This window comes from Mauremys mutica, chromosome 25, assembly GCF_020497125.1.
Source record: "Mauremys mutica isolate MM-2020 ecotype Southern chromosome 25, ASM2049712v1, whole genome shotgun sequence".
Taxonomy (NCBI): domain Eukaryota; kingdom Metazoa; phylum Chordata; order Testudines; family Geoemydidae; genus Mauremys; species Mauremys mutica.
Genome location: NC_059096.1, coordinates 13,113,353 through 13,252,730, shown reverse-complemented (window position 1 = coordinate 13,252,730; position 139,378 = coordinate 13,113,353). Strand labels below are relative to the sequence as shown.

The window sequence follows — 139,378 nt, the reverse complement described above, 5'->3', positions numbered from 1 at the left end:
TGAATAATAATATGGGGCAAGTGTGAATTAGCTAGTGATTTATCCTAGCAAGACTATTGAAACGGGGCAGATGTTTTCCCTGTGTGCAGTACGGAGCCTCTTACAACAAAGTTGCTTTTCATTGCAGAGGTGTATGCAGGCTTTCTCCATTTTAGCCATGTCTGCTGGATCCTACTGCAGGTGTCTGTATACCTGGGTTCGAAAAAGAATTAGCTAAGTTCATGTCAGATAGGTCCATTAATGGCCGTTAGCCAAGATGGGGAGGGATGCAACCCCATGCTCTGGTGTCGCTAAACCTCTGACTGCCAGAAGCTGGGACCGGACAATGGGATGGATCACTCGATAATTGCTCTGTTCTGTTCATTTCCTCTGAAGCACCTGGCATTGGCCACTGTCAGAAGACAGGATACTGGGCTAGCTGGACCATTAGTCTGACCCAGTCGGGCCATTCTTATAGGCTTCTCTGCACTTAAAATGCTCCAGCAGCCCAGCTGTGCCACTGCAGTGCTTCAGTGTAAACATTACCTGCTTCAGTGGGTTGAGGACACTTGTTCTCCATCCACCTATGTCAACGGAAGAATTCTTCTATTGAGCTAGTGCTGTAGACATGAGGACTTAAGTCAGCTTAACAGCATCGGTGAGGGGTGTGGATTTTTCACACTCCTGAGCGTCACAGTTAAACCGACCTAATTTTCTAGTGTAGATCAGGCCTATGTTCTTACCTCTTGCCTTCTGGCACATTAAGGGAGAGAACAAATGGCAGTTAGCTCAGGACATAGGTTTTCAAACTTTCATAGCATGGCCCACATCTTACCATTCACAATCCTAGGCGGCGAGTTATATGGGCCTGTGGTGCCCGTGCTCCACCAATATTCAGAGCTCCACCTGTGTTCGGGGCCAGGCCGCTCCCCCAGCCCTGCCCACTGCCCCCTTGTGCCTCCCCCGGTGCGTCTCCCTGTCCCCCCCCTCGACCAGGGCCACAAGCCCCCCACCCGAAGAAGCCCCGAGCACCCACACAGACCTGCACAGAGGAGCCTCAGGGCAGCCACTGCCACGGCACATCAACCCAGCCTGCTCTGGGATAAAAGCCACAGCATCTCTTGATTCAAAGATGCTTTTGATATACCCCCATGCAGGTTCTGGGGCGACCAAGGCAGCAGTATTTGCTACTCCACTGCCTTAGCCTCCCCGGAACCTGCATGGGGCATATCAAAAGTGTCTTTGAATCAAGAATCAGCCACGAGTCAGGTATTAGGAATGGCAATATACAAAAACCTGTAGGAGAACACTTCAATCTCCCTGGCCACGCAATAGCAGATTTAAAGGTAGCCATCCTGCAGCAAAAAAAACTTCAGGACCAGACTCCAAAGAGAAACTGCTGAGCTTCAGTTCATCTGCAAATTTGACACCATCAGCTCAGGATTAAACAAAGACTGTGAATGGCTTGCCAACTACAAAAGCAGTTTCTCCTCCCTTGGTGTTCACACCTCATCTGCTAGCAGAGGGCCTCATTCTCCCTGATTGAACTAACCTCGTTATCTCCAGACTGATTCTTGCTTGCATATTTATACCTGCCTCTGGAAATTTCCACTACATGCATCCGACGAAGTGGGTATTCACCCCCGAAAGCTCATGCTCCAATACGTCTGTTAGTCTATAAGGTGCCACAGGACTCTGTCGCTTTTTGAATCAAGAGACGCTGTTCCCCAGAGCAGGCAATGGCTGTTACCATGGCAACGGCTGGGGCCCCTGGGACCTTTTAAATCACCCGATCCCCTGGGCAATTGCCCCCTTTACTCTCCCATCGGCAGGCCTGGCTGGCGTGGAGGGGGGCCCCTCCCCCGGAGCTCACTGCTGCCGGTAGGGAGAGGGCTGGGGGGGGAGTCCTCTGGCCCCAGCCCCGGGACAGCCTGCCTGCACCCCAAACTCCTCATCCCCGGCCCCACCCCAGAGCCTGCACCCCAACCCTCTGCCCCAGCCCTGAGCCCCCTCCTGCACCGTGAAGCCCTCATCCCCGGACCCACCCCTGCACCCCAACCCTCTGCTCTAGTCCTGAGCCCCTCCCACACCCCAAACCCCCCAGCCAGAGCCCTCCTCCCCCACTCACTGTGCACTATAGGGAAACTGTTAAACACTTACTGTTTCCAGTCCATTTTTACAATATTTAAAAAAATATATATTGGCTTACAAGGCAGGGGTGGGGGGGTGGGGCTTGCACCCATTCTGGGCATCACCAAAAATTATACAAACCTGGCGCCATGTTCACAATCACATAATGCTGCTCTGGCAGTGGCAATTGCTTGTAAAAGTAACAGTCACACTAGGAGTGTTTAATAGACATTTATCTTTGGGTGCAGTTTAACCACTGGGAATGAGGAGGCAGCCAGCACTCCATAGACCATCAGTGGTCCCTGGCTACCGGTGGTCAATGGACTTGAGAACTGATGACTCAGAATAACTCTTGGATTCTTGCCAAGGTAATTTTTTTATCTGTGCACTGAGGTAAACGAAATATTTTGTTTTGAGTAGTTATTAGTAGGGATTGACTTATGTCAAACAAATTACTTTGTTGAGTGCAGCATACCTGGCAGTGTATGAACAGGAAAACACGACTCCTGCTCCAGCACGTGTGCAATCTGAATGCAATACAGACAGTGTGGTTCAAATACTGTGCTAGTATTGTAGCTCCAGATGTTTAATTTTTATTCCTGTTACTATTTGTGGTAGCATCTAGCGGCTCCTGCTGAAATTGGGGACCTGTTTTAATAGGATGATGTATAAACACATAGATCCCGTCCCTGCCCCAAAGAGCTTACAAACTGAAATAAACAAGACAGGCAAAACGTGGGCAGGGTAACCGAGGCACAGAGAGGCACTGTCGGTGTGAAATCCAGTCAGAAGAAGAGCTGGGAACAGCTCCAAAGGCTGCTAACCTCAGGCTATTGCCTGGACCAGTGGTTTTCAAGCGGGGGTACGCCAGAAAAATCCTGTAATAGAGGATAATGCATTTTATTTAGTAAGACTTGGCAATCTAATCAGCGTTTAATAATCTCCTTTCAATTAAAACTACAGCCATATTGGTGTATGTTTCCTTTCTGCTGTGTGACTCAGAATCGGAGGTTTTCAAATGGGGAGTGTGGAGGAACACGGGAGGGGGGGGAGAAGCAGTGCCCAGATGGCTCAGGCAGGCCCCACCGGGGCTCAGAGCGCCACCTGCACCCCCTGACTCACCTCAGTGGGCCACCCAGCCTGTCTGGGTTGTGGGGCGCAACCAAAAATTGTAACTCGGGGAGAGCTCAGCTCAATAAGTTTGATAACTGGTGTCCTGTGAAATACTGGCTGCTGTTTGAAGTCCAACTTCAGGCGAAGCCACAGTTGTTGCAAAGAGACAGTCAAAGTGCCAGGAAGCTGCTGGTGTTCTAGACTGTGAGGCTTAGGTCTCTGGGAGTCACATTAACTATCCTCCAGTCACTGGGTGCAGAAGCTGATTTAAAGGATAGGTTGCAGACTGCAGTTACTAGTTCTGCAGTTTCACATTTGAGTTCCTTCAGAGCACTTGGGTGACACCATCTGGTCCTGGTGACTTATTGCTGTTCAGTTGATCAATTTGTTCCCAAACCTCCTCTAGTGACACCTCAGTCTGAGACAGTTCCTCAGATCTGACACCTAAAAGAATGGCTCAGGTTTGGGAATCTCCCTCACATCCTCAGTCGTGAAGACCAATGCAAAAAATTCATTTAGTTTCTCCGCAATGGCCTTATCGTCCTTGAGTGCTCCTTTAGCATCTTGATCGTCCAGTGGCCCCAGTGGTTGTTTAGCCGGCTTCCTGCTTCTGATATACATAAAAAGAATTTATTAGTTTTTGAGTCTTTGGTTAGCTGTTCTTCAGTTTTTGGGGGTCCTTCCTAATTATCTTTTTACACTTCACTTGGCAGTGTTTATGCTCCTTTCTATTTTCCTCACTACGATTTATCTTCCACGTTTTAAAGGAGGCCTTTTTGCCTCTCACTGCTTCTTTTACTTTGTTGTTTAGCCACGGTGGCATTTTTTTGGTTCTCTTACTATGTTTTTTTTAATTTGGGGGATACATTTAAATCAAGCCTCTATTATGGTGTCTATAAAAAGTTTCCATGCAGCTTGCAGGGATTTCACTTTTGACATTGTACCTTTTAATTCTTCTTCGAGTGATTGCTCCAATGCATTCCAGTTAGGTGTGCGCGCCGCGCGTGCACGGCTTCTCCGGAACTTTTTTCCCTAGCAACTCCGGCGGGCCGGCTGGCGCCCCCTGGAGTGGCGCCGCTATGGCGCTAAATATATACCCCAGCCGGCCCGTCCGCTCCTCAGTTCCTTCTTACCGCCCGTGACGGCCGGTCGGAACTGTGGAGTGCTCGTTGGCCTCCACTACCCTAGCTCTTCCTGTCCTATTTTGTATATATATAGTTAGTTGTATAGTTAGTGATTAGAGTTGTTATAGTTGTTTTAGTGTAGTTGTTCTAGGTTTTAGTAAACGGTTAAGGGGGGTTTCCCCCCCTTCCCTTCCCCGGTGCGGGCTCATGCCCAGGGCACCGGGCTTCAAGCCCTGCGCTGTGTGCCAAAGACCTATGCCAGTTGGCGATCCACACAACGCTTGCCTCCGTTGCCTCGGAGAAGGACATCGCACCGACAAGTGCGTTATCTGTTCTGCTTTTAAGCCGCGGACACGCAAAGAACGGGACTACAGGCTTAAGCAGATCCTTATGGAGGCGTCGCTCCAACCTTCGGCACCAGCGGCGCCGGCGCCGAGAACCTCTTCGGTGCAGAGCGCACCAGCGGCACCAGCCCGCTCCGGTACCGAGGTCCCGCAGGCCCCGCCTCCGGCGCCGAAGAGCCGGCACCGCTCACTTTCGCCGGCAAGGAAGCGCAAGCTCGCTAAAGCCGTAGCTAAGTCCCGGGCTGAGGACTCAGCTAAAGTGCTCGTGCCGCCTGCGCCCACAGTGGTGACTGTGCGCAAGGCAGACACCGTGCCGTTGACTCCGCAAGGGCCGTCGAGTCCGGCACCGCCACGCTCCCCGGCACCGTCCGGCGTTGAGCCAAGGCTGCCGACGACGCCGGAGACGTACTCCTCCGTGCGAGAGCTGATACAGCTTGTAGAGGCACCGAGCCTCCGGCCCCCGGCGCCGCCGGTGCGGGCTGTTCCGTCGGCAGGAAAACCGGCGATGATGGTCCGACCGCCATCCACGGACCGCCGGCACGGTCGACACTCTCGGTCCCGCTCATGCTCCAGGAACCGACGCCGTTCACCGTCTAGCCGCTCAAGATCTCGGCACCGCTCTCCGTCGCGGTACCGATCGCCATCTCGCCGCCGGTCGCAGTCCCGGTACCGATCGTCATCTCGGTACCGGTCGCACTCCCGGCACCGGTCCAGGTCCCGATCGCCGTCGCGTCGGCACCGCCGGAGGTCCCCGTCTCGGCACCGTTCCCAGCACCGGAACTCCCGCAGCCGCTCCCGGCACCGCAGGTCCGGCTCCCGGTCGAGCTCCCGGCACCGCGGGGACCGATGGTCGCGGTCACCCTCTCGGTACCGGACGGACGGACATCGGGCCTCCATACCGTCTGGTGATATCCCACAGGCCTCGGTATCGGGCTCCGCCCCGCCCTGGCCGTCTCGCCCGGCATCTGTCGCCTCTGGCGCGGACGGCACCGGCTCATTGCCACCAACCCCACGCGACCACCCTCAAGGGGCTCAGCAATGGGGCTTCTGGGTGCCCTGGGGTCACCATGAAGCGCAAGTCATTCCGCTTCCCTCAAGAGACGTTGCCGCGGAGCGCAGAGTTCCCGAAGCGACGATCAGTCGCCCCCCGGCGTCACCTCTCCGCGAGCCCTCGATGCCGCAGGACCGCCAGTCCCCAGTCCAGCCTGCCCCAGCCGAGGCGCCCCTAACGGCCCCTCCCATGGAGGCCATTGGGCAGGCCATGTCCTCGTCATCGTCCCCGGACGAAGCGGTGGCTGGGACTTCTGCTAAAGACCCGCCCCCCATAGACCTCAAGGCCCACCAGGAACTACTCCGTCGGGTGGCGACGGCCATGGGCCTTCCGGTGGCAGAGGTCCAAGAGGATGACGACCCCATTACTAATGTGGTCGGCTCGGACGCTCCTGTGCGCGTGGCATTGCCTTTTGTTAAGACCATACAGAAGAACGCTGCCACGCTCTGGCAAACGCCCGCGTCCATCCCTCCCACGGCTCGAGGGGTAGAACGGAAGTACTCAGCCCCCCCCACGGGCTATGAGTACTTATACTCGCACCCAACCCCGGACTCGCTTGTCGTGCAGTCTGTGAACGGCCGAGAACGGAATGGTCAACCGGCCCCGGCGCCCAAATCTAAGGACGCTCGGAGGATGGACCTGCTAGGCCGTAAGGTCTATTCCGCTGGCGGCCTGCAGATGCGAATAGCCAACCAAATGGTCCTCCTAGCCAGGTATGTTTTTGACATCATGGCATCCCTGGCAAAATACACCGAACTCCTGCCGACAACTGCCCGCCAGGAGTTCTCGGCAATGCTCGAGGAAGGGAAGAAGTCCTCCCGTTCGTCCATTACGGCTGCCCTCGACGCGGCGGACTCGGGAGCGCGGACAATAGCAACAGGGGTGGCGATGCGACGCATCTCATGGCTGCAATCCTCTACGTTACCACAGGAGGTGCAGTATACGCTGCAGGACCTGCCGTTCGACACGAAAGGGCTGTTCTCCGAAAAGACCGATTCGCGTATACAGACCTTAAAGGATGGGCGTATTGCCATACGAACCCTTGGCATGCACATGCCGGCTCCACAACGCAGGTCTTTCCGGCAGCAGCCCCCTCGGTCCTTCCCGCAGCAGCGTTATCGACCGTATACGCCCAGACGTCCTGGCCAGAATCACCGACGGCCTTCGGGTAACCGTCGGAACCAGTCCCAGGCCTCTTCCAAGGGCCCTCAGGGGTCCAAGCAGGCCTTTTGATGGGACGCCCGAGGACGGCCCATCACTCTCCCCCTCGGATCCTCCCCGTCTGTTCTCCAACCGCCTCTCCTATTTTCTTTCGGCGTGGTCCCGAATAACATCGGACAACTGGGTTCTTCAGACAGTCCAGTCGGGATACCGTCTACAATTTGTTTCGCCCCCTCCTTCCCACCCACCCTCTCTGTCCCTCTTCAGGGACCCCTCTCACGAGCAAGTCCTTTTACAAGAGGTCCAGACTCTACTGAGCGTGGGTGCCATAGAGGCAGTGCCTCCAGACAGGCGGGGCAGGGGATTCTATTCCCGTTATTTTCTCATCCCCAAGGCGAAAGGAGGGCTACGTCCTATCCTGGACCTTCGAGAGCTGAACAAATACCTGCTCAAGCCCAAGTTTCGCATGGTCACCTTGGGGACCATCATTCCCTCTCTGGATCCGGGAGATTGGTTTGCCGCCCTCGACATGAAGGACGCTTACTTCCATGTCGCAATTTATCCCCCTCACCGGCGTTACCTTCAGTTTGTCATCAACAACGACCACTACCAGTTCGCCGTGTTACCTTTCGGACTTGCCACGGCACCGCGGGTATTTACAAAGTGCATGGCAGTGGTAGCAGCGGCCCTCCGCCGTCGTCAGATGCATGTCTACCCCTATCTGGACGACTGGCTGATTCGTGGGCAGTCACAAAGGCTGGTGCAGCGCCAGGTAGCGGAAATCCTGTCCCTCTTTCAACACCTCGGGCTGCTCGTCAATGCCGAGAAGTCTACCTTGCTTCCGGCACAGCGGGTGGAGTTCATTGGCGCGGTTCTCGACTCCTCTGTGGGCCGCGCCTGCCTGCCGCGGTCTCGACACCGGACAATGGTCTCCCTCATCCGGGAGCTCGTCAACTTTCCGACCACGACGGTGCGGTCATGCCTCCGCCTCCTGGGTCACATGGCATCGTGTACTTATGTCACCGCGTACGCGCGGCTCCACCTCCGTCCGTTCCAGTCGTGGCTGGCGTCGGTGTACCGCCCGCATCGCGACCACATCGACATGGTGGTCACGGTCACCAGACCGACCCTCGAGTCCCTCCGTTGGTGGCTCGACCCGGAGATCGTCTGCGCCGGAGTGCCGTTCCACCTTCCTCGTCCGTCCGCGACACTGACCACGGACGCCTCGGCACTCGGTTGGGGGGCTCACCTGGGAGGCCTTCACACTCAAGGCCTCTGGTCGCCCCAGGAGCTCGCTCTTCACATCAATGTCCGCGAGCTCCGAGCGATCCGCTTTGCATGTCACACCTTTCGGACCAACCTGCAAGGCCGCTGTGTGACAGTGTTCACGGACAACACAGCGGCAATGTTCTACGTGAACAAGCAGGGCGGAGCCCGCTCGTCCCCCCTCTGCAAGGAGGCGATCCTCTTGTGGGACTTCTGCGTGACCCACTCCATTCACCTGGAAGCGTCCTTTCTTCCGGGAGTGCAGAACACGCTGGCCGACCACCTCAGCAGGTCGTTTCTCTCCCACGAGTGGTCCCTCCGTCCCGACGTTGCACACACGATTTTCCAGAGGTGGGGGTTTCCCCGGGTCGACCTCTTCGCCTCCAAGGCGAACAGGAAGTGTCTCCAGTTCTGCTCGTTCCGGGGGCACTCGCCGGGCTCTCTGTCAGACGCTTTCCTCTATCCGTGGCAGACTCACCTCTTCTATGCCTTCCCTCCGTTTCCACTCGTGCACAGAGTGCTCCAGAAGCTTCGGAGGGATCGAGCCACCATGATACTCGTGGCCCCAGCCTGGCCGCGGCAGCATTGGTACACCCTGCTGCTCGAGCTCTCCGTTCGGGAGCCCATCACCCTCCCATTGTGGCCGGACCTCATCACGCAGGACTTCGGCAGACTCCACCATCCGAACCTGCAATCCCTCCATCTTACAGCCTGGTACCTGCGTGGTTGACCCACGCAGAGAGGGACTGTTCGGCGGCCGTGCAGCAAGTCCTGCTTGAAAGTAGAAAGCCTTCCACCCGTTCCACCTACTTGGAGAAATGGAAGAGGTTCGCGCTCTGGTGTGACCAGCAGGGGCTCAACCCATTCGTGGTACCTGTCACTACCATCCTAGACTACCTATGGTACCTTAAGGAGCAGGGTCTGGCGGTTTCCTCCTTGAGAGTCCACCTCGCCTCGGTGTCCGCCTTTCGCCCGTCAGTGGAGGGTCGGACCATCTTTTCCAATCCGATGGTCTCCCGCTTCTTGAAGGGCCTCGACCGCTTATACCCGCCAGTGCATCGCCCGGCCCCGACCTGGGACTTGAACCTCGTCCTGGCCAGACTCATGTGTCCTCCATTCGAGCCTATGGCCACGTGTTCTCTCCTCTACCTCTCCTATAAGACGGCCTTCCTGGTTGCCATAACATCGGCAAGGAGAGTCTCGGAACTACGAGCGTTGACGGTGGGCCCCCCCTACACCGTCTTTCATGCGGATAAGGTGCAGCTTCGTCCTCACCCGGCCTTCCTACCAAAGGTGGTCTCGGCCTTCCACCTTAATCAGGACATCTTTCTCCCGGTCTTCTTCCCGAAGCCCCATGCTTCGCCCCGGGAGCAACAGCTCCACACCCTCGACGTCCGTAGGGCGCTGGCGTTTTACATCGACCGGACAAGGTCCTTTCGGCGTTCCACCCAGCTCTTCATCGCAGTCGCTGATCGCATGAAAGGCGAGCCGGTCTCTACCCAGCGCATTTCCTCCTGGGTGACTCAATGCATCAGGTCATGCTACGAGCTGGCTCGCGTGACACCATGCCGACTCACTGCTCATTCTACGAGAGCGCACGCCTCGTCCGCCGCCTTCCTGAGCCAGGTCCCCATCCAGGACATCTGCAGAGCGGCTACCTGGTCTTCGGTCCACACCTTCGCCTCCCACTACGCGTTGGTGCAGCAGTCTAGAGACGACGCAGCCTTCGGCTCTGCGGTATTACACTCCGCCACGTCTCACTCCGACCCCACCGCCTAAGGTAAGGCTTGGGAATCACCTAACTGGAATGCATTGGAGCAATCACTTGAAGAAGAAAAGACGGTTACTCACCTGTAGTAACTGGTGTTCTTCGAGATGTGTTGCTCCAATCCATTCCAGACCCGCCCTCCTTTCCCCACTGTCGGAGTAGCCGGCAAGAAGGAACTGAGGAGCGGACGGGCCGGCTGGGGTATATATTTAGCGCCATAGCGGCGCCACTCCAGGGGGCGCCAGCCGGCCCGCCGGAGTTGCTAGGGAAAAAAGTTCCGGAGAAGCCGTGCACGCGCGGCGCGCACACCTAACTGGAATGGATTGGAGCAACACATCTCGAAGAACACCAGTTACTACAGGTGAGTAACCGTCTTTTTCTGTGTCACTAACTTCTTCATTTTTGTGTAGTTCCCCTCTCTGAAATTAAATGCTACAGTGTTGGGCTGCTGTGGTGTTTTCCCCACTCAGAGATGTTAAATTTAATTATATTATGGTGACTATTACCAAGTGGTCCAGCTATATTCACCTCTTGGACCTGATCCTGTGCTCCACTTAGGACTAAATCAAGAACTGGCTCTCCTCTGGTGGGTTCCAGGACTAGCTGCTCCAAGAAGCAGACATTTAAGGTGTCAAGAAACTTTATTGCTGCATCCCTTCCTGAGGTGACATGTACCTAGTCAATATGGGGATAGTCAAAATCTCCTCATTATTATTGATTTTTTTATTTTTATAACCTCTCTAATCTCCCTGAGTATTTCACAGTTACTATCACCATCCCGGTCAGGTGATCGGTAATGTATCCCTACCGCTATATTCTTATTATTAGATCATGGAATTACTATCCATAGAGATTCTATGGTACTGTTCATTCATTTAAGATGTTTACTTCATTTGATTCTACGCTTTTTTTCACATATAGTTCCACTCCCCCACCAGCACGGCCTGTTCTGTCCTTCCGATATATTTTGTACCCTGGTATTACTGTGTCCAATCGATTATCCTCATTCCACCAAGTTTCTGTGATGCCTGTTATATCGATGTCCTCATTTAATACAAGGCACTCTAGTTCACCCAGCTTATTATTTAGGCTTCTAGCCTTTGTATATAAGCACTTAAAAAACTTGTCACTTTTTAGCTGTCTGCCATCACATGATGTAATTGAATGAGAAACAGTCAAATGGAAGAGAGTCCCATCAGATCATACCCGTATTTTATCATCTTCCATCCTCTCCTCCTTTATAGGACATAGAGAATCTCCTAAGGGATGTCTCTGTCCGAACCACGTGCTCCTCTGCACCTATCGGTTTCCCCCCCAGCTCTTAATTTAAAAACTTCTCTACAACCTTGTTAATGTTAAGTGCCAGCAATCTGGTTCCATTTTGGTTTGGGTGGAGCCCATCCTTCCTGTATAGGCTCCCACTTTCTCAAAGGTTTACCCAGTTCCTAATATCTAAACCCCTCCTCCTACACCATCGTCTCATCCACGCATTGAGACCCTGCAGTTCTGCCTGTCTAACTGGCCCTGCAGGTGGAACTGGAAGCATTTCAGAGAATGCTACCATGGAGGTCCTGGACTTCAATTTCTTACCACTGTATTCAGCTCTGGTTAGGCCTCAGCTGGAGTACTGTGTCCAATTTTGGTCACAAATGTATAGAACGGATGTGGAGAAACTGGAAAGGCTCCAGAGGCGAGCAACAAAGATGATCAAAGGGATGGACTGTAGCCGTACGAGCAAAGGCTGAAGGAAATGGATAAGTTTAGTTTGAGGGCTGTCTGGACTCAGAATATCAGTGTTGGAAGGGACCTCAGAAGGTATCTAGTCCAACCCCCTGCTCTAACCAGGACCAATCCCCAGACAGATTTTTGCCCCAGATCCCTAAATGGCCCCGTCAAGGACTGAACTCACAACCCTCAGTTTAACAGGCCAATGCTCAAACCACTGAGAAGGAGATTAACGGGGGGGGACATGATCAATGTTCTCTCTAATTTTTTCCATCTGTGTGCGGAATGAATCTCGTTATGTGCAGCACCAATACCGAGGTGATGTGCGGATGTGCGCCATCAGTAGAAACAAAACACCTAGATATAATAGATATATTTTAAAAAGTTTTTACAGGTTTGGAAGAAGACAGAACATTAAAACAAGGGATAAATAACAAGGTGCACTGCTTGAGATGTTTATTTAGTATGAACCCTAATACCTGCCCCCATAAATGCAAAAATGTCTCTCTCTAGGTAATGCTGCTCTGAGGTGTCTGGATTCTTAAAATACACTCTAATGATGGTGCATCCTCAAATTCTAGGGCTAAAAGTGAAGGGAAACGGCACTTTATGCCAACAGGTGAAGAAATCGTTCATTGTAATGCAAGGGATTTACAGCTTCTAATTCTACTGATAACAGCAATATAAAAATAAAGACATTTTTACATTTCGATTACTGAGTTTTGAGTTGTTTTACTGCAAGTTCTACATATTTTCAACATTCAGACCAGCAGCTAATGCCAGCCATTTCTTATCACTAAAATCTTTTAGCCACCTTCCTCCTCTGTTTCCACCCTCCCACGGGCTAATACCATTCACTAGACTCTAAACAGCAAAATTTTTATGAATACTTTAGAAGTTTTACATCACTTGACTTTTAAACTTTTAGGCAAAATTGTATACACGTAAAACAAAAGCCATGCAAAAGATAGAAGCTAGTTAGAGAATGTTATTTAGAAAGCTTAACTTTTTAAAGCAAAGAGGGGGAGAGGCATCTCTCCCTTCCCCGCCGCAGCCCCGGAGCTGTGGGAGAGGTGTCTCTCCATGCTGCAGCCCTGGGCCCAGGGGAGAGGTGTCTCTTCTGTCCCCACCGCAGCCCCGGAGCTGGGGCCGGGAGAGAGGCATCCTAGACTATGTCCTCTCCTTAAAGTTCTCGGCATTCTAGACAGCCCTGGAGCTGGGACCAGGGGAGAGGCATCTCTCCCGTCCCCACTGCAGCCCCGCGCTTGATCAGACCTTTCCACCAGTCATTAAATCTACAGCTCAATGAGACCTTAACCTTGTCATATCAGCACTCAAAGGTCTGCCCTTCGAACCTATGGCAACGTGCCATGACCTGCCTGTCTAGGAAGGTGTGTTCTTAGTGGCCATAACTTCGGCCACAAGGTCCGTGAGCTAGGAGCCGTGACGGTAAGCCCTCCAAATAGAATAATCCACAAGGAGAAGGTCTCCCATAGGTTATACCCCAAATTCCTCCCCAAGATTGTTTGAGTTCCATATCAATCGATCGATTCACTTACCTGTATTTTTCCCGAAACCCCCTGCCTCTTCCACAGCCAAGAGGCTTCACTCCCTCGACATCACGTGTGCCCTGGTGTTCTGCCTGCCAAGAACCAAACCCATTAGAAAATCGCTGGGACTCTGTTGCCATAGCAGAACGGTCACGGGACAGGACGTAGCCTCACCGAGGATTTCTAAGTGGTTTCAGGATGCACATCAGAATGCTACAAAATAGCAAAGCTTCCCCCTCGCGGTGGTACTACAGCTCACGCCAGGCGAGCACAGGTGGCCTCTACAACATCCTTATCGGACGTGCCGCTAGAGGACATGTGCAGAGCGGCAGCTTGGAGCTCTGTCCACATGTTCGCATCACACTCCGCTGTCACTCGAGCTGCAGCTGCGGATAGGAACGGCAGTACTACAAGCATCCCTGCTACCAACTTCCTCACACCCTCCTCCACTCTGAACACCGCCGTCCATCAGGATCCGGAGCAGAGGGGGAGGAGTGCGGGTCGTGGAGTACACAGAGAGACAAACACTTGTAACTGGAGGAGATGGGTGCCAGCAGGCCCAGGACTCCTTGTATGCCCTTGTTCGGAGGCAGGAGGCGCTGCTCTGTGCAGGCCTGGCCCCACACACTCTGCTTTGCCTTCTCCGGTTGAGAGCACACAGGTCCGCATGCATCACACGGTGGAGCACACACAGGGACAAAACATCTTGAAGGGCTCAAGTTACTGTGCGGTAAGTAACCTCCCCTTACTGATGCAGCAGCATTTTGCCAGAGAAGCTGATCTTGCCCGTAGCACAAGTGTGTCCCACTTTGGAGTCGTACTCATGAGGGATCAGACAGGCGTTGACCCTCACTTCAGTCCATCCGGTTGCTGCTGCTTGACTGTGTTATACAAGCAGTAATGTTGGATCCTGCTCCCATTTGGACTTTGGCTGCTGCTTTCAGTGGGCTCAGCTGAGCTCCGGAGAACATGCTCCCAATTTTGCAGAAAATGTGGTTTGCTGCTCAACCTTTTTTCACAGTGTGACCTAGGGCTGGCTCCAGGGGTTTTGCTGCCCCAAGCAGCAAAAAGAAACCCAAAAAACAGCCGCGATCAGCTCTACCGCCGCTGCTTCAGTCTTCGGCGGCTGGTCCTTCGCTCCGAGAGGGAGTGAGAGACCCGTCGCAGAATTGCCGCCGAAGAGCCCAACGTGCCACCCCTCATCGTTGGCCACCCCAAGCACCTGCTTGCTGGGCTGGTACCTGGAGCCGGCCCAGCTGTGACCCCCTGTTACAGCAGTAAAATGTGTCAGGACCCTCCTCCTCATGGAACCATAGAGAGAGAGGGTAAAACCTATTTGTAAGCCCTAGATCCCATACTCAGACCAGCTGAAGTGTGCCATGCTACTTCAGTGTCTTGGAGGCAGCATGAGACAGGGAGGCAGGGAAACCCTGGATTTTATTCATGGCTCTGCCCCGAATCACTGTGTGATCTTGGGAAAGTCATTTAGACCCAAATGTTCAAAAGTGGCCTCTTAATTAGGGAGCCTGGGAGCCTGACTTTTCAAGGGCACTGTGTCTCCAGAGCCTCCATTGACATCAGTGGGAGCTAAGGCCAAGGATGCTTGTTTGTTATTCTAAATATGTGTGACTAAGGGACGGTCAGGAGAGAATTCAGAGGATGGGTTACAATCACTTTCTAACTATGATCCATTGTAACTGAGAAGCTGCTGTGAAAATTCATCGAGATTCTGCAAGCACTTCACGCTCCCCAGCTGCGACCCAGCATACAGCTGGAGTGAGAGGCCATCCCAGCATACCCCAGATTCTTAGCAGTCACCAGAAACTTGATACATAACCCCCTGTTTCAGATGTTTCATGCTTAGTAAATTAACCCCGATCTCAGGCTGGAGCTGTACCCGACATTCAGGGCAAGGCTTCTGTTTAGGGTGACCAGATGAGAGGAAGAAAATATCGGGACACATGGGAGAGGGGGGTCCGCGGTGGGGGGGTCCCGCTGGCGGAGGAAAGGGGAAAAAAAAACCCCAGTGCTGCCGGCGGGGTGAAATATTGGGACAAACACCTAAATATTGGGACAGTCCCGATTTTATCGGGACGTCTGGTCACCCTACTTCTATCGCGCACACATGCTGCGAGCAGCAGCAGGACTGAAGTGTGGCTCAGACTGACAGTGCTGTGTGTGCAGCATGAAAGAAACGAACCAGCTTTTCCCCATGCTGCCTCCTGCCTGTGCCTTGATTTCTCACGCTTGCAGCTGGAGCCTAATTAGCAAATGTCCCACCGCAGGGGGGAAAGAAATGGAATCTGCTTTTGTTCCCTTTGCAGCTGTTTGACTGCAAACTCTCCCTGGCCCCAGGGAATTTTCCCATACCTCCCCAGCTGGACAGGAGAAACGAAGGTCCTGGTCAGGCCGTCTTTACTCCGACAAGCAGCCCATGCTCAGCTATGCAGAGAGGAAGAAGAGTCTTGCAGTTAAAGCCCTGGACTGCAACCCAGGAAATCTGGGCTCTGGATGTGGTTCTGCCACAGACTAGCGATGTGATCGTGGCCCAAGTCACTCAGTCCCGCTAGGCCCCGAGTGCCCGTGTGTAACATGAGGAGAACAAGGCTTCCTTTGCCTGTCGTGCCTGTTCAGATTGGGAGCGCTGGGCCGTCGGAACCACTCTCACTGTGGGAGGTAGGCACCTAGGGGAACGTGGTCCCAATCTCAGCGTGGGCATGAGGTGCTACTCGAATGCACAGAGTAGTGACGGACGTTGCAGATGCTTAGCTTCTGGGCAAACTGAGGGAGGAGCTGTTCCCTACAGCGTGGCTCACACTTACTGCACCTTACAGGGTGAGTTTGGGATTAGGTCCTGATTGTGCACTTCATTGCACATGTGCAGACTGCTGCAGCTCTGTGTCCGGGACCCCCGCTGCCTGCGTGCAGCAAAAGGCATAACCGCGGCTGTGAAGGTGCGAGACTGCAGGTGGTAACAGACCAGGCTCATCAGCTGATCTATTACCTGCACTCCCCGCACTGGGTGGAAATGCTTCCTGCTAGGGCGTCCCTCATCCCAAATGCGCTGGACCTGGGGAGGGGATTGGCAGCTGCTCCCTGCAGCTCCCGGCAGGCAAAGAGCATCTGTGCAACTGCTTCTACTGAGTCCCGAAGCTACTGACCTGTGTGTGCCCCTTCCTAGCTGGCAACAAGGGCCCAGTCTGAGTGCACGAGGGCTGTGTGGGATGCGTGAATTGTAGCCAATGATTTTAGCTTATTATTCAGGTATTGTGTGGTATTGTGATTAATCCGTGTGTTATATTACAAATATTCATTGTACGTTAATGACAGTAATTTGTAGGATTATAAAAGTATAAGCTTGATCAGTATTTAGAGGAACCAAGTATTAGACGTGAGTAAGACAAGCTGAAACACAAGACCTGTAGGTTGAGGCCTGCAGAACTTCTGCTTAACTATTTTAGGCCTTGGAGACAAGAAATGACGACTTAAGCCAATGACTGAGAAATAACCCAATGCCCTGAGATTATGGGAAAAGAGGGACCAAGTGGTAATACTGCGCAAAATTACCCAGATAATTAATATTCAATCATAAAAATACTCTAAAGGCACATCTGTCTCCGACATGTGTCTTAACCGCAGGGTACAGGTTGTGCACCAGTGGTAATGAGAACAATGGGAACTTACAGAGCTTATAGAAAATTGGGGTCCCCCTAAGTTTCCAGGGGACACAGACCAACAAGAGAAAAGAGAGTTGACACTTTTATGAAAATGCGCAGAATGTAGGTACAGACAGAATCACATTATAGAGAGGGGATGGCCAGAATGGGAAAATTGACCTTTCTGGAGACTCCAGCAGGAATCATCCCTCTACTGAGAGACCCATCAGACCCTAACACTGCATTACAAGATTAACTTAAAATAAAAGGCTTCAGAATCCAGCATTCATGCTTTTAATGGCCTTTGCCTGGGACTGATGCCTTAAAGTCACACGAACCGTTGCAATTCCTGGGCAGCCCTCATTTTGAGGATGACGTCTAGCTGTTTCATTTCCCACTGCAGCATTGTCTTCTGACCAATTGACATCTCCTTCAGGCCCCGCCTGAACGTGCATTGTAACAGCTGACTGACCTTTTTTATTTGTGAGACAACGGGGGGTGAGGTAATATCTTTAGTGGAACAACTTCAGTGGTGAAAGAGACAAGCTTTCGAGCTCCACAGAGCTCTTCAGGTCTGGGAACGGTGCTCAGGCTTGGTCTATGCTAGAACATTAGGTCAGCATAGCTACATTGCTCAGGGGTATGAAAAATTAACACCCCAAGCGCTGTAGTTAAGCCGACCTAAGTCCCTGTGTAGACAGCGCTAGGTCGACAGAAGAATTCTTCCATCAATCCAGCTACTACCTTTCGGGTAGGTGGGTTACCTACACCGATGGGAGAACCCCTGGTCAGCATGGAAGTGCTACAGCGATCCAGCTGTGCCACTGTAGCATTTTAAATGTAGACAAGCCCTCAGAGTAATAAAAGGTAATAATTGGAGATATACCAATCTCCTAGAGCTGGAAGGGACCTTGAAAGGTCATCGAGTCCAGCCCCCTGCCTTCACTAGCGGGACCAATTTTTGCCCCAGATCCCTAAGTGGCCCCCTCAAGGATTGAACTCACAACCCTGGGTTTAGCAGGCCAATGCTCAAACCACTGAGCTATCCCTCCCCCCAAGTATCACAGCTAAATACAAGGTAGAACAGGTTGTTTAGCATAAGTAGTTAACACACATTGTAAGAGACCATTCAGAGTGAAGTGTTAACACCTTTGCAGTCATACCACAATACCGGGTTTGGGGGGAGGGGGGGGTTAGTGGGTTATAGATTGTTGTAATAAGCCATAAACCCAGTGTCTTTATTAAGACTGTGATTTTGAGTGTCTAGTAAGGTGATGAATTTAAGCTCCATTATGGGGTATCATCAAACAATTATAACCCATATTTGATGGGGACCCTCTCCTGAGCAAAATCCTTCTGAACCTCCTCTTCAGGCCTTCAAACAACCCCCCAGTCTGCCAAGCTCTTCATCAGAAACAAGTTCCCCCAGACCAGGACACACGACCTCAAAGTGGCATCAGACCCTGCCACCCCTATGTATTTAGCTGTGACACTCTGAGTACCATTCCCAGTCCTGAAATAATAAATAATAAGTTCTTCTTATTGTACATAGTTAGCTAGCTGGAGTGTATTTTGTTAGTTGGCAGGCCCCAGGATTTAAGATTTGAGATAACTGGCTCCGTGGATATTGGGAAACTAAGTGTAAACTCAGCAGGCACTGTAACAGCCTTGGCAAGGAGTCACAGACCGTCCCTTGGGTGCTCCATGGCTTGCCACCAGGAAGCCTACACAGCAATGTTCAAGTTACCTCTGGACGCAAAGGAGCAGTCGCTTGCACCTTAGATCTCCCAGTCCTATAGTTGCTATCTAAAGATTTATTAATAGGAAAGGGAAGCGAGTTATTGACAAGGTTAAAGCAGGTTAATGTGAATACACACGAGTTACAATCTTCAATTGCAAAAAACTAGAGAAGCTTCTATAATAATGTCCTGTAGAGCTACCCAGCGGGGATCCCTTGCGCTGCCTAGAAACTTTGCCTCCAGAATCCAGGCAACCTAGAGAGCCAGTTCACTTCTTTCTTGTTAGGGGGTTTTATTCTCTTCCCTTCCCCCTCCCCCCCACCATGTGCAAACTCAGCTGATGGGAGGAATCCACTTGCATGACTCATCTCCATTGGAGGAACAGCTGAACAACAAAGTCCTTTGTCCTTCCCACACTAGTCTGGTGGTCTGGTGTTGATGGCTTTTTCCTGCTGGGAAATCAGCATTTCACACTAGTTAATGTCTCCCTCCTGTCTGGTGATTTACACACTTACATATTACCTTACCATATGGGCTAGAGATGTTCTTCTTCACGTCGAATCCATGCGAGGTGTGCGCGCGCCCATGTACACGGCCGTTGGATAGTTTTCTCTCAGTGGTATCCGTAGGGCTGGCTCTGGCGCCCCCTGGAGCCCCATGCTCATGCCTTAGCTGTATGTGAGGCGCCACCAGCCCTGCGCCCTCTCAGTTCCTTACCGCCCATGATGGTTGTTGAAATGCTTCTTTCTCTTTCAAGCTTCCGTAGTGGTTCTTGTTCTGGACTCTCCGAGTTATTCTTATTGTACATAGTTAGCTAGCTGGAGTGTATTTTGTTAGTTGGCAGGCCCCAGGATTTAAGATTTGAGATAACTGGCTCCATGGATATTGGGAAAACAGTGGATGTGATATATCTTGACTTTAGCAAAGCTTTTGATATGGTCTCCCTGTAGAAGAGCGGACTCACCCCTGCAGCGCCTCCTGCTGGTGACTTCTGGGAATTAGCTCATTCCAGCTCCAGAGCGCCCTCTGTAGGCCGGTGATCTGCCTGTCTTCTGGCCCGTGTGTCCCTCCCGGACCCAGTGCCCTGTTGTCTGGGGTGCTGCCCCTGGCAGTAACCCCCCCAGTCTTAGGGTCTCCCCTCCCCAGGGAACCCCCACCCACTATCCCCACCTCACCTCAGTATATGGCTATTGCCTGTCATCATCTGGATCCGGGAGACTGGTTCACTGCTCTCGACTTAAAGAACCCGTACTTCCATATCTCCATTCTCCATGGACCCAGGAGGTTCTTACGCTTCATAGCAGGTCCTGTCAATGCCAGTTCATGGTGCTGCCCTTCAGCCTTTCTTCTGCCCCAAGGGTGTTCACAAAATGTATGGCCGTAGTGGCAGCTTATCTAAGGTGCCGGGGTGTTCAGAGCTACCCGTGCCTCGATGACTGGCTGGTCAGAGGCTGGTCTCAAGGACAGGTTCAGTGCAGCCTCAGTCTGGTGTGGGACATCTGTCAGGTTCTGGATCTACTTATAAACGAGCAGAAACATTGGCCTCCGACGCTTCGAACCTGGGGTGGGGAACCCACCTCAACAACATCAGCACGCAAAGGCTCTGGGTGCAGGAAAATCGTTCCCTCCATATAAACGTCAAGGAGCTCAGGGCGATACATTTGGCCTGCCTAGCGTTCCTGTCCTACTTAAAGGACAGATTGGTCCAAATCCTGACGGACAATACCGCCATGATGTTCTGCATCAACAAGCAATGCGGAGCCTGCTCATCGCTCCTTTGCCAGGAGGCTCTCCGGTTATGAGACTTCTGTGTTCAGCATGCCATTCATCTCATGGCTTTGCACCTCCTGGGTCTCAGAAGATCCTTCTTGTCTCGCCACAAGTGGTCACTCCACCCAGAGGTGGTGAGTGTGATCTTCCAGACGGGGGGACTCCCCAGGTGGACCTGTTCATGTCCAGATGGGACAGGAAGTGCCACCAGTTCTGCTCGATCCACGGGCACAACAGAGGTTGCCTGTCTGACACCTTCTTGTTTCCAGGGTTGGGGGCGCTATTCTACACCTTCCTGCCAATACCATTGGTGCACAGAGTACTCTTGAAGATCAAGAGGCTCAGGGCAAAGGTTGTCCTGATAGCTCCAGTGAGGCCATCCCAACACTGGTTCAGCACATTCTTGCAGCTCTCGATAGCAGCACCACTAGAGCTCCCACTCCAGCTGGATTTACTGTCTGAGAACCACGACCATCTGCTGCACCAGAACCTAGCATCCCCACCCCTGACAGTATGGCTGCTGCATGGCTGAAGGTGGAGGAGGAAGCATGCTTAGGCCAGCAGGTCCTGACGGGTGGCAGAGAGCCCTGCACCAAGGAACGTTTTTCATGTTGGGCCTTGGACCAGAATTCGTCTCCTGACCAGACCTCACTACAATCCATCCTAGACTACCTGTAACATCTCAAGCACCGAGGTCTAGTGCTCTCATCTATCAGAGTTCACTTGCCAGCCATCTGAGCCTTCCATCCTCTGGTTCAGGGCAGATCCGTTTTTTCCCATGATATGACAATACGATTTCTGAAAGGCCTGGAATGATTTTATCTTCAAGTTTGTGACCCTGTCCTGCCTTGGAACCCAAACCTGGTAGTGGCAAGGCCCACAGGCCCCCTTCAAGCTGTTAGCTTTGTGTTTGCTATTACTTCTCTTGTGGAAGGTCTCCTTCCTGGGTGCAAGTACTTCGGCCTGAAGAATCTCCAAAGAACCACCCTACGTAGTGTTCTACAAGAATAAGTTCCAGATGCGACCTCACCCTGCCTTCTTACCAAAGGTGGTGTCACAGTTTCACACGTTTCTCCCAGTGTTCTTTCCCAAACCTTGTAAAACTGGTGAGGAACGCAGATTACACACCCTGGATATTAGGTGGGCCTCAGCCTTCTGCATCGAGAGGACCAGACCCTTCCGCAAGTCGACGCAGCTCTTTGTCGCTGTACTGGATAGGTTGAAAGGTTTACCGGTCTCTTCTCAGAGAATCTCTTTGTGGATAATTGCCTACATCAAGTTTTGTTATGAACAGGCAAAGGTGTCACCACTGGCAATTGTAACCACCCATTCCAACAGAGCGCAAGCCTCAGCAGCAGCCTTCCTGGCCCAGGTGCCGATTCAAGAGATCTGTAGAGCTGCTACCTGGTCGTCTGTCCCTACCTTTGCGTCCCACTACGCCATCACCCAGAGGCTTCGGCAAAGCAGTGTTGCAAGCTGCACATCTGTGAACTCCGACCCCACCTCCTGGGATACTGCTTGTGAGTCACTTAACATGGAATCGACATGAGCAAGCACTCAAAGAAGAAAAGACGGTTACCTACCTTTCGTAACTGTTGTTCTTCGAGATGTGTTGCTGTGTCCATTCCATGATCCACCCTCCTTCCCCACTGGTGGAGTTGCCAGTAAAAAGGAACTGAGATGGTGCAGGGCCGGTGGCGTCTCGTATATTGGCAGATAAGCAGCTCCAGGGGTTGCCACAGCCCCTTATGGATACCACTAAGGGAAAAATTTCCAATAGCTGTGCACATGGGCGAGCACATATCTAATATGGAATGGACATGAGCAACGCATCTAGAAGAACAACAGTTACGAAAGGTAGGTAACCTTTATTTATAAGTGAGATTAATGCAGGCAGCAGTTCACAAACATTCAGTAAAGTCTAAACGCTATAACCCCAATACCTGGTTTAACAATATTAACACATGGTAGCCAGCCTGATTCCAGCTGTGTGTTTGTCAGTGTTCAGCTGAGACGTGGGGACCTTGGCATGAGCTGGCACCTGCTCTGCCAGCCTCACACCCGCAGTGCAAAACCAGTGAAGGAAGGGGGTGTCCCTGACTCTCCTGAATATGCTTCCCCTATCCTAGATAAGGCATCTGTCTCCAGAGTGCCTGTCATACCGAGCTTTCGGACACCTGATCCTTCCAGGGTTCTGATCCGCTAAGTCCACCGTAGCTTTTACATTCTTTGTAAAACAAGTGAGAGACTCCCCTCCACACTGTCCTGACTCTTCTGCACCCCCCTCAAGAGCCTCAAAATAAAGCTAGGGGTCTCCTCTCCTGTAAAGCAGATGAAAGGGGGGCAAACCCCTAGACTGTTGGGGTATGCTCAGGAGTGTCGAAACCTTCCTAAAAGTGGGGGCCCACCAGCTCCTGAACTGTGGTCTCGCCTCCCTATATCGCCCTTTCTCCCTGCACCCCCACCCTCTGAGGGCCCGCTCGCTCCTCCACACCCCCAGCTGCTCACCCTTACATCTGGTAAAAAGTGGTAGGGCCCTGGTCTCCCCTCCCTTGTTCCAGTGCCCCCGGGTACACTCCTGTATGCAGATAACTAATAACGAACCCCCACATCCTAGTCATTCTCTCTCTGGGTAACATACATCCTCAGCATAGACTTCAAAGCCCCCGTGTATCTTTCTACCAGACCGTTAGTAGGGGGTGGCCTTCATGTGTCTCACTTCCCATAACTTTTTGAAAACTACAGACATGAAATTTGCACCATGGTCTGACAAGATTTCCCTTGGAAAACCTGCTCTGGTGTAAAACTGGAAGAAACCTGGAATGCCCCAGGGTGCAGCAAAGGGGAGGGACAGTGGTGACTCCAGAGCTGCTGTACGACAGATCATTCTGCATAGCCCGGGAGCAGGGCTGCCCCATCTCCCCATTCTTGCAGCAGCTGGAATTTCACTAGGCTCCTCCTGGCTTTCCTGTCGGCCCTAATCTTCCACGCTGTCTGGCAGCATCTTCCCAACCCCTGTGCTACCAGCTGAAAGGAAGCAGCTGAAGGGGACAGAGCACGCGGATGAGGATTATTGCTTTAATAAGCCAGGGCTGACCTTTCCAAAGCCAGGAGAAATGGGGGCTGCTTTCGCCACCTCAGGTAATCCAATGAGATTTCTCCACCTGAAGTGTGACATGGGGCCCTGGTCATCCCACTGGGAGCAGAAGTAACAAGGATGGCTGGGCCTGTGGGTTCTAAAATTGCTTGAGCTACGTGACTGCACCAAGAAGGTGCGTGTGCGTGCACAGAGGGGACTCGGCTCTGCTGTGTGCGGTAAGCCGACAGGCCAGGGTCGCTCCATGTGCAGAACACATTGCAGCGTCTTTTAAAGAAAACAAGAGGATTGGGGGGAAGGGGAAGACACCAATTTCTCCCACCTTCCCGCAGCATTCACCACCAGGAGGATTTGGTTACATGGGCCGGGATATCCAGGCACTGAGCACCCAAGAGCTCCCACTGGGACCCTGAGCGGTGGATTTCCAAGACGCTCAGCCCCGATGTGCTGCGGACACTAGGCCCTTTTGGGAATCCTGGTCTTTGTGCCGCTCTGCCCGAGTCCAGCACTTTGGTTCCCAAGCCGCAGTCCAGCCCTGAGCAGGGGGCACTAAAGCTACCAAGGAGCCTAGTAACAAATCCCTTAGTGCTAACCAAAACTCGACGCAAATGCCCTGATCTGCTGGGTGAGATCCTTCCCCAGGCCAAAGGCTGTCATTCAGAACAGGCCTCCTCCCCACACTGTGCTGTATGGAAATGGGCCTTGATCTTCTGCTTCTGTCCTAAGGGTGAAACAGGTGCCTTTGGGAACTCCTCAGTGCTTTACCAAGCTGCCTGCCCTGCCAGCAAGGTTGGACATGAGTCCGTGTTCCAGGCTGCGCTGGAGCAGCAGGGAATCTACTGGGAATCTGGGCTTCTAGCACCAGCGTGAACTTGAGAAGCCCAAGTCTTTGCAGTGTCCAGTCGTCCTTAGGCTGAGCTGTGCTCCAAGTCTCTGCAGGATGCAAGTTGGGGACATGTTTCAGCTACTTGAAGAGTGATATTGGGAGGTCCCTGCTCACTTCCCGGACCCATTTTCTGGCTATGTCGGCACAGACCCTTGTTCTGCCAGTGGCACTAGCCTCAATGACCTGTTTGCCTGCCTCTCTCACAGCATCTCAGCCTTTTCCCATGCTGCTCCCTACGCAACTCTGCCAAGGCTCATCTCCTCACCCCCGCCAGCGGCTCACTCCTTCCCCCATGCCCAAAGGATGCAGGGCAGCAGAGGAAATTGTGATAGATTGAACCCCCTGTCCGGGATGTCACCTGGTGTGCTGGGGTCTCACTGAGCCCGCCCTTTCCACCAGCCTGGGTTTCCTCACCCTGTTCAGCTGAGCCCGGCCCTCAAGCCTCCTCTGGCACACACAGGTAGGGACACACCCAGCTGCAAATGGACACTGAGATCAGCTCTGTGTGAGAGGAATCAGCTCGGGGATTCACCCAGCACCCATGTGCACACCTCCTTGGGGATAAAATAATATTGTCTTGCTCTGTAGAGAAAGATCTGCACAGCATAAGCTCATAAAAATCACCCTCTCCCTCCATGTGGAGAGAGAGATGCACAGCTATCCCCCCCGACCCCCAAATTACACAAACTGGGTTCTGAAATAAACAAGAAATACATTTATTAACTACAAAAGATAAATTGTAAGTGATTATAAGTGACAGCAAACAGACCCCAGCAGATTACTGAGCAAATAAAACAAAACACACAAACTAGGCTTAATACACTAAAGAACCAGGTTACACATAGTCATTTCTCACCCTCAGTGGTGTTTGGGCAGGTTGTAGCGTTTCCGCAGCTCAGAGTTCCAGTTATTTCTCTTTACAGGATAGACCCCTGGTCTCAGCCCTTGCCTTCCCCTAGCTTAGTTCCTCCATTTCTTCAGGAGCTTTCAGCAGTCTCCCTTCTCAGGCGGGGAGGCAGATGGGGGGCTCTGGATGCCTGGCTTCCCAGCCTTACATAGAATTTGCATAAGGCAGGAAGCCTTTGTTTCCAGTGGAAAAGTACCAGCCGTGTCCAAGGTGGTATTTTGTCTTTTCCTAATGGCCCAGTAAGGCTGATTGCTCACTGTCAGGGCGGCGTTTCCCAAGCACATACCCACAGTTCTGATTGTTACAGAGGCAATATCCCTCACTTTAGAAACAGAGATGATACGCGCATACAAATTGGATAAACACATTCATGGATCAGAACCTCTTCAGTGATACCTTACAGGACTCATCTTCCATAAAACATGTCTTAGTTATACAATATTGCTATGCAGAATAGGGGGTGTAATGTCACAGAGATTATTGGAAAACCCAACAGACCGTGACCCACTGAGGAGCACACGCTGGGCGGGGTCCGCCCGGTGCTGTACCGCAGCCACCCTCCTACTCTGCTCTTCTCATGCAACATCCACACCGAGAGTCCGGACCTGCGCTCAGGGCCCTTCGCACTGGGCACTGCTCAGACACAGGGCGAGACAGGCCCTGCCCCAACAGGCTCACGGTCTGAACAGACAATGGATGGAAGGGGCAACAGACCCAGAGCGGGGCAGGAACCCGCCCCCAGGCCCAGAGCAGGTCAGTGGTTTCTTAGGTCCTTTTTCCTTTCTCATCAGTGTGTATCTAAGTGCCTGGAGGAAACTTTGTCTGTCTTCATCCCGTCCCCTCCTCGCTTCCCCCCAACTTCTTGCATCAGTTGTTAGCTGGTGAGTTCTTGGAGGCCATGGGCCTGCTACCTCCTTCTGGTACGTACTGGGGTGACTCCACTGAACTCAGGGAGCTGGGCACGGGGGCTGCCTGTTTGTTCTGCAGAGCCCCTCCCACACTCGTGGATGCTGTAGACTCAGTTCTTGTAGGCCTCAGCCCCCTTCCCCAGCCATGTCCCTGCCTCCTGGAGCCGCGGCCCGGTTCCCGGCTCCGGGAGGACCTGGACAGGGTTGGGGGGGCGGGGGCGTGAGGTAAAAAGCTTGGGGACCACTGTTGTAGGCAGGGGGGTGATGTGTCCTCGTTTAATGCGGAGTCTTGGGGTCAGTTGGCGTTAGGGGCCGGATTCTGCTCCAGTGCCAGCCTGCCCCTCACTGAGAACATTCCACGTTCACACTGGCGGGAGCACGAGGAAAACCTAGCCCTGGACATTCCTTGTTTTCAGGGAGAAAAGGCTGACGGGGCAAAGCTGCGTGGCTGGCTCGTCAGCGCGTGGGCTGGGGGAGGTGTGATGCTGGAGTGATGGGAGAGTGTTTCCCGGAGGAAGGAGATTGAGGCCCTGGGTGATCTGGCCGTCTGTTAATAACGTAGATGCGCCATAATCCACCAGCTTCCTTGGGCGCCTCCTGCCTCACCAGCCACAGCACTGGTCAGTGCTGTCTCTAACAGCCCGGGGAGTCCTCTGGGAGCCAGGGACGTTCAACCTCCTACCAGCGGCGTTTCCCCCCCCCCGCCCCCACCTCTTCTGCAAGGGCAAAGGACGGAGAAACGCCAGCCTGATAGAAAGTGACCTACACAAGCTTGCAGCAACCCAGTGACCCCCCACCTGCAGGGCATGTGCCAAAGATGGCTTCCAGGAGTCCAGGGCTGAATCGACCTTGGGTTTCCATCCCCCGGGGCCGCGAAGGAGCGAGGAAGCCTGTAAACGTAGCCATTGCTCAAAGGCAGGTGAGAGCACCAAGGGGCCTGGAACAGGCCTGGATCCCGAGCCAAGCCTGGGCCATACACACAGCAGGGCCCTGCATGGCCCGTGGCTCCCCGGGATGGGCTAGGCCCCGAGACGGTTGCTCCTTCCCAGCGCTGGTTTCTATGATTCTCCGCCTCGGTGGCCTGTCGTCACCCTCCTTCCTTCTAATTAACCTGGCTAATGATTTCCCCCAGCTCAAAACTTCTCTGGGCAGCATCAGAAACAAGCCATGGGCTCGCTCCCGGAGAGGCCAGTAACAGGCCTAGCTACGGCGAGGCAGAGGCCTCTGCTGGCAGGGTCTGGGGATTAGAACCCGGGTCAGCCTGACTCTGACCCCGATTCCAGCCCGGTACCTGCGACCTCCAGTCCCTGACTCTGACCCCGATTCCAGCCTGGTACCTGCGACCTCCAGTCCCTGACTCTGACCCCAATTCCAGCCCGGACCTGCAACCTCCAGTCCCTGACTCTGACCCCAATTCCAGCCTGGTACCCGCGACCTCCGGTCTCTGACCCCAATTCCAGTCTGGTACCTGCGACCTCCAGTCCCTGACTCTGACCCCAATTCCAGCCTGGTATCCACGACCTTTGGTCTCCGACTCTGACCCCGATTCCAGCCCGGTACCTGCGATCTCCAGTCTCTGACCCCGATTCCAGCCCGGTACCTGCGACCTCCGGTCTCTGACCCCGATTCCAGCCCGGTACCTGCGACCTCCAGTCTCTGACCCCGATTCCAGCCCGGTACCTGCGACCTCCAGTCTCTGACCCCGATTCCAGCCCGGTACCTGCGACCTCCGGTCTCTGACCCCGATTCCAGCCCACCTGCGACCTCCAGTCCCTGACTCTGACCCCGATTCCAGCCCAGTACCTGCGACCTCCGGTCTCTGACCTCGATTCCAGCCCGGTACCCACGACCTCCAGTCCCTGACTCTGACCTCGATTCCAGCCCGGTACCTGCGACCTCCAGTCCCTGACTCTGACCCCGATTCCAGCCCGGTACCTGCGACCTCCAGTCTCTGACCTCGATTCCAGCCCGGTCAGCACTTGCAAACGGCTGCCTGATGGGATAAAAAGGAGGAGACAGGGCACCAAGGAGATTTGTTATGGAGGTTGCTGGGCCCAGGCAGATCCTGCAGCTGCCAGACTGAGGGGTCCGGCTTGTGCTGTGTAGGGTGGGGTCCCCCACCAGACCTGGCCTGGACTCGATTGTGGCCAGCAGCGCGTTCGAGGGCTGCAGAGGTCCCAGGTTTAGCGGGGTCAGCTGGTCTCACTGCATCCAGGAACAGTGATTCCGGTCACTCTGGCTATGGCCTTAGCTGGTCTTGCGGTTACCCACAGAGCCAAGTCCCGAGCGTCTCTGCCACCTGCCCTGCTCCCCTGGAGCTGAGAGCGGACTGTGCACCCCCCCCCGCCCCCCAGAGCAGCGCTCCGAGCTTGGCTCTGACCTATGGGGCGTGACTCCCCTGAGCTGCTCTGGGGCCCTGCCCGCGGGCTAAAGCTCTTGTCTCCTTCCTGCTTAGCTCAGGAGTGGCTGACACACCCAGGCAGCTGCCGTCTCCTGCCTTGGTTTGGCTCCGAGAGGAGGGCTGCTCAGACCCAGTGCCAACCTCCTGGGGTGAGCAGAGGGCCAGGAACGAAGTGACCCCGCAGCTTGTGCTGAGCCACTGGCGGGAAATTCACCAAACATGTTTTTCTTCTTCAGCAGCAAGGATTTGTGCTGACAGCGTCCGGCCTGGGCCCCAGCGCTCCCTGGAAAGCCCAGCCGTGCCCACCTCATCCTTGGGTTAAAGCCAACGAGCCCCCTGGAGCAGCCCCGGCTGCTTGTCACAAGCGGTGGAGCTCCTAGGAGAGGGGTTCCCTGCCGCAGTGACGCTCCTCTGGTGGCCGTGTCAGTGCCCAGCTGCCAGCCCTAGAGGTGGCTGAGATGAGCCCCAGCTGGGCAGAGAAACCTGCTCAAGGGACAGAGTCAGGAGTGAAGGGGCCCAGCCCAGCGTGTGCATGCGGCACCCAGCCAAGCTCCATAAGGGAGACATGCTACAGCAACAGGAGCTGGTGCGCAGGCCATAGAATCTCAGGGCTGGAAGGGACCTCAGGAGGTATCTAGTCCAACCCCCTGCTCAAAGCAGGACCAATCCCCAGACAGATTTTTGCCCCCGATCCCTAAGTGGCCCCCTCAAGGACTGAACTCACAACCCTGGGTTTAGCAGGCCGCTGCTCAAACCACTGAGCTACCCCTCCCGCAAGTACTCCTAGAGCATGCTGGGAGCGGGACTGTCCTTCACCGTGCTGGGCCTGGGCTGGGTGCTTCAGGCTCAGGTTTACGTATCTGATGCTGTGAACCCAGCCACGGGTTGGAGCTCAGCACCTAGGGGGGCTAAGCAGCACGCGTGCAGTGCTAGTGCCAGACCTCTGTCACCGGCCCGTGTGCAGTAGAGTGTGCTGGGGGGGCATGTGCAGTGCTGCCCTCTGCTGGATTGAATTGGAACTGCTTAGCTGCATATCATAAGGCCTATACTGCTAGTGGAGATTCTCCTTTAGCTGAGGTTTTTTGAAGCAGGAGGCTGGCGTTCTGAGCAGCCAGGGCCTGCAGCAGAGTAATATTAGGGGCCCACAGATTTGTTCCATTTTCTCCCTCACGGTGCCACATGAATGCTAGTGCAGTAACCTCTGCTCTGGCAGGAGCTTTGCCTCCTGAGCAGCACGCGGTCAGCCCCGGCTGCCTCGGAACTACTGGTTGGGCTAAAATGAGGGTTCAGCGGCTTCTGAGCAAAGGGACATTGTTTTTCAAAGACTTTTTATTGTGAATGACATTTGAAGAGTCCAGGGAAGTTTCCCATCAGCCTGGGGCTGGGAGCACTCCAGAGAGACTCCACTGCCTGGACCCCAGCTGCAGCACGAGCTGTTTACAGCTGCTAGTGTCTGCAGTCCCTGCCTGCAGGCTCTCAGCACGTTGCACTGGTGTGCAAATCTTCACACACTCGCCTCCCTCAGCAGCTTGGTCCTGGGGCACTCAACGCCTGCTAGTGGAAGTCCTAGTCCCACTGGTGCAAAGCACGCGTGTGACCTGTGGTGCTCGTGCGACACTGATGGACAGAGAGTTTACGCTGCTGCAGGGTTGGGCCGTGGAGCGCAGGTATTGAAGCCGGTGCCTGCGTGACACGGCTGACGGAAAGGGACTTGCAGCCACCTGGGAGCATCTGAACCCCCTGAGCTTGGGCCTTTCCCGCTCCGTGGCCCGGCCGAAGGGGCCTCAGCACCTGGGTTGGTCGGTTTTTTTCCTTGTTTGTCTCAATCTTCGGACAAATTCGTCACAGCATGGCCTGGGCTTGAGGGGGCGTGTTGTGTCCAGGCTGGGCATTGGGAGCCCCACACAGTCATTGGGGGGGGGGGGAGGGGGGACTTGAACTGAGGTGTCATCTCTCCCTAATGGCCGGCACTAGGGCTAGAGGCCAACACCCAGCAGCAGCCTCCCCACGGCCTGGCTGAAAACCTGGCCTGGCTCCATGGCTTGGTGCTCGCGCCGGCCCTTCGCTGGTTCTCCCGCTGCCACAGAATCATGGCACTGGAAGGACTTGCCTGACCTCCCTAAAGCCTCCCCACCCCGATCCCGACCCTCCCAGACCCCCCCTCCCCACGATCCTGACCCTCCCAGAACCCTGCCCCCCCCACGATCCCAACCCTCCCAGACCCCCCTCCCCATGATCCTGAACCTCTCAGACCCCCCACCCCCTCCCCACGATCCCGACCCTCCCAGACCCCCCAACCCCTCCCCATTATCCCAACCCTCCCAGACCCCCCTCCCCATGATCCTGACCCTCCCAAACCCCTCACCCCCTCCCCATTATCCCGACCCTCCCAGAACGCTGCCCCCCCCACAATCCCGACCCTCCCAGACCCCCCTCCCCATGATCCTGACCCTCCCAAACCCCTCACCCCCTCCCCATGATCCCGACCCTCCCAAACCCCTCACCCCCTCCCCATGATCCCGACCCACCCAAACCCCCCACCCCCCCCCCATGATCCCGACCCTCCCAAACCCCTCACCCCCTCCCCATGATCCCGACCCTCCCAGTACCCTGCCCCACACCCGATCCCGACCCTCCCAGAACCCCCCTCCCCATGATCCTGACCCTCCCAAACCCCTCACCCCCTCCCCATGATCCCGACCCTCCCAGAACCCTGCCCCCCCCACGATCCCGACCCTCCCAGAACCCCCCTCCCCACAATCCCGACCCTCCCAGAACCCTGCCCCCCCACAAGCCCGACCCTCCCAGACCCCCCTCCCCATGATCCCGACCCTCCCCTAACCCTGCCCCCCCACGTTCCCGACCCTCCCAGAACCCCCCTCCCCACGATCCTGACCCTCCCAGAACCCTGCCCCCCCACAAGCCCGACCCTCCCAGACCCCCCTCCCCACGATCCCGACCCTCCCAGACCCCCCCCAATCCCAGCCTTCAGCCATCCGCATGTGCAATGCCGGGACAATGGGTACGTCCAGCATCCACGTGGGATACACACTGAGCCCCTTAAAAATCTCCACACCAGCCCCGGTGCGCCAGCCCCATGCTGGGCCCCTCTGCCAGGCTCTGGGAGCCCCAAGCAGTGCTGGGAAGCGGGGTGGCCGGTGGGCCTAAGACACGGGGGGGTCATCTGTGGAAATGCCCTTCAGGGGCAGGGCTTCTAACCTGGCAGGGGCAGGGGGGAAGGGGAGACGGGGCTCCCTCTACCTCATGCTCCAGCTGGACGCCTGGCAGTTAGTGAGGCTGCTCCCGGGTAATGTTGAAAAAGGATTCAGCCTGCGCCCGGTGAGCATGGTGTCCGTTAGCCCCTCCCCCCATGGTGAAGCCCCCCCCCCACCACCCAGCCCGCCCCCCCCCCCCGCGATCTGTGCAAGGCATCATCGCAGCAGTGCACGGGGGCATCCTGCCCTGGAAAAGTGACCTGGCTTTGGGCCAGCAATGCTGCCGCGATCAGGTGCCATTTTGCTGCCAGGGTACGAACCTCTGGCACGGAAGAGGGCACCCAGGTTTTAGCCAGGAACTGGCAGCTGTGGAAATGGCAGTGCAGGCCGGGGGCAGGGGTGCATGGCCACAGCTGGCATCAGCCACTTTGGGACATATTGGTCCATAAGTTCCACCTGGCCTCTGAAACTCCCAGGTCTCCATTGCCAAAGGCTGGGGTAGCTGCTCCCTCCCAGCCTGTGCCAGGGTCCCGTCCCTCCAGCTGCCTTAGCCCTAGTCACTCACCTAGGCCGTGCCACCCAAACCCTCTGCACCGGCTCAGGGCAGGGAACAAGGTGGCCCCAGGTTACAGTGCGAAGGGTCACGTAGGCCCCTCCCCAGAGGAGCCCACTGCTGAGCGCAGGGCAAGGAAGTGCAGCCGCCTCTGTCTGCAGAGCTGCCAGGCCTCCCTGCTGCTGGGGGGAAGGTCCCACGGCCGAGCCCACATGCAGCCACGGAGAAGCTCTGGCTTCTGGTGGAAATTGAGGCCAGAAGGGCAGCACAGGAGGTGGCAGTAGGAGGCTTTATACCAGTTTTGTAGCTCCAGGATCCTGGGTTGGCTGCTTAGCAGGTGGGTGATGGCAGGACCTGCCCCGTTGCCAGGCGACGGCAGGATCTGCCCTGTTGCCAGATGACCACAGAACCTGTCCCGTTACTGGGTGACGGCAGGATCTGCCCCGTTGCCGGGCAAAGGCAGGATCTGTCCCATTACTGGGTGACAGCAGGATCTGCCCTGTTGCCGGGTGACAGCAGGACCTGTCCTGTTACTGGGAGACGGCAGGATCTGCCCCGTTGCTGTGTGCCATCTGGCAACAAGGTGGCTGCTCTGAGCACAGATCTCTGGCCTACATTCTCCCTTCAGCCCTAGGTGATCAGCCGAGTGGTAGCCCATAGCTGAGGTCAGGATTTGGGGCTGTGTAGCTTAACTCCCGGCTCAAAGGCACTGAAGCAGGGACACCATCACCTCCATGTTGGGATCTTGTTGTTTGCCCTGTGGTACTAACAACCCAGCTGGATTTTAACACCGCACATCCCCCCCGCCCCAGTTTACTGCTTTCAATTATTGCACTGACAGTACATGGAGACTAGGCAGTTTTACCTTGGGTCAGGTCAGTTTCACTGTCTGGTTCTGCACCGTCATCCTGCCCTTGGGTTTGCAAACACTGCAAGGCTTTGCCCGCCCCAGCAAACGTGGCCTCAAGTTTCGGTTTTTCAAATGTTTCTGTAAGCGGAGTCAGGATGAGCTCTACCCTGACATCTGGTGGTGAATTGTGGCGAGTTGTGGAAAAGAACTTCAGGGGATGATCTTGTTTGCATAGGCACATCCACCCCGCCTAGCATGAACCCACAGCCGCCCAAATGTCACTTTGACAGCTGTGGGATCCCCAGTTTCTCTGTTATTGGGGCAGGAAGAATAAAGTGTTACCCTGATTATGTGAATCAAGGACAATGAAACTGTTTTATGACAGAGGGACTCGCCATCAACTAAGTAGCACTCGCTAGACAAGGGACATGGGCTCCAAAACCCAGTGTATTGAGAGAGGGTGGGGACCTGTTCCTGATAGTATGGGCTCCCTTTGAGTGTCTGAAATACCAATTGCACCTTCTTCTTGCTCTACTGTGGAATATAAGAGCTAATTTTAATTCTATTAGAAGTCTAGTTACAGGCTGCTGAGCTGAATTCACTTTGGGCTAATAGTGCACCAGCACTGAGGCTCCCCTACGACAAGCTGAAATCACTGAGTGCTGGGGGGGTGTCTGAAGGTATGTTGCTGAGCAGCTGGCAGAGCAGAGCAGTTTGTGGGATGACTGGAGTGGCTTGTGGGACACCTGGTGGAGTGGAGCAGCTGGTGGAGTGGCTCGTGGTGAAGGCTGCAGCAGAACCCCATGGAGAGGCAGGACAGTCAGCCTCGGACCACATAAGGTGCCCCTTAACACAGCTGCACCCTCCCCCCTCAGGCTGAGAGGTAAAACTCTGCAGATAAATTTTTGAACTCTAGGGCATGACCAGGGACAGAGACTTTTGGGTTGTTGGACTTTTGGGTGATTTTTGCGTTGCTGGACTTAAGACCCTGAGGGGAAACGGACACAGCCAAACTTACTTGGAGGGGGTGGGTGGGTCTTTTGCTCATGGTTTGTGTTATGGATCCTGTTTGTGGTGTTTCCCCAACATAATGCCGCATTGTTTCCCTCCTTTATTAAAAGGATTTTGTTACCCTCAGACTCCGTGCTTGCCCCTTAGAGGTGCCCGGGGGGTGGTATGTAATTGTCCCAGGTCACTGAGATGAAGTGCCTGGAAGCAGGCTGGCCTTAGCCTCGGAGGTTTGCATTGAGCTGAGGTAGCTGGTTACTGAGGACACTCTTCCAATGGGCCCTCATGTGAAAAGTTGGGAGCTTAAAGTTAAGCAGCAAAATAAATGGCGTCTCCTTCCAGTGGTGCTGAGTCCCCGCTGGCTGCAGTGGGAGCCGGGGGTGCTCTGCACACTTGATAATCGGGACATTGTAGGCACCTCACTATGGCCTTAGGAGCCGACCTCAAGGTTCCTACGGCTGAACATTGGGGCCAGCCGTGCTGTCTGGAATGAACCGTTCTGGCCTCAGAGCAGGGGCTTGCTGCGGTGATGGGCCCCACTAAACCAGCCAGGCCACCGAAAGCCACGTGGAGGGGTGGGACTTCTACACCAAACACACTCTTTCCGGGCCAGATCCTGCCAGGTGGTGTAACTCTGGCATTACCCCACTGACGTCTACGGTGCTTAGGCACCCTTCACACCAGCACGACTGAGGGCAGAACAAAGTGATTTTTTTTTTATGCTGTAAGTAAAACCTCCCAGTCCAAGCTCATGGGAAATGCAATGCCCACCGCAGAGAGCAGGGTGCCCTGCCAGCTAGCGCCAACTCACGAGCAACCCCCTGCCCCAATCCCGTCCAGCTGGGAGGAGGCCTGGCTTTTCCTAGGGCCAGGCTGCACCAGGCCAAAGGGCCGTCAGTAGTTGGCAGCATCTGCCCCCATGCTGCAGCCCCAGCTGTCACTGTGGAGCATGTGCAGGGTGCGGTTTGGGCTGGTGGGGCTGGCCAGGGCTCTGGGGAATGGAGAACTCTGCTCAGCCCTGCTGCATGGGGTCACAGCCCTCCTCAGGTATTATCTGGTTACTCTACCCAAAGCCACCAGCCGCACCCTGGGGCTGGGGCTGGAAACCCCACCATAAGCCACTTGCCAAGCCAAACAAGCCACGTTCCGGGGCCAGGGAGGGCGAGGAACTTTGCAGGGCTGCCCCAGGTTCTCCTGCTGCCGGAGCAGTGGTGCAGCAGCTGGGAAGGTGGGTAACCGTCTCCAAGGGGTCTGAGGCGCTAGGGGCCCTGTGGAGGTGTTGGCCGGCCCTGGACCTGCTCAGGAGGCAATTCACTGTCTGGCATTTTCTCCCCAAGGGGGCAGGCAGATTCCCTGCCCTAGCAGCAGAAGCTCATCCCTGGCTGATGTCCCTCCCCAGGCCTGTTTCTCTGCTTGCCCCCCAGCCTGCAGTGCCAGGGCCCAGCCCGCACAGGCCGTCGCTGGCATGGAAAGAGCTGTGCCTGCAGGGCGTGGGGTGGGGAGCCTGGCTGGGCCTCCAGCCTCACCGCTCCCTGCCCAGAAGCTGGGGGCGCTTGGGCTGGGGAATGACTGTAATGGAACAGCCTCGTCTCGGCGAGGAGAGAGGGCCCTGGGCAGTGACAGGCAGAGCCAGCACAGTCCCTCCTGGCAGCTCAGCAGCATCACACCTATGCGTCAGAGGGGGAAACTGAGGCACACGAAGGGGAAGTGATTTGCCTGAGGCTGCACAGTGAGTCAGTGGCTGAGAACCCAGGAGTCCTGACTCGCAGTTGGGCACAAGAGCCTGAGAGAGGGTGGGATGTAGTGGTGGATGTGCCAGCTGCTGGTCAGAGGAACCCAGCGGTGCAGGCCTGGTGGTGGGCGGTGGCGTGGCAGTTTCTCGGCAGTGGTGGAGCCGTGTCGGGCCCAGGAGTTAGAGAGACCAGATGGGGGAGGGGCTTGCTGGTATTGGCCCAACGTGTGTTGGTGCGAGAGCAGCTTTGGCGCTTCCTGGCACAGACACTGGGCCATTCACGCCGTGATCGCCCCACCTGGACTCTCCATGGCAGTTTGGGTTTGGTTTCCTGTGGGCTTGGTCCCTGTTCCTGGGCTCCCACGGGAGCAGACCCCTGAGTTGATGGGGCTGGGCAGGTTTGAGCTGGAGGCCAGGCACAGGCGTATCTTCGCCTCCCCACTGGTTTGCAGCCATTGGGTGGGATGAGTGGGCGACACGAGACCCTCTTCCTGCTGCCCCCAGCAAATGTCCAGCTCCATGCTGCCCCCCGGCTACATTCATTGTGTTGCTTTGCATTAAAAAATATCCCTGGCAGAATCCCAGCCCCATCGGCACGGCAGGGCACCAAGCCCCCCAGCAACTGGTGCCAGCAATGGGTCACGCTGGAGACGCGCTGAGGGCTGAGGCCAGGCCATGCGAATGATGGGAGCCCAGGCAGCCCCTGGGTCACACGGTGGCTCTGACTCCATTCCAGCCGGCTCCTCGCCTGTCCCCTGCGCTCCGTTGCCCGCTGTGCCACCCAGACCCCGTGCAGCAGGAACGTGAGCGTGTCCGCCTGCGGGCGGCAGGTGGGTGGCGTGCCATGGTCTGCGGGGCGGTGAGTGGGTACATTCCTTGGTGGTGATACAGTGCAGTGGGGGTGGAAGCTACATTCAGGCAGGGACGGGCGGCAGCCGGCCCGTCGAGGAGACAGTGCCCTTGGCCAGCTGCGCACAAGGCTGCAGGGTCCACACAGAGTCTGTGCCATCGGGGTCCCTCCAGTGCAAGGCTGCGGGGCCCCCTCCCGGCCTCGCCAGGTGCAGCCAGGGCCATGCCAGGTGCCGGGCAGCAGCAGAAGACGTCACTGATTGTTCACCCTCTCGTCGCATCGTTATTTGGTGGCTGGTTTGGTTTTCAGGCGATTGCTCCCCTCCCCTTGGGCAGGGCAGGCAGAGAGCCGCCAGGAGGGGGTGGCCGGGCTAGGCCCCTCCCGACCTGCAACACAGAAGCGAGGGGCACGTTAGCGCTGGCACTGGCATGCGGGAGATGAGGGTGACCCTGGCGCGGTCCAACAGGCAGTGCAGGCAAAGCCTCAGGGGCTGGTTAGTCCCAAACCAACGGAGTCGCACAGGGCCCGGCTGCCTCAATGCTGCTCGGCACCCCAGGCCTCCTACCCAGGCCTGGGGTGCTTGGGCCTCACCCGGGAACCCCAAGACTTGTCTGAGCACTACGGCGGGGGAGGGGATGTCTGGGGCCCACCTGTCGGAACAATGCACCAGCTGGGGGGAGGGGGCGGAACTGGGGGGCTGGGCAGGCGCTGTGCTCTCGCCCCCACACTGGCTGGGACACGCCTGGCCCCACCACTGCAGGTCTAGGCTCTGCCACTCTGGGGGCAAACAGCCGGCTGGGGGGAGTGGAGCCAGCACCCGCCCCAACCTGCACACTGGCTCCACTGCCCAGCCCCCGGAGCGCCTGACAGGCCCCCGGCTCTGCCCCTGCGAACTGGCCAGGGTGGGGTTTGAACTGGCCACCTGGAGTCAGCGGCTCCGTGGGCCGTGGCCAGGCCCAAGCCCAGCTGGAGCACACCCTGCCCTGGGCCATCCACACATGCCCGGGGTGCCCTGATGCCGCTAGCCTGGGGAACAGCAGCCAGCGGGGACACCTGGCACGGGATAGCTCAGGCCTCTAGGCTGGTGACCCTGCTTCGCCCACCTCCGCCCCACGGGTGGGGCAGTGCCCTGGGGCGGGCGGGCTGCCCCTCGGCAGCAAGCTTCCCAGGGATGGTGAGTGCCGCAGGCACAAAGACGGGCATGGCCCCCGGGGGCGACGAGATGGACACACAGACAGTGATGTGTGGCGGGAGGGTCACATCGGGGGCACAGTCCCGCACCCACCCCACCCAGTCCCTGCCCTGGGGTGCCCAAGGAGCAGGCTGCACTGCTCCCTGCAAATGCGGGCACCTTGCCGTGTGAATGGGACGTCCCGTCAGGGGAGGGAGAGCAGCGGCTTGGGGCAGGGAGCCGGCTGAGCGCTGGAGCCGCTGCTAGTGCGGGGGCCAGCTGGGCCTGGCCCCTGGCAGGCTGCCCCAGCAGGAGCCCTCCCTGCACAGGGGTCAGGTGCTGCTGGCAGCAAGGGGCCGGGCTGGACGGCCCAACCTCTGCTGCCTGCTCCTGCGCTCCCTGCCTCTCCGGCCTGGCCCGGACCGAGCGCCCAGGACACACTGGCAACGGAGGGGCTCTCCTGCCATCACCCTCCCGCTGGCCCCACGGAGCCCCCAGGCCTGCGCCCAGGCAGGGGGACACAGCCCCATGGAGGCGTAGGAGCGATGGTCATGGCCCGTGCAGCAGGTTCCAGGCAGGCAGGCGCAGCAACCAGCAGGAGGCGACGGTAGCGTCCCAGCAGCCGGGGGAGAGCGAGGGGAGGGGATGGGATGGTGATGGGTGACAGATGAGTGGTGGGGGCTATCCCAGCCCCGGCTGAGCCGGGTCGTACCTTCCTCTCCGGATGTTCCTGGCGAGGTGCGGAGAGAGGACACAGAGAGGGAGGGGCGGTTAGCGAGGCCTCCGGGGGCAGCCTTGCTGTGTGCGTCTGATCCTGCCCGGCTCTGCCCCGACCCCGCCAGGGCCCTGCTCTGGGCGGCATGTGACTGAGTGCCAGGGCCCCTGCCAGGAGCCAGCCCCAGGGCTTTGCAGGCCTGGCATGGTGCGCTGGGCTTGGGCGAGCCACTTTGGGGGGTGCTGGCGGCTGCAACGTCTGGCCCTGGCGCTAGGGAAAATCTCAGCCCCACAAGCAGTGTGACCCACCAGGGCAAGGGGCTGCCCCCTGCCAGTGGGTGCCCATCAGACCCTGCTTGCAGCCCTGTACAGGGCTCTCAGCCCCCCCTTTCTGCCAAGCGTTTTGGGTGCAGCTCTGGGCAGCACCAGTGCGGGACGGGGCGTGAACATGCCCCCGGGGAGCAGGGCCAGTGCAGGGAGAGGGAACCGCGGGGCAGGTTTTCCCAGGGAGGGGGCATTGCAGCCTCAGCTTGGGGCCATGGCGCGTTCTCCAGCCCCAGGAGCCTTTCCACTGAGCGCGCCCGCCCTCCGGAAAGCCGTGCGCTCGCTCAGCCCAGCGCTGGTGCCGCCGGAGCACCGAGCCTGGACACCGGCGGCTGCTCCCACCGTGCACAGACCCCCCAGCACAGGACAGGGGCCGAACACTGCAGCAGCAGGGCCGGGACCGTCAGCAGAACACACACCAGGAGTGCGCCAGCCAAATAGCAACAGCCGGGGTGGCGGCAGCCGGGCCTGCAGGGCCCCAGGGGCTGAGCCCAGCGTGAGGGCCACCCCATGCCAAAATCTGGTCCCTGCAGCGCCATCAGTCAGGGCTGGCTCGCCCGGGGAGCAGCTCCCTGTCACAGCCCCAGCGCAGGGCCCTCCTGGCCCCGTGCCTCTCGCTGCTGCCAGGCCTGGGGCCTGTTGCCGATAGCTGGTGTGTGGGTTCAGGGCCCGAGGTCTCACCACCTCTCCACGCGGGACAAGGCGGAGCACGCCAGTCTGGCCACGCGGGCACCACCCAGCGGGGCTCCCCCTACACATGCAACTGCCACTGCCCGCAGGCTGGATGCCACCCTCCTTGGGCCGCAAGGGCACGGCCACGGGGGCACCCCCACCCCAGAGCCCCCTGCCCCACACTGGGGACATTGTGTGTGTGTGCAGGGGGCAAGCTCCTCCCTGGGTTATTTCTGCCTGTCTCCCTCCTGCCCCCCTCCCAGCTCCATGCTGCTCCTTCTGCCCCGTCTGCTGCCCCTTGCCCAGAGCCCTCACCCGCTGTCTTCTGGCTGGCAGGGCCCGGGCAAACCCCCGGCGTGACATGCATTGCGGCGTGAGAGCCGAGTGCCCCCAGAGCCTGCAGTCAGGCTGGGGGGAGCCCTGCGGTGCCTCACTCCCCTTCCCGAGCTCAGCTAGGGGGCAACTCCCAGGGGACAGGGCCGGGGAGTAGCAGTGTGGGGCGCCCCCCTCATGCCCGGTCCCCTCCCCCCCAGATCTAGCAGCAGGACTGGGTCAGCCTGGCCGAGTGCATGGAGTGCTGGCCTGGACAATGCCTCCCTCCCGCAGCCTCTGAGCAGGGCAGGGTCTGTGGCCCGGTGCCCAGCCCCGGCACGGGAGAAGGAGGCAATCAGGAAGAGGCACGCGGCGTTCGCTTACTTAAATCCCCAGCCAGTTCCCCCCAGGACAATGGCCGCCACCAGCACGGCGCCAGCAATGGAGCCGATGATGATGTTGGTGCCGCTGGGACCTGCGACAGAGAGAGGGAAGGAGAGCTCAGGTCAGGTGCGAGGCCTGGGCACTGGCTTGGGAAGGGGCAAGGGGCAGGCAGGGCCCGGGCCGGCCACTCATGGGGACGCCCCGGGCAGAGCCCGGCTCTGCTGTTCCTCGGCCTGCCCACGCCACCCTGGCTCCCGGCAGCCAGCAGGGCCGAGGGATTCCGCCAGGCAGCTTCCGTCAGCAGGGGGCGCTCTCCCGGCTGCCTGGCCCCGCCCGCTGTAAGCTCACGCCATGGCACTTTGCACTCCTCCGAGACCCCAGCAATAGCTCGGGGGCCAGGCCTCAACCCCAGGCTCGCCTGTGGAGGTGCCCCTCTAGCTGGGACCCCCAGCCCGCCTGACAGACCGGGTGGGTGGAGCGGAGTGAGAGCGACAGGCATTTGGATCTGCGGGGTGGGCTGGGGCCAGGGCGCTCCGGAGACAGAGCAGCCCCAGCCTCGCCCCACGGGAGGGGGCCCGAGGTTCTGGGCAGGGCTCCGCGTCTGGGATCACACCGCCTGGCCCATGCAGGGAGGCGGGGGCTGGCAGCGGCTGGGAACCGCCGAGCGGCCCGGCCGATGGGGGACACGGACCCTTGTAGCGCTCGGTTTCGCCGGTGGGCTTGGGCTCCGGGATGCGGTCGTAGACGCTGCAGTCCTTCCCCGTCCAGTCAGCGTGGCAGATGCACTTGCCCTCGTTGCTGCAGACCTGAGGCAAAGGAACGGGAGGCGGGTGAGCGCCGCAGGGAGTCGAGGCCATCCCTGGCCAGGCCCTGTGCTCGCCCGGGCCATGGGGCCTCCCTGGGGCTGCAATGGGGGCGCTCTGGCCTTTGGCTGCTCTGCTCCTCAAAGCTGGGGCTCCCCAGGGAACACCCCACACCCTGAGCACTAGAGCAGAGGGGCTGCGGTCTCTTCCAGGGGTCCCGCCCTGCCCCATGCTAGCCATCCAATCAGTCTCATCCACTGCCATGGGGCAGCACCAGGAGCCGGCGACTCATGGTGTCCCCAGGTAGCGCCCCCCGCAGGCAGCGACATGCATGCACCTCCGAGCGCAGGAGAGGGGGTGGCCAGAGGCCAGGCTCAGCACAGGAAGGAGACCAGCTGCTCCCGGCGGGGTGGAAATCAGGTACTGGGGGCAGTGAAGATGGGAGACGCTGGGTACCCCTGGGCAAGGTGCCACCTCTGTGCTCCCATGCTGAGGCCTTCTGTCCCGCTGTGACGTTATTGATATAAATTGGGACCATATAGAACATGGGTTGCAACCAAGGTCCTGCAGTGGCACCAAATCTTAGGTAAAGGGGGTCATATAAGGTGTCTACGACCAGGTTATGGGTTGCTGGTTATGATTATGCTGTCTGTGTGCATGTATCATTTTTGGTTGAAGTTATGTATATTGGCTCTATACTGTCTGTATTTCAAGTTGGTGCTGTGCTTCTGGGTGATATCCCAGACAAGTTGGTGTTAGCTCTGCTTAGCCTGCTTGATGGCCCATTAAGGACCATCAGCTACACAACTGACCCATGGAAAGAAGGCAAACACGCCTTGTGACTCAGCGAAGTATGCAGGGACTGGCCCATGTGACTCCAGACTCCATTTTGCTGTAATTTTCCACAGTAAGGACAAAGAGGTTCTTACACCTGGAAAAGCCTAGATAAGGCTGATGCATCATCTCCATCTTGTCTTCAATCCTGCTTCTTATCTCTGGAGGGACTTTGCTACAAGCTGAAGCTCTACACAAGGGACTGAATGACCCATCCCAGCAGGGGATGTTCCAGAGACTTGATTTGAACCTGCAGTTTATGCCATCACTGCTGCAAGCCTGAACTAAGAACTTTGCCATTACTGTATGTAATTGATTCCATTTAACCAATTCTACCTCTCATCTCTACCTTTTTCCCTTTGTAAATAAACCTTTAGATTTTAGATTCTAAAGGATTGGCAACAGCGTGACTTGTGGGTAAGATCTGATGTGTATATTGACCTGGGTCTGGGGCTTGGTCCTTTGGAATTGAGAGAACCTTTTTCTTTACTGGGGTGTTGGTTTTCATAACCGTTTATCCCCAGGATGAGTGCACTGGTGGTGATGCTGGGAGACTGGAGTGTCTAAGGAAATTGCTTGTGTGACTTGTGGTTAGCCAGTGGGGTGAGACCGAAGTCCCTTTTGTCTGGCTGGTTTGGTTTGCCTTAGAGGTGGAAAAACCCCAGCCTGGGGCTGTGCCTGCCCTGTTTGAGCAATTGGTCCTAACTTGGCACTCTCAGTTGGGTCCCGCCAGAACCGCCTCGTCACACCCGCAGCGCTTCTCTCTGTGCGCACAGGGAGGCCTGGCACATCCCAGCCCCCAGCAAGGACTCACCCCGTGGTCAAAGCAGATCATCCCGTCCCAGCTGCTAGGGCAGGCGCTGAAATTGAAGGCTGCTGCGGGAAGGCATTTGTGGTCAAGACACAGCATGCCGGGGCCGCAGGGGGTGCCGTCCTCCACGTAGCTCAGATCCGAGCCGTCCACCAGCTCGACGTGCCCACCTCTGGGGAGGGGAAAGCAGCTGAGGGAGGGGGCAGGTGACACTCTCCATGCCCCAGGTGTGGCTAACATGCCCCAAGGCCCCAGCTCCTTGCCCGTGGCCCAATGGCGGTGCAGGCTGGGGACGTATCTGTGTCAAGCATGAACCCCATCATGCACCTGGGAGGCTCGGAGCCTCTGCGGTGTAGCTCTTGCAGAGCTTGGCAGGGCCATCAGCACTGCCTGATGCCACCAGGGCACTGCCTCTGCACAGCTCTCCGCACCGCAGCAGAAACGGGAGCTGAGACCCGGACCCCCCCAGCCTGACACATGTTAGGCTGGGGGGGTCCCAAGACTTGCATCCGAAGAAGTGGGTATTCACCCATGAAAGCTCATGCTGCAAAACGTCTGTTAGTCTATAAGGTGCCACAGGATTCTTTGCTGCTTCTACAGAACCAGACTAACACGGCTACCCCTCTGATACTTGACACGTTAGTAAAAGGCCCAACTGCCATGCGAGAAGAGCTGCCTGCCCACAGACGCTGGCCAGACCCTGCTTCACGGGTGGGCCCAGGCCAGGGCGCCGTGCTCAGGCCATTGCCAGTCCCAGCGAGCTGTGAGGGGAAGTTGTGATGAAGTGGGACTGTTCTTAATGTTTCCTCTGAATGCTGTGTGCGTGCCTCAGTTTCCCCTGTGCATTTCTTAAGTCTCCAGCGTGCATAAATCACCGACACGCTGTCTCCTGGTAACAAATGGCCGGGGCCCTTCTCCCTGCAAGGGGATGCCCAAAGGTGAACAAAGAGATCAGGTGACCTCCTGGCCTGGGAAAGAGACAAAGGCCAGAGAGGAGGGGCTGGAGTGGGGTTCAGTTTGGAGCTGGCTGGGAACGAGGAGTGAAGTGCAGATAGGGGGGGTCTGGCTCACTGGGCCCCAGAATGGACCCAGCTGAGGGGTCCCGTTCTCTGTACCTACAAGCTCTGTTTTAGACCCTGTTCCTGTCATCGAATAAACCTCTGTGTTACTGGCTGGCTGAGAGTCACGTCTGACTGCGAAGTGGGGGTGCAGGACCCTCTGGCTTCCCCAGGACCCCGCCTGGGTGGACTCGCTGTGGGAAGCGCACGGAGGGGCAGAGGATGCTGAATGCTCCAAGGTCAGACCCAGGAGGTGAAGCCATGTGAGCTTCTTGCCCTGCAGACAGTCTGCTCCAAGGGAGAGGAGGCTCCCCAATGTCCTGCCTGGCTTTGTGGGGAGCAGTTCCAGAGCATCGCCTGGGGACTCCGTGACAGAAGTGTCTGTGGTTAGGAGCCTGTTCTATGTGTACGACGAGCAGAGGTTGCCAGCAGGAGGTATCCGTTTCTGGGGAGGTGGAGTAATGACAGCGATGGAAGAACCCCCACCAGTGCCGTAGGCAGCTTCTGCAACCGAGCGGGTGGCTGTAGCGTGCACATACCCTAGGCTGGCTCCTCGCTCTCCGCACACTCTCTCTGAAGGGTGTAATTGAGACCCCAGGGCTCCCAGAGCCAGGGCCCTCGGGGACGTATCGAAGGGACTGGGGCTATGGACAGCTGAGGCCCTGCTTCCAGAGTCTGCACCTGGGACCGGGAGCTGGCAGTGCCCAGAGCCAGGAGGCTGAGCAGCACAGGGGGGCCAGGATGTGGGTCGGAGAACTGCAGGGGAACGCTAGGCTCCGGGGCCAGGCTACAATGGGGTTCTCCCAAAGCCCGCTCAGCTGCTCCCCTTCCCCCATCACACAGTGCGCTGAGACAATGCCATGTGCCCCCGCCCCCCCAGCATGAGGGGTCACTTGGAATCAGGGTCATGTGGGATGCGCTGAGCCAGGAGAGGGCAATTGAGCTGATCTCACCGTGGCCAGCCCTGAGTCAGGGGCTCCCTGCTGGGACACCCCCCCGCCCTGCCCTGGAGCAGTGATGAGATGCTCCCCAGTAATGCCCCACTCCCTCGTCTCACTGGGCCCCCGGTGCTGGGGAGCTGGCCTGGCCCAGGGTGCCCTAAGCCAAGTCAGGGGGTGGCACTGGCCCGGGGCAGCCCCCCCCGCACCTGCAGTCGACGTATCTGTTCTGGTGGTAGAAGGTCATCGTGGTGATCTCCCCGCTGAGCTCGCCCAGCCGCGGCACGCCCGTGATGTTGGTGCACAGCAGGTAGCCGCACAGGACGTCTCTGCAAGGCGGACACAGAGGGCAGAGGGGTGGGCCCAGGGTACCCACTCCCGCCCCAGCCCCAGCCCCAGCCCGCCTGGCCCAGCTCAGCCCAGTTGTGGGAGGGGAGAGTGTGTCAGGACAAGGAGTGCCAGCACTACAACTGGTTTGACAGCTGCCAATTACCGCGTGGCCACGCCCCGCTGCCCTCGCAGGCCTGGCAGTCTGCTTACAGGGGCTGGGCCTGGTGGCAGGAGAGGGGGTGGCGTTCCCTGGGGGTGGGGGTAAGACCCTCCCCCCTGGCCCAGAGCAGGTGCCAAGCAGATGGTGGCAGAGCATGGAGGAAGGCCAGTGCAGGGGCGTGTGCACTGGGGCAGCGGGCAGCAGCTGGCATGGACAGAGGATGCTGCGATGCCCACGTCCCACCCAGCAGAGTGGGCCCCAGCACTTACTGCTTGCTGCACTGCACCCAGGCTGGGCCCTGGCGCCCACAGCTCCCTCTCTCGGTCCCTTCCACATTCAACTTCTCGTAGCAGAACCTGTCGGCAGCGGCTGCGGTGGGAGGAGAGCAAGGGGGGGGCGGTTACCTGCAGACGTGTGCCCCAGGCCGGGCGGTGTGGAAGCGGAGGCGTGTGCTCTGGCACACAGGCCAAGCCTGGCAGAGCCCAGCCGGGAGCACGTGGGCCAGGCGTGTCCGTGTGGGATCACGTCGGGGGGACCCGGCCGTCACGCTCCTGCTTTACACACACGTCCCTTAGCGGTGGGACAGGGAGCGTTAGCTGAGTCAGTGCCAGAGCCACCAACAGACCCCAGGAGTCCCAGACCCCAGAACTGCCCGAGGCGCCTTCCTTCAGCCCTGGGCTGGAGCCGTTACTGCCACAGCATGACAGCTGGTCCCACAATGGCTGCATTCACAGAGCCCCGTGGCTGAGAAGGAACAAGCGTCCAGCCCTCAAGGGCTGGTGGGACTGGGAGGACAGCCAGTCCTGTTGGAGAGGCAAGAAGAGAACTAACCCACAGGGATGTCCGGCCTCACTCATCTCAACGGGCCTTGACCCTTAACATCCATCGTGGTTTATTGCAAATATCTGGGCCACGTTCTCCACTGCCCTCCACCCTGTGGCACCCGTCCCGCTGGTGCCAGGTCCTGTTTGAAGCCAGGTGCCCCACGCCTCTCGGCACTGATGCGCTGACAGTGAGAGGAGGAAAGCCAGAGGAGGATGGGGGCCATGATGTTTCCTTTGGCAGGTTCCCTTTAACTGAGGGCTCCCAAGCTGCGTCTCTGCTGGCCGAGGAGAAGCGCGGCCGCGGGGGGATCTGCAGTGTGAAAGCGCTGGACGCGAATCGGGGTTTGATGCGGTTTTGCTTGAGAGTAAGCAAAGGGCCCGATTCTGCTCTCACTGCCCGTGCAGTGACCTGGAAGTGACTCTACTGAAATCTGGCAAGGAGTGACACAGGCACACAGGGCGAGCCTGTCGTCTGTCGGCGGCTGCCGGCAGGATTAGAGGGCTGCTCTGGGAGAGACGCGGCAGTGACATTGCCAGGGCAGTGCACCCGGCGCGCCCATGGCAGAGATTGGCTCACAGGGCCTCAGACCCCAGAGCTGCCCCCTCGCACTGCGCAGCGCTGCACTTATCGCTCTGTGGGCCTCGCCAATGGGAGCCGCGGAGCCCTTGGTCGCTGGCATTCAGCCTCCACCCCTGCCCTGTGCACGCGCTCCCTCATCTCACTGCAGCTCTGCACCCCCAGGCCAGCTGGAGAGCTCAGCCAGGCACTTACCACGCCCCCAGAGTGCATGGCACTGTCTGTCCCTGGTTTTGCACCTGCCCCCATAGCACCGGCCCTGTGGAGCAGAGAGAGCCGATTTCACACAGCGACACTTGCAGATGGGCACACGTGTGTTGACATGCTCCCAAGCCTTGGCATGGGGACTGCAGCCAGACAGCATGAGGCAGGCATGAAAGAGCTCACTGGAGCAGCAGTGTCCCTGGCCGGCCAGCCGGCTGCCTCAGGCCGTGCTTCAGGGTACGGGAGTCACTGGGAGCCTCTTTAATGGAGCAGGTGTGCTAGTGTGTGTGCACAAGCAGCAGTGTCAGGCAGTCTGTCTGTGGGAGCAGGCACGTCTGCCAGTCCGGGGGAGTGGGCATGGGGGTGTGGGGCCGTGCCAACCAGCCTGTCTGGGGAGTGGGCATGGGGGTGTGGGGCTGTGCCAACCAGCCTGTCTGGGGAGTGGGCATGGGGGTGTGGGGCTGTGCCAACCAGTCTGTCTGGGGAGTGGGCATGGGGCCATGCCAACCAGTCTGGGAAGTGGGCATGGGGGTGTGGGGCCGTGCCAACCAGCCTGTCGGGGGAGTTGGTGCAGGGCTGTGCCAATCAGCATGTCCAGGGGAGCGGGCACCGATGAGCCAGTCAGCTCATGTGGGGCGTGGGCGAGCGGGGCATGCCTACGCTCTGCAGGGCTGTTACCTGCTCGTGGTCGCAGAAGTAGCCATCCAGCTTGTGCAGGTTGGGCGGGCACTGCAGAGAAAGAAAGGGCGTCTCCATGGGCCCTGCTCTGCCCCCCACACCACAGCACACCCCACCACTCCCCCGCAGGCCGGGTCCCTGCCCCAGCTCTGCCCAGCAGGCACCCCCTGGGCTGCTCCAGGGCCAGGACTGGGGCTCTGGCATTGGCCAGCTGGGAGCAGTGCCGCCTGGGGCCGGGCCGGGTGCAGCACAGCCTACGTGCTGGTGGCAGTTTGCTCCAACGCCACCGCAGAGCTGCCAGGCGGGCGCCCTGACTGAGCTCCCACCCCTGCCCCCAGCCCCCTCACCTGGCTGGAGTCCCCCGTGCAGCTCTCCGGGATGTCGCACTCATTGACGGCTTCCCGACACGGCGTGCCCCGCCGCTCGTACTGAAAGAGACGGGAGCGAAGGCCATGACTGACGGGGGCAGCAGAGGAGCCAGCATCGGCACTGCTGAGTCCCCGAGGCAGAACTCCTCCCTCCAGGCTGGCGGCAGCACCCTCGCCATGTCCTGGCCAGGGCATGTGCTCAGCCCCTCGGGGTGCTGTGACCTGGGTCCGGGCTCCCGGGTGCTCTGCCTCCGGGGGGGGGCTTTGGCGACTCACTCCCTGTGCAGGGAGGGGCCCGTTAGCTGGCTCTGTCCCTCCCTGCCCTGCAGCGGAGCCAGGATCCCAGGCTCTGTGCTCTGCGTGGGAGGGCCGGGGCAGGGACTGGCTTTGGGTTGGGACACATGAATGGTTCATTAATAACCTGTCCTGCCCCTGGAGGGTGCTGCCCTCTGCTGGAAGGGCCCTGCCTAGGTGCTTGTGACTACAGCGCCCTCTAGTGCCCGCAGTCTGCACTAGCCGCTGGTAGGCCCAGTGCAGGGCCTCTCGCAGCCTCACCTTGCAGCCTTTGCAGCAGAGCCCGTCGCTGCACATGGCATCATGCGTCAGGGTGCATTTCTTGCAGCAGTTGCCGCCGCCCTTTGCACACTCCTGCCAAGGAGAGACACAAGCAGATGCCCATGATGCCTGTGCCTAGGAGCGAATGCCCCCGGCGGGGGGAGGGATCAGTGTGAGACATCACGTCCTCCTGCTTGTGGGCTGCGGGGTTAAGGCTGCAATGCTCCAAGCAGCCAGCAATGCCTGCTCCCCAGTGCCCCCCCCCGTGCCCTCTCCAAGGCCCAGCACCCACACTCTGACCCGCCCCGGCCCTGCCTCCCCAGTGCCTGAGCAGGGCCAGACTCCGGGAATCCTCCTTTGCCTGTGACGTGTGTCTTCGCTCCTGCTGAACAGCGGGGGGTGGGGGCAGGCCCCAGAGTGCCCCCCAAGACAGAGTAAGAGCCCCAGCAGCCCAGGCCTCTCCCCACCTCTCCCTCAGCCCCACATTACAACACCTGGTCCCTGATCAGTGTGGGGGGCAGGTGCCCAGCCCCCAATGTCCCCATCCCACAACTGTGCTCCTCCCCCGATGTCCTCCACCCCGGTGGCTCACGGGCAGACTGGGGGAACTGCAAACAGGCCCCGCCCCTCCTGCGCAGCCCCTCACCGCAAGCGAGCCGCAGTCGCATTCCTCTCCGGCCTGCACAAAGCCATTGCCGCACTCAGGGGGGTCCAGCAGCTGCAGGGAAGGAGAGAGAGGGGGAGATGGGTCCTGCAGCTTTCACTGCACAGACACGGGGGGCTTCCCATCTGGATGGGCAGGAGGGAGCCAGGCAGCTGGGGTGTTTCCAAGGCCTTCCTGGACCCGCCTCTCCTGTGCTGGGAAGCTGGGCTGGGCTCGTCCGCAGGAGCTCAGAGTCTGCGGCCACGGGAAATGCAGTCGGAGACAAGCCTCTGGCTCCTTCGCTGCCTGAGGCGACGGCAGCAGGCTCTGGATCCCACCCTGGCCCACATGACAGGAAGGGGGAACTCTCCACTCCAGCTCCCCGTCTGCCGGGGGCTTGGCAGGCTTCCAGCTCAGGAGCAATCGGGTGCCCCTACCCTGCAGGCCTGGAGCCCAGGCACCCACCCTGCCCTACAGCGACCCCGCTCCTGGGGCCCTTTCAGACCTGGGCCTGTCTGCTCAGCCAGCTGGCCAGGGGCTTGTGTTCTGCTGTGGTGTGGACACTCGTGGCCCTGGAGCTGGGAGGGAGCCCACATCCCCCCCACCCAACGAAGGGGAACAGCTCTCGGGTCTGTGCTGCCCGGGCCATGGCGGAGCAGTGCTGCCGGGGCAGGCAGGAGTCCAGCCCACAGGCCTGGCCGGGGTGGGGCGGGCGTTACCTTTAAGGGTTTGTTAAAGAGGCAGCTGCCCCCGCCCTCCTGCAGGAACTGACTGTACTCCTCGATGCTGCAGCGGGAGAACTTGCGCGGCAGGTAATACCTGGGGGGAGAAGCCAGCAGTTATCCCTGCCATGGTCAGTGCAATGTGCTACGCTTCCCCGCCCCCCAGCCAGCCAGGGCCATGTGCCCTGCCCACCGTCTATTTCCTACACACGGCGTCCTGCCCAGCTCAGCATGAGACACGCACCAGCTGAGCATTCGACTCTCTAGCCATGTCTAGAGTCATTCCCAGCCCTGTAGTGCCAGGGGCTGCAGGCCAGTCCCTCTGCTGAGGCTCCTGCAGCACCAGCCGTGAGTGCAAGGCGGGGGATGCCCCATGGGGTCAGGCCGGACTGCTCACATCCTGGCTGCTGTGGGCGTAGCTCGGTCCCTCAGCAGCGGATAGCGAGGGTCACGCACCAGCCCAGGGCTGACTGTAGGCTGGGAGGAGGCTCTCTGAGCACAGAACAGGCGAATTTAACATGTGGCTGCCGTTCAACTCGCTGGCAGGCCAGCCTAGGAGCCGTGCGGGCCAGGAGCCGCTCTGCACAGCAACACAGGCGTCACCAGCGAGATCAGCTAGCAAAGCGGGCGGCCCCTGCCGTACCAGCCAAGCCGAGCGTCTCTCTATGCTCCAGGAGTGACCTACTCCTGGACGGCAGGAGGAGGTGCAATGTGCAGTGTACTCTGGGGCACTGCCCTTTGAGTGCCCCGTGCCAGCAGAGGTGCCCTTCATGTACCACATATTGGGGGGCCCTTCATGGCAGCAGCTGGTGACCAACAAATGCCCTGCCCAGGGCTCAGAAATGGCTGGTGCCACCCATATGTTTTACCAGCACATCTGTGACCCCACTGCCATCTTGTCCCGCCCCCATCGGCTCCAGGGGCCAACCAGAGCTGCTGTGCATGAGCGGCTAGTGCTCTCACCCACTCCCTCCTTGGCTCAGAGTCCCAGGACACCCCCCGCCCCCGCTCACTGAATCCAGAAGGGAGCTCACCCCGTGTCTTCCATGATGCAGCCCAGCCAGGAATCTGGACACCGGCAGTCCCCTGCGGAGAGACAGGGCAGCGCATGAAGGCCCAGCCCCTGAGCCCGCCCGGTAACTGCGCCAGAGGCATCTGGAAAGAGCCTCCCCCCGGCGCACCCCAGGCCGCACCTCAGGGGGTGGCAAAGCCGCGGGCTCAGCTGCCCCAGCGATGGGAACACGTCACCCCCTTCTGTCATTTCAGGATGCAGCCCCAAATCGGCTTCCTAAGTCCCCAAAGCCAGGACTCTGCTGCTCGGACTGGGACGCTGACCCATCCCGAGCGCAATCTCCCCCCGCCAAGCCCCACTGGCCTGGTGCCCCGGCCTAGGGCTGACCAGCATTCAGAGCCCCCCAGGCTGGGCAGGCTGGCAATGGGCCAGTCCCACCCCCAGCTCCGCAGCCTGTTCCTGAGGCGCCGTCCCTGCCCCTGCCGCCTGGCTCTGCAAAGCCCTGCCTGGCCCCGTCACCCCAGCCACCCGCCCAGCACAGCCTGCTCTCCCCCTCCGCACACACGCAGCCAGCCTGCGCCCGCACACCCCACCTGGCCTGACACTCCGGCCGCTGTCTCCGCAGGGCTCTCTGCCCCACGGCACTTACCAGGCACCCGGGGCTGCCATGACGTTTGAGACGGGTTAACACCCCAACGCCGGCCAGGGGATCTTGAGCTGACCACACACAGAATCACAGACTAGCAGGGCTGGAAGGGACCTCAGGAGGTTCTAGTCCAACCCCCTGCTCAAAGCAGGACCAACCCCAACTAAACCATCCCAGCCAGGGCTCTGTCAGGCCTGACCTTAAAAACCTCTAAGGAAGGAGATTCCACCACCTCCCTAGGGAACCCATCCCAGTGCTTCCCCACCTGACACAGCCAGGAGCTGAGCTGAGCTCACACCTGAGGGAGGTCCCAGCACCCCTAGCCCCAAGCTGGGAAAGTGGGGTCAGCAGTGGCTCAGAAGGGCGCCCCCCGGTGCACCACTCTCCCTGCAGCACTGAGGGTTCCCATCCATGGACTGGCCTAGCTGTGCCCTGCTTCGCCCAGGCCAGGCCCTGGTGAGCCAGCAGCGGCCTGTGCCCTTGCACACCCCGACTGCACGGCAGCGCCGGCTGTTCTTGGCACCCCGTGCCGGTGTCAGGGCCAAACATCCGGCCCTCTGCCCGCTCGGCGCCTTACCTGCGGCGCGCCGCTGCTTGTTCCACATCATGCCGACGTTCTGCCCGAGGGTCTGAGCCAGAGTCACAGCCATGGCGCCGACGTTCCCGTACTGCGGGGGCGGCAAAGCCATCAGAGCGGCTGGGAGGGGATTGTCTGTGTGCCCCACAATCCCATACCCCACCCCACCCCAGATCCTGCTGCCCCACAACCTCCCAGAACCCTGCCCCACAATCCATACCCCACCCCACACAGATCCTGCCCCCCCAACTTCCCAGAGCCCTGCCCCACAGTCCCATACCCCACCCCACAACCTCCCAGAACCCTGCCCCACAATCCATACCCCACCCCACCCCAGATCCTGCTGCCCCACAACCTCCCAGAACCCTGCCCCACAATCCATACTCCACCCCACCCTGGATACTGCCCCCCCAGAACCTCCCAGAACCCTGCCCCATAATCCCATCCCCACTCCACCCCGGCTCCTGCCGCCCCACAACCTCCCAGAACCCTGCCCCACAATCCATACCCCACCCCACACAGATCCTGCCCCCCCAACTTCCCAGAGCCCTGCCCCACAGTCCATACCCCACCCCACACAGATCCTGCCCCCCCAACTTCCCAGAACCCTGCCCCACAATCCATACTCCACCCCACCCCGGATACTGCCCCCCCAGAACCTTCCAGGACCCTGCCCCACAATCCCATACCCCATCCCCCTGAATCCTGCCTCCCCACAACCTCCCAGAACCCTGCCCACAATCCATACCCCACTCCACCCTGGATCCTGCCTCCCCACAACCTCCCAGACCCCTGCCCCACAATCCCATCCCCCCCCCACAGATCCCATAACTTTCCAGAACCCTGCCCCCCAATCCCATACCTTACCTCTCTGGATCCTGCCACCCCACAACATCCCAGAACCCTGCCCCACAATCCCATGCCCCCCCCAGATCCCATAACTTTCCAGAATCCTGCACCACAATCTCATACTCCCCCCAGATCCTGCCACCCCACAACCTCCCAGAACCCTGCCCACAATCCCATACCCCACCCCCATGATCCTCCCGCTCCACAACCTCACAGATCCCTGCCCCACAATCCCATCCCCCCCGATCCTGCCACCCCACAACCTCCCAGAACCCTGCCCCACAATCCCATTCCCCCCCTCCCCTGGATCCTGCTGCCCCACAACCTCCCAGAACCCTGCCCCACAATCCCATGCCCCACCAGATCCCACAACTTTCCAGAACCCTGCAGGGCTGCCCAGAGGATTCAGGGGGCCTGTGGTCTTTGGCGGCAGGGGCCAAAGACCCAGCACTTTGGCGGCAGGTCCCGGAGCAGAAGGACCCCCCGCCACCGAATTGCCGCTGAAGACCCGGAGCGGAAGAAGCTCCAGGGGCCCGGGCCCCGCGAGAGTTTTCCGAGGCCCCTGGAGCGAGTGAAGGACCCCGCTCCAGGGCCCCCAAAAAACTCTCGTGGGGGCTCCTGCAGGGCCCGGGGTCTGGGGCAAATTGCCCCACTTGCCCCCCCCTCTGGGCAGCCCTGGAACCCTGCACCACAATCCCATACCCCACCAGATCCTGCAGCCCCACAACCCCCAGAATCCTGCCCCCTAGATCCCACAACCTACCGGAACCCTGCCCCACAATCCCATTCCCCCTGCCCCCGGATCTTGCAGCCCCACAACCTCCCAGAACCCTGCCCCCGCAGATCCCACAGCCTCCCAGAATCCTGTCCGACAGTCCCCTGGCCTCCCAGTGCAGTCCCACAGCCCCTCAGTATCCTGCTCTGTAGCCCAACACCCTCCCCACACCTCCTATCTCCAAGGGGGAGGCTGTGTTTGGCTGAGGGTCAAAGCTGCATGGAGAGGACCATGTTCCCTCCAAGCCTCTGGGCTCCTCTGCACAGAACAGGCAGGACTCTCTTCCCCACCCACCTCATTGACTCCCCCGGCCCGGGTGAGCGAGCAGATCCCTCCCACGTAGGCACTCCCGCTGCGGCTGCTCTGGAACGTCCTTCCGCTGCAAGGGAACCAGGAGAGAGGAGGTGAGTGGTGGCAGCCCAGCTGCAAGGCTCTTAGTGTCACTAGCCCTGGCTGGTCTTGTGAAAGGAACCTTCCACGGAGGAGGGACTGGAAAGACCACACAACTCTCCTGTTGAAAGACAGGCCTGGGAGCCAGGACTCCTGGGTTCTCTTCCTGGCTCTGCCGCTGACTAACAGCTTCAGGCTTCCCCCTCCATGTCTCATAGACCCATACACTTAAGGCCAGAAGGAACCATCATGATCATCTAGTCCGACCTCCTGCACATCGCAGGCCACAGAACCTCACCCACCCACTTCAGTAACAGTTACTGAAGTCCTCAAATCATGGTTTAAAGATGTCAAGGTTACAGAGAACCCACCATTTACTCTACTTCAAACCAGCAAGTGACCCGGGCCCCATGCTGCAGAGGAAGGTGAAAACCCCCCAGTGTCCCTGCCAATCTGACCTGGGGGAAAATTCCTTCCCAGCCCGATATGGTGATCGGTTAGACTCTGAGCATGTGGGCGAGACCCACCAGCCAGACACCTGGGGAAGAATTCGCTGGAGTAACTCAGAGCCCTCCCCAGCTAGAGTCCCACCTCCAGTCATTGGAGATATTTGCTAATAACAGGTGCACGTGGGCCATATGCCACTGTCAGCAGTTTCATCATCCCAGCCCCTCCATAAACTTGTCAAGCTCAGTCCTGAAGCCAGTTAGGATTTTGCCCCCACTGGGGGAGGGAGAGCTCAGTGGTTTGAGCATTGGCCTGCTAAACCCAGGGTTGTGAGCTCAATCCTCAAAGGGGCCATTTGAGGATTGGTTCTGCTTTGAGCAGGGGGTTGGACTCGATACCTTCTGAGGTCCCTTCCAGCCCTGATAGTCTATGATTCTATACTCCCCTTGGGAGGCTACCCCAGAACTTCACTCCTCTGATGGGTAGAAACCTTCACCTAGTTTCAAACCTAAGCTTGTTAATGGGCAGTTTATAGCCACTTGTTCTTGTGTCCACATTGGCCCTTAACTTAAATAACTCCTCTCCCTCCCTGGTATTTATCCCTCTGATGTATTTTTAGAGAGCGATCAGATCTCCCCTCAGCCTTTGTCTGGGTAGGCTAACCTAGCCAAGCACTCTGAGTCTCCTCCCCTAAGGTAGGTTTTCCATTCCTCGGATCATCCTAGCAGCCCTTCTCTGCACCTGTCCCAGTCTGAATTCATCTTTTTTTAAACATGGGAGACCAGACTTGCACACGGTGTTCCAGATGTGGTCTCACCAGTGCCTTGTATAATGGCAATAAAACTTCCCTGTCTCTACTGGAAATACCTCACCTGACGCATCCTAGGATCACATTAGCCTTTTTTCACAGCCGCATCAAATTGGCGGCTCATAGTCCGCCTGTGATCAACCAATATACCAGGTCTTTCTCCTCCTTCGTCACTTCCAGCTGAGAAGTCCCTCACTTATGGCAGAAGTTTTTGTTGTTTAGTCCCTAAATGCATGACTTTGTACTCTGCACTATTCAATTTTAGCCCATTTCTATTACTCCAGTTTTCAAAAGTCATTCAAATCTTCTTGTAGGATACTCCAGTCCTCCGCCCAACTTCCTGGCATCTGCAAATTTAATTAGCACACTCCACTTTTTGTGCCAAGGTCATTGAAAATGTTAAATAAGTTTGGTCCCAGGACCAGTCCTGGAGGAACTTCACTTGTAATCTCCCTGCAGCCTGACAGTACGACCTGCTCTAATCGCCCCTTTAACCAGTTCCTTATTCACCTTTCAGTACTCGTATTAACCCCCATCTTCTCCAATTTAACCAATAATTTCCCATGTGGAACTATATCAAATGCTTTACTGGAATCCAGATAGATGAGAGCTGCTGCATTTCCTCAGTTCCCCCTTCTATAAAATGGGGATGATGACCCTGCCCTACCTCATGGAGGACTGTGAGGATTAGTTAATCAGAGTTAAAATTGTGAAGTACTATGAGTATTCTCCACATGAGCCTCTCCCAGCAGGGGGTGCTGCGGGGAGCAGGGCAGGAGTACCAGCCATGGGGGAGCTCTCGGCTACTCCAGTCCTGGCTTCTCCCAGCAGGGGGTGCTGTGGGGAGCAGGGCAGGAGCACCAGCCGTAGGGGAGCTCTCGGCTACTCCAGTCCCAGCTTCTCCCAGCAGGGGGCACTGTGGGGAGCAGGGTAGGGGCATTGGCTGTGGGGGAGTTCTTGGCTACTCCAGTCCCAGCTTTCCCAGCAGGAGGCGCTGTGGGGAGCGGGGCAGGAGCACCAGCCATGGGGGAGCTCTCAGCTACTCCAGTTCCGGCTTTCCCAGTAGGGGGCGCTGTGGGAAGCGGGCCAGGAGCACCAGCCGTAGGGGAGCTCTCGGCTACTCCAGTCCCGGCTTCTCCCAGCAGGGGGCGCTGTGGGGAGCAGGGCAGGAGCACCAGCCATGGGGGAGTTCTCGGCTACTCCAGTCCCAGCTTCTCCCAGCAGGGGGCGCTGTGGGGAGCAGGGCAGGAGCACCAGCCATGGGGGAGCTCTCGGCTACTCCAGTCCCAGCTTCTCCCAGCAGGGGGCGCTGTGGGGAGCGGGCCAGGAGCACCAGCCATGGAGGAGTTCTCGGCTACTCCAGTCCCGGCTTCTCCCAGCAGGGGGCGCTGTGGGGAGCGGGCAGAAGCACCAGCCATGGGGGAGCTCTCGGCTACTCCAGTCCCGGCTTTCCCAGCAGGGGGCGCTGTGGGGAGCGGGGCAGGAGTGCTGGCTGTGGGGGTAGAGAGGAGGGCCGCACGGCCGTCGCGGCTCTCACGAGAAGAGGTGGACAGCATCGCTCTGCTCCGGCAGCGCCTCCGTCCGGTATCTCATGAACTCGCTCAGCGTCTGCAGCGAATCCTCCCCCACGTGGATCTTGTCCTCGGAGGCCCACGTTTCCATGGCCACCAGCACGATGCGCGTGTTCAGCTGCTCCTTGTATAGCTGCAGTGGCAGAGGAAGGGGACAGGCCATTACCATCCCAGCAGCCTTTGCAACCTCCCCAGGCTTCTGTGACATGAGAGCTGTGCATGGCCGTCCCCAGGCACCCCTGCTATCTCAGCGGGGAAGGGCCCCACGTCCCCCCCACGCCCCTCCTCATCCCCCACACCCATCCAAGCAGGTCAGCTGGCAGCGGGAGAGGCAGCGAGCCGGACGTCCCCGCACAGCCAGCACTCACCATGTCCGCCAGGTTCACCACGGACTTGGCGAAGTTGCTGGTGAGGACCACAGACCGGCGCATCTGTTCGAACTGGAAAAGAACACACAGAGGAGAGCAATGGAGGGTGGCTCTCACCCCACTTGCCACAGCACCCCCTGCTGGGAGAGGCCAGGGCTGAAGTATGTGGGAACTCCCCCCACAGCCAGCGCTCCTGCCCCATTCCCCACAGCGCCCCCTGCTGGGAGAGGCCAGGGCTGAAGTATCTGGGAGCTCCCCCCACAGCCAGCGCTCCTGCCCCGTTCCCCACAGCGCCCCCTGCTGGGAGAGGCCAGGGCTGAAGTATGTGGGAGCTCCCCCCACAGCCAGCGCTCCTGCCCCGTTCCCCACAGCGCCGGGGCTGGGAGAGGCAGGTGCTGTGCCCTGCGTAGTCTGTTGTGTTCAGCCTGCCTCTGGCCCTGAGCACAGACGAGACCCCAAATGGCCCCAGGGCCAGGCCGTCCCCTCTCTGCAGGGGAGTGGGGCCCCGGGCCCCGCCCTCACTCACCAGCTGATGGTCGTTGACCACCACCAGCTCGATGTACTTGGTCTCGCTGTGCACGGAGGGCTGGGCTCGCCGCACCTGGGGAGCGCAGAGAGAGACGTGAGCCCTCTGCTCCCCCTTCCCTCACCCCTGAGCCCTCCTTCCCTCACCCTAAGCGCTCAGCTCCCCTCCCTCGGCCCTTCAGCCCTCTGCTCCCCTCCCCCGGCCTCTGAGCCCTCTGCTCCCCTGCCCCCCACTGCTGGATGCTCAGCTCCCCTCCCCCTACCCTGGCCCACCCCAAGTGCTCAGCTCCCCAGCCCACCCCTGAGCACTCGGCTGAGCAGTGCCCCTACCTGCCGCCTCCTCCGCAGTCTGGGCCGGGTGTCTGGGCCCTGGTGTCTCAGGGCTGCAAGCAGGCAGCCTAGGGGCAGAACACAGCAGGGTCAGGGGGTGATGGTGGGGCTGGCAGGCAGGGCCAAGGCAGACGGTCCCAGGGCTGGATCCTCCAGCCGGGCACAGGGGGTCCAGTGGGAGGCAGAGCCAGGGCCGGGGCAGGGGTGGCTGGAGGAAGCGCCATGGTGGAAGTGACCAGGTGTGATGACGTGGGACCTTTTTGCAATAGTTTGTATGACCCCTATGTGTGCCTGGCCGGGGGAAGGGGCGGGGTTGCTTTGAGCGGACTGACTGATCCTTAAAAAGGACTGGCCAAGGCAGACCCATATCCATGGAAAACCCATTCACCACCACATTGACATTCAGCAACCTACAGCCCGGAGGGAGGGGGCTTTTCCTGCCTCTCAGCCGGGAAGCGGAGGAGAGACCCCCTGCTCCAGAACAAAGGGCTCGGAGGCGGGGGCTCTGCAAGGCACTTGGGGGGCCTCTCCCCTGGGAACCGACTAAGGAAGAAGTCAGAGAGACAGAGCCTGCAAATGGAGGTCGCTGCAGCTTGGCAGGGCTCTGGGCTGGTCACAATGGCCAATGCTTTAATCTGCAGTTCTCTGGGCTTCCCTGAGGGCTCCCCGTGCTGGGTTCCTGCTGACTAACCACCCCGCCTGTTCTGGCGAGCGTCACTGGGAATACCCGGGGAGGTGCCTCAATCCCTGCTGAGGGGGAGTCCCTAACCAGAGCCCATGGCAGTGGGACTGGCTGAGCAGTGCCCAGGGTGACCCCCAGAGGACCAGGCTCAGGAGGTGGTGAGGTCACGTGCCCCACCTAAAGGAAGGATGAGACCCGTGGGGTCTGGCACACTGCAGGGTTCCTCCCAGGGTCGGTTCCAAAGCTGGGGCGTAGCACGGGGGAGCCTGTGGATCCGACACCAGGTGAGAAGGGAGCGAGCTCTCAGCACAGGCAGAGGGCTGGGCATGCCAGGCAGGAAGCCCATAGAATGGACATGGGGGGAGAAGCAGCTTCTGTAGATCTGCTTCCCACCGGCTCCTCGGCTCAATGGCCCCAACACAACTTAAGGGCCACTGTGTCATGGGGAGCGGGGCTTGCATGCGCCACTCACCTGGCTCTGTGCACCCCTGAGCGGGGCGGGGAGCTGGCATGCGCTGGATCAGGTGAGGCAGAGGCTCCTGCACAGGGAACAAGAGAGCAGGAAGGTCGCCGGTGGCTTTCCCAGCTCCAGTCTGGGCCACAGTGCGGGCTGGGGCCAGGAGCCACCGTTCCTTGGTTTCCTGTGTGTGTGGCGGGAGCGGGAGAGCTCCCCATGGACGGGTGGGTAGCGCCAGTGCACTGGCCACCTACTGCTCAGGGTCCCAGCGCCAATCTGATGGGAGATGCCCCCGCCCAGGGACCGGAGTCCCAGCACCAAGGCCCGTTATCCACACCCCGAAGTGCGAGTCCCAGGGACAGAGTCCATCTCCCTAGCCAGAGGAGGCATCGCCAGGCCTGGCCGCTGTGTTTCAGCCCCTTGGCTCCACACTGACACCAGGGATCATTAACTGATGACTTCTGTGGCTGGAGGGGCCGGTTTGCTCCGGCTGGGCCAGCGGCAGGGTGGCAGGGATAGGATTTCAGCCCTTCCGTGCTGCCCAGCGGCTGGGTGATCGGCCTGGGGGTGCAAGGGGGGGTGAGAGCAGGGGATGGAGTGGGAGAGAGACCACTGCTGCCCGGGATCCGGCACAGACCTGGCAGCTCGAGGGGAGGCCCCTCATGGCCCGACACCGTTACCCCACCCACCGGTGCTTGAGGGCCTCATAGACCCCACAGGGGCTCTCACCCCAGCAGCCCTGGTAGGCACAGAACTGCCCATCCTGCAGGGGCGGCATGGGGCTGGGGAAACCGAGGCAAGGCTGGGGGAGGGGAGACACTCCATGGACTGAGGGAGCGTGGGGGAGGGGGAAGCTAATGACTGGATGGGGAGCAGACGTCAATGGAATCTCCTTCCATTTGCTGCCATGGCAACAAGGGGAAAGGAGGCACTCTGGGAAATCCCTCTGGCTGCAGCCTCAGCTGCAGGGCTTTGGATTTAAATGGGCCAGTGCAGGCGATACCAGAACCTGGTGTCCGAGCACCCAGAACCTGGCGCCAGAGTCCGAGCGCCCAGGACCCAGCAGCACTGGTGTCCGAGCACCCAAAACCTGGCGCCAGTGTCCAAGCGCCCAGGACCCAGCAGCACCGGTGTCCGAGCGCCCAGAACCTGGCGCCAGTGTCCGAGCGCCCAGGACCCAGCAGCACCGGTGTCTGAGCGCCCAGAACCTGGCGCCAGTGTGCGAGTGCCCAGGACCCAGCAGCACCGGTGTCCGAGCACCCAAAACCTGGCGCCAGTGTGCGAGTGCCCAGGACCCAGCAGCACCGGTGTCTGAGCGCCCAGAACCTGGCGCCAGTGTGCGAGTGCCCAGGACCCAGCAGCACCGGTGTCTGAGCACCCAGAACCTGGCGCCAGCGTCCAAGCGCCCAGCACCCAGCAGCACCGGTGTCTGAGCGCCCAGAACCTGGCGCCAGTGTGCGAGTGCCCAGGACCCAGCAGCACCGGTGTCCGAGCACCCAAAACCTGGCGCCAGTGTCCGAGCGCCCAGGACCCAGCAGCACCGGTGTCCGAGCGCCCAGAACCTGGCGCCAGAGTCTGAGCGCCCAGGACCCAGCAGTACCGGTGTCCGAGCGCCCACAACCTGGCGCCAGAGTCCGAGCGCCCAGGACCCAGCAATACCGGTGTCCGAGCGCCCAGAACCTGGCGCCAGTGTCCGAGCGCCCAGGACCCAGCAGCACCGGTGTCTGAGCGCCCAAAACCTGGCGCCAGTGTGCGAGTGCCCAGGACCCAGCAGCACCGGTGTCCGAGCGCCCAGAACCTGGCGCCAGAGTCTGAGCGCCCAGGACCCAGCAGTACCGGTGTCCGAGCGCCCACAACCTGGCGCCAGAGTCCGAGCGCCCAGGACCCAGCAGCACCGGTGTCCGAGCGCCCAGAACCTGGCGCCAGTGTCCGAGCGCCCAGGACCCAGCAGTACCAGTGTCCGAGCGCCCAGAACCTGGCGCCAGTGTCCAAGTGCCCAGGACCCAGCAGTACCGGTGTCTGAGCGCCCAGAACCTGGCGCCAGTGACGAGCGCCCAGTACCCAGCAGCACCTGTGACCGAGTGCCCAGAACCTGGCGCTAGTGTGCGAGTGCCCAGGACCCAGCAGTACCAGTGTCCAAGCGCCCAGAACCCGGCGCCAGTGTCCGAGTGCCCAGGACCCAGCAGCACCGGTGTCCGAGCGCCCAGAACCTGGCGCCAGTGACGAGCGCCCAGGACCCAGCAGCACCGGTGTCCGAGTGCCCAGAACCTGGCACCAGTGACGAGCGCCCAGGACCCAGCAGCACCGGTGACCGAGTGCCCAGAACCTGGCACCAGTGTCCAAGTGCCCAGGACTCAGCAGCACCGGTGTCTGAGCGCCCAGAACCTGGCGCCGTGTCCGAGCGCCCAGGACCCGGCAGTACCGGTGTCTGAGCGCCGAGGACCCAGCAGCACCAATGTCTGAGCACCCAGAACCTGGCGCCAGTGTTGGAGTGTCCAGAACCTGGTGCCAGTGTCCAAGCGCCCAAAACCTGGCGCCAGTGTCTGAGCACCCAGAACCTGGCACCAGTGTCCGAGTGCCCAGGACCCAGCAGCACCGGTGTCCGAGCGCCCAGGACCCAGCAGCTCCGGTGTCGGAGCGCCCAGAACCTGGCGCCAGTGTCCGAGCGCCCAGGACCCAGCAGCTCCGGTGTCCGAGCGCCCAGAACCAGCACCAGAGTCTGAGCCCCAGGAAGGCTGGATTGTGCCCTGGCGGCTGGCCGTGCTGTGACCCTGGGCCTCCCCTTCACCTCCCCGGGGAACAGGAGCCGGGTGAGCGGGAACCCAAGTAGCAGCACGGGGGCTGATGGAATTCCAGCCCAGCCCTTACCTGCCAACGCTCGGCTGCTCTGCGGGGCTCAATCAGGTACATTTCCCTCCCGTCCGAGAAGACACCGCTGCAGGGAAAGCAGACACCCCTTTGTCACAGATGGATGCAGACCCACTCCCCTCCCCCGCCCCCCGAACCTTCCAGCACCACTGGGCAGCGAGGGACCTGCAACCCAGTTCCCCAGCCAGTTTGCTGCCCCACAGCACAGAACCACCCCTCCCTCTCCCTGCACCCAAAGCCAATGCAGCACTCTGGATTACCCACCCACCCGCCTCCGACTCCCCCTAGGGTGAGCAGCCCTGCAAGAGTGCTCCCTCCCTCCCCGTTGCCACTCCAGCATCAGAGCCTCCTGGGGGCTCTGTCCCTGGGCCGGCTCCATCCGCTCCCGCCCCCCATGCCCACGGTGGTACTCACTGCAGACCACGGCAGCTGGACAGAGCTGCCAAGGACCTCGCCTCCCCTCGGAGTTTGCCCTGATAGTAACAGTGCTCCCCCGCTCCCTGCAACAGAGCAATGGGGCAAGGAGAGCCATCAGCCACCGCAGCGGAGAGGGAGCACGGGCTAGTGACTGGAGGCGATTGGGAGCCAGGACGCCTGGGCTCTCGTCCCAGCTCTGGGAGGGAACACGGTCTAGTGAAGAGAGCAGGGGGCTCATGGGGGCTATTCCTGGCTCTGACCTGGGGCAAGTCCCAGCCCCTCTCTGTGCCTCAGTTCCCCCCAACTGGAACATGGGATGACAACTTGCAGCTCCTGCCTGGTTCAGGATCCAAACCAAAGTTTGCTGCACTGGAATTGGGGTCCCCCTGCACATCTCTCAGACTGTAACAACAGCTTCTGTCAGATGGACAAGCCCGTCTGCACACGCGTGTGCCCACGTGTGCTTGTATTCCAGGTGTGTGCCCATGCACGTGCAAGTGTGTGTCTCTATGTCTGTGTATGTACCAGTCTGCATGTATGCCATGCTGTGTCTGTGGGGGTGGGGTCTTTTATCCTCTGTGTGGCTGTTTGTCTGATCTTTGCATGTACCTGCCTGTATGCATGTCCTAGAGAGTGTGGGTCCTTTGCTCCCATTTTCATGCCCATGTCAATGTCCCTGTGTATCCATATATAGGCGTTACCCTATCTGCACACCTGTCCGCAGGTGCATGCATGTCCTTGCATGTAGGCATGCATGCGTGTCTGCCCGGATGTGTGCGTGCACCTGTCTGCATGTGCATCATGTTCCCGCTTAGTGCAAGTCCATGTTTGCCAATAGCAGTGCACGGACGCCCTTGTCTGTGTGCACGGTGCCCTTCCCCTCCAGACGCCTGGGCACGTGTGTGCAGCCCCATCTCCACAGGCTCGCATGACGCACTAGCAGCAGCCCGGCTCCACTGTGTCTATTTATAGGAACCGTCTCTGCCCAGGTTACGGAGCCCCGGCCTGGGGCATCCAGAGGGGTCCCAGTCACCACAGCCCCAGGCTGGCACAGAGTGGTGGGAGGACTCCAGGAGAGGCGGGGCATGAGCAGAGCGGCCCAGAGGGGCAGAGAGCAGGTGAGGGCAGAGGAGCCCCCGGCGGGGCAGGGCGGAGCAGGCCGCCCAGCCCCCCCGGCCTGTCCGTGTTTCGCACTCCCTGGGCATTACTGCTGCTCCACTTCCAGGGCCGGCTTTGTGCTGAGAGGCACCGTGAAATCTGCATGACAGGCGGGGTTGCCGGGCGAAAGACACGCCAGGCTATTTATGGACGGACTCATTCATCTTTTTACCATGGCTGCGCCTGCCGTGGCCCGCTCCCCCAGCCCTCCGCCGGCTGCAGGGAGAGTCCCAGCAACCTGGTGCCATTCTGCTTCACTCGCACGTGCGCTAAGGGGCTGCCCCCTGCCCCAGGCTGCAGAGGTGAGCTGTGTGCTCTCTGCAGTGGGCCAGAGCAACAGGAACAGCCTGGATCACCCCCCTCACCCCCATACACACACCCCACCCTCCCTGCTGATCTATTCGGGGGACAAAGTCCAGATGCACCAGGACCCCTCCCCTCCTGTTATACCAGCCCTGGCCTCCCCCACACAGCTCAGCCAGCGCCCCTCAATCCTGACCCACAGCCCCCTGCTAGCCCAGCCCTGGCCTCCTCCGCACAGCTCGGCCAGCGCCCCTCAATCCTGACCCACAGCCCCCTGCTAGCCCAGCCCTGGCCTCCCCCGCACAGCTCAGCCAGCGCCCCTCAATCCTGACCCACAGCCCCCTGCTAGCCCAGCCCTGGGCTCCCCCACACAGCTCAGCCAGCGCCCCTCAATCCTGACCCACAGCCCCCTGCTAGCCCAGCCCTGGCCTCCTCCGCACAGCTCAGCCAGCGCCCCTCAATCCTGACCCACAGCCCCCTGCTAGCCCAGCCCTGGCCTCCCCCACACAGCTCGGCCAGCGCCCCTCAATCCTGACCCACAGCCCCCTGCTAGCCCAGCCCTGGCCTCCCCCACACAGTTCAGCCAGCGCCCCTCACTCCCGACCCACAGCCCCCTGCTAGTCCAGCCCTGGCCTCCCCCACACAGCTCAGCCAGCGCCCCTCAATCCTGACCCCCAGCCCCCTGCTAGCCCAGCCCTGGCCTCCCCCACACAGCTCGGCCAGCGCCCCTCAATCCTGACCCACAGCCCCCTGCTAGCCCAGCCCTGGCCTCCCCCACACAGCTCAGCCAGCGCCCCTCAATCCTGACCCACAGCCCCCTGCTAGTCCAGCCCTGGCCTCCCCCACACAGCTCAGCCAGCGCCCCTCAATCCTGACCCACAGCCCCCTGCTAGCCCAGCCCTGGCCTCCCCCACACAGCTCGGCCAGCGCCCCTCAATCCTGACCCACAGCCCCCTGCTAGCCCAGCCCTGGCCTCCCCCACACAGCTCGGCCAGCGCCCCTCAATCCTGACCCACAGCCCCCTGCTAGCCCAGCCCCTGGGGCTTTCCTAAGTAGAGACAGACACTCGTACTCAGTCCTCACCAATTGCTTGGTGGGTCTCGATCACAGACAGCTGGAACTCGACTGAACCCCTGTGCTGAGTGCCATGGGGCTGGCTGGCACTGTGTGGCCATGGGGACAAGCTCACTGCCCCAGGCCCCCTGCCCCATCCCCTGAGCTCTCTGGGGAGGGGGTCTCTGTGTCATGTGTCTGTGCAGCACCCAGCACAGCGCCTTGATCGGGGTCTGCAATAGGACCCCTGCAATAGGACCCTAAAGAGCCCCGAGCGAGCTGATCTGCAGAGGCGGTGCCCAGGCAGGCCAGAGCCACCCCAGCCGCCTGGTCAGGATCCGTAGAGTCACAGGGTTCTAAGTCAGAGGGGGCCATTAGTTCATCTAGTGACCTCCTGTGTAGCACAGGCCCTTACTTCAGCCACGTCTCGCTGTGCTGAGCCCGAGGGTTTGTGCTTCATTACCACACCTTCCAGAAAGGCCTGGAGCTGCGGACCCCCCTCCCCTTGCTCAGCCCTGCCAGTCGGTTCACTTCAGTAGAGTACACGTCTGCACACGTCTGCTTCACAAAGCCAACCAACGTTCCCATTCGGATTGATCACGGCAGGTCCCATCTGGCCAGAGGTGAAAGGAAGCCGGTACGGTCTGGTCTGGCAGACCAGCAAGAGCCAGTACGCCGTGCCGGACCGCACCGGCTTCTGCAGCAGGGATTTAAAGGGCTCGGGGCTCCCCACAGCGGCAGGAGCTCCAGGCCCTTTAAATCCCGGCCCCAGGCCGGCAAGGTTTGGGGCTCCCCGCAGCCATGGGAGCTGCGGGCCCTTTAAATCCACACCCGAGCCCGGCTGCCGGAGCTGAGGGGGCATTTAAAGGGCTCGGGGCTCCGTGGCGGCCTGAGCCCCGGGCCCTTTAATTTGCCCCTGAGCCCAGGGGGGCTCCCAGCCACCTCTGCAGCTGGAGTCCCGGGGTGATATAAAGGCCCTGGGGCTCCCAGCCACAGCCAATGCCCCAGGGCCTTTAAATCTTGATAGGCCCCGCCCCTTCCGGATGAGGCCACGCCCCCCTGAGGACTCCAGCAGTACCGGTAAGTCCTGTGAGTTACTTTCACCCCTGCATCTAGCTCCCTGGCCAGTTGCGACCAAGTCCCTGCCCCCCCCGTCACCTCAGAGAACCCCTGATGTGCCCAACCACCGTCTGCCTGGCTGCAAGCCCCTCAGATCACTGCCCTCCTTGGCTGAGCTTCAGTTCATCTGCAAATTTGACACCATCAGCTCAGGATTAAACAAAGACTGTGAATGGCTTGCCAACTACAGAACCAGTTTCTCCTCCCTTGGTGATCACACCTCATCTGCTAGCAGAGGGCCTCATCCTCCCTGATTGAACTAACCTCGTTATCTCTAGCCTGATTCTTGCCTGCATATTTATACCTGCCTCTGGAAATTTCCACCACATGCATCCAAGGAAGTGGGTATTCACCCCCGAAAGCTCATGCTCCAATACGTCTGTTAGTCTATAAGGTGCCACAGGACTCTGTCACTTTTTACAGAGCCAGACTAACACGGCTGCCCCTCTGATACCTTCGGTGACCTTCTGGGGCACCCCTGCATCCTCCATAAGAGGAGAAGCCAGGGAGCTTCTCAAGAAGGAGCTGGAGGGAGCAGCTTGGGAGTAAGCCTGCGTCGTAGGTGCTGGCGTGCGTGCCCGCGGCTGGCTGGCTGGCTGTGCCTCTGACTAGTGCTCCAGGCTAGAGCAGCAAGGGCCACGTCAGGTGGGGAGGTGGGATACGTACCCCAGACGCGCCCTGCTTGCAGCAGTGACTCGCTGGGCTCCATGCGGCTGATTCTTTCTGCCCGTCTCGAAGCAGTGATGCCTCTAGAGCCACGGAGCCGGGCTCGCCATGGTGGATTGCTCTGCTGGGAACACAGGCCCGGCCAGATTTGGGGCCCGCATGCCGGAGGCCAGAACCAAGCCACAGAAACCACCCTGGAGAGCTCACCACACAGGGAGCCGCAGGAAAGGAGGAAAGTCAGAGCCACAACACGCCCGACTCCAAACGCAAGGAGGAGGCGACGGATCACGGCGGAAGATGGATCACAGCCGAGGCCAGTAGGCCTGGCCCAGCCATGTTCCTGCACCACCAGAAAGGCAGGGGCTGGGCCAGAAAACATCCCTCTCCTCCCCCAAGGCCTGGCTGGGAGCCGAGCACAGGAGCTAGGTCCTGTCCTGTCCTTCTCCCCTCATTCACTAGCCTCTGCACCGGGGGGCTCATGCTGGGGCGGCCAAGCTGCAGCCCCCCACCTATAACCCCAGGGGAGGGGACAGGCTGGTCAGAGGGAGCCGAGCACCAGGCAATTCCTGTCCCTCAGTCACAGGGGGCTTGGGCCAGCGCAGGTGGGGGTGGCGCTGGCCCAGATGCTGCTGGGCTGCAGCAGGCAGGATGGGGGAAGGCAGCTCAGGGGGTGGCTGGGCCAGAGCCGGGGGGGGAGGGGGGATTGCAGTTAAAGGGACAGGGTCTCATTTGTTCCGCTGACTGGTGCTCACAGCCGGTGCTCTCAGTGTTGGTGTGATCACACCACGACCCAGTTCACCATTCACCATCACCAGCCCCAAAGCCGCTGAGCCCATGGAGCTGCAGCGCAGGGGAGGGGAGGAAGACCGGGCCTGGATTTCCATCCCCCTTGAGCTGGGCTCTGGCTGGAGCCCTGCCTAGGACAGGTCCCCTCCGCTGCACTGAGTCAGGCTCCTCTCGACAGTGGTCCCTCTGGTGCTGGCCAGTCTCAGGCCTGGACGCAGGCGGCTCTGGGGATCCTTCCAGCCAAGGGGGACCCCGCGTTGTCCCGTCGGGCCTGTGCTCCCCTCCCCGTCCCCTCGGGCCCGAGAGGCGGCTGGTGGCATTTCTCCAGCTCCACGCTCGCTGAGCCAGGCAGAAGCGCGACGCTGCCATGTCCTGCTAATCTCTGGCCTTGTGCGTCACCGCGCGCAAACCTCACTTTGAATTCCCCCCTGATGGGAGCGCCACTGCACCCCCCACCCCCAGCCACCAGCTCCCTGGGCTGGCAGCGACTCACCCAGCAGCACCGGCAGTGCCGAGCAGGGTCAGCCCCGGGCCCTGTCTCCGGCAGGGGCCAGCACCAGATGCTGCCGAGGACGTTGGAGGAACCCCACACAGCAGGAGAGGGATAATCTGCCCCTGCAATAGGTCTCATCCTAGTCGGGGATGGGCTCAAGCCCTAAGCACCAGGGTTACTATCCTGCCACCATTCATTCATTCAGATACTCTTGTACAGCAGACATGCCTGGTCCCTGTTTGAATCGTCCTGTGGCAGTGAGTTCCACAGGCTAATTAGCACTGAGCGTAAAAGTATTTTTTTTGCTGAGTTTCAAATGTGCCACCTGTTCATTTCATGAGCCGTTGCACCATTCATTTAACTTTGCTAATTTCAGTCCCACTCTAGTCACCGGGCAGCCAGGACCCGCCGGCTCTCCTGACTCCCGGCCAGCGGCCTGGCCTCTCACAAAGGCTGCTCCAGCCCGGCCCGCACTGCAGCATGGGACTGGGCGACTGCTGCATGACACCGACGCAGGCTCCTGGCCCGGGCTCATCCTGCGACTCTACACCTGCCGCTGGAAAGACTCTGCCTGGCGCCTCAGCCCCGCTGGCAGGGGCCTTCTCGCCATCAGCGCCCGGCGAAGCCCTGTGCTGCTCCCACTCACCGGGCCGTGGCTGCTGTTCCCATCCTGGCCATAGTGCCGCTCCGCGTAGCGCGAGGAGAGCAGGTGGCTGCCGGGGAAACGAGAGGCGGGACAGGTGAGGAACTGCTGCTGGCTGGGGCAGGTCAGATTAACCAGGGCCCCTGGTGTGCAGGGCCGGTGCCATCCTTGTGGCAGCACATCCACTGGCCTTTCCCCCGGTGGCTGCAGGCTCAGGCGCCTGGACCATGCACCCAACAGCCCTGTTCCCCTTCCGCTCCTGCACCCCTCGGGAAACACACACAAATAAACACTGCGCACAGTCCACACACACACTGCACACTGTCCACAGCTGCACTGTCACTACACACACACACACACACTGTGCACTGTCCACAGCAGTGCTCTCACCACACACATTGCTCACTGTCCACAGCTGTGCTCTCGCTACACACACACACTGCGCACAGTCCACGGCTGCGCTCTCGCTACACAAACACACACACACACACACACACACACACACTGCACACTGCCCACAGCTGCGCTCTCGCTACACAAACACACACACTGTGCACTGTCCACAGCTGCGCTCTCGTTACACAAACACACACACATTGCTCACTGACCACAGCTGCGCTCTCACTACACACACACACACACACACACACACACACACACACACACACACTGTCCATGCTGCTCCCGCTCTTCACTGGGGGCTCTTGCAATGGGCTGGGGGCTCGCCTGGGTCACTGGGAGGCGCACTGGAGGGAGGTCAGGGTGGGGCTGGGCTGTCAGGACCCAGAGCCTGCCCCCCCCAACCCCCGGGGGAGCTCTGCAGGTTCACTCCCCGGCACAGAAACCCAATCGCCAGCCACTCGGGCTGATCACGCCGGCTCCCATTACACCAGGCTCTGGAGCTCACCTCACCCTGCTGACACCTGGGCCTGGGGCTTCAGTGTCAGAGCTGGGTGGCTCCAGAGGGCTCCATGAAATATTAAGGGGGCAGATTTCACCCGATGCCAGAGCTTGGCACCAGCCCAGCATGGTGCCAGGGCACCCGGCACCCACCTGCCTCCCTCAGAGCGTCTCCTGCACACGTGCTCAGAGCCTCCCACGCACATCTGGCCTGGGGGAGCCGTGGGGCCAGGCTGACACCACAGCGCCCACGGCTCCTCTGCTGCGACACTGGTGGGGGCCCTTTGCTGTGGATGCCCGATCACCTGCACACGGGCTGAGCCCCACCAAACTCACGCCCCACAGCTGCTGACCCCTCCCCCCCAAGTTCCAGCACTGTGGGACAGGCCATGCTTTGCCTGCTTCCACCCCAGCCTGCCCTGGGCCTCAGCCCTGACTCGCACCCACAGCCCCAGGGAAGCACTTACTGGTTCAGCTCCAGGTCCAAGGTGAAGGCCGAGCCAAAGGCATGAATGAGGAAGCTCACCTGGGCCAGGTGCACAAACTGCAAGAACCAGAGAGAAGCGGAGTTAAAACAGACCCTGTCCAGCAATGAACGCCCCTGGCACTGTATCCCCCGATCCCCAGCAATGCACGCCCCTGGCACTGCATCCCCCAGCAATGCACGCCCCTGGCACTGCATCCCCCAGCAATGCACGCCCCTGGCACTGCGTCCCCCAGCAATGCACATCCCTGACACTGCGTCCCCCAGCAATGCATGCTGCTGGCACTGCGTCCCCCAGCAATGCACATCCCTGACACTGCATCCCCCACAATGCATGCCGCTGGCACTGCATCTCCCAGCAATGCACGCCCCTGGCACTGTATCCCCCAACCCCCAGCAATGCACGCCGCTGGCACTGCATCCCCCAGCAATGCACACACCTGACACTGCGTCCCCCAGCAATGTATGACCTTGACACTGCGTCCCCCAGCAAAGCACGCCCCTGACACTGCGTCCCCCAGCAATGCACGCCCCTGGCACTGCATCCCCCAGCAATGCACAACCCTGACACTGCATTCCCCAGCATTGTATGACCTTGACACTGCATCCCCAAGCAATGCATGCCGCTGGCACTGCATCCCCCAGCAATGCACGCCCCTGGCACTGTATCCCCCGACCCCCAGCAATGCTTTGCTGGGGGACGCAGTGTCAGGGGTGTGCATTGCTGGGGGACGCAGTGCCAGCAGTGTGTATTGCTGGGGGTTGGGGGATACAGTGCCGGGGCGTGCAATGCTGGGGGATGCAGTGCCAGCGGCATGCATTGCTGGGGGACGTAGTGTCAGGGGTGTGCATTGCGGGGGGCGTGCAGTGCGTCCCCCAGCAATGCACACCCCTGGCACTGCATCCCCCAGCAATGCACACCCCTGGCACTGCATTCCCCAGCAATGCACGCCCCTGGCACTTCATTCCCCAGCAATGTATGACCCTGACACTGCATCCCCCAGCAATGCATGGCCATGCATTTAACCCCTGTCATCACAACCCCCAACAAAGCACCCTCCTGGCACTGCGCACTCTTCAATGCACCTGCTGGCACTGCATGCCTTGCAATGCAAAGCCCTAGCACTGTACCCCCTACCACTGCAACCCCCAACAAAGCACCTTCCTGGCACTGCAGGCATGACAATGCATCCCCTCGCAATGCATGCCCCTGGTACTGCACCTCCCACAATGTATGTCCCTGGCACTCTACCCCCTGGCACTGCAACCCCAACGAAGCACCCACCTGGCAATGCACCCCCTTGCGCTGTACCCCTGGCAATGCACCCCCTGGCACTGAAACCCCAAACAAAGCACCCTCCTGACATTGCACACACCACAATGCAGGCCTCTGACACTGCCCCCCCTGCAATGTACCCCCTGACACTGCACCCCCCCCCCACAATTCATGCCCCAAGCACTGCACCCCCCCCCACACAATATACCCCCAGCATTGCATTCCCTTGGCACTGCACGCCCCGGGCACTGCACACCCCACAATTCTTTCCCCTAGCACAGCAACCCCCCAATCACTGCAAGCTCCTGTCACTGCACTGCCCCACCACTGTCGCCCCAACACTATAACCTCCCTATCCCCAGTACTGCAGCCCCCCATCTGCAGGCAGAGGCTGGAGGGGGCATCGCTATGCCACTGCCCTCTCAGGGGGAGATGAGTGGGGGTCCGTGCTGACACAAGGGGCTGTCTGGGTCAACACATTTGGACGCTACCAGCTTCTCTCTGCACAGCGAGCCGTGGCGGCAAGAGCCACGGCCTGGTGGGCTCACACATGCAGGCTGTGGTCACTGCAGAGCCAGCAGCGGGAGCTCTTGCTGCGGTGGCAGTGCTGCAGCTGGAGAGGGAGTACAAAACCCAGGGCCCTTTCCTATGGGCCCTGCTTAGGGTTGCCAGGCATCGGGTTTTTAACCGGAACACCTGGTCGAAAAGGGACCCTGGCGGCTCCGGTCAGCACTACTGACCAGGCCGTTAAAAGTCCAGTCGGCGGCACAGCCGGGACGGTGCTAAGGCAGGCTCCCTACCTGCCCTAGCTCCACATGGCTCCTGGAAGCAGCCGCCAGGTCCTAGCGGTCCCTAGATGCATGGGCAGCCAGGGAGGCTCCGTGCGCTGCCCGTGCTCTGAGTGCCGGCTCCGCAGCTCCCATTGGCTGGGAACCGCGACCAATGGGAGCTGTGAGGGCAGCACCTGCGGGCACAAGGGCAGTGCAGAGAGCCTCCCTGGCCACCCATGTGCCATTGGGACCCTGCACTCCACCCCCTGCCCCAGTCCGGAGTTCCCTCCTGCACCCAAACTCCCTCCCAGAGCCCGAACCCCCCCCAACACCTCAACTCCCTGCCCCAGCCCCCTCGCGCACCCCAAACTCCTCACCCCCAGCCCCACCCTAGAGCCCACATCCCCAGCCAGAGCCCTCAACCCCCCACCCCTGATGAGGAAGGGGCGGGGCCTTGGGGAAGGGGTGTTCGGTTTTGTGCGATTAGAAAGTTGCCAACCCTAGTCCCACAAAAATGGTGAGTCCTGCTTGGGGAGCCGCCTGAGACCCCCACGAGGCCAGCCCAGCATGGCTACCCATGACACGGCCACCAGGACCAGGCTGCTGCACACCTACACTGAGCCAAACCCATTCCAGGGCCGATGTCAGCCCGGCCGCCTGGCCACCCTGCAGTTTTCTCCCATCCACCATAAAAAGATGGCAAATGCCCAGGCCCCCACGATGCAATCCACACTCTGCCCCATGTACGGCCCCACAGAATCCCCGCTAGCTCCAGGGCCTCAGCACCCATTATCCACCCCCGGAAACACTGTACTGTCATCCTCAGTAGGTCCCACCCCCAGCACACTGCTCAATGGTGCTCCCACCCCCCATCTCCAGAATGGGCAAATCAGAATGATGGGGTTCAGAGCGAGAGGTCTAGAGAGACAGAACCAGTCGGGACTGTTTGGTTTCGAAAGCAGACAAAGAAGCAGGGCCATGATAGAAGGACAGAAAACAATGAGTGAGACAGAGCAGGGGGATCAGGTGCCACATTTCTTATAAAGAACATAGGGACAGTCAATGAACAACACACAGTTAGCCTGTGGAACTCACTGCCACAAGATCAGATTGAGGCTGAGAGCTTAGCAAGACTTGACGGGACTATGGTTAATGAGGAAGTCTGAAGTTGTAGTAGAGCTGATCCCATTTTCTTGTAAGGAATATTGACCCTCCTGCTTCAGGCCATTAGACACTACTTGATCAGGAAGTTATTCTGCAGCTGTTCACTGGAGGGAAGATTCTTGCACCTCTTCCTGGAGCAGCTGGTGCGGGTCATGGCTGGAGACAGTCGCCTGCACTAGACAGACCCTGGCCTCATCCAGTCTGGTGAGTCCCATGTACCTAGAAACAAATTCTATTTCTTACGGTTGTGAAGAAAAGGCCCAAATGTGAGCTGAGCAATAGTTCCTGAGTCTGCAGACAGCCTGAAACCACAGCTCGGAGAGGAGTGAACTGCCCTCAGCTGGAGGGTTGGCCCTGGGGCCTTATGCCCACAATTCAATGTCCACATAGAGCAAGGGACAGCCTTTCCCTAAGACCTCTCAGTAGACCGGGGCGGCTCTACACATTTCGCTGCCCCAAGCACAGCGGCATGCCACGGGGGGTGCTCTGCCGGTTGCTGGTCCCGCAGCTCCGGTGGACCTCCCGCAGACGTGCCTGTGGAGGGTCCACCGGAGCCGCGGGACCAGCGGTCCCTCCGCAGGCATGCCGCCAAAGGCCGCCTGCCTGCCGCCCTCCTGGCGGTCGGCAGAGCGCCCCCCGCGGCTTGCCGCCCCAAGCACACGCTTGGCGTGCTGGGGCCTGGAGCCGCCCCTGCAGTAGACAAAGCAGACAGAGGCTTGGGAAATGGATAGACCATTATCCCCATGGTACAGGTGGGGAAACTGAGGCACAGAGCTAGACGGGAATTTCCAAAGCATCTCCATGTTTCACAGGGAGCCTGTAGCAGAGCTGGGACCTGAACCCAGCTCTCTAGAGTCCCAGGTGAGGCCAGCCCTTCCTGCCTGACCCCAAAGCCCTTTATAAACACTAAGGAGTGAAGCTCACCACTCCTTCCCCTCCCCCCACAGAGCAGTGAGGCCCCACAGCACAGATGAGTGAGTGAGACCTAGTGAGTCAGCCCAGACAGCAAGTGTGGGGGAGTCAGGGCCCTGCACCCCTCTTCCTGGCATTCACCGTGACTCTCAGCCAGCCAGTAAAACAGAAGGTTTATTGAACAATAGGAACGCAGGCTACAGCAGAGCTTGTAGCTACAACCAGGACCTCCCAGTCAAGTCCTTCTGGGGGGCAGGGAGCTTGGGGACCCCATGTGACGCAGTGGGGGGTTTGTCTGTGTTTTCCAGTGGGTTGCATGCAGAGAGGGAAGAGTTTACACAGTCTGCGACAAGGTGGAGTAGAGCTGGAAGCCTCCCGGCCCTGACTCACCCTGCCCCAGAAAAGAGCAGAAGAGAAGTCCTCCAAGCAGCCTAGAGTGGCTGCAGGGGAGCAGCCAATCAGAGGAGCTACTGGAGTGACCAATCAAGAGCCAGAAGGGACACATAAAAGGAAGCAGCAGAGGCAGCGCAGTCAGTTGCTCTGGAGCTGGAAGAGGGAGGAGTGGGTGCCTAGCTGGCTGGAAGAGCAGCAGGATGATGGACAGATCAGTGTGGGCAGGGGGAGCCCAGAACCTAGCCAGACCAAGCGAGAGAACCATGATGGGCCCTGCACACATACAAAGTGGGAAATGACTGCCTAGGAAGGAGCACTGTGGAAAGGGATCCGCGGGTCATAGTGGACCACAAGCTAAATACGAGTCAACAGTGTAATGCTGTTGTAAAAAAGGAGAACAGCATTCTGGGAAGTATTAGCACCGGGGTCCTCAAACTGGGGGTCGTGAGGTTATTACATGGGGGGATTGTGAGCTGTCAGACTCCACCCCAAACCCCACTTTGCAGCCAGCATTTATAATGGTGTTAAATATATTAAGAAGTGTTTTTAATTTATAAGGGGGGGTCGCACACAGAGGCTTGCTGTGTGAAAGGGGCTTGAGAACCACTGTATTAGCAGGAGTGTTGTAAGCAAGACACGAGGAGTAATTCTTCTGCTCTACTCCTTGCTGATTAGGCCTCAGCTGGACTATTGAGTCCAATTCTGGGCACCACATTTCAGGAAGGATGTGGACAAATTGGAGAGAGTCCAGAGAAGAGCGACAAAAAATGATTAAAGGTCTAGAAAACATGACGTCTGAGGGAAGATTGAAAAAAATTGGGTTGTTCAGTTTGGAAAAGAGAAGACTGAGAGGGGACATAACAGTTGTCAAGCAGGTTGTTACAAGGAGGAGGAAGAAAAATTGTTTTGCTTAACCTCTGAGGATGGGACAAGAAGCAATGGGCCTAAATTGCAGCAAGGGCGGTTTAGGTTGGACATTAAGAAAAAGTTCCTAACTCTCAAGGTGGTTAAGCCCAGGGAGGTGGTGGAATCTCCATCATTGGGGATTTTTAAGAGCAGGTTGGACAAACACCTCTCAGGGATGGTCTAGATAATACGTAGTCATAGGGGCCGACTCCGTGGGTGCTCCGGGGCTGGAGCACCCACAGAGAAAAATTAGTGGGTGCTCCGCATCCACCGGCAGCCAAGCTCCCCCCTCTCCTTCTCCCCCCCAAGCACACTGCGTCCCTGCTCCTCCTCCTCCCTCCCAGCGCTTCCCACCCCCCCGCACCTAACAGCTGTTTGGCAGCACTTAGGACTTTCCAGGAGGGACAGGGAGGAGCGGGGATGCAGCGCACTCAGGGGAGGAGGCAGAGAACAGGCAGGGCAGGGGCAGGGACTTGGGGGAAGGGGTAGAATAGGAGTGGGGGGAGGGCAGGGCAGGGGTGGGAAGAGGTGGGCCAGGGGTGGGGCTAGGGGCGGGTGGGGGTCGAGCCCCCACCGGGCAGAGGGGAAGTTGGCACCTATGTACTTAGTCCTGCCCTGAGTGCAGGGGGACTGGACTAGGTGACCTCTCGAGGTCCCTTCCGGTTCTATGATTCTATGATTCTTTCTGGGGTTCCCAGGGTCTATGGGTCTCTCGAGAACCGAGCAGGATATGATCTCTGGGCAAGACCCCTTAAAACGTGTCTTCCTCATAGGTGTGTAAATGCCCTAGGAGTCCTTCAACGTTTGCAGAGAGTCGTTCGAGGTCTCCGAGAAAAGCCATGGCTATCAAAGGGAGGTGCTCTACTGGGTTCTGAACTTCTTTCGGAAACCCCGAAAGCTGGAGCCAGGACACCCTGTGGTTCCATAACTACCGTGGTGGAGCTGGAGCTGACAGCAGCATCTGCCGCACCTCGGGATGCTTGGAGAGCTGTGCTGGCCAAGAGTTGGCCTTCTGCGACTAGGGATTGGAATTGCTCCCTGCAGTCGTGTGGCAGCTGCTCAGGAGCTTGTTATCATTAGTAACGTTGTATTTGGCCGGGACTGCCTGGCAGTGTGCGATCTGGAACTGCAGGGTTGCAGACGAGTAAGACGGTTGTCCATAGAGATCCAGCCATTTTTGGTCCTTGTCACAGGATGTAGATCTCAAAAAGTGCTGCCTGACCCCGTTCATTCATTGCACCCACTGCTGGGAGTTAGGTGGGGGATGGGAAGATAAAAAGTCGGAATCTTTAAGGGGCATCTAGAACGTGTTCTCTGCCCTCTTGCACGTGGTGGAACAGTGGCAGGCGTTTGCCACGCTCCTCGCCGGGGCCGGGAGAGCCTCGTTAATAGGTAGCGCCGCTCCGGAGGGTGTTGAAGAAATCCAGCCGGATCGCACCAGTGTCTGCTACCCTTCTAACGAGGACCTGAAACTACCTGAGGTCCTCGGCCGTGGAAGGTGGTAGAGGCATAACCGCCTCATCCAGTGACAATGAGGCAACAGGAGCAACGTCTTCGTCTGCCTTAGCCTCCTCCTGTCGTGGGGGTGGGGTCCGGGGAGGAGGTGAAACCCTGGGCTCACTGAGGGACGGGGCCGGTGCCGGTGGGCTGTGAATTGCTGCCGACAGGCAGCCCCTGGATCCCAGCATGGCTGTTGCAGGCCCTAGAAGGCACTGGGGTTGGCGTGTGACAAAGTGGGGATATTTTGTACTGTTTTTATGAGACCTGTTTGTGCCTCGGCTTCCCCGGTGGGTGGCGGGTAATGGAGGCTGGGGGAGGCTTCCCCAAACCCCTGCCGCAGCCCCGGGGCCGCAGGGCTCAGAGCTCTCTGGACTGGGCTTGGGGCTGCCAGCCTCCCTGAATGGGGGGTGCACACACCATCCATGGCTTCTCCTACATGCCGGAGTCCTGCGCGGGGGCGGGGCCTCAACCAGAAGGGGCGGGGCCTTTCAAGATTTAAAGGCCCCGGGGCTCTGGCTGTGGATGGGAGCCCCAGGGCCTTTAAATCATCCCAGAGCTACTAGCTGCAGAGGCAGCTGGGAGCCCCAGGGCTCCGGGCGAATTAAAGGGCCTGGGGCTCCGGCCGCGGCAGAGCTCCGGGCCCTTTAAATCACCACGGGAGCCCTGTCGCCGCTACCCCGGGGCGGCAGGGCTTGGGCGGGGATTTAAAGGGCCCGGTGCTCTCTGCAGTTGCAGTTGCACCGGGCCCTTTAAATCCCCCCCGAGCCCGGCTGCAGGAGCCCCGGCGGTGATTTTAAGGCTGGAGCCCTGGGCCCTTTAAATCCCCGCTGGAGAAGCCGGTCCAGTCTGGCACGGTGTCCCGGCTCTTGCTGGTACGCCGTACCATATCGTACCGGCTCACTCTCACCTCTGCTTGCTTCCCAGTGGGTGGGAAAGGGGCAGGCTGAGAGACATGGGGGTGGGTGTCACGGAGGGGTGGCAGAGCCTTCCCAAAAGTGGGGGGGCCTGGGGCCGGCCCCCCTTCTTTCCCCCAGGGCCTCACCCCACCACTTCCCTCTGAGGCCGAAAGCAGCCCCCTGCTCGTGTCCCTGACTCCTGGACCCGCCGCCCAGGGCAGGTGGAGGGACCCACAGCTGCCCGCGCAGCTCTGACCCTGAGACGGCTCCAGCCAGGGAGCAGCACCTCGGACCCAGAGCCCGGCCACAGTAAGAGCCATACGGGCAGCTGTGGGGAGCCAGCGCCTCCATCTCCATCTGCCCTGGACGGGGACACGGGGCGGGGGGGAGAGGAGGGGGAGGAGGTGGGATCCGCCATGGTGAAAAGTGGATGGGCCTGGCCCCCTGGCCCCCCATTCTGGCGTCACTGGGCGGAGCGCAGGCAGGGCCACCGCGGCACAGGCATCCAGCGTCAGGTCGGCAGCAGCTGCGCTAGTGGAGACCGACCCTGGAGGAAGAGTGAGTGCAGGCATCTGGTTCCACCTTCCTTGGGGACCTGCAAGGTTCTCCCTGTGCGAGGGCAGATTCCCAAAGGGGAACCCTTCACTGAGATCCAGGAGACTGACTGGGAGTCCTCTCCCTCCACATCCTCCCACGGGGGAGCAGCCACCGAGGAGAGTCCTAGGCCACAGGATGGCTGCTCAGAGACAGAGGTCTCGGTGCCAAGAGATGCTTGGTACCCATCAACAACGGGGACTCTGACTCATCCAACACCAAGAGGCCCCTCGAGTATCGGAATTCCTGTGTTACCGGAAACGACCCCGGTCCTTGGATATCCAGGGCTTCACAGGCCCGCTGGTACTGGAGGAAGAGTCTTGGCCTCAGCAGGCCCCTCGGAGACCAAGGCCTGGTGGTGACCTCGTCTCTTTGGAGTGAGAGTCCGTGCTCCTCTTTCCGGGAGTCTTCCAAAGACCTGTCAGTCGTAGGAGAAGCCTGCCCCACGGCTGCCGGGCACTGGGGCGGCCTGGGGACAGTTGAACGGGAAGAGGGGTCTCCTGACTCGGCTCAGAGGGGGGCTGCATGGCCAACAGTCTGAGACAGAGCACTTCTGGGAGACGCGGCACTCCCACAGGCAGTGGCCATGCTTGGAGCGCCTGTTGCTTTCCGGTAGAGCCTCCCAGCAAGACAGCCAACAGGCAAGCCCTGCCAAGAGAAGACAAGTCTCCCAGAGGGAAGTGAGCAGGAAAACAATCCTCTCACCTACACCTAACTAACTATACTAACCCTGCCAACGATAAACTCCCTCACTGAGAATAAACAAGGGCCCGAGGATGCCCGAGGAGGCCATGCGAGGCAGTAGAGAAGCAGCTCTCGCCCGTTCTCGGTGTCTGCCACGAGGCAGATAGGGAGCGTGCGCAGGCTGAACCGATGCTGCTAGCTGGAGCTCTCCGAGCAAGGGCTTGAGAGGTGCATGGAGCTCCCAGCAGGACACCACTCGGAGAAGAAAGGAGACCTCAGGAAACACCGTTTAGCCCTGCTTCTGCCGATACCGGGAGAACGTCAAAGATTTTCTGAAAATAAATCTGTTATTGTTGGTGTCAGTTGCCTTAGCCCAAAGCCTGAGAATTAAAGCCACTTGCAGAACACTAGGGGGGTGATAGAGACAGTGTGGAGACCGAGGTAAAACACTTGACAAAACGAAGGGGAGGCTAGGAAGAAGACAGTTTGCTGCAGCTGCTAACTTTTCCGAATAAATACAAAACTTGCCTCACGACCTGCATAAACTCTGTGTGATGGGTGTGCGTATTCCTCCGGCGAGTGCTGCAGGGGAGAGACCATTCGCACGCTTTGATGGGTGGCAGATTACCTGAGGAACTGCGTGACACGGGACCGGTTAAGGGTCCTGGCTCTCGTGGCTATTGGAAAAAAGTATCAAAGTCTCTTGATGGGAAGAGAGTTGTCAGCAGAATTGCTGCTGCTCACAGCACCTGACACATCCAGCTTCCAGAGGGTAACTAAATTGTTCCCAACATTATTTATCCCCATTCTATAATGTCTGAGTAGCAAAACCCTTGTTCCCCCACACTAGCGTACGCCTCCCCTTCTAGTTATTCTAGCACTGCCTTGGGCCCACACACGACTGTTAATACACCCGAGTCCTGACGTGCAACACACACGCAGAGCGCGACAATTATGCCAACTCCTCTGTAGCTATGGGGGGGGAGCATAAAGACGTGGCAACACCACCAAGTTCAAGCCAGTTATTTCTGCTAGAAGAAAATAGTTGGTCTGTGGAACTCCCAGCTCCAAGATCTCAGTGAGGCCAACAGCTCACCAGGCTCCAGGAAAGGACCGGCCACAGCTCTGAGTGATAAGGACGGCACCTGCCCAGGCACTGGCTGGCTGCACTGGCGTATCTCATGGTCCTGGCCAAAACCAATCAGTGGCAGCCTGGTCTTATTTCCCTCAGAGGCATGGTAGGAATTGAGCCAGCACCTGCTGAAGACTGGAACGACTCCCCCGCTTCCCTGACTTCAGCCCAAGCCCTGGGGCAGGTTTTCCAAGGAGCCCAGCACCCTGGGGGTGCTGAGCTGAGGAGAGCCAAGCAAAATGTTTTCAGGAAATTTGCACCCCAAACGTTCCGGCAGGGCTGGGCACCGAATACCGGTGGAATGTAGGTTGAAGTCAGCAAATCGTGAACTGGGGGGGAAAAGCCCCAAAGTTGAACCAGTTCATTTGGGGGTTTGCTTAGAAATTGTTTCATTTTGAAATTTAGCTAATTTTTTTAAAGGGTTTTTTATAAAACACCTGAAAATGACCCCAAATGAAAAACAAAAACAAAAAACCCCACAAATTATTTTCAGGTCGAACAAAATGTTTCAATTGACTGGAAATGAATTTTTTTTAATGTTTTGTTTGTGTCAGTGAGAAAAGCCGAAAACCCCGAGTTTCAGTTCAAACGAAACATTTTATAGAATTTATTTGATTTTTATTTTGCAGTTCGGCCCCTGAGTCACCTCGCGGAGCCCCTGGAGGGCTGCCCTGATACAGGACTCTGGGAGAGGCTCAAACCTTCCTCGGCAGCGCCTGGTGCTGGCCAGTGGGAGACGCTGCTCTGGATGGCTCTGCAATTCCTCGCCCTCTGGCAGAGAGTAGCGAAGAGCAGCACTAGCCGCCCCAAGCAAGCAGGAGGCAGGGCTGTGCACTGGCTTTAGGGACGCAGGGTCAGGGGTTTCGCTGCCAGAGGCAGAGATTCCAGGTCAGCAGCCAATTAATGACAGGAACCGGAGAGTCCGATTCCATCTCTAGATGATTTGGTAACCGAAACCCTCCGTGTGCTGGAGCTATCTCGGGGCGGGGGCAGGAGAGGGAGCCCAGCATATGATCTGCCTGCAGCTTGGGGGAGCAGCTGAGAGAGGCAGGAGGTCAGGGATCAGGGGGTTAGTATGCAGCCGGCTGGCGGAGGCTCGCCGGGCCGGCTGCTGCTGAATGAATGAATGTGGCCCTTCTCTGCTCCTTCTCCTCCCCAGCAGCTAACTGGTGTGATTCCTGGTACAGTTCGCACCTCTCCCACCTAAGGAAATCCCCCAGGAACTCTGGCCGACTTCTTCCAGCTCTTGGGACCTGATTCCTCCTAGTACTTGTTTGAATCATAGACTCATAGACTTTAAGGTCAGAAGGGACCATTATGATCATCTAGTCTGACCTCCTGCACAACGCAGGCCACAGAATCTCACCCACCCACTCCAGTAACAGACCCCTAACCTATGTCTGAGCTATTGAAGTCCTCAAATTGTGGTTTAAAGACCTCAAGCTCCAGAGAATCCTCCAGCAAGTGACCCGTGCCCCACGCTGCAGAGGAAGATGAAAACCCCCCAGGGCCTCTGCCAATCTGCCCTGGAGGAAAATTCCTTCCCGACCCCAAATATGGCGACCAGTTAAACCCTGAGCATGTGGGCAAGACTCACCAGCCAGCACCCAGGAAAGAATTCTCTGTAATAACTCAGATCCCTCCCCAGCTAACATCCCGTCACAGGCCACTGGGCATACTTACCTGCTGATAATCAAAGATGAATTAATTGCCAAAATTAGGCTACCCCATCATACCATCCCCTCCATAAACTTGTCAAGCTTAGTCTTGAAGCCAGATATGTCTTTTGCCCCCACTGCTCCCCTTGGAAGGCTGTTCCAGAACTTCACTCCTCTGATGGTTAGAAACCTTCCTCTAATTTTAAGTCTAAACTTCCTAGTGTCCAGTTTATATCCATTTGTTCTTTGTCCACATTGGTACTAAGCTTAAATAATTCCTCTACCTCCTTGGTATTTATTCCTCTGATATATTTATAAAGAGCGATCATATCCCCCCCTCAACCTTCTTTTGGTTAGGCTAAACAAGCCAAGCTCTTTGAGTCTCCTTTCATAAGACAGGTTTTCCATTCCTCGGATCATCCTAGTAGCCCGTCTCTGAACCTGTTCCAGTTTGAATTCATCCTTCTTAAACATGGGAGACCAGAACTGCACACAGTATTCCAGATGAGGTCTCACCAGTGCCTGGTATAACGGTACTAACACCTCCTTATCTTTGCTGGAAATACCTCGCCTGATGCATCCCAAAACCGCATTAGCTTTTTTAACGGCCATATCACATTGGTGGCTCATAGTCATCCTGTGATCAACCAATACTCCGAGATCCTTCTCCTCCTCTGTTACTTCCAACTGATGCTGCCCCAGCTTATAACAGTAGTTCTTGTTATTAATCCCTAAATGCATGACCTTGCACTTTTCACTATTAAATTTCATCCTATTACTATTACTCCAGTTTACAAGGTCATCCAGATCTTTCTGTATGATATCCCGGTCCTTCTCTGTATTGGCAATACCTCCTACCTTTGTGTCATCCGCAAACTTTATTAGCACATTCCCACTTTTTGTGTCAAGGTCAGTAATAAAAAGATTAAATAAGATTGGTCCCAAAATCGATCCCTGAGGAACTCCACTAGTAACCTCCCTCCAGCCTGACAATTCACCTTTCAGTACGACCTGTTGAAGTCTCCCCTTTAACCAGTTCCTTATCCACCTTTCAATTTTCATATTGATCCCCATCTTTCAATTCCCCATGTGGAACCGTATCAAATGCCTTACTGAAATCGAGGTAAATTAGATCCACTGCGTTTCCTTTGTCTAAAAAATCTGTTACCGTCTCAAAGAAGGAGCTCAGGGTGGTTTGGCACGATCTACCTTTTGTAAAACCATGTTGTATTTTGTCCCAATTACCATTGACCTCAATGTCCTTGACTACTTTCTCCTTCAAAATTTTTTCCAAGACCCTGCGTACTACAGATGTCAAACTAACAGGCCTGTAGTTGCCTGGATCACTTTTTTCCCCTTTCTTAAAGATAGGAACTATGTTAGCAATTCTCCAGTCGTACGGTACAACCCCTGAGTTCGGGGCACAAGGTGGAAGCAGCTCTCCCCCAGGAGCTGGGTGAGCCGCACCGGAGTGCCCTCCGCCCAGGTGAACGGCACCTGTGCACGGCACTCTGGGACCTGGGGCACAGGCCAAGGGCCATCACCCCTTCAGTCTCCCCCTCCAGAAGCACACGGCTCTCAACTTCTAATGGACACTGACAAGACAAAGCTCTGAACATGAGACCCAAAGAACCCAGCCAGCCTCTTCCATCCCCAGCCTCCTCCCCCTGAACAAACATTCTCCCCAATCCCACAGGGCCCTGCTGCCGGGGCCGGGTGGCTCTCACTCTGTGGCATTTCTAGGACCTTCATGCTCACTGTGCCTCATGCCCAGGCTCAAGGACAGAGGTGAGGGGAGTGCAACAGTGACCCCTCCTGTGGAGTAGCTCAGTATTCTCCCCACTTTGCAGATGGGGAAACTGAGGCACAGAGCCAAAGTACTTGCCCAAAGTCACACAGTGACTCAGTAGTGGAGCTGGGAATTGAACCCGAGAGTCCTGACGCAGAGTCTTCTGCTCTTTCCAACCCATCACACATCCTCTCCCAGGGGCGGATTACCTGTGGCCTTTCACATTCTTGTTACAGTAAAAGCAACCTTGCTGCTGTGAGAGAAGCACCTGTGATGTGCTGGGAACTGCTCCCTTCAGGGCTTTGGAACAAGCAAGGAAGAGAGAGCCCCACCTCCGCCGAGAATCCAGGCCAGCTTTTACACTCAGCCTGGGCAGGACTTGGGGGGTGGTTGGGCAGTGCTGGATGGATGTGGAGCAGGGCAGCCTGGGTCAATATTGCTCCTGGCTCTGCCCCTCGCTAGCAAGTCTAAGGATCCTGACGCAAGCAGCTCCCAGGAATGTTGGATATTCCCAGGTCCCAGGCAGGGCCGGCTCCAGCCACCAGCGCAGGAAGCAGGTGCTCGGGGCGGCACGTCCGGCTCTTCGGCGGCGGGTCCCTCAGTCCCTGTCGGAGGGAAGGACCCGCCGCCGAAGAAGGAAGCGTGCGGTGGAGCTGCCGCCAAAGTGCTGCCGATCGCGGTCCCAAGGCAGAGGGAGCAGGTGATCATCCAGTCTGAGCCCCTGCATAGCACAGGCCGCAGACCTGCCCCCCAGTAATCCCTAGAGCAGAGCTAGAGAGCCAGCCCATCTTGAGTTAAAACCTGCCAGGCCCTTGGGAAATTGTTCCAGTGATTAACTACCCTCACTCTTAAAAATAGCCACTGCCTTTCCAGTCCGGGTCTGGCCAGCTTCAGCTTCCACCACTGGATGCTCTTACACCTGTCACTGCTAGACTGCAGAGCCCCTTATTAAATCTTTGTTCCCCATGTAGCTACTTACAGCCTGTCACCAAGTCTCCCCTTAACCGTCTCTCTGTTAAGCTAAATGGGTTGAGCTCCTCGAGTCTATTGCTACAAGGCAGGTTTTCCAATCCTTAAATTTCTCGTGGCTCGTCTCTGAACCCTCGGCAATTTGTCAACATCCTTCTGGAATTGTGGGCACCGGAACTGGGCACCGGATTCCAGCAGCGGCTGCACCAGTGCCAGATACAGACGTAAAAATAAACCTCCCTGCTCCTCCCTGAGATTCCCGTTTATACATCCCAGGAGGCATTAGCCCTTTCAGCCAGCACGTGGCAGGGAGCTCGTGTTCAGCTGATTCTCCAGCGCCAAACCCAAATCTTGTTCAGAGTCGCTGCTTCCCAGGACAGAGTCCCCCACTGCGGCGGGATGGCGTCCGTCTTTCTTCCTACAGGTGCATAGTTACATGTAGCCGTGTTAAAACTCACAGCGTTTGCTTGTGCCCAGCTTAGCAAGCGATCCAGCTTGCCCTGTATCACTGACCACCAGGGCGGCGCAGCGCACCGCGCTGCTTGGGGCAGCCTACTTTCTAGAGCCGCCCCTGCTGACCACTCCCCAATCTTTGTGTCATCTGCAAACGTTATCAGTGAGGATTTTATCTTTTCTTGAGGTCATTAATAAAAAGGAGCGTTGGGCCAAGAACCACTCCCTGCAGGACCCCACTGGAGGCCGACCTGTTTGGTAACAATTCCTCATTTAAAGTTACATTTCAAGACCTATCAGTTAGCCAGTTTTTTAACGTACTTAACGTGTGACGTGTTTATTTTATATCATTCTAAACTGTGAATCAAAATGCCATGCGGTCTCAAGTAGCTGCCTTACAGAAGTCTAAGTATGTAGCATGTGCCTGGTCTTGGCACATTGGGATGAGCCCAAATTTGACCTATACAGGCCACTGCTTTGTCTAAAAAAAAGTGCCAACAAAATAGAAATTTATGAGCAACCCAACACCACCAAACCCGCCAGCTCAGCCCCGAGCACCCAAGTGATCCCTCGATCCCAAACCCGCCAGCTTGGCCCCGAGCGCCCGAGCGACCCCACAATCCCGAACCCTCCAAGTCGGCCTCGAATGCCTGAGCGACCCCTGTGATCCTGAACCCGCCTGCTCAGCCCCGAGCGACCCCACGATCCCGAACCCGCCAGGTCAGCCCCGAGCGCCCGAGCGACCCCACGATCCCGAACCCGCCAGGTCAGCCCTGAGCGCCCGAGCGACCCCATGATCCCAAACCCGCCAGGTCATCCCTGAGCGCCCGAGCGACCCCACGATCCTGAACCCGCCAGGTCATCCCTGAGCGCCCGAGCGACCCCACGATCCTGAACCCGCCAGGTCGGCCCCGAGCGCCCGAGCGACCCCATGATCCCAAACCCGCCAGGTCGGCCCCGAGCGCCCGAGCAACCCCATGATCCCAAACCCGCCAGGTCGGCCCCAAGCGCCCGAGCGACCCCACGATCCTGAACCCGCCAGGTCGGCCCCGAGCGCCCGAGCGACCCCACCATCCCGAACCCACCAGGTCGGCCCCGCGCGCCCGAGCGACCCCGCGACCCATTAGGGCAGCCCACCAGCCGTGAGTTCCTTTCAGTGGCTAATCGGTGTGGGAAGCTGCGAAGTGCTGAGCAGCCCGAGGCTAACCCCCCCGGCCGGCCCTGTGCCCCTCCGCAGCCTGGCAATCACAGACCCGCGCGTCTCACGGCTGGGCGGGTGACATGGTCGGGGTGGGGAGTCAGGCTATTGTGGTGCTAGGCCTGGCTTGACGCTCCGGAGCTGTGTGGCTGCTGTCTGCCCAGCCGGCTAAGGGGGAGCGTGACCTGCCGCGCCGCCCGAGGCCGTTTCAAGGCTCGACTCACTAACGCCAGCAGACTCCAGGGAGCAGGCGGGGGCTCGGGGAGTGCAGGATATTGCCAATAACGCTGGGCCTTGGTCCCATTCCCAGCTGGCTCCCCCACGGTGGGCCAAACAGCCCTGGCTGGCGTATAAGGCAGCGGGTCAGGCGCCCGCGTGGCGTAACCACGCCCGGGCTGGGGCTGGCGCCAGCAGGGCTGAGGGGGGGCAGGAAAGGGGTCAGGGTAAGAGCTGGAAAGGGCGGGGCCGCTGTAAAAACACGCACGTGAAGTGAAAGGCTCCCTGGAGCCAGCCAGGGTGGGGTGGGCGTTGTCTGGGCTCCTGGAAACCAGCGTGGGGCAGGTCTGCGGCTGTGCAGCGTGGGGGTCCCTCGGACGTGTCTGCGCCATTGCCCGGCAGGGTCCCGCACCGGGCCCTGCTCCATGCTCGGCAGAGGAGCCGGGCTCCTCCAGAGCTGCAGCTTCCCAACAGAGATCTGGGGTCACTGGGAGTCTTTCCACGGACATCGCTGGCGCCGGATCCAGCCCCTGCACCACGGGAGAGCAGCAGCCACGGAGCAGATTGTAGGCAGCGAGCAGCTGGGGGGGGTCTAGGCCCAGGCCTCGGGCCTGCCTGGCGACCTAGTGGCACCTGGAATCCGGGAGGCCTGCAGCCAGCGGCTGGGTGACACCCTCATGCTCCAAGGCCCGCTGCCATCAGAGCCCCGGGGCGGGGCAGTGGCAGGGATCCTCGCTGAGGCAGAGAGAAGCAGCCCCAGCTGGCATGGCCACGCCTTGCCGTCTTCAGCCTGTGCCTGATTCCAGAGCACATTGCCTGGCACCTCAGCGATGGGGTTCTGCAGCGAGAAAGAACCTGCTTTGCTTCCTAAATGCCAGGGAAGCTGCTCTAACGAAACCCCTACAGGGGTCACCAGCAGGGTTTGAACCTGGGACCTCCAACCCTGCACCGACTCTACCCCTCACCCTAAGGAACAGCTCCATTAGCTGCTCGCAAGAATAGGTTGTTATTCTTCAGTGAATCAGCTGGTAGGGGACAACAAGACTCCTGTGCTGGGAGATTGAAAAGCCGTTTTGGAGCCTACTCTGCCCTGCGAGCCCCACAGATTCCTGGGCGAGCTCCGGAGCTGGGGGCCGGCTGGATCTGTTTTGAGCAGGCTGGTGCAGCGGGCAGGGGGAACCTCTGGGCACGCCGGGGGTGGTGTGGGATGAACACGTGGGGCTGGGGGAAGGTCTGGTTGGGTTCTGGAATTTGGATGCCTGGATTCAGAGCTGGGCTCACAGGATCGCTCCGGCACATGCGCCAGAGGGGCTGCAGCCAGAGGAACCGCCCACGACTGGCCAGGGCCCAGCAGCCGGGCCTCAGTGGCTTGCCACAGTCCCAGGGGCTCTCCCGGAGCTCATCCCTGCCGTCGGGTCTGTTCCCCCTTCAGCGGATCAGTCAGCCCCCGGGAGCAGGCCAAGTCTGGGCATGTCAGTGCTGCAGGCCAAGGCACATCCGACCAGCAGCCTCTGTGCTCCCAGGGCAGGGCCCAGAGCGTGGCTGGGGCCCCTAGAGGGGGGCGGCAGGTTTGTGTAATTTTTGGTGGGGCCCAGAATGGGTCCAAGCCTCCCCACCCCCCACCCCCCCCACACCCCGGGCTCTGAATTTGCTGGAGCCAGCCCTGCCTGGGCCCCGTGTGCTCCAGCCGGGGCGAGCCATGGGGGGCTCTGTCTTGGTGCAGGGGCGGGATCCAGCCGCAGGAAAGCGTTGGAGGCTGCCTGGCCGTTTGCTGGAACAGAGCGAATGGAGCAGCGTGCACAGGGCTGGAGCCCATCTCCCAGGCAGTGCAGGCTGGGGGGGGGTTCAGCGCGGCCCCGCCGCAGCATCCGCCCACACAGCAAGGCCAGGGAGTTAACCGGGGAGCGTTGATACCTCGCTCCTGGTTACAGCAAATGTGCTTCCTCCTCCTGAGCCTGAGTGATTCTCCCATTCATTATGCATGAGCCCTGCCCGCCGGCTCCCATTGAATCGCTCCAACCCGCCCCAGGTTGTAATGGCTACGTTAGGGGTTCGGCTGCTGTTGGGAGGTGCCAGGTAGCCCCAGGGGCCTGCGAGCTCCGGGGCAGCCCAGGAGGGGTACAGCGTGGGCAGTGGCAGAGTGTCTCCCCCCACCACCACCCCCCCGGAGCTGTGATGGTGCAGGGCACTGCTACCCCGAACCCGGCTACCCCACCAGTCTCTTCCCTGGGCCATTTTTTGCAGCGGAGCCACAAAGCAGCTTCTGGCCCCGCTCTGGAGAGCAGCAGCGTTGTGAACTTGGAAGAGCCTTTGCCATCCACCCGTCCCAGCACAGCCCCCAGCTGGGACTCCTCCGCCCCGCCCGGGGGCCCGGGGCGCAAGGCGCTGACAGCGTGGAAGGGGGACGCTTGGACGGGTTCACTTACAGGGCTGCCTCCTCCTCGAGGCGCATTCCTGACCCTCGTGTCCAGCTGATGCTTCTGGACTTCTCCTCCCGCGCTCTGCCCCACTAACCTGCTGGGGTGGGTGATTTCTGAAGCGACCGGCCTTGTGTCCCATCTAGGGCTGGGAAACCTCCCCTGCAAGGCACCAGGCTGCGTCTCCGCCTTAGCGCGACCTGCCGAGTGCAAAGCAAGAGAAGTTCACCACGGGCAGGCTGGGCGTTAGCCAGCGGAGTGGGGTGAGTGGGCTGGCCAGGCTCTGCCAGCAAGGGAGTCAGAGCCTGCCACGCCGGGGGGAATCCCCCCATGCCCCTGAACAGGTCTTCCAAGACCTCCCTGCTCCCACCACCCTGGTGCCGGGGGAGGCACTGCAGAAAAGCGTGTGGCTGCAGCAGGAGAGACTGCAGTCACGGCCGGGGAAAAACAAGCAGGGGAAAGAAAAGGGGTGGGGGCCGAAAGCCGGGCTCCTGCTCACTGCCAGCAGAGCTCAGGGCCTGCAGGGGAAGGCAGGGGGGAGTGGATCTGCCGGTTTGCTGGGGGTCACGTTCCTGCCCCGCAGCCCCAGCCTGCAGCCGCCAGGACCAGAACAAATCCCCGGCGGGAAGGGGGAGCCCAAAGTTGAGGGGCTGCCTTGGGCAGCACTTACCTGACTGAGGCACGAGGGAGATGAAAGCTGCCAACACCCACTGCTGCAGGAGGCTCATGTTTGCCTCATAATCCCGCCGGGCTCAGCGTGTGCTGGGATCTGCCCCGGCTGGGCTCACGCTGCTCCTCGGGAGAGAGACCTTCGTGCCCTTTCTTCCTCTTGTGGCTTCGCATGGAGAGGCGGGCGCGCTCTGCCTTTGCTTCCTTTTGCCAGATGAGGAGGGAGGGAGAAAATGGACCTTTGAAAGCCAGCACAAACGGAGGGTGTGGGCCAGGAGAAGCAACTGGGGCAGGGGGTTCTAGGCTGCAGTGCCCAGCGGCTGCCAGTTCTCCATCCTGAGCCTGCAGTGACAGAGAGAAAAGCCCAACATTAGCAGGGCGAGAGGAGACACGTGAGCTGCTCAGATCCCTCCCTCCCTGCCTGCCAGCATCCTCTGAGCTCTCCCAAGCACCTGCTCCAACCTACATGCACAATGCACCAGTGCAGGCAACCGCAGCTGCTACCAGGCAGCCTCCACCTTCCCTGCTGCTCCGCGGGGTGGGAAGAACAGTCTCACGCACAGAGACCACCTCTGCCAGGGGCTTTCCCCCTCCCCAAACAGCGACGGGTCTCCCCCCCCCCGCGCTGGGTTCTGTGCCAGCGGTTCTGCCGCCAGCACCCTGGTTTGTGTGGGGAGCTGTACTTATGCCTCCAACATGCCATCTCCAGGCACATCTCTAACAATACTGCTCTGCGCCCGGCCCAAAGCCCTGTGCCCACTTGAAACATTCAACCCCGCTGAAAGCAGCCACCTCTGGGGTGGAGAGCAGCAGCCCCCTGGACATGCAAAGCCCTGCCCTCAGGAAAAGTGCCAGGGACTCGTTAGCAGCTGCACAGGGCCAGGTCTCACCCGAGGATGCCCCCGACCCTACACACAGCTCAGCCTGCAGGACGTAGGCTGGGGATTTCCAAGTGCCCCTGCATGTCCTGGCCAGGCTGCACGACAGACTGTCGGGGCGCTGTGACGAGGTGCAATCGCTGACCAACAGAGCTGTTCTGGCAGAAGCCCCTGGGCCACGGCTTGTCTCCCTCGGGGGGCTGGCGTGTAGGACTGCGCTCTAGCGATAATCACTGAGTGCTCCTAGGGCTCCTAGCCCCACGCTGCTGGGCTCTGAGCCGAGGGCTCCAGGGAGAGGGGGCGTCACTGTCCTGCAGCTCCCCCTCCAGCGAACCAGCGGAGCACAAAGCTCAGCCACGGCTCAGGCTGCTCCAGGGAGGGTCCTGGCCATGCCGCAGCCGCCCTGTGCTGGTATTGTGGTGCACCCCAGGCCTGCCGGGGAGGGACAGGGATGGCAGCACACCGGGGAGCTGGCCCCAGCCCCGCAGCGGGGGAGCTGGCTGTGCCCGTGTGGCAGGGGGGAGGGCCGGTGGGGGATGCGGCAGCAGGCAGCCTCCAGGAGGAACCCGGCCGCCATGCACATGGCCATAGATTGTGTCACTGGCTTGCTAATAAGCCGGGCAGTGGCCCAGGGCTGCCTGGCTGCAGTCCGAGCCAGTGGGCTGGCAGCAGGCCCAGGCTGGGTTGGGGACACCAGTGCCAAGGGCCTGGTCCAGAACGGGGCTCCCGCCACTGGCTGCAGCGACTCCATTGGGCTCAGTGCCGTGACCCGAGCGCAAGGACAGGAGACGCTCCACCTCTGCCAGGGACCCCGTCTGGCCGGCTGCGTCCCCACCAGCCTGCCTCTGGGCGGAGAGCAGCCAATCAGGGTGATGCTTGGGGCAGGCAGATCCCCCTCCCCCAGGAGGGGAGCTTTGGGGTCGGGGAGGGGGAGCAGAAAGACCCCAGCTGCTCTGCCCCTTCCTCCCCAACCTCCTGTGAGCAGTGGGGACGGGACGGTGCCTCTGCCCTGCCCCCGCTGCACCTGGGGGTGGGTGGGGGGCTGAAGACAGGGCCGGCGCAACCCATTAGGCGACCAGGGCGCTAACATTTGGGGGGCGGCGACCACGGTCCCGCCCCGGTGGTCGGTGGTATTTCGGGGGCGGGACCTTCCGCCGCCTCTGTCGGGGGCGCCATTTTGGGGGTGAGACCTTCCGCCGCCTAGGGCGCCAAAAAAGCTGGCGGCACTCCTGGGTGAAGAGCACCTAGAGCTGGGGGCGGGGGGGGGCAGACGTGGGGCTGTGGGGGGGACAGACTTAGGGCCATAGGGACCAGAGATCCCGATTTTATAGGGACAGTCCTGATATTTGGGGCTTTTTCTTATATAGGCTCCTATTATCCCCCACCCCTTGCCCCCCCAACACCCCATTTCCCGATTTTTCAGCCTTGCTCTCTGGTCAGCCTAACGGGGACAGATGTGAGGCTGTGAGGGGCAGGCAGGGGGACAGATGTGGGGCTGGGGCCGCAGAACTGATTAATGAGGTTGTTGGGTTGGGAAGAACGTGGCAGCTCTGACTGCGTGGGGCAGAGCCCCCTGGCTGGACAGCTCTGGGGCCGCTGGCAGGACACCCACTGGGGCAGGGGCATGTGTGTGGAGTTCACAAGTATCACGGACTCACAGATTGTGCCCACTCATGGCCCCGCGCGGTCCGTGGGGGGTGCCCCTCCCAGTGCGACAGCCCTTCTCGGGGGCCACTCTCTCTCGGGGTCAGGCCCCTCCACCTCCTGGAGCCGCACCTCTCTGAGCCTCAGCACGTCTGTCTCTGCTGTGGGCCCCCTCAGGGAGTCCACGCACTCTGCACCCCCCGGGCCTCCTCACCCCGAAGGGGTTGATGCTCCCCCCCCCCACCCCGCCCTGTTCTCTAGACCCGAGTGACTCTCAGGCAGCATAAAACAGGAGGGTTTATTGAGAGTTGAACACAGCACAGGAAACTCTCAGGGCCTCAGGCCTGGCCTCCCTCAGCCCAGCACATCCCAGTTTCCCCTGCAGCCAGGTGGGCTCTGCCTGCTCCCCCTCCAGCCCCGAGCCCCCCTGCTTCCCAGCTGGGCCTCCGATATCCCCGGCCCCAAGCCCCCTCTGTCCATTGGCTTCTCTCCAGGTAAAATGGGTCGTAAACAGGAAGGCCTGGGTCTCCTCTCCTCTCAGCCCTCCTCTGGCTGGAACCGGCTGCTCAGGTCACCGGGGTCCTCTCTCCGCAGCCCATTGTCCTCCCACTGGCCAGAACCGGCTGTGACTCCTGAGCCGGGTCCTTGGGCCGTCAGGTCACCAGTCGCTGGGGTCTCCATTCTCCAGGCCATTGGCCGGGGTCCCAAGTTCCCTCTCTGGTCTCTGTACCAACAAACTCCCTCTCCCCTCCCCTCGTTAAACCAGTAACACTCAGGGAAACTGAGTCCCACCCCCTCTGTATGCAAACCATTGGAAAAACACGGAAAAAACAAGACACCCTTCCCCCCCCCCGTCATAACAAGTCAAGACAGATCAAAACCACAAGAGTCTCTTCCAAAACAATCTCATGATTTGGGGCCAATCTCACAATTTTGGGGTCCGCCTCTGGATTATTGAGCTGTTGGGTCTGGTGCCACCATTAGTGGGCCAGGCTGGGGGGTCTGAAGGAGCCATGGGGAGTTAGGAATTCTGCTGAGATGCAACAGGTGTTGGGTGCCTAAATCCCCTGGGGTCCTTTGAGCATCCCAGCCCCAAGCCCTGTCAGTCCCTCTGCCCCCATCCAAGTGTGTACGTCCATCTTCAACACCATGTGCTGGCACCTTGCAGGGACCTCCATGGGGGCTTCTTTACGATGAGTTTTTTGGGGGTTGCGAGCTTGTAATCCTAGAAATGTTGCGTCCTCCCTATTTTTGCTGGAGAGCCGGGAGACAGCTCAGCTTTGATGGAAGGGCTGGGGCGGTGGGCTGGCAGGATGGTGGTGTATCGCTGGTAGGAGAGCATTTGGTAGCCCATTGATATAGTCCTGTGTGACCTTGGGCAGTCACCTAGTTGCTCTGTGCCTCAGTTTCCCCTCTGTACAATGTGGTTAATAGCACCGCCCTGCCCCCCAGAGCTGAGTGAGGACAAATACCTGAACGGTTCTGAGGTATCTGGTGCTGGAGGCAGAGAAGTACCACAGAGAGGTAGATCACATGGGACATTTTAAAATATGAACAGCAGGGATTCAAGGCTCTTCCTTATTCTTTTTACATTTACTGCTATTTTATTGACAAATATTTTGTAACAAAACTAAGGGGTGAGCAAGGAACAGAACAGAAAAGCAAAGGCCTGGGAAGCAAGGGGAGAGGATAGCAATGCCCTGCTTTCCAGCTGCTCAGGCTTCAGCAAAGGTTCCTTAAAAAGTCCGACCCAATCTTTTCCAGTGCCTGGGCTCGGTCCTCTCTGCAGCGGGACCTGCGGTGGTCCCAGCGGCTGAGCCAGGCTCCCGCCCCCGGAGGCAGGCTGCTCTCCCATATAAGCACTAGGAGCCGTTTAGCTACAAACACCACGACTCATTTTCAGCGTCAAAAATAAACCCAGCAAATTCTACCCCCAGGTACCAACTGGAGGCCAGGAGCCCTTGAGGAGGGGTGAACGGGACCTGACTCCCGGGAGCTGTGACGCTGCCCTGGGTGAACAGCCTTCCCGGCTAGCTGGCTGGGCGTGCTGGAAAGGCCCCTGGCATGTTGGTGGTGGAGAGGCAACGAGGGTGCGTTCCAGGGCACGTGGGGCCACAAAGCTTCCTGGCATTTGCCTTGGCCATTGAGCAGCTGATGCTGCAGGCGGCGATGGTTAGTCGCCAGATTCCCAGGGCACTCCCAGCTCCTGGACAGGTGGGTTTTACAACAAATCGAACCAGATGAAAGGAGGGTTGTGCCAGGTCCCTGTTGGTTGGGAGATGCCCAGGGAACGCCCAGGAAGCAGGTGGGGGCCATGACTTGGTAGATGGTGCCGGTCCCGCTGGATCAGCGTGGAGCCAAAGCCTCAGCATGGAGCTAGGGGGCGCTGCGCTGCTGGCAGTGCCAGCTTTCCAAGGGCAGGAAAAACAGAGGTGCTAAGCCCAGGTGGTCATTCAGGACCCTGAGAGTTTTGCCACACTCCAGCTCAGGTAACTACACCCCCCCTTTGTATAGCAGCATCAGCTGGATACAGCATCTGGCTTCACTTCCTGACTGGCCAGCAGTGTTCCTGTGCACTGTTAACCAGCTGCCACGTTCCACCCCAGACACGGCTGCATTGCAGGGGTGCATGTAGGGATCCTTAGCTATTCCTTACGTATCTCCCAAGGTGCCTTGTCAGTGTCTGCATGGTGCTTTGCGAGGACGTGCTGGGTACCTTTACCCAACAGGCCACGCAGGAGGAGGGCTGGCTGCTGCCATAACTCTGTGGGGAGCAGCGCTCGAGCCAGACTCCTGTGGGGGCAAGTAGGGAACAGGGATGGTGGCAAAGGGCCTTTGTGGGGTTGGAGGGTAGCGGAGCAGGGGTGCGGAGGGATGCGGGTGAAGGCCCCAGCCAGCGTGCTGAGAAAAGCCCTGTTCTGTGCCAGTCTCTCCCGGCGCTCCCCTCCCCCAGCATCGCCTGAGTGTGCAGCACACGTGGGGCAGTTCGAAGCCTCCCAAAGAGCAGCAGCAGCAGCTGCCTTGCGTCTGCACTTTGGACACGGCCCATCCTGGCCGTAGGCTGGAGCGGAGGCTTGTTGAACATGGAACCGGTCACCGCCCCCATCTCAGCTGGCTGCAGCACCCGCAGCCCTGCCTGGGAGGACACTGTCCCCGTGGGGCGGGACGGGGTGGGGGCAGCCAGAGAAGGGGATTCTCAGGGGCCAGCTGCCGTCCAAGGCCCCCAGCACCAGGCCCAGCAGCCCCATACCCTGGGCCAGCCCCACTGAGCCTGACGCCGGCCCCAGCTCGCAGGTACCGTGACGGCTGCACTAGCCCCTCGGGGAGGTGATTCTTTGCTGCAGCCACACCCTGCTCGGCTCGCTCTGCTGCAGGGGAAGGCGGCTCCATGGCTCTCTCTTGCCCGGCCCTCGCCGATGGAGCCCCCACGCAGGGGCGGAAGCCTGGGCAGATGCAAGGCCCAGCTAGCCGGGCGTCCCATTTTGGGTGGGGCAGGGCCAGGTGCACCAGACCCAGGGGTACAAAGCCCACAGCAGCCGTGCTGGGCCAGAGGCTGGCTACTGCCCTGGAGGGGTGTACAGCAGGGGCCCTCTCCATTCGAATCCTACCGGGGGGCTCCGCAGGGCCTGCTGGCAGCAGCAGGTCGTGCACCCCGGCTCCCCCATCGCTGCTAGAACAGCACTTCACACTCCTGCTGCTGCAACAGCCTGGGACTCCGGCAGCCAAGGGGGAGCTGATGGGGGACTGAGGGCTCAGGCAGGAATCCTCACCAGCCTCCAGCCGGCCTGACACATTGGGGGGTGCTGGCTCCCACGCTGGGACACAGCAGTGTCTGTCACTGAAAGGGGGGCCCTGCAGCATGGCAGGGCACAGGACACCGCACCTGATGTGATGTGGCCTAGCAACGCCTGTGTTCCTCTTCTGCGCTCCCCTCCCCTCCCCCACTGGCTGGGCTCCCTGGCTGCTGCTCCTCCCCCACCCCACTGGGGCCATTTACCCCTGTGCTAAGGGGGGGGGCTGCGAGCTGAGGGGAGGTATTCTAGCCTCCCACCAGAATGAGCCCCCTGGGCACCTGCAGCAGTTGTGTGTAGCACCTGCACAATGGAGCAGGCACTGGCCTAGGAGCCACCCAGAGAACAGGCTGGTCCCGCACCCGGATCAGCCCCCTGCAGCCCCACCCAGCCTCACGGGCTCTAAGGAACAGCACTGCACAGCCACACACATTCTCTCTCCCCCCCTCCCTCCCGCTTGCAGGATGGAATAGTTTATTACATTGATCCTGGCATCCATTAACCCAGTATTTCTCCCAGCCCCCACCACCACATGGTTAGACTCTTCGTGCTTTCCCAGGCTCCAGCACAGCTGCTGGACCAGCTGGGAATGAGGCAACAGCTCGGAGGCACAAATCCAGCAGGAAACCTGCCTCGTTTCCCTGGGGTGTTTTAACCAGTGAATTGAGTGGTTCAAACCAGAGGCCTCCCACCACCCTCTGATCTCTACCAGATGGTACAGTCAGTGTCACTCACCCCATTTTACAGCTAGGAAACCGGAGGCACAGAGCAGGGCTAGAACTTACCCAGCAGGGCAGGGACAGTGCTGGGGATAGAGCCCAGCACTGCTGGCTTCCACTGCAGGGCTCTGGCCAGAGCTAAACCAGGCAGATTCCTTTTGTCATCGGCAGCAGCCACATCACTGCACAGCGGTAACTACTCAAGCCTCACCGCAGCCCCCAGGGCAGGGCATGGCCCATCAGCTGGACTTTACTGAGGGAGAACCTAATACTGAAGGTTAAAGGGCCACATTTAGTGTGTGCGCGCTAAATTACACCCACCCAGCCTCCACTGCATGCAATGTGAGTGCATACAGGTGTGGGCGTGCAGACACGTCGCTGCAGGCCACGTATGCATGCAATGTGAGTGCATACAGGTGTGGGCATGCAGACATGTCGCTGCGGGCCACGTACGCATGCAGTGTGAGTGCATACAGGTGTGGGCGTGCAGACACGTCGCTGCAGGCCACGTATGCATGCAGTGGGAGTGCATACAGGTGTGGGCGTGCAGACACGTCGCTGCAGGCCACGTATGCATGCAGTGTGAGTGCATACAGGTGTGGGCATGCAGACACGTCGCTGCGGGCCACGTACGCATGCAGACACGTCACTGCATGTTCAAGTCAGGATTTGGACATAAGCACTTTGGAAAATTTGTCCCCAGCTGCCTGTCAGGAAGAACTGGATACGGAATCCAGGCCTCTTGAATCCTTGCCTCTGCACCACCCCACCGCTCCCTAGAGCGTCCTCCCTGCCAGGGATGTGGAATTCTAGGCATCAGTCCCCTCCTGTCAACCCTAAGGCCCCTGCCCCGGCATCCGCAGCAGCTGCCCCTGCTGCATGGGGGATCAGGTAGGGGCCTTTAAGTGGGCAGTGCAGTCTAGCCTGACCCCTGCTCACAGAGGCCCATCCTCTCCTCAGACTCAGTAACAAGGCTCCAAAAAGCCAGCAGCCCTGCAGGCAACAATTAACAGGACACAAGGCAGGAGGGATCCCTTTGAGATACGAACGAGTAGCCAGGCCTGCACCAACCAGGGGGCTGGCACTGCCCTCAGCTACTGGCACTGCCCTCAGAGCATCTGATGCTCCAGCTGCCTTGCCTGCGGGGGCCCAGGCGAGCCAGCTGGCACAGGGGCTGCGGCATCGAGGCTCTGGGAACAAGCTTGTTCCCCGAGGTAACTGGGATGGCAGGGGCGGGGCCCCTAGCCTCTGAGCAGGGAGGTGGGGCACACAGCCGGTCTCACCCTGTGCAAGGGGTGTCAGCATGAGGGGGGATGGAGATGCCGCTTCAGGGGGCCGTGTGCACGCAGCACGGCAGCCACGAGCAGCGGAGGGAAGGGCCTAGTAGGACAGTTTCTCAGCTAGGGGAAGGGTGCAAAGGGCCAAGAGCTACCAGGGCCTCAGGCTTTGAGGCCCTCCGGGTTCTCAGCACCTCTCCTGGGCCTGCGAGCAGCAGGGGTGGAGCTCTGCCACCCCCAGCCTCTGCCAGCAGGAGCACCTGAGCCACAGCTCCTGGCTGAGCAGCAGACCCAGAGAGCAGGACACTGGGCTGCATTTCAGATACCTAGTAAGGGCGGGGGGTGTCCCCAGAGCCCTAAACACCCTCCTTCCTGAGTCCGGAGCCGTGCTCCTGCGAGCAAGGGCCCTGCCTTGCCCCCATTGCTCCAGGACTGGGCACATGAGCTGGAGGCACCCTGGGGGCACCGTCCACACCACTCGCTGCCAGGCGAGCGGGACAGTCACCCAGCACGCGCCTAGCTGGAGAGATGGGGAGCAGCCAAGCACACCCTGCACTGCTGCTTCCCTGGCCCCTCAGTACCTCCCGCACAAGCAGGGGCAGGGGCGGGGGCTGGCTTGGCCAGGCCTCTCAGAGCGAGGCAGCCCCCGGAGCCACAGGGACACCCCCCTCCCCCCGCAATTCCTGACAGGCACAGGCAAGGCTGCGCCCACAGGCTCCCTCGGCCCTTCCATCCTCCCCAGCTGCAGGAGATCACAACATCCAAGCAGCCGCCCTCATGCCAAGGCTCTGCCAAGGAGGCCTTGGCATGAGGGCAGCTGCTTGGATGCTGTGATGCTGCTATTGGTGGTAGCAGAGGAACTGCCTCCTGCTCCGGTGGGCAGAGCTGGGGGGTTTGCTCCTTTCACAACAGGCCAGGCCTCATTAGTCAGGCCAGTCTTCCCAGTGCAGCCGACCTTCACCCTCGGCAAAGCGGGAGGAAGGGCCTGGCTCCGATAGGGAAGTCCTGCCAGTGCACCTGCCCAGAAGGGCTCCCGAAAGCCCAGCCCCTTCCCACAGGTGAAGGCTGGAGGGCAGGGGCTGGATGTACCTGAGCCTGCCTCCTTGGAGAAGACCAAGCCCCTGCACGACAGCATGTTTGGACCCAGACCGCCCCCCCCACCCCCGAGCGGTGCTCCAGCCCAGCGAGGCCACAGGCTCCCAGCTATCCACCTTTGTGGGCAGGGGCTGGACTCCCCTCCTGCAGAGCCCCAGACTGGCTCTCCTGGGCCTCGCACAGGGGAAGGAACAAACAGCCAGGTTAACATAACGCCCAGGCAGCCGCACGGGGAAGCAGAGTCTCACACTGGATTGTTACACTCAAGTTTATTTTAGTTTTAATTTGTTTCTAAAACAAGCAGGAAGTTTGAAACACCAATTATCTGCAATGGCCAGTGGAGCCGTGGCCCCATGGAACAGAGCAGAAGCTAAAGCAGGAAGAGGAATCGATCCAGAGAGCAGCTCACTTCCTACTTGTGGTGCAGTTAATGGGGGGAAGGGGCCAGGGAGATGCAGAAAGAGCAGAGAACGCTGTCGGGAGCTCGGAGCAGAGTCACTTCCAGACGACAGCAGCTCTTTCTGGGCGAGAGAACGGCAGCATTGCCTGCCTGCTGCATGGGAAGAGGGGAGACACCCCCTGCTCGGTCTGCAGATCAGACTAGGGGCGCTTCCCTCCGCCACCGACTCTGGCATCAGCTAGCTGCACACTTGCCAGCGAGGTCAGGCCAGGCCAGGCCACTGGCTAAGGGAACTAAGTGCTCACGTCTCCCTCCGCCAGGGCCAGGCTGCAGAGGGTGATCGGGAGCACAGGAGGTGCCTGCATGAGCAGTGCTAATGAAATGCAGCAGGCCCTTAAAAAGCCACTGTGGAGCAGCTGAACACATGGTCCAGTCTAGTCTAGGCAAGGGAGTCTGCTTCCTGGTCACTCCACTGAGGGGAGAGGAGAGCCAGGCCCCTGCTGGTCAAGGCCTGGCCAGGCCCAGTGGTCTGGCCCCACGGGAAGCCAGGGCTAGCACTGCCCTGCTGGAGAGCCCTTCCTGTGGCCGAGCCCCATGAGCAAGTGAACCAAGATAAGTCTTGCCCGAAGCCTCCAGGCTCAGCCCCACCCTCCACTTGCAGCCAGTAACGATCGCTGTACTTATTCCAGTGCCCACAGACTGTCTCCAGCCAGGCTTGTGCCTTCTGCTGGCCGCGGGGAAGGTGGTTTGCCAGAGCCATCTCTGCAGCCGAGCTGGGGGGGGGGGTGAGCCCTAGTACTGAAGGGGTCTGCGCAGCGAGTGGCTAGCTGGTCCAGCCACCCAGGCAGGCCTCAAACACAGCGAAAGGGGCTCCTTCCGTTTCCGCGCGACAGTTCCGACAGCTCTGCTCATCTCTGCCGGCCCAGTCCAGCTCGGACTTCTGCTTCAGGACCGAGTAGAGATGGGACTCGTAGCCGCTGTCTCGGACGTTGATGCAGGTCCTCCGGAGCAGCTCCAGGTCTACCGGCCGGTTCCTGGGGCCCTGCACTGTGTCCAGTGAGCGGAGCAGCTGGACGTCCCAGTCCGACTCGGAAGAAGAGGGTGATGGCCCCGGATCCGGGCCAGCGTGGGTGCTGCAAGGGGCAGGCTGGAGGATGCTTTCGCCCAGGTCTGTGCTGTTAGGTGGCTTGGGCAGTGCACCGTCAGCTACCCCAGTACAGCGCAAGCGCCTGGCCTGGGGGACTGGCAGGTGTGGGAGGGCCGGCTGGGCTGCAGAACAGCTGGCCTTGTCCCAGGCAGGCGATTGCAGCTCAAGGCCAGAGCCAGCCCCACAGCTGGGAGGCTCCGGGGCCTTCTCTGTAGGCTGCCCCTCTTGCAGGCCTGGAGTCCCTCTCCCCCCGCCCCGCGGAGCGGCTGTGCTTGCCAGGGTAGCCTCGGTGCCGTCTATAGCCATGGGAACTGGCTCGGGAGGCTCTGGCCGCACACGGGCACTGTCCTGAGGCATCACGGAGGCAGGGAAGCTGCAGAGCTCTGCTCCAGGAGCACCAGATGGAGTAGTGCCAGCAGCCCCCTCTGCAGCCAGCCCCACACCCCGATGAACTGAGCTGCAGCTCTCCGAGCCTGGCTGCTTCTCCAGCGGCAGGGGGTCGCTGCTCAGCCGTATCCTCGGCTTCTTTTCCGGCCGCGGGTGAGGCCTGTCGGAGAGTTTGCGTTTCCTGGAGCAGGGTGATGCTCCCAGGGGGTGACTCAGGGGCTCGAGCGCATCCTGGGGAACAAGTTCAGGGGAGCAAGCAGCTGCCTCTCCAGTCAATCCACCGCTGGCCTGGGTCCGCTGGCTGAGATCTGGAGCAGTAGCCAAGACAACAGTGCTGTGGGGGCTGCTGCCAATGGCGGACCGGTCTGTGTTCCGACACCAAGCACGGGCCCCCCCAGCTGGCCCTGTGCTAGCAGATGGCCTGGCTCGCAGCATCTCCGCCCGTGGCCCCAGCAGGGGGTGCCCAGCTGGCAATTCTGGAGCAGGAGAGAGCTTGCTGACCTCCTTTGGCATCTCCTCTGGGCCCATGGAGCATTCCCCGCCCAGCACAGCCACCGCACTGAGACGCAGCTCTGCTTTGTCCTTCCTGGCCAGCTGGTGCTTCCGTCCCAGCTCTGCAGCTGGTGCGCCCAGGCCTTCCACGGCCTTTGCTTGAGAGCCACAAAGTTGGTCGTCGGCCACAGGAGAGTAGGGCACCCTGGGAGAGAAAGCGTCTCATTTAAAACGGGAGCCTCTTGCATGGACCAGAGGCCAGGGCTGTGCAGTGCCCCAGCAGGCAGTCAGCACGATTTGTGCAGGGATGGGGTAGTGAACAGGGGCGGTTCTAGGAATTCTGCTGCCCCAAGCACGGCAGGCAGGCTGCCATCCGCGGCTTGCCTCCGGCGGGTCCGCTGGTCCCGCGGCTCATGCCTGCGGGAGGTCCGCCGAAGCCGTGGGACGAGCGGACCTTCCGCAGGCAAGCCGCCGAGGGCAGCCTGCCTGCCACCCTCACGGCGCTGGCAGAGCGCCCCCCGCGGCTTGCCGCCCTAAGCACGCGCTTGGCGTGCTGGGGCCTGGAGCCGACCCTGGCGGTGAAGCCCCTCTGCTCGGGAGATGAGGCAGAGTAGACTGGGAGAGAGCCCGGGAGGGGCACGGGCTTGAAATACAGCTGTGCAGAACTCCAGCCCAGGAGGGAAGCTCACCGGGGTCACCGGCTCGCTGAGCGGGGCAGCCTGACCCAGCCCCAGAGAGACGCGAGGGGGACGGAGGAGCAGATGTATATTTTGGGCAGTGAGGGGCCCTGCGTCACAGGAGCTGAGTCACTCTTGGGTAAAGGCACGAGAGGGGTCTGGGAAATTCCCCAGAGAACAGCCCCAGGGCAACAGGAGCCCAGAGCGGCTCGTGTCTTTGAGGGTGCAGCAGGGGAAGGAGCCAGCCTGCCTGCCCTGGACACCCTGACCCTGCACTGCCAAGGGAAGCAAGGCCCCTCCACCAGAACTGCCCGCCTGACAGGTCACTGAGCAGCTGACTGGCTGTGGATTTTAACCCCCTCTGATCAGGACCCTCAAGCCCCAGGGCAGCAAGCTCTGTGTGTGTTACCTGGGGGGCGAGGACCAGGCTGGGATCTCGGCAAAGTCGTTGGTGAGCTGGGCGATGACGTGATCCACAGCTGCATACTGAGAGGCGTCCAGCGCGAACCGCCTGTGCCGGGGGCTCTGGAGGTGCTGGAACAGAGAGCAAGGGGAGCGTGGGGCTAGCACCTCCCTCCGGCAGCAGCAGGCATGAGAGTGGGCTGCAGTGCTGGGGGGAGGGCCAGGGAGCAGCAGCAGCTGCTTGCTCCGGCGGTAGCTGGATGGCAGCTGCTGGGGAAGGCGAGGGGCCCTCGAGGACAGGCTGTGGGGCCAAGGGGAACAGATCTGGGAGCTGCTCGACCCCTTCGTGCAACAGGTGCCAGCCACTGCCCACCAGGCTGCACAGGGCTATGGTGCCAGGAACACCCCAGGGCCAAGACAGACAAGTATGGGGCAAGAGCAGTGCCGCCCCCAGCAGCTGGGATGGGTACCAGTGCCAGCACTCCAGGCTCCCCCTGGGCCAGGGGCACGACTGCCCCCCAGCATGGCACACTCCCAGCTCCCAATGGACTTGGGCTGCTCCACTGAGACAGGTCAGAGGAGCGGCAGAATCCACCTGAGCACCATGGCGCCAAGGCCACACCTGTGAGATCAGCAGCTTCCCCATTGGACAAGCCTGCGTTGGGCAGGTCTGCAGAGGCGCTGCCTTGAGCCACGGGCAGGGGAGACTGAGGCAGCCCAAGGCCTGCTTAGATGCCAGCGGAGCCCTTACCATCTGCAGCTCCCCGAAGGTCTCCTGGCAGCATTCACAAAACCCCTTCCTCCTCTTGGGCACGGCGGCTGGGCTGGACCGAGGGCTCCCCTCTCTCTCGCTGTGCGTCAGACAGCCCTCGGGGGCTCTGCAAGGACACAGTACAGGGCTAGATATCTGCATTACCCCATGCCTAGCAATCGGCTGTGCTAGGTGTGGTACAAACAAGATGATGGCCTCTGCCCCGAGGGGCAGACAGTATTAAGTATGAGATGGGGAGTACGACGACGCTGCAAGAACGCTGCTCAGCGTGACAGGCCGTGGTCTCTGCACACCAGCAGCCTGACTGTGGTCGGGTCTGCACAGGCACTGCGGCAAAGGGGAGTTGAGGTGGGATCTGAAGGCGAATAGTGAGGCAGCTGTGGGAGATCTACAGGGAGCTCCTCCCAAGCGCAAGAGGCAGCAGAGAAGCAGCACAAAGGGGCGAAGGAGGCTAGCATTGCTGGGCTGATCAGAGGCTGGAGGCGACCTCTTCATAGCCAAGGAGAGGTGAGAGGTAGGGTGGGGATGGGCCACGCAGGGCCTGGAGAGTGAAGACAAGCAGCTTATGTCTGAGGTGACAGAAGGAGGAGTCAGTGGAAGGACACAAGACGGGATATGGTCAAGACAGTGGACGAGAACAACCTCTGCAGCAGCGTTTCGGATACGAGAGACGCACGTGTCCAGGCCAGACAGAAGGAGGCTGCAGTAATCGAGAGGCAAGATGGTAATCATAGAATCATAGAAGATCAGGGTTGGAAGGGACCTCAGGAGGTATCTAGTCCAACCCCCTGCTCAAAGCAGGACCAACCCCAACTAAATCATCCCAGCCAGGGCTTTGTCAAGCCTGACCTTAAAAACCTCTAAGGAAGGAGATTCCACCCCCTCCCTAGGGAACCCATTCCAGTGCTTCACCACCCTCCTAGTGAAACAGTGTTTCCTAATATCCAACCAAGACCTCTCGCACTGCAACTTGAGACCATTGCTCCTTGTTCTGTCTACCACTGAGAACAGTCTCAATCCACCCTCTTTGGAACCCCCTTTCAGGTAGTTGAAAGCAGCTATCAAATCCCCCCTCATTCTTCCCTTCTGCAGACTAAACAATTCCAGTTCCCTCAGCCTCTCCTCATAAATCATTTTTGTTGCCCTCTGCTAGACTCTCAATTTTTCCTCATCCTTCTTGTAGTGTGGGGCCCAAAACTGGACACAGTATCCAGATGAGCCCTCACCAATGTCGAATAGAGGGGAATGGTCATGTCCCTCGATCTGCTGGCAATGCCCCTACTTATACAGCCCAAAATGCCGTTAGCCTTCTTGGCAACAAGGGAACACTGTCGACTCATATCCAGCTTCTCATCCACGGTAACCCCTAGGTCCTTTTCTGCAGAACTGCTTCCTAGCCATTCGGTCCCTAGTCTGTAGCAGTGCATGGGATTCTTCCGTCCTAAGTGCAGGACTCTGCACTTGTCCTTGTTAAACTTCATCAGGTTTCTTTTAGCCCAATCCTCTAATTTGTCTAGGTCCCTCTGTATCCTATCCCTACCCTCCAGCATGTCTAGCACTCCTCCAAGTTTAGTGTCACCTGCAAACTTGCTGAGAGTTCAGTCCACGCCATCCTCCAGATTTTTAATGAAGATATTGAACAAAATCGGCCCCAGGACCGACCCCTGGGGCACTCCGCTTGATACTGGCTGCCAACTAGACATGGAGCCATTGATCACTACCCATTGAGACCGACGATCTAGCCAGCTTTCTATCCACCTTATAGTCTATTCATCCAGCCCATACTACTTTAACTTGCTGGCAAGAATACTGTGGGAGACCATATCAAAAGCTTTGCTAAAGTCAAGGAATAACACATCCACTGCTTTCCCCTCATCCACAGACTCAGTTATCTTCTCATAGAAAGCAATTAGGTTAGTCAGGCATGACTTGCCCTTGGTGAATTGGTGCCCTTGGGAGCTCTAGGTGTGTGGATGGATAGGAGAGGCCGGACCTTAGGGATGTTCTGCACAAAGAACTGGTACCATTGACACAGCCTGGGTGCAAGGACCTAGAGGGAGGTCCGAGTTGAAGCTGGTGTCTGGGTTACAGGCCTCACTGAGGGACAGGACAGTGGGGCTGTCCATACTGATCAAGCCAGAGTCGAAGGCAGCAGGGACCCCCAGCTCAGTGAGTCTGACCTTGTATGTAGGCAGGACCCCAGCCCCCCCCAGCCCCGCACACTGAACCCAATGGGTCACAGCTCTCAGAACACTGGGCTGTGCTGTGCCACAGGCCGAGGGGCGCCAGGGCCCTTGCCATGGCAGGGGAATGATGAAGTGACAGGCCCCAGACAATCCTGGCCAGTGACCCCCACCCCACGCTGCAAGTGAAGGCGAAACCCCCAAGCTCACCACCAACCTGATCTGGGGACAATTCCTGCCCCAGCCCCCACACAGCGCTCGGTCAGACCCTGAGCTTTGAGCTAGACCCACCAGCCAAGCCCCTGAGAGAGAGAAAACGCCCAGTGCCACCCCGAGCCCTGGCGCTCCCCAGCCAGTGTCCCAGCCCAGCCTCGGCCATCCTGAGGCTTCAGAGGGAGGTAAACCCACAATTCCTGACTGTGACCGAAAGCAGCCTACACGCCACTGTAATATCTTTGCACAAAATAGGCCTTGCAAGGTACCAATAACTCGGTGGCCATTAACATTCTTGTGTGATGTCTCCATGTGACAGTTATGGAGAGTCATGGAGTCATCAGAATGTGTGTGAACCAGGGGTGGGTTGGGGAGGTGTGCCAGGTCTGTCCCAAACATAGGGATGAGAGTCCCCTTTACATACCCCCACCAAGCTGACAAGGGGCAGAGGCAAACCTCACACTGACGGGGGGGGGAAGGGAGAGAGAGCAGCATGGCATCTATTCCCAGCCAGAGACAGATGCTTGGCCTGGGTTTCACCTTTTCCAGAGGAATCCACTGCAAAGGCTCCCTGGGCTCTAAAGACAGGGGCTGAACCTCCAGTGATAAGCAGCTGCTAGTGTACAACATTACTCTACTACAAGTGTATTGAATGAGGCCTCTTCTGACAGCAACTGACTGGTGATCAATATCACTGACCGGGCTGTATTAGCACTGGATGAGGAATTATGGATACTCACTGATACTAGGATGTACAGTCTGCCCAGACAGGAGGTGATGTCACAGCCTTCTACCTGTCTCCTATGTACATTAAGCACAGAGGAATCAGACAGTGGAAGCTGCTTTTCCTAGAACTCAAAGGGGGATGGGAAGCCCACAGGAAGGGAAGAACAGCAGATCATCCTGCTTCTTGAAACAAGGTCATTGACCTAAGCAAGGACTGAAGCCACCGTTGGCATCCATCACTAGACAAACAAGAGGCCAGAGCCCTCGCAAGCTGGGGGGGGAGGGGGGGGCGGCGGTGCGGGTTTGGCACGTGAAGTCACTGGAACTGAATAGAGGTGAGAAGTTGTCTTAGGTGAAAGATCTTTGTCTAAGCAGACAAGGGAGGCCAGCACCTTGTACCCTTGTGAACTTCAGCCACGGCGGGGAAGATGACTGGTAAGAGAAGCCATCTTGAAAGCCTGTATCTCGCTAGATTAAGTTTTAGGCCTTCAGAAGTATATTTCATTGTGTTTTACTTGCAACTCTTTCTACCTTCATTATTTAAACTTATTAACAAAATATACGTAGGATTAAGTGAAATCAAGTACATTCCATTTTTATGACAAACTCAGTGCCACATTTAAAGGGAAAGGTGAACTTAACGCCCAGTTAATAAGCTGTGGTGTGCGTATATCGTGAAAGGAACAAACGAACCATATTCTGTCTCTGAATGGTCCAGGTGAGGGGTGGCTGTAGAGAGCACATGGTTTGGGAACATTTAGGACTGGGAGTGCGTTGGGGTCACCCTGCAGGTAGTAACCCAGGCTGATGGCATTCACATAATGCTGCTGTCAGGCTGCTGACCCAGCACTCTCCAGCAGACAGACACTCAGGGCATGCACTTTCTGTGAGCTACACCAGCAAGGCAACAGGTTCCAGGGCAGACAGTGAGAACACTGCGTCCTGCAATGTGACACTGACCCCTGCAGGGAACCAGCTGGGTCCCTGAAGCCTGGGTTTATAGGAACACATGCTGGAAGTGGCCCAAGGGCTTGTTGTTTGCCCCAAGCGCTCCTGGGGGGGGGGGGGGGGAGGCTGTTCCAGAATCTCACCGTTCTGCTGGTTAGAAATCTCATTTCCAGCCTGAATGTGTTCACAGCTAGTTTGTCCTCATTTCTTCTTGTGCCAACATTGTCCTTCAGCTTCAACAGCTCTTCATCCCCAATGTAATCAGAGACCAATCATACCCCACCTGAGCCCTCTTGCTAGGCTAAACAAGCCAATCCCCTCTCACAAGGTCAGCTCTCCATTCCCCTGGTCATCCTAGTGGCTCTTCTCTGCACCTGTTCTGGTCTGAATTCACCCTTCATGAACATAAGTGACCAGTGTTCCAGATGAGGTCTCACCAGTGCCTTGTACCATGGCACTGCTCAGCCCAATGAGAAAGGAGGTAGCAGGAAGGATGGGGGGAGGGATTAAGAGATCAGTTTTAGCCATGTTGAGCTTGAGCAGATGGCTTGACACCCATGAGAAGGAGAGAGAGGGAGGCTGACAGGAGACAGGGCTGGTGCAGAGAGGAAAGTCCATGTGTTGTCAGCAAAGCTAAGCTGGTTTGTGGCTGAGATTAGCTAGAGGTAAGTGCAGGAGGAGATGAGAAGGGGACCCTGGACAGTCCTGTGGACCCCTCCACAGAAAGCTGGCAAAGGAGGAGCAGCAGCAAGCCCCAGAGTGCTCAGGAGTCACATGAGGGCTGCAGCTGGGTCACACAGACTCACTTAATGCCCCGCCCCAGAGGAGTCTTTGTGAAACACAGGCTCTGGCACAAGCCATCGGCACAGCAAGGTCTGGGGATGGCGAGGCCACCTGCCAGCCAGGGGCCCTTTTCAGCCAGTTGGCAGATTTCTGACCTGGAACAAAGTCACAGCTCAGATTAGCTCTGATCAGCTGAGCCATGGAACAAAACAGCTCAGGAGAGAGTCTCTTGCCCCATGCAAAGGAGCTGGGAGTCTCTGGTGACCACAGGGAGTCTGGGATGCCAATGGCTCCAAGGCAGCAGTGGGGCTGTAACCGCCATGCTCCCTTGCTGCTTGCACCACCTACCTGACTCTGCAGGAGCTTGAGGGGGTCTTCAGAGGCTCAAATGGGCTGGATCTGTTTGGTGCCAGGAAGTTCAGGTGAGGGAAGCTCTTGAATTGGTGATGGAAGGGCCGGAATTTCCTGCAAGAACCATCAGTGTCAGACGTTAGGCATGGCCGTGACCCATTCTGACCCAGTTCTCACTTACCTGGGCTACTACAGGATTCCCCACACCTCTTCCCTGAGTCTTCATCCAAGCACAGGGGCTTGGTCCCCCATCCCCTCCAGCTTGGATTTATATGAAATTAATAGGCTGGTTTGAAAAACGAACAAAAGGAAGTATTTCTTCACACAACGCAGTCACCCTGTAGATCTCCTTGCCAGAGGATGTTGTGAAGACTATAAACAGGGTTCAAAAATGAACTAGATAAGTTCATGGAGAATAGGTCCATCAATGGCTATTAGCCAGGCTGGGCAGGGATGGTGTCCCTAGCCTCTGACTGCCAGAAGCTGGGAATGGGCGACAGGGGATGGATCACTTGGTGATTCCCTGGTCTGTTCATTCCCTCTGGGGCACCTGGCATTGGCCACTGTTGGAAGACAGGACACTGGGCTAGATGGACCTTGGGTCTGACCCAGTGTGGCCATTCTATGTTCCTGTTTCCCCTGTTAGATTGAGATGAGTGGAGCCCTGGAGTAGTTTCAGGATTCAGCATGTTTACATCAGGCCTTGATTTGGCCCAGAGACTCTTCCTTGGGAGACTGCTGGGGCAGGCAGCTTCCTACAGAGCCCTCAAGTCCCCCTGCTTGCTCAGAGAAGGTGGGCTGAGCTGCAGGCCGAGGGCTCAGCTCCAGAGACCTGTGCTTACTCCCAGGGCAGCTCCAACCTCTGCCCCCCATTTCACCAGCTCCCTCACTTCCATACCCATGGACAGATCCAGCCTTTGCTTCCATGAAGGGCCCCCTTGACTGCAACATGAGCAGCACTGGACAATTCATTTCTCCCCCAGGGCAGACAGCAGCTGCACAGGAGGGGCACCACCACCGGTGGAGGCCACAGGGCAGGTGTCTGCTGCCTAGCCCCAAAGGAGACTGGTAATTCCATGAGCATCCTGCAGCCCATGGCTCCAGCTAGTGCTACCACGGGTGGAGGTGCGCCAGTGGGCAGCTATGTACTTGATTTTTCCAAGTGTAGGACAAGGCCTTTGGGACAGTGAATCCCAAGGCAGCCTTCTCCCTGCACCCTCCCAGCCCATGTGGGAAACCGGACTGGGCCCAGAGGACAGGGCGCAATCAGCAGTTTGTGAAGATCTTTGAGGGACACTGTCTCAGCTAGAAATGCCTGTTACCAGCACCTGAGATTAAGCGGATAGCACAGAGCCCTAGCGCTCCTCACGCCTGAGCTTGGATTGCATTACACCCCAAGCCGGGGACATTAGAAACTGGTGCTGGCTATTATCTGTGTTGCGGAGGAACCCATGGGCCGTCATGAACCTGGCCCCACTGCACTAGGCCCTGCATAAACACAGAACCAAGATGGCTCCTGGCCCAAGGAGCTCACACTTGCCAACCCATTTCACTCTTACGCTCTCACCAGCATTGGGGTGGAGCTTCTTGCACCGCACGGAAGGTTCTACCCAAAACCTGCCGATACTTGAGAATCCACCGTCTGCTCTTTGGGCTTTGTTACATATCACTCCCGGACCTAACAGCTGGTCCTGCAGCTGCTTGGCAGTGCCCCTTGAGACCTTTACTTCAAAGGGTACTTGGCACTCGAGTTCTGGATGCTGCTGTTTCCCACGCCTCTCTAAAGCGGCAGTTTTCAAACTGTGGCTTTAAACCCAGTACGGGGTTGCAGAATGGAAGGCACTGGGTCGCGGCGGCTCTGTCAGCACCCCCGACCGGGCCATTAAGAGTCCCATCGATGGTGCTGCCTGGATGAGACAGGCTACTCCCTACCTGTTCCGACACCGCGCTGTGCCCAGAAGCAGCCAGCAGCAGGTCCAGCTCCTAGGCTGGGCGTGGGGTGGGGCACCCCATGGGGCTCGGCGCCCTGCCCCGAGCATTGTCTCCGCACTCCTGGCCAATGGGAGCCAGGGATGCAGTGCCTGTGGCGAGAGCTGCACGGAGCCTCTTGCATGCCTCTGCCTAGGAGCCAGACCTGCTGCTAGCTGCTTCCAGGGTGCAGCGTGGTCCACAGTGCCAGGACAGGTGGGAAGCCTGCCTCTGCACCCCAGCTGTGCTGCAGACTGGGAGCTGCTGGAGATAAGCCTGAGCCCCAATCCCCTGCCCCAGCCCTAAGCCCCCCCTCCTGCACCCCAAATCCCCTAGCCCAGGGCCCTGCACCCCAACCCCCCATTCTGGGCCCCAAGCCAACCCTCTGTCCCAGCCTTGAGGGGCTTGGGGTGTGGGAAGGGCTCATCCCCAGCTCCATTGGGTTGTGGGGATCAATTTGCTTCAACCAGGTTGCCAGAAAAACAAGTTTGGAGACCATTGCTCTAAAGGATTGTATTACTTAGCTGCACAATGAGCCACACCCCAGAAACAACTGTTGTCTAGTAAGAAAAGTCCATCATAAACATCACAGGCCTGTAACATTTGCTACGTCCCAGGGCTAGTCACGTCTGTTACTACAGGGACAAAGGCAGCGCAGCAAGTGGCAGGAATCCCCCTGGCTTGGAAGGCTGCAATTCTGCAGGTTACTTCGGCAGCACAGAGACCCAGAGATCAGAGCCCTTTGTGGTGGCTGCTGAACACAGACAGGCCCTGCCCATGGAGTTCACAACCTAACTACACTGGGGGAACACCACACAAGAAGTGGGGATTCACCCCCGAAAGCTCGTGCTCCAATACGTCTGTTAGTCTCTAAGATGCCACAGGGCTCTGCTGCTTTTACAGAGCCAGACGAACACGGCTGCCCCTCTGACACTTGACACAAGAGCTGCAGCCAGAGCGATGAAGGGGCTTGTCCACGGTCACACAGGGAATCTGGCTGAGCTGGAACCGGAGCCTAGGCCTCTGCCCAGTACTGCCACCCCATGGTGCACACAGGGCAACCTAGGCTACATTTCTGCACCGCACTTACCCTTCTTCCCCAGGGCTAGAAGTGCAGCCGCAACTCACTTGTCAATGAGGGGCTCAGAGGGTTACAAAGGTAAGAGGGGAGGGAACATCTGCCACAGGGACTCCTCCCAGCCCGTCAGCCAGGAGTGCAAAGTTTGGCCACAAAGTTAAAAGAAGGGTCAGATTGAAATGGCTCATTCACCTGCTCTGGTCCTCAATCTTCAGAAACGGGGGCTTCAGGCTTCCCACTAGAAGGAGAATTTCGTAGTTAGCGGCTGGCCTGGGCAATGCACACCCCATCCCATCCCCCAAACCCTGGCTACACAGAACTGGGCTCCAAAATCTAAAGTTTGTCTGCCCCCGCCCCCCAAATATTTATAACACTTCTGGGTGCTAAGAAATCCTGAAACAAGACTCAAGATCCGTTTGCCAGAGTCGCTAAGGATGCGGATATTTCAATGGACAACTTGCACGGCAGCCAGCCATTTAGAAGGCAAAACATACGATCTGCATTCAGAACCTTGGTGGGGACGGTGAAGCCTAGAGAAGATTTAATGGACAGCGAAGAGTTAAAAGCTGCTGCAGATGAGCAAGCAAAGGTAGTTAGTTCTGGTCATAAGGGCCCAAGCTGTGGTCAGGCTGAGAGCCAAAGCGTGGCGGTTGTCAGAATGCACTCCACGCCAGGTGTGCGCTGGGGGGGAGGTGCACTCCACGCCAGGTGGGCGCTGGGGGGGGAGGTGCGCGGGGGGGGGGAAGAGAAGAGCAGAGCTGAACTCAGCCTCAGCAGCAGGCTGATTATGGGCAGCAGGCTGATTATTCCCACAAGCAGGATTTAGGGCTGTGCCTTCCTGATACGTGGGCCGCACAAGGCAAGTAACCTGGTGTGTTCCAGGCTGTGCCAAGGTGCTCAGTGTTGCACTTGAGGAGGAGGATTTGGCCAACTGAGAAAGCACAGGAGCAGCTCCAAGTACTTTTGAAGTGTCAAATGCACCAAGGCCACAAAGGAGACTGGAGTCTGATTCTTTATGATGGGCCTGAGAGGTGGAGACCCCCCCAGCATTGGGAGATCGAGAACATCAAGTCTGACCATCCCTGCTAGGGCGCCCAAGAGGCCTCGGAGCAGGTTTGAGCCAAGATTTTTATCCAGGATGTTAAGTCATTGAAGCGAAGTAGCTGTTCAAGCACAAGGCTGAGATTGTTCCCCATGTAGCTGCTGGGTGCTCAGCACTTTCGGAAGGCAGACCACTTATTTAGGGACCTAAAATCAGACTGGAAACACCATTTGGTGCCCACATGAGTGGCCTGGTTTTATCAGTGACAAACCCCACCCCCAATGGTTCAGCTTTCAATCTTCACACTAGCTCTCAGTCACTGGAGGTTCTTCCAGGCCAGACAAGACTGAAGTCTTGTCAGCAGGAAAGACGGTTTCCTAGAGCTCTCCAGCCATCTGTCCCATTATGTAGGAGCAAGAGGCACAGGGCTATTATCTGCCCCAGCTTTGGAGGTCACCCTTTAAAAAAAAGCTGCCTTTGAGGTTTAAGAGTCAGACCTGACTCCAGCCTGAAGGCTTTGAAGGCAGCAAAGGCTCCTTTAAACGCGCCCTTTCCAGCAGGATGAGGCAGGGCGAAGCCCACATGCTTCCAGGTCAGCCCACGAGTAAAGCAGCATCGCTGAAGTACAGCCACACCATCGGTGCTGTGGCCTACACAACAGATCCGAACGGTGCAGTAGTGAGCCAAGCACATAAAAAAAATCCACCCCCCCCAACAGCATGTTAAGGCAGGGTCAGTCCTACATCGGCGTCACAGTGGCATATGGCAGCCTTCTGCTAACAGAAGGGAGTGGGATGTGGGGAACACGTTCTCCCCTCCGGGGGAGGTGTTATTCGAGACTTCATGTCACAGCCAACAGTGGATTCAGAGAATGAAGTCCCAGTAGCTCAGTTCTTACCATAACTCAATTCCAGAAGCCCTGTTGTAAAGTCTCTCTCAGCACAGAGGAGACGGTAAGTGGACAAATTATTAACATGATTTGAGACAAGATCCTGCCTGAAAGCAAGAGCATAAAGCCAGCCACACAGGAAGCATCCTAGCTACGCTTTCAAAATGCTGCGCAAGCTTTAAAGCACTGCAAGGAGAGCCCGGCAAGAGTTTTCTGTCTGAGCTTGGACAGTAAATGGCTTTGATGGAACAGAAGTTTTTGCAAGAACAAGTTGTTTTGCTGAAACATCACAGTGAGGCGTTTCCACAAACTCTCCCAGCCAGCTCCACACCAGCTGAGAGCAAAGCTTCTGTACTGACCTTTAAGGACTCCTGGCCCCACTGAGAAACACTTCACCTAGACAGAAAGACAGACAGCGTTTAGGATGGGGGCCAGCCCTAGACAAGACTAGCAGCACACTGATTCCAGAGCAGTGGGGGCGGAGATGGCAGCACAGGGCACGCTCATCCTTAGGGCAGTCCACGGCTGCTGTGATACAGGAGTTATTGTCCCTGGTGTTTGGCAGACACTTGGTTTGCGTAGCTCATACGACTGGCCCTTCCTAAAGCAAGGCCGGGCTCACCCGGCCCCCACCCTAGCACAAGCCTGCTGGCAGACTGACCGTCTACTGCATTGGCGTTTGATCTCCCTTGCAAGTCGGGTGGAGAAAGCTGGAGTTTTCCCCTGTAAGTTGGCTGGGATCCAGGCCTGTTGTAGGCCGAGACCCCAGCTGGTCATCCAGCCTAGCACTAGGCCTGGGCTGCACCTGAAGTTGGCTTGCTAGGAGTATTTCAGCTCGGGTGTGCTTTAAAAAGCACATCTAGTTATACCAGTAAAAGCACCAGCATGGATTCAGTTATACGGAGCTAGAGGTGCCTCCTCTTCCTGCATAGAAAAAGGACTTTTCTACCAGTGTATCTACATCCCCACTAGACTAGGTTATACTGGTTTAACTATACCAAGAGCATCAGAGTTTCAGGCCAGAACCATCAGATCATCTAGTCTGACCACCCAGGCATCACAGACCACCCCCACCCCCTAGACACACCTGTATTGAGACCAATTACTCTTTAGGCTAAAGATTTCAGCCTTCAGGAGACTAAACAGTTGCATGCCACAGGCAGAGAATTGATCAGGTGACCTGCTCAGATGATCAGGTATGCGACCCACATTGCATAGGAAGGTGGAACCCCCTTCTCCTCCTCCCCCCCCCCCCCAAGATCTTTGCCAGTCTGACCTTGGGGGACATTCCTTCCCAACCCCAATGCTAGTGATCAATGAGACCCATAGCATATGAACAGGAGACACCAGCCAGGCAATGGAGGAGAAATTCTCTGCACCATCTCAGAGCACTGATCCACCCTGTCCAGTGTCTCATGACCAGCTGTGACCAATCACTACTGCTTCAGAGGCAGATGAAAAAACCCAGAATACCTCCGGCCAATTGTGCCCTGGGAAACGGATTCCTTCCTGACCTCAGCAGGCAACCTGCTTAAGCCCTGAAGTGTGAGATTTGATAATAATCAATCAACATCGTCCTACTGATCTGCGAGTGTTAGGAACACGCAGAGGCCAATGTCGAGGCAGTGCAGAGCTTCCTGTTCCCCCATAATCCATGAAGGAAGGGGATGAACAGGGGTCAGAGATTCGCAGATTCCAAGACCAGAAAGGGCCACCATGACCACAAAACAGCCTCATACACTGGCTGCAGCATTGCTCCCAGAGCAGGATTAAAGCATGTTGCAGCAAGATTCTAATCTCACTTTAGAGACTCCAAGCGAGGGTGAGTCTACCACCTCCCCGATGGAGTTGTTCCAATGTTCACTCACCCCCAGTGCTGGCAAACTGCCTCTTACATCAAGGAGGAATTTGTCCAACTTGACCTTCCAGCCAATGGGTCTTGTTCTGCATGTGGCGGTGGAGTTGACCAGCTCCTCTCATGATCAGAGATCTTGTCCATGTGTCAGTGCCTAGGCGCAGTGAGAACTCACCCTTCAGCTTTCACTTCAGTAAAACGAATAGAGTGAGTTAAGCTCAAACCACAAGGCTTCTTTTCCAGCACCTGGATCATGTGGGGTCCCTTTGAACTCTCTCCAGTATATCCTCATCTTTGAGGTGTGGACACCAGAACTAAACAAACAGTGTTCTAGTAGCTGTCTTACCAATGCCATACAATCATAGTAATGCAGGTCTGGAAGGGATCTAGAAGGGATCATCCAGTCCCATGCTAAGGTAGGATTAAGTTAGTCCAGACCATCCCTGACAGGTGTGTATCTAACCTGTTCTAAAAGAGAAAAACAAAACCATCACTTCCCTATTTCTACCTGATATTCCTTTTCACCACACTTTACACAGATCTCATGTTGAGGGACATCTACAACGATCACGGAGTCACTACTTTCCCCCAAACAGTCTTCCATCCTGTACGTACAACCTGGATTCTTGGTTCCTAGATGTATTACCTTACATCTGGCTGTATTAAAATGCATTTTGTTGGATTCTGATCATTTAACTATTTAATCATTAACCGTATCCTTTCCTCATTACTTACTGCCCCAATCTTTGGGTCATCTGTAACTTTACCAAAGATTTTGTATCGTCGCCTAGAACGTTTATGGAAACGAAACTTGATTGGTTTTGTTGCGCTTACAAGATTGGTTGAAAGAGGTAATAGTGTTGATGTAACAGACTTCTGTAAGGCCTTTGACTTGGTACTGCATGATACTTTGATTAAAAACTAGATATAAAATTAACATGGCACACACTAAATGGATTAAAACTGGCTAACTAAACAGAATCATCCTCCAGGAGGTGCATTTCTAGTGGGGTCCTGCAGGGATCAGTCCTCGGCCCTATGCTAGTTAACAGTTTTTATGTTTTCTACCAGGTCATTGATAAGTCATCACTGATAAAGTTTGCAGATGAGAAAAATTGGGGGTGGTAAATAATGACAAGGGCAGGTTACTGATTCAGCATGATCTGGATCATTTGATAAGCTGCATACAAACACTGTGTTTTTAATATGGCTAAACATAAATGTATACATCTAGGAACACAGAATGTAGGTCATACTTACCCAGGGAGAGCCTGTCCTGGGAAGATGCGATTAAAGATTTGGGGGTCATGGTGGATAGTCAGCTGAACATGAGCTCCAGGGGGATGCTGTGGCCAAGAGGGCTAATCCTTAGATGCATCTAACAGGGGAATCTCGATTAGGAGGAGAGAGGGTATTTTACCTCTGTTTGGCATTGGTGCGACCGCGGCTGGAATACTGCAACCAGTTCTAGTGTCTGCAACATTCAAGAAGGATGTTGATAAGCTGGGGAGGATTCAGAGAAGAGCCACAAGACTAAAGGATTAGAAAACCTGCCTTGCACTGAAAGAAGCTCAATCTATTCATTTTAAAGAGGTCAATGGGTGACTTGAGCAGAGAGTGTAATTACCTACCCAGGAACAAATATTTAATAACGGGCTCTTCAATCTAGCAGAGAAAGGTGCAACACCACCCAGTGGCTGGAAGTTGAATCTAAACAAATTCAGACTAGAAATAAGGCACAAATTTTTAACTGTGAAAGTAACCAACCATTCGAACAGTTTACCCAGAGTTGTGGTGGATGCTCCATTCCTGACAGTTGTTAAATCCAGACTGGATGTCTTCTAGAAGATCTGCTCTAGGGATTATTTGGGGGAAGTACTGTGGCCTGTTTACACAGGTGGTCAGACAAGACCACCACAAAGATCTCTTCTGGCCTTGGAATCTAGGAATTGTTGATAAAAATACTGCTCGGCCCTGGACAAAACCCAGAGCAGGCATTGACCTTGTATGTTCAGACAAGGCCTGAAGTGACTTTGCTGTAAGAGGGCTGCATCCTGGGCTAGTCAGGGAAGACAAAACACACTCGTTACCGGAAGCCCTGCACTGGGGGGAAAAGGTTTAGGTCAGTTACCATCATCTTCGCACTCTGCTTCCTTGCTCCCGACATGCGGAACAGCAGCTGCTGCACACAGGCCATCATTTCTGTGTGGGGTGGGAAGTCAAGGAGCTATAGTCCAGAGAAACAGAGGGAACTGCTACTCCTCAGCACCCATAGCCAATGGAGGATGAAATACAACTCCACAGATCTACCCACTGTACCAGGCAAAGTGCTTTAGTGCCCTCTTCTGCCACCTTTGGGAAAGCGGGGTACTGCACATCCTCCTTCCACTGAGGAAATAAGGACAAGGGCTACTGGCCAGGTGGGAGAGGGAACCTTGTGTGTTGGGTGCTACAATGTGGCTCTAAGGGTCACAGTGGGAGCTAAGAGCTTTCAGCCCTAGGTAGCTGACTGCTGTGTTGGTCCTGAGAGACCGGGTGGGTGAGGGAATCTCTGTTCTTGGACCAGCTCCCATTAGCTTTAGCCAAGGCAGACGTAGCAGCATTTCCCTTACAGAGGGGATTCAGAGGAGGGCGCAGCATGCCTTAGACAAACAGGCAGAAGCTGAGCTGCAGCCCACTTTAGCCTAGAAACTCCAAACTCGCGTTGGACGGGCCTGGGTGTGCATAAGCCCAGGGTACAGAGCCTCAGCTGTTGGCTTGAGTCCAGCACGGGTCGGCAGAGACCTAGCACTGCAGCCCCATTGCTAGTGAGAGGCATCCCCAGTGCTCCACTCCCTCCCCGAGGATCTCAGCAAGCTGCTCTCGTGGGAGTCGCTACATGCCAGGATCAGGGCTCACTGACACTGTCGATGCTAAACGTGGTCTGTGCTTACAGAGAGGCCTTCAGGACCATCAATCCAGCAGGGACGTGCATTTGACATACAGACCAGATGTGATCCTACGCGGTAGTGGAGGTTCTGCACCTGTGTTTAGAACCCTTGGATCAGGAGAGGAAGGTTAGAGTCAGACTGCTAGGAAAAGAACAGAGGTGGGTCTGACCAAGCCCACACCCCGTTCCCCACACAGACTTTTGAAGACTCTTTGGAAGACTGTTTCCCCCAAGCTAGCAAAGTCTCAGTCACTGTTGAATTCTTGCTCCCCCCATAACCAGCCATTCAACCCCCAGGTCATTGATTTAACAGATTCAGAAGCTAGATATTAAAGGTCAGAGTCCCACCCCACAGCATAAAGAGTTTCTGTAGAAGGATACCATCCACATGCAAGATCCGAACCCCCCAGGAGCGAGCATTGGCAAGGATACTACTGCCACTGCTGGAGTCCTGCATAAACAAGAGGAGAGACTCAGTGATGTCCACTCGACCCTGGGCTGTACATCTCAGTCTGACTGCCGGCCTCAACAGGCTACGAGATTATATTGTGTGTCACATCAGTCAGTCATTAATGTTAGTTTTTCCTGTCCTATATCCAAAGTCAGCAGCAGGATTTTAGCAGATGCCATTTTGAGAACTTCTAGAGTTAGAAACCATGGCTTCCCTAGCGGAAAGGCTGCAATCCCACTGCTCAGGAGCAGTTTTCTAGCCCATCTTGACTGACCAGAAATCAGTGGTAGCTAAGATCATCTTGGTATAAGAGTTGCCAGCTTGCTCTTTTCAAGACTAGAGCCAAGAGCTATCTTGCTGTAAAGATGGGATTTTTGAGATCCCACTTCTACCTTTGCCATTTCAGAAAGCTCAATCCTGGGCCAGCTCCCTGCCCCAGAGGGGATCTGCAAATTGACAGATCAAGTTGGCATTTCTGAGTCCTAGGGCACATGGTGCAGGGAAGAGGAGAAATGTTCTTATCCAGATTCAGAGCTGGAAGCATGAGCTAGACTAAGTCGGCTGTAGTGTGAGCCTTTTAGTTAAGCATCAATGCCATGTTCGTTACTGAGGGATCAGAAACCTTTCAGCATAAGCGCTAACGGCAAAGCCTCTCCCAACTCCGCAGCCAGGCTATGTGGCTAACCAAGTCCATGTCACCCGTGGACTCAGTGCTCCCTAGGTTATTGCTAGGTCTCCTGATGCCTCTGCAATGCTCTTATAGGCCTGGTCTGCACCTAAAAGCCTCAGGTCAACCTAGCTACATCACTCAGGGCTGTGAAAGATTTCACACCCTGTGCGGCATATGAACCCCACTGCGGTCTTCCATTGACCGAGTTTGGAGAGGTGGGTTATCTATATTGACAGAAAACCCCCGTCTGTTGATGCAGGAAGCGTCTATACTGCAGCACTGCCACGGCAATGCAGTCATACGCGTTGGGTCATTAGGGCAACAGTAATATAGCTACTGCATTTCTGAATGGAGGACTTGTACTCGCAACAGCCCAGGCGGTGTCTAGCGATGGGCCAAGTCTCTGCACCGCTCCCCAAGCGGCTCTGCTCAGGAATGCCACGCACCTACCTGCCTAGAGGGGAAGCCCATCACTGTGCTGCTCACCTGGTTCCTCATGGCCTTCTGCAGCAGCTCCTTCCCCCTGCTCATCAGAGCCTGCAGAAGACACAAGCCAAACAGCATTTAGACCAAAAGCTCCTGAGCAGCCAGGCAGGTGGACCAGCTTGTTTTAAAGGGGCAGGGAACAGATTCTCCATGTTATCATGCACGGTGTCCCTGGCACCCTGAAACATCACTGCCACCCCAGACTACAGACCTCCAGGGAGAGGCAATAGGTTCAACCTTCCCAGGAGAGGATTCCTCAGAGCCCCAAGGTTCCCTTCTCCACCACAGGCTCTTCACTGCAGATGTCCTTTGGAAAAGGACATGTTCTCTTGGGCAGCAGCAAGTGGCTTTTGAACCCTGAGGCTCTGCCCTATGGGACTAAGTCTGCCAGGGACACCTACAGTCCACCCGACCTTCAGCATGTTGGACCAGAGACTATAGCACAGCTCAGGTTACCAGTGCAGCAGGAAAGCCATGGATGGGACTCTTGCTAGATCTGCTGTGGAAGCCATTTGGCCTCTGCACAGACATGCCCAGCAGAGGCCATGTTGCAGTAGGATGCCCTGTCAGACCACATGGAGAGAGCAAGGTTGCTTCTAGTTTGGGGGTGGGGCTCAAGCCATCTGACCTTGTATTATTTCTTTATTCCCCTGGGCAGCCCTCAGTGCAGTCATGGCCAGCACCCCGCTCAGTGCTGCATATTCTACTGTTAACAGTTCAATGGAGTCGGATTGTTTTACAGGTTGGGAAGACCTTGAAGTGCAACACTGAACCCCTATCTCTTGACCTGCCAGCTCCCTCCTCTGGCAGCATGGATGCTTCCCAGCCCACCTGTATCTGACCCCTGCTGCCTCCACCTTCTCCAGTGTCTCCTCCCACCTCTCAGGACGCAGAGAGTTTGAGTTAGATCTGGAACGCCCCAGCCCTGTCACAAGTTAGATCTGTTGAGTCAGCCCCCTGCCCAGACAGGGACTTGCTGACTGTGAGCAGAGTTGGCAGGATGCTTTCCTTGCAAGCTGGAAATTCTAGGCAGGGGACCCTGGATGTCATCCTACCAGTTCCTTGATGATTGTTCCTCTGCTCTAGTGACATTTCTGAGCCTGGGGCAAAACCCAGTGACATGCAGGGACTAGCTCTGCATGTATGCAATCGGGCTGGGGCACCATCCCACCACCCAATACCAGAACAAGTCCCACAAGAGGAAATTAGAAGCAAATCCATACAAGAAACAAGCCCCATTATCTCTGCTGAGCAGTGGGACTAATTAGCCAAATAAACAATTTCTTCCAGCTTTTAGGCTGGTGCAGAACATCGCTACCCTCTAGCTGAGGCAGTGAGGCCTGCAACGCTTCCAGTCTGGAGTGACCCTGAAGGGACGTATCAGCTTTTATGCCAACATATCCTGCTACAAACCTGTGTAGATTCCTGTGGTATTTATCCCTTTACCACTGATTAGCAATAGTGCTGGGTGCGCCGGCCATTTGCTGCACTGTGGGGAGTTTGTCTGCCACCGTAACATTTCCAGTTAGGATTGTGAGCAGAGGCTAGTAAATGAAGGGCACATCTTAGTGCCACTGTATGCTGCTGGACGGAGCTGCACCCCAGAGGCAGTTGCACCGGGCTCTATGGACACTTTGCAGAATGTATGGAGATTAAAAATGCTATAGAAAGATTTGGCATCTCGAGCCACTGCCCAGAGGGCAGGACTTATTTATTGGAGCGTAAACAGCACCAGGACTGGGACAGATGAATAGACAGGTGTTCTCAGTGAGGCAGACAAGCTCTTCTGCAGTTGCTGCTCTCAGGCTCTGCTCCCCACCAGCCACTGCCCCAAGGCTTCAGGCTGCCGAGGCCTTCAGAGTCCTTACACTGTCTGCTGCCTTGTGGTGAGGCCCTGCATGGCTCCCTTTGGGCACAGCAGAGGGCAGAGTCTTTGCCTTGGCATCCCCTGAAGCCGCACTGCTTCGTTTCTCAGTCGGTCTCCGAGGCCCACTGTCCAGTTTGGCCTCTTTGCTGCTGGAAACCACATAGCTGATTTCTTTACTCAAGAAGCTTTCAATCACCTGGACCAGAGACAAAAACAGAGTCAGCTGCAGAGCCACCAAGTCCACAGCAAGATCTGGAACATCTTAGTAATCAGTAAAGCTAAGAAACCACCATCTGCAGCTGCCTAGATGCAGGAACAGTGCTGCGTGAGACCTAGTCTTTAAGCTAGACATTTTTCCCCTTCCAGCGCCATCCCTTACTGCCTTCCAGTCCCTCCCCAGTCATGCTAGACTATTTATTATATGCAACTGAAAGATACCTTGTAAGGACTGTACTGGTCAGCCTAGTGAGCTAGGACACTTGAGAGTCAGTTTACACGTGTACTCAGAATTAACCACAGTGCCCCCAGCCCCCAAATGCACCGTTCTTGGAAAATTGGCTCTTGGTGACTTCAAGAGCTCAGCTCCCATTTAATGGGCAAGTTTTCACAAGAGAGTCTTTGGCTCTTCTGGCGCTAGAATGCAGCCGCTTTGTGCTCTCCAGCAGGCAAGGTGCCTCCATACTCACCCCACCCAGCTGCTTTATTGTCGCCACCAGAAACTCCACGTTCTTGTTGTTCGGCAGGTCCAGGTAGAAGGATTTTCCCAAGAAGGGCAGGTTCTTGGGTGACCCAGTCACCTCCTGCTGCTGCTGCTTCTCTGGGGGCCTGCTTTGCCTTTTCTCTGATTGACAACCCATCCTACCTGCTAGAAAAGCCACAGCCGGCAAGAGCGTCAGCCTCTCGGATGAGCGGTGGGGAGAGCACGAGGGACTCGGGGGTCAGCTGCTTTGGGGTCCTGCCACCCAGCACCCAGGAGACACAAGTTGGGAGAAAGGGTTAAGCCTCCTAACCCCTTGCCGTGCTGTGCCCAGGCTGTTGGGATAACCGGGCGGGGGGGTTAAACCCGGGTTAGCCCTGGGCCAGCACCCGGCACGAGTCACTCGCCACCGCTGGGCTCTCCCGGGGCTGGCGGCGGGGCTGAGCGGCGCTGCGGGCGCGGGGACAGACAGTCACGGCCCCGCACCCCGGCAGCGGCTCCTGCCCGCCCAGCTTGGTACCGCGCCGAGTCCGGACGGGCCCAGCGCGGCCTGTGGAGAAGCTGCGCGCGCGCCCCTCCCCCCACGTACCGGGCTCTCGCCTCCCGAGCGCCGGCTCGGCCACCGGGGCCCCGCGAACGGGGGGAGCCGCGATCAGCCCGGGACCGGGCACAGGGGGGGGCCCCCAGGCTCGGTACCGCTGGGCCGGGCCGGCTGCAGGGCCCCAGCGCCGAGGAGCCGGGAGCGGCCCCGCGCTCTCACCTCCGCGCCGCCGCCTTCTCCTCACGGCGGCCGATTTAAATTTCCGCCCCGCCCCCTCCGCCGCCGGAACAGCCCGCGGGCTACGGCGGCCGGGGAGGGACCAACCGCCTCGCTCCAAAGCCCGCGAGAGGGGGCGGGGCCCGGCCCCCCACCGCCCTCCCCCCCCAGTATCCTGGGGCTGTCAATCAGGCACTTATCCCCGGGGCTACATTCACATTAATTCTCTCGTATCCTGCTTTTCCCTGGAGGATCTCCGAGCACGTGACACAGGGAAGCAGCAGCATCATCCCCATGTACCAGATGGGGCAATCAGGCGCTGAGAGGCTGCAGGACTTGCCCAAAGTCGGGGACTGAGCCCCATCACCTCCTTTCATTAACAGGTACAGTAGGTAACACGCTGCCACTGCCAGCAGATCACAGTGCAGTGCATTCAGGATGCTGTTGGGAAATCCGTACCTGGCAGCACACAGGCAGCTTTGGCTCAAGGTGGAACCCTGCAAGCGAGGACGGTCGTTTCTACAGGCCCAACCCACCCACTCAGAACAAGGTGCTGCATTGCACAGTTTGATCCGTTGTTGCCAGGGAACGCAGTACAGCATTACAAATGAGTGCGGCTTTGTATAACTTTGGGGCAGCTTTTGGACCCTGACAGGGAGACAGAGGCTTACGTTCTATTTCTGGCTCTGCTACTAACTTCTGAGCGACCATTGGCAAGTCTCTTCCGCTCTCTGTGCCTCAATTTCCCTATTTCTAAAAGTGGGGAATAAAGATACCGTCTCATCTTTGCAAAGTAAGACAATTTAAGGACTAAGTATTGTTGTCTATTTAAATCTATCCTGACAGTACCTAATCTGTCTTTCCTACTTTTAACTATATTTAAATCTACCCATTCCAGCTTTACCTACCCACCTACCTTTCTATTCCTCCGAGCTTTGTCCAATCTCTCTCTCCATCCAAACTTTATTCCATTTACCAGTTCATCCCAAAGGTACTTTAGTTAATCTGCAATCTATCTGATCTATCCCCTCTTTATCTGATCCACCCGTCCATCTATCTGTCTGTCTATTATTCATTCATTCCTCTGTCCATCCATCTATTCATGTGAGAGACAAGCTGGGTGAGGTAATATATTTTGTTGTGAGAGACACATGCCTCTGAGCCACCCAGAGCTCTTCTGCAGGTCTGGGAAACTTACTCAGAGTGTCACAGATTGGAATTCCTGTCCCAGATCTGAGGAAGAGTTCTGAAGCTCATCTCTCTCACCAAGCCAATGTCTGTACCATCCTGGGAGCGACAGGGCTCCACAACACTACACATCTACCCAGCCATCCACCTACCCAGCCGTGTGTCTGTCCATCCAGCCAGCCATCTAGCTACCAGCCGTGTGTCTGTCCGTCCAGCCAGCCATCTAGCTACCAGCCGTGTGTCTGTCCGTCCAGCCAGCCATCTAGCTACCAGCCGTGTGTCTGTCCAGCCAGCACGGAGCCATCCAGCTACCAGCCGTGTGTCTGTCCGTCCAGCCATCCATCTAGCTACCAGCCGTGTGTCTGTCCGTCCAGCCATCCATCGAGCTACCAGCCGTGTGTCTGTCCGTCCAGCCATCCATCGAGCTACCAGCCGTGTGTCTGTCCAGCCAGCACGGAGCCATCCAGCTACCCAGCTGTGTGTCTGTCCAGCCAGCACGGAGCCATCGAGCTACCAGCCGTGTGTCTGTCCGTCCAGCCAGCCATCGAGCTACCAGCCGTGTGTCTGTCCATCCAGCCAGCCATCTAGCTACCCAGCCGTGTGTCTGTCCATCCAGCCAGCCATCGAGCTACCAGCCGTGTGTCTGTCAATCCAGCCATCCATCTAGCTACCCAGCCGTGTGTCTGTCCGTCCAGCCAGCCATCGAGCTACCAGCCGTGTGTCTGTCCGTCCAGCCATCCATCCAGCTACCCGGCGGTGTGTCTGTCCCCTCCGCTGCACCCGGCGGCCCGGCCAGGCCTGTTTCCCGCACGGGGGGCGCTGACAGGTCGGGGCTGACCCGCGCCGTGTCCCCGCGGCGGGCGCTGCCCGGTGAGCCGGGCGTGGGGGAGGGGACAGGGCGGGCTCCAGCCGCTCGGACTCCAGGAGTTTGGCCCAAGCGGCTGCCGTAGTCTGGACGAGGGCGGGGGGGAAGCGCTCAGGCTCCCGTGAGCCTCCTGTGCCCAGGGCTGCGCATGCCCGAGCCCCTGCGCATGGGCAGAGAGGGCCCCTCAGCGGCCCGCAGGCAGCGCGTTAGCCACCCCCGCTCCAAGATGGCGGCGCCCAGCGGCGGGGAGGCGGCGGCGGCGGCCGAGCCGGGCGGCTTCGAGCCGTGGCTGGCGGGGCGGCTGGACGTGCTGGGGCTGGACCGGGCCGTCTACGCCACCTACATCCAGGGGCTGCTGCGGGAGGAGGAGAGCGACGAGGAGCGGCTGGACGCGCTGCACGGGGTCCTGGCCGCCTGCCTGGTGAGGGCGCGGGGCTGGGAGCCGGGGCGGGAGCGATGGGGGCGGGGTGCTGACCTTCCCCCCCCCCCACGGGGGGGGCGCGGCTGGGAGGAATTATTTCCCTCCGACCGCAGGAGGCGGGGGGAGCAGCTCACGCCCCCCCCCCTTCTGCGTGTTAATTTCCCCCTGGCTCTGACTCCCTCAGACCCTGCGGGATTTTCACCCGACGCCCGCGGACGCTGAAGGCCTCCCCACGTGACCCCCCCCAATTTTCCTCACCTGTGTTGATGCCCCGCCTCAGTCCTAGGGTCCAGCCTGTTGATGATTATTCATCCCCATCCCCACCCCCTTTTTCTTGCACCTCTGTCTCTAGGCTCGGGTCCTGTCTGTAAAGGGGGTTAAACCCTGACTTGTGTCATTTCAAGACTGTCCCCTGATAGGGTTACATCTTGGGACCCATGTGGTCATCCTGTGTTTTGCTATAATCGCCCTGACCTTGCGCTCTCTGGATATACAGTATCCTGGGACTTTCCTTCTCACTCCCCTGATACTCTCTTCCTGGGGCTGGTTGGCTTTGTCCCATGGGAAGAGCTTAGTCCCGATTGACCGCTCTGCTTTTTCTGAGCCTCTATGCAGTTGTCTGTTTATGAGGCTGGGTGCTTAAGGTTTTGCAATTCTGCTCATTTACTGGCGTCTATAGGGTTAAATCATCTTTGTTTCTGAGTCAAATAACATGGTACCGCCCTGTAATAGGCCCTTAAAACTATATAAGACAAACTTATTGTCTGTCATGATCATCTGTCCTCTGAGAAACACTCAAAACCTCTAAGTGTTTGACTTATGAATCTATCCATTTCTGAACTTCAGGGCTGTTAGCCAGTCAGTCTGGTGAGCTGTCAGGTGAGATATCTGTAGACCAGACGTTCTCAAATGAGGGTGGAGGAGGGCATGAGAAGCTTTTTTTGGTGGTGGTGGGGGGGACTGTTCACATTTTAACCACAGCAATGAATAACTAGCAAAGTTGATTCCTCCACACATATCAGTCCCTCAGATTAGGGTGACCAGACAGCAAATGTGAAAAATCAGGACGGGGCTGGGGGGTAATAGTAGCCTGTATAAGAAAAAGACCCAAAAATTGGGAGATCTGGTCACCCTACCTCTGAAGGTGCTGTGTATTTGACTCTAGGTGGTGCTGTGCATTTTGACAGATTTCTGTTAAACTTCGATAGCATTATCCAGAGTCGCTGCCATCAGTATGTTAATCCATTTGCTGTGATGCGGTGCGCACCTTTCATTGCAAGCAGCGATCACAATCACAGTTTTGCTTTTGCTCTTACTACAATGGATCGTTGGCTCTGTATGAATCAGTGCCTTGCAGTTTTTAATATTTAGTGAGACTTGCATGTTGATTTTTTTTTATTGGTGTATGTACTTGTGCCATAAACTACTACAGACACAAAGAAGGGGGCATGATCAAATAACCACTGCTGTAGCCTTTTTCGAAATGAAGAAATCCAGTGTGAATTCTGCTGGTGTTTCCCTATTTTGTGAATTATTGCCTGGTCTCTAAACTCCCATTTTAGGGGGAGACGAGAGAGAAACAGCTGGTGAAACAAGTACATTCCTTGGTTGAGCTGTGATGGACAGCACTCTGGAATCTATGCCACTTCCATCTAGTAATAGACTAATACCCTTGTCAGTATTCTTTTTGTTCCTAATATATTTTTTTAAACCTCCCTGTTGTCTTTAATTCTGCTGGCCATAGATTTCTCCTTGTGCCCTTGGCTCCCCTTACCAATTTTTTACAATCCCTAACTTCTGATTTATATTCATTATCAACTTCTCCTTTCTTCCATTTGTTAAATATTAGTTTCTTTTTTACAGTTGCCTTCATTTCCCCTCTAAACCAGGATGACTTTTTTTTAACCAGCGCAGCCTTCTTCCTCAGTTGTGGGAAGTTAGCTTTTTGGGTATCTCCTAAGGTGGTGGTAAATTATTCCCAATTTTCATTCACACTTTTCTGATTAAATTCTTACTCCCAGCTGATTTGGCTCTTATCTGTTTTCAGCTTTGTGAAATTGGTCCTGTTAAAGTGCCAAGTATATGTATTGCTGGTCTGGGCTTTATTCTGCTTGTACATTATAAATGCGAGCCAGTCATGATCACTTGTACCTAAGTGACCATTCATTTTTAGTTCTGTGACCAGTTCCTCTTTAACTGCTAGGACAAGGTCTAACATAACATTCCTCCATGTTGGCTGCAACACTTTTTGGCTTAGGAAATTGTCATCTATTATGTTTAGAAAGTCCAAGGATGTTTTAGTCTTGGCAGCATGAGACCTCCAGTATATGTCATTCAGATTGAAGTCCCGTGTGATCATGCAGCTTTTTTTCCTACACACTGTAGATAGGCGTGTAAGCAGGTGGTCATCCTGTTCCTTAGTGTGATTTGGTGGGCTGCAGCAGACGCTAGCTAGTACCCCTTTTGTGCTTTAGCTGTTAGGATCTTGATCCATGAGCATAGAGGATCATTTTCTTCTGAGTTATCAGTGACTCGGGAGCAGGTAATGCCATTTTTGATGTAGTGCCACTTCCCCTTCCCTTTTGCCCCCTTGATCCTTCCTAACCATTTATTTTAACATTCCTGTCATGCAGCTCATCCCACCAGGGTACAGTAATGACAACTCGATCGAATTTATGCTCCTAAATAAGCAATTCCAATCCTCTAGTTTGCTACCCAGCTCCTAGCACTGGTATGTCAACAATTCAAGAATTTCTTCTCTTCATGTCCTTTGGTTTCTTGATTAATTTTGTTCTTAACCGCTTGATTTTGTCATCATATCGTCTCTCTTTTTACCTTCCCCTTTGCTATTAGTTTAAACCCCTCCTGATGACTCTAGCCAGCCTGTTCCTGAGGAGACTGGTCCCCCTTTACTGAGGGGGAGGCCATCCAACACAGCCCCTTCACCCCATAGAAGGTGGGTCCATGTTCCACAAAACCAAAGCCCATCACTCTCTACCACTTACCTAGCCAGCAGCTCACTTCCAGAATCTTCTACCTTCTCTTCTGTCTTCCTTTGCTTGAGGAACAAGAAGGATCTCCGAGAAGATGGCTTTGCCAGGAGGCCTATAAAAACAATAGTTGGGCTGTTGGTTTGCTGAGAGCACTGCCTATCGTGCTGACCAGTATTGTCCTCTGTTTTCTTGTACTCCCCGGCAGACTGTTTGTAGCCACCTGTTGGCTTTTGTCTTATCCCTAGTCTGTACACTCTTTGGACAGGAACTGTCTTCCTGTTCTGTTTGTCCAGTGCCTAGCATGCCGGGCTCCTAGGACAGTGTAGGGGAGCTCCAGACTGGCATGGGTGTGTGGAGCACCATGTGAAACATTTCTCAGCTGAGTTATGCCACACAGCACATCTGGTGCCCGTGCTAGTGCTGCCACCAAGGGAGCTGAACTGGTGGAAGGAGTAGTGGAATGTTTTAGCCAAAAAGTCACTGTGACAATCTTCGAGGTGGTCCCATTCAGAACAGCGCTCAGACCGACTGTTGATGGTGGGAAGCTTCTGTCTTGCTGCTGCCCATGTTGTACCTGCTCCGCGCTGCGGGCAGAGGGCACCACTTGCTAGGGCTATGAACCCAGCATAGCCTGCCAGCGCCTAATCTCATTACAGTAAGAAAAATACCAGCACAGCATCTCCTGAAATGCTGCAAAGTGATCAAAACCTTTGTGCTGATATTTGTGTGAGGATCACCTGAACACACACCTGAAGGCTATGACAGATATTTAAACTATGTAAGGGCCATGGAAAATTTCTCCATGTTCGCCCCAGTTCAACAAAGAATTTAAGAACTGCTTATATCCCATTAACTCTTCATACTCCGCTTAAATCTGTACTTCAGGCTTGGCTCTTGCTGTTCTGATTCTTTAGGAGTCTTTTATTCATGCTGATTTTAAAACAGACTGACTTTCAGTTCAGAAACTGAACCTCTCTGTTTCTCTTACTAGGAAGAAGATCTGTTACCAGATGTCTGCAGGGAAATAGTCGTGAAGTGGTCTGAAGCTCAGAATGTTGGCGTAAGAGAAGAAAAAGAAGGTAGTGTTGACGCTTCGCATGTCTTAGTCAAATAGCTCATGTAATACAAGGGACACTGTCAAGATGAGACTCTTACACCTAAGAACCCTTAGCTTTGTTAGTAGTGAAGCCTGAGATTACTAAGCCGGTTGCAAATCTCATTTACTGTTCATTGGCATTGCTGCGTTTTTGCCTTTCATTCTGCTTAGAATGGTTGGTTGGTTGTACTGCTGCTGTTTGGGTCCATAGTCCTGCAGGGGGACGAGAGTACTTCTTCCATTAGACTGTGTAAAACCTTCCTCCACAAAAACTACAGCTTGGGCTACGCCTAGATTTCCGTAGGTGCTCAGGCCTGGACAGTGCAACCTGCCGTGAAGGGGTTTGCTTCTCCTTGTTTAAAGAAATATGTAAGTAAGTTTTCCTGGCATAGCTATGTGGTTAGGGGGATGATCCGTGTCAAAATGCTTATACCAGTATAGCGTATGTTGATTCCCCAAACCTCTGGCATAAGCTATATTGGTATAAGCACTTCTATACTGATAGAGGTGTTTAACAAGCCCCTTCATGCTTTTGCCCATGCTGCCCCTCGTGTCTGGGAGGAGCACCATGTAAACATCCACAAAGCTACCTCGTTATCCTCTTTCAAATCCCTCCTTAAAACTCCTTTGCTGTGATGCTTACAGAAAATTTGAGAATAGTTAAGCAGCTGGTGTGGTGAGACCACGGCCCATCATGAGGACGAGTATTTTGTCCGTGTTTCCTTGTGCGCCCCCTTTCTGTATCCATCTGTTGTTTCTTGTTTTATACTTCGATCATAAGCACTTTGAGGCAGTGTCTTTTTGTTCTGTGTCTGTACAGCACCAAGCACGGTGGGGTCCTGCTCTGTGACTGGGACTCCTAGGAACTACCACAACACAAATAACAACCAATAACTATTCCTGGGGGAATTCTGTGCCAAAAACATTTAAAAATTCTGCGCACAATATTTTCAAATTCTGCAAATTTTATCTGTCAAAATAACACAATATAATCACACCAGTTTCAATTATTTGTGGTCATTTATTTCAGAATATCTGTCAGCAAGTATGTCTGTAACAATACAGACAACAAGAAAGATTCAGGAAATGCTTTTTGACAAATAGATTCCTTACTAGATGTATTAATACAGAATTCTGAGTAATAATTCATTTAAACTACAATACAGAACTGTGTTTCCAGCACCCCTCAGAAGCAGTGCAGAGGCTTGCGGGAGTCAGGGCTAACGGAGGGGCTGAGGGAAAGGGAAGTAATTGCTGGGAAGGAGCCTGGGTGTGAACTTGAAGGGTTGTTGGGTGTGGGTGAGAAAAGTATGGAACAGGTTTTTGGGGGGGCCAGGTAGGGACTGTTAGGGAGCTTCCCCCATGCAGACCCTGGCTGACCCCAACCTGGGCAGACAATACTCCTGGGGGAGGAGGGGAAGTTCACTGCCAGTTAATTTCCTTATTTCACAACAAGATCGTGATTTCAGCCTCAGTGTAAGGAACTTAAAGGCAACTGAAACACAGAGCTTCGTGTATTAGTAATACCAGTTGTGGCCCGATCACACAAATGGCTTCATTCAGCATAAATCAATCCCACTTTAAAGAAGAACTATTTCTAGTGGCATTTATCCTTGTAAATTAATAAGATTTTAGTTAATAAAATCCACTCTGCTCTTGGTCTCTCCCTTGCAGTTTAAAGGCACACTGAAGCTAACAATCATGCTTGTAAACAAGCTTCTTTACCTGCATAGCTATCGTAGGTTATTAACTGAAAGACTTCTAAAAACCCAAACCACCCAAAGCTATTTATGCTTTTCTCCCCCACTCAATTTGTCTCAAGTTGGACAGTAAAAGTTAAATCTATCCTTTGTTTATAGTCAATTTTACTGTCAGTTTCTTAATACCAGGCAGACGCCAGGAGAAGAGGTGATTTTTTTCAAAGATCATCTCAGAGTTAGGTGATTTAGAAAGCCAAGAAGAAAATAAGGATCTAAGTGCAATGAATCCTTATGTTTCTTCAAAGTACAAATATATATTGCTACCTACATTCTGCATGTCCACAACAGAGACATGGTCTGGAAAATGAAGGGACGCATGGGGATAGGGGCAGATGTGCCTGACTGAATGTATATTGTTATTTTGACAGATAAAATATGCAGAATTTTGCAGAATTTGAAAATATTGTGCGCTTTCTTTTGAACCAAAGGTGGTCGGTCTAACCAGATTGCGAGGGTCTGAGCCATTTCCTCCAGCAGCCCGTGGCTTGGACTCCTCAGCCACAACTCTGAAATAACCCAACTCCCTCAAGCCACAGGTTCAAAACTCAGCAGGGTCCAGCTCCACCCTTCCTTCATTTTCTGAAGCACGCAGCTAGAGTTCCACACCTAGCTTGCTGGGTTACAGCTTTAATAATGTCCAGCCTGTCTGCTCTGTGAACTCTGAAGATCCCATGGCAATTTTTGTAAGAGGGGGGATTTCACTGGCCAAAACTTTCTTTATTCTCCTCCCTCCTTCCCCAGCAGTGTGCTGGTTGACCATCATGCTCCTCCCCAGAGGTGGCTGCATTTCAGTTGTGCTATACATGTAAAGTGTGTGAAACACTTTGCCTGAAAGGCTTTGCAGACAAACATGCCAGCCATTGCCTATTGAGAAAAGGCACATGGCCTCTATCTGGAGATGTCAGACACCAGGTGCTGGCCGTAGTGGAGGCACTCATTAATGCCGGTTTCTCTCCTTCCCAGATGAGATCCAGGCCATTGCCAGCATGATCGAAAAGCAGGCCCAGATCGTCGTGAAGCCAAAGGAGGTTTCCCAGGATGAGAAGCTGAGGAAAGCTGCCCTCCTGGCCCAGTATGCCAATGTAACAGACGAGGAGGAATATCCTTTCCCTACCACAAGCCCCATGTTGAGAATGTGCTGGCCACCGTCCCAGGCTGCTTTTGAGGGTGAACGTTTAAATCTGCCTCCCATGGCTTTCTTGCCCCGTTGGATTTTAGTTAGTGACCTAGGCCCACTCAAGCCCCCTTCTATTCTGTTGTAGCTGGTTTGGCAGGAGTGGGTATCGCTCGGTGTTCTGTGCAGCACAGTGGAAGCAAAGCAAAGGCAGGGAGCTATTGCTCTGGGAAACTGTTTCATTTTCTATCACTAGTTTTCCCGATGGCAGCACCCTATGTCCTGCTAGATCAGAGCAGATCATTGGTCCGTTGAACTTGCCTCTGGCAGCAGCTGCTACCTGGTGTTTTGGAGAAGGGCGTAAAAACAGCTCTAATGCCCTAGCCAGTTGTGCAGTGCTGGTTTGGGTAGCAGTGGGGAGCGACTTCCTGCCCCCTCCTGTGCACTGACCTTGGCATCCCAGCCCCCAGCAGCAATATGGGCTGGGCCACAGCCTGCAATGGCTTGTGAGAGCTGGTCATGGAAGCAGTTTCCAGGAATAGAATGGGCTGGTCACAGCAGCCCGCTCAGCCAATGTATTGTGTGCAGCCTTCGCTTTCTGCAGAAGGCTTTCAGGCTGCTCCTCTGACAGGAGTGACTAGGTGGGCAGAGGGCAGGCTTTCCTGTGGAGAGCTGGGTGTATTCAAATAAAGGGCCTTTTACCTGGTGTTAGAGCTGAGGAAAAGGAGTGCGGACTCCTGGGTGCCATTCCTCACTCTGCGGGACACTGAGCAAGTCCCTTGATCAGTCTGTGCCCCAGCTTCTGGCGCCTCGCCAGTTGTGTTGAAAGAATGAACTGTTCACGTGTTTTGAGATCCTAGGACAAAGGAGACTCTCAAGGTGCAAAGTTTCATTAATAGTCTCCAAGTTTCCTTAGTTCTCTCACTGGAGCAGATGAACAGGACGGAGCCACTGCAGCAGCACTAACGATTGGATCAGAAAAATGTATCCTTTGAAAATCCCAGCTCGCTCGCCACAGGCTTGTCTGGAAGGACTGTAAGTGCTGCACTGGATTTCTCTTTGTTCTCTCTCCCTCACCTGCTTCCTGCTGTATAAACATCTGAAAGTTACCATTCCCCACTGTTGGGTTTCGTTACCTTGGAAACGCCGCTCTTCCCTGCAGACCCAGGGAGGAAAGGAGGGGTGATTTCTTCAGATCATTACCCTCTTACTAACCACATTTCACTTAAGCAGCTGACACTCGCTGTGGGGGAGGGGATGGGGGAGCACTCCTTGAAAGATTCAGCATGTCCGTTCTCTCCCCCCCCCCCCCCCCCCCCGCCTTCAGCTACAAAAGGAGAGAGCCCAAGCCAGGTCTGGGGCAGGCTCACAGCTGGTGCAAGTCACCTGAGCTCCTTTGAGTCAGTGGAGCTGATTTACCCAGCTGAGGATCTGCCCCTGTTGTTGGGAGGTTCTTGTGCAACTCTGCACAGTGCTTTGTACTGCTAGTTATTGGTATGACCTGCTGGGGTGGGTCAGGTTCTAGGGTTAGTCACACTTGTACCCATGGCCAGGATGAGCCCTCCTGTATAGCTCTCACTGCCCACAGAAGGGGGTCGTATCACTTTACCTATTCATGTAGATTTAAAGTAATTACAATGCTGCCTCTCCAAGGCCTTATCCTAACATCATTAACAGACAATACGTAAAAATCCCATCAGCTTTCACAGGCACTGGCCATCTGTCACCATGTCAGTTTAAGATGTACTGTTAAGGGTACAAAACGTGTGCAGTCCAGCCCTTAGTATCTCAGAGCAAAAGGGGGGTGTAACCGGATTGCCATTCCCGATTGTTCTAATGGAAAAGCTAAGCAGCACCTCCCTTGCTATGCCCTCCGCCCCAGACCTTCAGGCTTATCTCATAAAGCAGCAAAAGATGAGGGCACAAATCCATTTCCCTCCCTTTGCACATCGTGTGTAGCAGAAGCCATGGCTACTAGGACGCAAGCTGTTACTCTGCGGGGCGGAGTTCTGACCAGGTGCATGGGCCATGCCTGAGCAGTGTGGGGAGCCAGATTCCATGTGTATCTAGATGGGTGCTGCCAGGGATTAGGGAAGCAAATCCTCTTCACCCTGACCCCAGCAGAACGGCAGTGCCAATGATGTGGCTCAGCAAGGCAGGGGAGATTCTGGGGCCCTGAGCAGGGGGCGTAGTCGGTGTCCATAGCATCGCTCCAGCCTAGCACCCGGGAGTGCGGCTGGTGGAACTGCTGGCTAGTCCCCTCACCCCATGGAGATGTAGTGCAGGAGCCAGGAAGGCTGTTCGTGGTCTGAGCTGTGAAAAAACCCCTGCTCAGCAATTTGAGGGGGAATCTCTTTCCTGGCCCTTATGGCAGCCCTTTGCGTGCGGCCGAGGGGCTCTGGCGATGCACTGGGGCTAGCATTTGGCAGACTGTGAAGTGAGAGAATCGTCTCTGAAGGGCGGCTTCCATGCATGCTGCTTTCCTGGGCACACAGCAGGGGGGCACAGCTTGGCTGCACATAGCACCTGGACCCAGAAGCTGCCTTTAAGTTTCTGCTTTCTATGGGGGTCCACTGCAACGCAGCCATGGAGAGAGTGCAGCGTGGACTGCTGACCTTGGTAAAGGAAAGCTGCAATATTAGGTGCTACTGGAAAGTGTGGAATAAGGCAGCCCCCACTACAGCCTGTGTGCACTAACTCCTACACACCAGTTTAAATAGATACCCACGGGGAGAGAGAGCATTGAAAAGAGCCCAGGGACCTACATGAGCCCAGCCAAGGCGTGTCCTTTATCCTCCTTACCTTGCACCCAGCGTTGTTCCGTAACACAAACGTGGAGACTGTTGTAAACGCGAGGAAGCTGGAGAGAGATTCTCTGCGGGATGAGGCCCAGAAGAAAAAAGAGCAAGACAGACACCAGCGGGAGAAGGACAAGCTAGCCAAGCAGGAGCGGAAGGAGAAGGAGAAGAAGAGGACACAGAAGGGCGAGCGGAAGCGATAGCTGGGATTTTCCCTGTTGGACTCCTTCAGAGGATAGAATAAATTATGCATAGGGGGTGTTTTAAACAAAACAAAAACTCAGGGCAGGTGGCTGGCACGTGGGTCTTGGAAGCATTTTCCCTTTGGTTTACACAGCAAAAAAAAAAAAATTGCAAACACTTATATGCAAACTGTGCTTGTGGTGTCAAGTGTGCTGGTCAGTTGTTGTGGCCAATGTCTGTACCAAAGAACTGTGAAGTGGCTGAATTAGTTTTTAAAATGTCATTTTACTTTTTACCACTTAAACAAAACGGGGAAGCTGTCGGAGGAGCATCAACTCCTGCCTCCTCTTTCTGCCCCAGGAAAGTCATGCTACTGGGGATGAGCATAAGCAAAGCCCCATTTCCAGGCATGTCCTGGGGCCTGTGATGGATGAGCTGCTCTTGGGTGGGTGAGGGTGTATTTATTGCCAAGTTTGACTTGCTTGGGCAAATAGCATTTTCTTGGACAATGAATACAATCTGTGATTTCCTCCTTGGCTGAGGTGAAGGCTTGTGCCTGAGCTGGGAGCATGTTACATTGATGCTGCAAGACTGAGAAGTAAAGCCCCAGGGAATGTAGGGCTAAGAAACAGGCTGGAAAAGGTGATAACTGGAGCAGTTGCCTACGGGCTTATACTGACCCTGTTTCACACACGAGGGGCCCTGTACTGGGGAAGTGCCTTTGTACCCTCTAGGTTATACTAAGCAGCAGTATAAACATTCTGAATGTTAACAGCCCCGTAAGCCTCGATGCTAGTAGGCTGAAGATCAGTTTCTGGACTGTGGGGGAGGCTAGTGTGGGGTTTAAAAAAAGTCTCATGGGCTTTGTCCAAGACTTTTTTTCTTAAAATTTCCTCCAGCTGCTCTGAGTGCTAGCACCCAGGGGTGTTCCAGAATACGCTGGGTACTGAGCTTCTACCCTAGTGTTGCTAACTCTGCTTGGAGCTGCTCTAGAAAGAACGGTGGTTACAGTGCTGCTGGCCTGTTGGCCCCTTGTCTCTTCTGACACTCCCACTGGTGGAGTGGGTCTGCTGCCAAGTTAAGGGCTGGTGATCAGTGGCTTTCAGCCTTTCCCCTGAAAAGCTTATCCAGCTTCTGCAAAGGGACACACCTTGGGTGTCCTAAGCTCTGATTGGGGGTGGTCAGAAACTTCCATTATTTTTCAACGTGGCATGGGAGGACAACAATGTGCATCCACCCTGGTCACCTGCAGTCTAAACTCCTTGTTGGGTCAGCACATGCTACCCTTGCAACCCTCTTTCCTTTGTGACACTAGGCAGCTACTGTTCCTCACTGGCTGCTTTCTGCACAAATCTGCTTAAAAGGCAGTGTGTTCAGCTAACTGCCAGGAGTGTGACTATCCACCTGCGTTACCTTTTCACTCAGACAATAAAATGGTGCTTGGCTGAGATTAAGGAATGTTTTACTTTTCCCTGGCTCCATTCCCCTGGAACCAGAGCACTACAGCAAATACGTGTTAACATCTCCTACGTTACACCCACTCTCCCTCAAATAAAATACTGATGTGTTTGATGTTGCTTCTGATTTCTTCTAAAATAGCCAAAGCATTTTAAAACCCATTATACGCTGCAGTGGGGGTAGGTACAATGAATAATTTGCATATTTTAGTTACTCACACTACTGCATGTGGCCTAGCTTCGCCCCCAGAGTATCATAGATGGACTGGATGGCTTTACCTCATGGCAGAGTTTGACATGTTTTATAAATCCTCCACTCATCTCAGTGTAAAGTGGAGTAAGTGAACTGCCCTCAGTGGCCTCTCATTGGTGTTGGTAGAGCTAATTGCTCCCCCTGGCACCAACTGTATCATGTGAACATGATGAAACCCTATTATCATTGACTCTGGCTGGGGCCAGTTGTGGTGCTGGTAGGTGGAGGGAGAGAATCCCCTAATAGATCTGTTCTTTCTAGAGTGGGCAGAAACAGGATCCAGGCCTCTCTGCACCTCCACGCAGCAAGCAGAGATCAGAGGGGCTACAGGCATTTTTAAGTAAGTGGGGCCAGACCACACTTGCTGTCTACAAGGTGGAATCCAGGCCCCAATAAAAAGTTCACCCTTCAGGGTTCCTGGGAAAGCAGCCCAGAGAAAGGAGTCACTGACCTGCAGGAGTAGGGGGTGAGTCTAATGGTCAAATAGTCCAGAGGCCTCCCCTGTTGTTCTAATGCCTGAGGAGGAAGGGTCTATTAGATTGTAGGTGGATTATAGAAAGCTAAATGTTTGATCACAGTGTCTGACATGTACCCTATGCCGAGAATGGAGAAGCTGGGAGGGGTCCAATTCCTGACTACAGTTGACCTCATTAAAGGTTAGTAGCAGAGGCCTTTTGACTTGGATGCCAGACTCAAATTGGCATATGTCACTCATTTGTACCATGGGCATGTACCTGTTTCCTGGCCCTTTTGGCTTCAAGGGGGCCCTAGCTGCCTGCCAGAGGCTAGTAGATCTGTTAGTCGATGGCCTGGGGGGGGATTTGCCCTGTCGTATATGCATATTTGTACTTTCAGTCTGATCTGTGACGAGCCCATGACCTATGTAAGGTGGGTACTTCACATCGTTCTGACAGCAGGCCTGACTAAAAGTAGAGAAATGCAAGGTGGGGATGGCAGAAGTCGGCTTTCAGCCACAGATTAGGGAGGGGCTGCATAAAACCGACTCTGCCAAAGCAGAGGCTAAGAATTGGCCCACACCCCAGACAAGAAAATAGGCACAATCCTTTATTGGATGGCAGGATATTATTGATGGTTCATCCTGCATTTTCGTATTCTGACTGCTCCTGTCACTGATCTGTGCAAGCAGAGGAAGCCACACAAGGTTGTCTGGTCCAAACAGCATCAACAAGGCTTTTATGAACTGAAAGAAGCTCTGAGCACAGAGTCAGTTTTAGCATGCCCAGGTGCTGACAAGTCTTTTATGGTATTCACAGACAAAATGGTTACTAACCTTTGGGTAACTGTTGTTGTCTGAGATGTGTTGCACACATCTATTCCAATCCAGGTATTTGTGCACTCCGAGCACAAAGAAAAAGGAGTAGGAGTCCTTATGGCACCTCAGAGACTAACATTTATTTGGGCTTAAGCATAAGCTTTCTGAGCACAGTTGACAATTTTTTTCCTTAGCAGTGTCCATCAGGTTGACTCTAGTGCTCTCTGGCACTGCTCACTCATGACGCCGGTATAAGAACCCGCCGAAGGGTCCCTGAAGGGATGGGGAGAGGGTGGGTGGGAAGGAGGGAAAGGTAAGAATTGGATGGTGTAACCCACTTCTATGGTATTGAGTACCCATCTATCTGAAGTAATCAGGGTCTATGCATCCAGGAAATGGAAAAGGCAGTTGGAAAACGGATGTATAGCTGGATCCAATGTGATGGGGTTGAAATGCCGAACTTGAGTGTCATCAAAACTAATGCTTTGAGAACTGGGATATCGGGAGGCTTGTTGTGTAGGACCCTCTGAGGATGACTGAGAAGGAGGCGGCCTACCCCTGTAGCCTCTATTCCTTCTCCTCTGCTGATCCTACCTGGTGATTTAGGTTGTAGAG

At 57.3% G+C, this 139,378-nt stretch overlaps 3 protein-coding genes across 17 annotated transcripts; 1 reads left to right on the top strand and 2 right to left on the bottom strand.

Moving 5' to 3' along the window:
• Positions 1 to 37,039: 37,039 nt before the first annotated feature.
• On the bottom strand, positions 37,040 to 90,298 carry ADAM11 (ADAM metallopeptidase domain 11). 5 transcript variants are annotated; one of them, XM_044999832.1, is made up of 27 exons: positions 89,790 to 90,150; positions 89,129 to 89,319; positions 70,176 to 70,252; positions 68,812 to 68,878; positions 62,585 to 62,670; positions 62,171 to 62,237; positions 59,318 to 59,384; positions 58,164 to 58,231; positions 57,835 to 57,909; positions 57,309 to 57,380; positions 56,907 to 57,073; positions 54,019 to 54,103; positions 52,101 to 52,191; positions 50,900 to 50,951; positions 49,863 to 49,962; positions 49,147 to 49,218; positions 48,501 to 48,593; positions 47,925 to 48,005; positions 47,578 to 47,628; positions 46,891 to 46,954; positions 45,564 to 45,663; positions 45,014 to 45,133; positions 42,812 to 42,980; positions 41,052 to 41,166; positions 40,361 to 40,451; positions 38,667 to 38,684; positions 37,040 to 37,169 (listed from the first exon to the last, which is right to left on the bottom strand). In XM_044999832.1, exons 1-27 carry the CDS (start codon positions 89,845 to 89,847, stop codon positions 37,154 to 37,156), a joined length of 2,313 nt encoding a protein of 770 aa, XP_044855767.1. In that variant the 5' UTR covers positions 89,848 to 90,150; the 3' UTR covers positions 37,040 to 37,153. The 5 variants fall into 5 exon arrangements, with proteins under 5 accessions (XP_044855767.1, XP_044855768.1, XP_044855766.1 ...); XM_044999831.1 differs by lacking the exon at positions 37,040 to 37,169 and adding an exon at positions 90,255 to 90,298 and having other exon boundaries at positions 38,182 to 38,684; positions 89,790 to 90,130; XM_044999835.1 differs by lacking the exon at positions 37,040 to 37,169 and having other exon boundaries at positions 38,182 to 38,684; positions 89,217 to 89,319.
• A 9,151-nt stretch (positions 90,299 to 99,449) lies between these two features.
• DBF4B (DBF4 zinc finger B) lies at positions 99,450 to 125,545 on the bottom strand. Of its 11 annotated transcripts, XM_044999348.1 has the most exons (13): positions 125,262 to 125,497; positions 124,863 to 124,979; positions 122,595 to 122,774; positions 121,910 to 122,104; positions 120,006 to 120,092; positions 118,816 to 118,885; positions 117,637 to 117,707; positions 114,010 to 114,046; positions 111,912 to 111,957; positions 108,671 to 108,787; positions 103,449 to 103,575; positions 102,705 to 102,829; positions 99,450 to 101,823 (listed from the first exon to the last, which is right to left on the bottom strand). In XM_044999348.1, the coding sequence occupies exons 1-13, from the start codon at positions 125,286 to 125,288 to the stop codon at positions 100,416 to 100,418; spliced, it is 2,607 nt and encodes an 868-aa protein (XP_044855283.1). In that variant the 5' UTR covers positions 125,289 to 125,497; the 3' UTR covers positions 99,450 to 100,415. The 11 variants fall into 11 exon arrangements, with proteins under 11 accessions (XP_044855283.1, XP_044855286.1, XP_044855290.1 ...); XM_044999351.1 differs by lacking the exon at positions 124,863 to 124,979 and having other exon boundaries at positions 122,595 to 122,773; positions 125,222 to 125,545; XM_044999355.1 differs by lacking the exons at positions 124,863 to 124,979; positions 125,262 to 125,497 and adding an exon at positions 125,065 to 125,200.
• Positions 125,540 to 137,352, top strand: CCDC43 (coiled-coil domain containing 43). The gene is made up of 5 exons (XM_044999360.1): positions 125,540 to 125,836; positions 129,821 to 129,908; positions 132,649 to 132,784; positions 133,725 to 133,783; positions 135,613 to 137,352. Exons 1-5 carry the CDS (start codon positions 125,564 to 125,566, stop codon positions 135,798 to 135,800), a joined length of 744 nt encoding a protein of 247 aa, XP_044855295.1. The 5' UTR covers positions 125,540 to 125,563; the 3' UTR covers positions 135,801 to 137,352.
• Positions 137,353 to 139,378: the final 2,026 nt, after the last annotated feature.

Excerpts from the sequence above, each read along its gene's own strand:
- CCDC43 (XM_044999360.1), top strand. The coding sequence starts at position 125,564 with ATGCCCGAGCCCCTGCGCATGGGCAGAGAGGGCCCCTCAGCGGCCCGC. Across the intron at positions 125,837-129,820 it reads GGGTCCTGGCCGCCTGCCTG|GAAGAAGATCTGTTACCAGA; the intron begins GTGAGGGCGCGG and ends TTCTCTTACTAG. Across the intron at positions 133,784-135,612 it reads AACGATTGGATCAGAAAAAT|CGTTGTTCCGTAACACAAAC; the intron begins GTATCCTTTGAA and ends CCTTGCACCCAG.
- DBF4B (XM_044999348.1), bottom strand. The coding sequence starts at position 125,288 with ATGGCTGGACGGACAGACACACGGCTG. Across the intron at positions 103,576-108,670 it reads TCAAGCTCCTGCAGAGTCAG|AGCCCCCGAGGGCTGTCTGA; the intron begins GTAGGTGGTGCA and ends GTGTCCTTGCAG. Across the intron at positions 101,824-102,704 it reads GCCTGGTCCTCGCCCCCCAG|GGTGCCCTACTCTCCTGTGG; the intron begins GTAACACACACA and ends TTTCTCTCCCAG.
- ADAM11 (XM_044999831.1), bottom strand. The coding sequence starts at position 89,847 with ATGAGCCTCCTGCAGCAGTGGGTGTTGGCAGCTTTCATCTCCCTCGTG. Across the intron at positions 49,963-50,899 it reads TGCATCATGGAAGACACGGG|GTATTACCTGCCGCGCAAGT; the intron begins GTGAGCTCCCTT and ends TTCTCCCCCCAG. Across the intron at positions 46,955-47,577 it reads ACTTCTGCGACCACGAGCAG|GGCCGGTGCTATGGGGGCAG; the intron begins GTAACAGCCCTG and ends TCTGCTCCACAG.